Below are 144,179 nucleotides of genomic sequence, written 5' to 3'. Positions count from 1 at the left end.
TCATAAAACTGCCCTTAACATTTTAAATGATTGCTTCTAGATGCTGATAAGGTGTAACCTATCCACAGATTTGTTTCAGGTAAGTCCTACTCAGGGTTGCAGATGAAATTTAGGCTTGTTGAAGAGTATAGAGGAGATAATACATGTGCAGGCCTACCAACGAAGTGAGTCATGTCCACTGCACTCTTGAACAAATGTCAGACCTCCTCTGTTTCCTGGAACAGGCCTAAACCTCATCTACACAATGTGATGTGTAATGTTAGGAAACACAGGTAATATAATTGAAAAACGTGCAATTTTTTTTGCTCATTCCACAATCACATCACCTGTGTTTCCTTTGCTTAGGTATCTCATTGTGGAAATGTAGTCTATCATATGAAAGACTACGCAGAATGTGAGCACTGTATGCAACAACTTTGACACTTACAGAAGCCTCAGCTTCTCCATACCTCCTACACAGTTCTAAATGTACATCATAAATACAAAAAGTACAGAATTAATGATACATGTTAAATGGTTTATTTTTGCTGTTCTCAGAATGTATCAAATTTCACTAAAAACAGTGACTTGAAGGTATTCATCATATAACAGCGGGGAAAAAAAAACACAATCAAAATGATTGTGTTTAAAAAACCCATATAACATAACCAATCAGAAATCAGAACTCCTCAAAAGTAACTTACTTTCCATGACGTCGAAGGATGTCCTATGAACAGCTTACACTCTGTTGTGCTGTTTTTATTTTCAGCCCGCCACTTTCTGAAAGAAAACCTCCATCGTTTTGAAAAATATGTTACATACAATAAATGACTTCTCGCTCTCTACCACACGTTTCCACAAGGCCAAATCATGTAAGAGCCATTTATAACTCTTGGAATACTTGTAAGCAAATCCCGTCATTTTGTATTTCTGCAACTTTCAGAAAGAAAACGTTCAAGATCATTTTCACAATCCTGGACTAGTAATATCTTACCCTTCTTGCTCACTCATGTTCTACATTTCCTATGACACTGATACTGCTTACTATGAAGCAGACTTACACTACCTCTATGACTACTACAATTATTTAATTCTCTACATCACTTTTAATCACAAAGCAATATAAAACAGTAGATAAAATTATATCAACCCCTACAATCATTATACGCCAGTTACCTGAAAACAGAAAGTAAGAATATTTTTAAGTAAAAAGGCAACATTGTATCGTAGTCAAATGGGAATAATTTCCGAAACAGCACATTTTTTTACATTTTCAATAAGCTGTGTAATAAGCGGATCTTGTCAAATGACCATCATGCCATATAATAGCTGCAGTTACAAATGTTCTTCCTAAAATCAACGACTGTGTAGCCACAACATTTGTAATTAAAGTTGAAGACTTACTTTCATCAGGTTTATATAGTTGGATTTTTAAAATGACATTATAATGAAAAGTTTGGACAAATAATCTAGACAGCATTGCAGACTTACATTACCTCTACTCCATGTTTTGATTGGCTGCTTGAATTAGCTTATAAAAAGAAACAGTTTTTCTGAACTCATTCAAAGTGCAGTTATTTTTCCATGACGTCCAGTGTTATGGTAAGAACACCGTTTGCTTTGGGAAATACTCTGTTGTCCTTCAACTAATCTGTGCCCACCACTTTCTGTAAGAAAATCTTCTTTTTTTCCAGGAACTATTTAAAACTCAAAAATAACTTTTGACTCTGTACTACACTTATCCTCAAGGCCAAATCGTGTAGGAGCCATTAGAACCTCTTGAAATTCCTCAGAGCAAATCCCGAGATTCCTTCTCTAAAATTTTGGTTTTAAAAACACCAGGTAAGAATTTTTAAGGTCAAAAGGCAATTTTTTTTTGAAAGTTAAAACAGAATCGTTGCAGAATGACCAGCCATTTCTAGACTTTAAATAAGCTGTGTAATGTCCTGATGTTATTGAAGGACCGTCATGATATATAATTGCTGCAGTTACAAAAGTCCTTCCTGATATTGACAACTGCGAAGCAACAACATTTTGATTTAAAGTTGTCAATTTTGTTCCATCAGGCCTACATCGTTGTAACATTAAAATGACATACTGGCCATATGTTCGTATAAATAATGTTGACATCTTTTCAGATTTACATTGGCTACACTCCATGTTGTGATCAGCTGCTTTTACTAGCTTATTAAAGGACACTGATTTACTGTCTGGCAAAGTTAAATATATAAATCTTTCTGAGTCTACACTAGTAGTACTTGATACCCTACAGTTCTCGCAGTCATGCTGCCATTGATAAGAAAGCCCAAACAGGTGATCTACATCTACACCTTCAGCATGCAATACATCAAGCATATACATTAAAAACTCCTGACAATCTTCCAGAATATTTTGAGAGAATTGTGTTTAACCTGAACATCTGTCTAACAGATTTCGAATTTCAGACACACTTTCTATTTTTGTTCTATCCGTGCTACATTTCTCTAACACAGAATTTAACAAACTGCAAAATCTTTGATCCGAATTGACCACAATCTCTTCTTTTACATTTTCTAGAGAAAACAAAACATTAACCACTACATTAGCATAGCAGTTGACACCAGAACTGTTTTCAAATTGAAAACCAACAACATCTTCAACAGAATCCTTTTTCTTTCTGTTTATAACTTCAGGTTCATCGACTTTTCGTCTTTTTGCTACAACCTCCCTAGTATTGGTCACAGTTCTTCGTTTCCGGCCTACCACACGTTTCTCAAACAAAGGATATTGAGGCAAATGTGGCGCATACTCTCTTCTTAACCTATTGTATTCCTTAACACAATCTAGATCTGCACAAATGTTTGTGACATCACACTCAATCAAGTACAATCCCGATAAAGTTCTAACTCGTGACAATGCCACATATGCCATACCCTCCTTGAACACAGAACTGCCAATATTCACCAATGCACTGTCTACACTTAAACCTTGCGATTTATGGATTGTCACCGCATATGCCAAGCAAACAGGAAACTGCTTACGGCGAACATATAAGTCTTTCACAAGCAAAAACCTAGCAGAGCAACGACCAATTAGCTGTACTTCCTCAATGCCATCAAATTTAATTTTTAAAAATTCTATTTCATCCCTATTTCTGTATTTCACAAAATCAACAACCTTACCCATTGATCCATTTACCAGACCTCTTTCAACATGTAAATTCCTTCTTAAAATTATACGGCAATTTAGGCACACATTCAGAGTCTTTTCAAAACCCGCAGTTTTAGATATACTCTTTTCTAATGAATCCAATTTTGATTTCAAATTCTCAGACAAAATAATTGTTGATCCCATATGCTCTACTCTGTCAATAGCTTCCAGTTTCACAATCTCTTGGTTTTCTAAATGCAACATTTTGTTGTTGAAGATGGCACATTCTGCAAGAGTTGGCATCAAACATATTCCAGATTTCTTCTCCGCAATTTTCTGGAAAATATTCTCAGGCACAACGTCTTGTTCTGGATATAAATTTGACAGTAATCTTGCATGTAAAGCTTCTTTCCCATGCTCGGTCACTTTTCCAATTCTAACATCTTGTAGAATATTCTTGTAATCTTCATCCTTCGCCTGACGCATATTTTCATGCAGTTCAGCATAATTGAAGTTTAACCATATATTGACGTTGCCAATGCTCCCTAGGCACTTCCTGGTATCTTCATGCGTGAGCATTTTGAACACAGGTTGTCCTTTCACTGGGCTCAGCTGCAGAAGATCTCCGAAAAGAATGATGTGTTTGCCACCAAATAACACATCATACTCTGTTTTAAGAACTTCTTGCATTCTCAAATGCACAAAGGCAAGCATGACATTGGAAACCATGCTTACTTCGTCAATGATAAGAAGTTTCATTTTCTTCAAGACTCTTGAAACTTCACAACAAGCATCTCCAGATAACTTGTGGTATTGTAATTTGTTATCATGCTCCTCTGGCAGCATCAGTAGACGATGCAAAGAAATACCTTTAATGTTATGTGCTGCCAGTCCAGTTGGAGCGGTGACAACACAAGACAGCGATGACTCAGTCCTTTCCTGCAAATAACATAAAATTGCTTTAATGAGGAAACTTTTTCCAGTTCCCGCTTCTCCACTCACGTACAGTCGGACAGGCTTCAACGACGTACATGAGCACTCTTTCTTCTCATGACTTAATCCATGATCAATTTGGTTGGTAACTTCGTCATATATTTTCCTCTGCTCAACGTTGAGTTGTCTTTCCAAGTCTTCTAAGTTAACCGCATCCTCCTGAGCATGTGCCATGGCTCTTTCCACTTCATTCATGGCAGTGGCAGCTTCATTTTCGATAACAGGTCCTCCTAGTGGATCCTGACTCAATGAAACAGAACTCTGACTGTCCTGAGAACTGTCTCTGGCAATCTCGGCTGCAATCGTTGCTTCCTGCTCGATTTCCGCATTCAACATTTCTAGATATTTAGGAAAAACAGGACATTCTATGGTCTCCTTGGCGGCAGTGAAAGAGTCTTTGTAACAGAGGAAATCTCCAAGCAGTTCCTCTTCTGCACGCCAAGGCTTAAAAAGTTGCAAAAGTGCTAAATAGAAAAACTCCTTTTTTTCAGGAGATTCGCCACTCAATTTTCGATGGTTTACCAAGTGGCATTTTCTTTGCTTGACCAGACATCCCTCACTTCCAATTACAGCATACACTCCTTTATCAATATCTTCTTTGATGTTCCTTTTGAATATGTAATTTTGTAGAACCTCATACAGACAAACATTCTCGAGGTGACTGCTTCGATTTGGATAATATGTATCCAACATGTTGGTCTTCAAAATATCGGTACTGTTCGGCTCCTTTTCCGCCAAATACTCAATTTCCCGCACAGGTTTCAGAACTCGATTACGCGTTGCAGCAAGACCAAGACTCACCCAAACGATACTCCTGGATTTGGCATAGAGACTTGCTGAAGACAACCGGTCAGAACATTCGTATTTATTTATTTATTTGAACTTATATCGCGCAACAGCTACCCGCAGTGGGTTTCCCGGCGCAAGGGATAGACTCAAGAAGGAAAACACAGACCTATCAGACAGCACCACAGATCAGAATAGAGCAGCAAGGAATATTTTAAAAAAGAAAAGTTTTCAGTTTTTTCCTAAAAATGAATAGATTAGTTTCGGTTTTCAGAGAGGTGGGTAATGTGTTCCAGTATTTGGGACCTAGATGAGAAAAGGTCCGTCCCCCCATCCTAGCAAGCTTAAATCGTGGAACAACAAAGTCGCAGTTAGTAGAAGATCTAAGTGTGCGACTAGGCTTGTACAGTTGGACCAGACTTTGTAAATACTTTGGGGCCAAACCCTGCTTAATTTTAAAAAGATAGCAGATAGCTTTGAATTTAATGCGGTTGGAGATCCTGAGCCAGTGTAAGTCACGCAGAGCCTGAGTGGCCGATGATCTCCTCGGAATATTACAAAGAAGTCGGGCTGCCGAGTTTTGGACGACCTGAAGTTTGTTAACGGTAGCCACATCGGCGCCAAGATAGAGGACATTTCCGTAGTCCAGGCGAGATGTTACTAACCCCTGGACAACGGTTCTCCTGGTGGCAAGAGGCAGCATCCAGAGAATTTTCTGGAGCCATCGCAAGGTGGCAAAGCAGGTGGCGGCCACCTTTGTGGCCTGCTGTCTCATGGAGAGTTTGTCATCTATTAAAAAGCCGAGGTTGCGGACCACAGAAGAAGGCTGAGGGAGGGGTCCCATCTCACTAGGCCAATGTTCTGGTCCCCATAGGTCTTTATGCTTCCCTAAAATAAGAATCTCGGTTTTGTCACCGTTCAGTTTGAGGAGATGCCTCTGCATCCACTCAGCTATACGTGACAATCCAATTTTCAGAGCCGAAATATTGCTGCTCTCGCTGTTGGAGAGGGAGAAAACAATTTGGGTGTCGTCGGCATACGAAAAAATAGTCAGCCCAGCGTCCTCTGCGATGGAGGCCAGGGGTCTCACATAGATGTTGAACAGTAGAGGGCTGAGTATGGACCCCTGAGGAATGCCGTATGCCGATGGACAAGTGGTGGATGTGGCTTTTGCAGAGAAAACTTGAAAAGTGCGCTCACTTAAAAAAGAGGCAATCCAAGCCAAAGCTGGACCATCCACTCCCAGGGATTGAAGAGATTTCCGGAGTATGGAATGGGACACGGTATCGAAGGCCGCGCTCAAGTCCAGAAGGATGAGCGCAGATGTTTCCCCGCGATCGATACCGTGCCTTAAACTCTCCATCACCCCGAGGAGGGTGGTCTCTGTAGAATAGTGAGCACGAAAGCCAGACTGGGATGGATGTAAAAATCCTGAAAATTCCACTAAATGGGAAAGTTGCGTGTTGATATGCCTTTCCAACACTTTAGAAAGTACAGGCAGCAAAGATATCGGTCTGAAATTAGCCAAATTGGACACATCGGCTCCAGCTTTTTTTAAAAGAGGGACGACCATTGCGTGCTTCCAATCCTGTAGCACATGGGATTCAATTAGTGAGGCATTTAAGAGTCTCATAAGAACCCGTCGAGGTTCAAGATCCAATAATTTAAGGATTTTAACAGGTACAGGGTCACGGGGTGAACCGGATCTAACAGTACTTAAACAGGTGAAGAACGAGATGTCATCAAACAATTGCCATTGCGTTACCTTCACCATAGGAGAAGGCTGTTCAGTCTCCGCCGTCTGTCTCGAATGAGGTTCCTTAGTAATCAAGGAAGCACTCATAGAGTCATAAATGCGTTCGACCTTAGCGATGAAAAATTTTGCAATAGAATTACACTGGGCCTCCTCTAAAGCTGGCAGTGATGGAATAGTGTCAGCTCCTGTCAGTTTTTTAACGACGTAGAAGAGAGTGCGAGGACAGTTCTGAGCTTGAGTTACAGTGTCCACAGTGTAGGCAGCTCTCGCGAGTTTACATTTGGAATGATATTCCTTTAGAGCTTCTTTATAAACAGTCTTTAATGAGACTGAGTAGGAATGCCTCCATTTCCGTTCTAAGGCTTTGCATTTAATACGCATGGCCTTCAGGTCGGTGGAAAACCAAGGTGCCGGAAGGCGGTGGGACCTGGAAAGATTAGAGGAAGGCGGGAGGAGGGTATTTACAGCATTTGTAAGCCAGTGGGATACAGTGGTGTTCAGCTCCACAATTGGAACTTCGAATTCCTCGGGACGTGTATCCAAGAGATGTTGGTTAAACTTATTAATATCAAGTTTACCCCAGCGACGAATAGGTGCACCCTTGTCAAAGCCACTATTGTTCTGGTTCTTAGTAGAGGGTAGGGAAAAATGAACTGCGAAATGGTCGGACCATTCCAAAGGACGAGCACTCTGAGAGCAATCAAAAGAGAGATTGGAGAGAATAGGGTCCAATTGGTGACCAGCAAGATGGGTAGGGCCAACATTAAGCAGAGAAAGGTTAAGAGCCTCCAGATCTGACAGAAAACGTTTGCTGATAGTACACTGTGGATCTTCGAGATGCAAATTAAGATCGCCAAGAATGGTAAAATTGGCTGCCTTAAGAAGTAAGGGAGCTATAATATCAGCTAGCGAAGAAACCCAAGGAAGAGCATTACCCGGGGGACGGTAAATCAGGAGGCCAGATAAGGTAAATTGGGGGTTGATGACTAATTTAAAAAGGGCAGTCTCACTACCAAGCATAGGAAAAGCTTCAAGCTTACAAGTATAGGAAGATTTAAAAATTATAGCAACCCCCCCCCCCCTATTCCGGAGTTTCTGTCCAGTCTCACCATTAGGTAGTTATTAGGAACAGCGATGGCAATGTCAGGACCAGAATGATCCTGAAGCCAAGTTTCCGTAAGAAACAATGCGTCAGGCTGTTCTTCGACAATAAAGTCGTGGATGTGATATTTGTGTTTTGGGAGGGAGCGACAGTTGATGTTCCAAAATTGGAGTGTAGAGTTGGTAGGGTAAGAATGCGGTCTCCTCCGTCTACCACGAGTGTGGGAACGGCGTATTGCTTTACAATTAGACATTCTACCGGTCAGAAAACCACAGCCCGCACATTTAAAATCATGAGTTGGGAGGGAACAAACAGTACAGTTAATATGAGGAGTGGAACGTAGGGATTGTAATGACTCACTAGAGTAATTGAAGTTGCCACAGGAGCTACTAGAAAGAGTCATGGCCCCTGGCCCGTACTGGCCCGGACGGGCACAGACGGGCGTAACTCCGGCGGAAGTTCGGCGATCCGCAGCGCGTATCCGCTGCGCGTTAGTGTGACCCCTTTAAGTAGGGTCTAGCGTCCTTGTGACGTCTAGACCGTGAAGCAAAGTGGCGCCGTCAGGCGTCCTACTCCCCCAATATGGCCGCCAAATTTCGGCAACCGGGACAAGGGCCCGCCAAATGCGGTGCTTTTACCGATTATAATGCAAGTGAGGGCCGTAAATAAAGGCAGAGTGACAACAGTACAATTTAACAGTATAAAACAATGATTATTTTAAAAACGCGATTTATGCGTTAAAAACGGAGTTTCAAATTGCAAGGTGGTCTCTGCGCGCACTAAGCGGTCTTCATGAATGCAGCTCGTAATTAGGTCTGTAGAGTAACCGAGCGCCTAAATTATCCCCCTTAAGTAGGGTCTAGCGTCCTTGTGACGTCTAGACCATGAAGCAAAGTGGCGCCGTCAGGCGTCCTACTCCCCCAATATGGCCGCCAAATTTCGGCAACCGGGACAAGGGCCCGCCAAATGCGCTGCTTTTACCGATTATAATGCAAGTGAGGGCCGTAAATAAAGGCAGAGTGACAACAGTACAATTTAACAGTATAAAACAATGATTATTTTAAAAACGCGATTTATGCGTTAAAAACGGAGTTTTAAATTGCAAGGTGGTCTCTGCGCGCACTAAGCGGTCTTCGTGAATGCAGCTCGTAATAAGGTCTGTAGAGTAAGCTCCGATTTCTCGATGTGACAACATCTTCAGACTGAAACTGTACAACTTCTTGCTGAGGCTCTTTTCATGGGAAATGTCCTCCCACATATCCTTCAATTCTGTCTTTTCTTTTTTGGTGATGTAAGATGTCACATACCGAGCCACAGCCATACAGTTATCAGCCACAAACTGTATATCCATGTTAGCATTCCACATGGACAAAATCACTGGGTTGTAGTCGTTGATGTACTTGGACTCTTCGTTCCTTTTCAAATTGTATGTGTTTTTAGGTGATTTCTTCATCACATTATGTCGCAGCGAAGACATCAAACTGTTCACTCTTCCTTCAGAAATCACCGGTCGTGGAAAGGAGAAACGACATTTGGTGTAGAACTTGTCCTTGTTTCTGAATTTACGACGACAGTACTTTCCGCAACGATGGCTTTGGAAGCGTAGAACTTGTTCTCTTAGGCTTTTGTCCTCCTTTGCGTTTGGAACAGCACATGTAGAATACTGTTCTATGAAACTCATCACTAAGTCTTCTGGATCTGTTCCAAATTTAGGTGCATCCTTGATCCACAGCAGCATATGTATATGAGGAGCACCTCTTGCTTGGTACTCCTTTCTCCAGAAGAAATCCAACACCTCTCCAAGAGGTGGATTTCTCTTGTTCATGATGAAAGACATCATAGCTTCAAATCTATGATTGAATTACCTGCATACATTCACTGGATCCAAAGAGCACAGTTCTCCGGGTGTCTTGAATTCGATATTTTCAATGTTTCCATTTGCCTCTCGTAGAAATTCAAGTAAGTCTTACCAGCCATACTCGGCACAGCTGAGAGTGAGGAACCATGTGGGAGTTCCTAAGTTCCTCAGCATACATTTTAAATCACCATGACGACGGTACCAGTACTCATTAGTACCACGCTGACACGCCATGAGATTAATCAGGTGAGAATCCAAAATACTGTCTTGCACATTGACTTTATCCATAAAGTCACTTGCCGAGATGTTTTGCATCTGTATACCACTTTTCAAGATGTGGTTCACTGCATATGACAGTCCAGACAGATCGCTTTCAAACAGGAGATGAAACAAATAGGGAATGCATTGCCGAAACCTAGGATCTTCTGCATACAATCGTAAAGTCCGGTATTCAGAAGCAGGAATTTGATGAGGTCGCTCATCATATCTTCCTCCTTGACCTGTTGGAAATAGCTGTGGGAAACACCGAGCTTCCAAACTTTCCTCCCAAACACTAATGGGACTCCCTTTGGCTTGTTTCATTTGAAACAACTCAATAGCATTCCCCATGACTTCCTTGGAATGCAAAGGATGAACACTATAATGTTCATATATTTTTTCACTTTTAGAGGGTTCTACTTTCTCAATTTGACCAGCACACAAATTGCTATCCTCTTCTTCACTTACTTCCTCTTCTGCAACATATACATTCTTATAGTACTTATTGTTTTTTTTCAAATACAATGTTGCCTTTAAGACTTTCCTAACATCCACTAAATCTTGTCATATTTTCTTACTCTTTGTCGGAACCCCATTAACTAAGATAACCAGAGGTTCCTCTTCCACTTTTTCTACTCCAATTGTATTAATGTTTTTCTTCAAATCTAGAGGCAAATAAACAACTCTTCCCTTTAATCCTCTCTGTAAATCTGATGGAGGCAATTTCCCTGTCTTTGGCTCCATTCTTACAATAGCCTGAAAGGGATGGATACTTTGAATCAAAATAGATTCGTAAGTATTTAAATCCTTCAATTCAGAAGGAATCTCAACCAATTCCAGAATATTATGAACCGCTCTAGCCGGCATCCGGTTTTGATTTAATTTGTTACAACAATAAGTACACACACGTTGATCCAATCCCAAATCAAAACAATTTTCTACCATCAAGTATGTTGCGAAATCCTTCCATTCACTATTATTTTCCCTTTCACTTTTTGCATATAAATCCACTAACTTAGTCTGATTCTTATAATAAGTGCGTCGACAACACACACAAGTGAAATTAGGCCTCTCACTTGATTTCACCTGAAATGTGGCAATTTCCTTCTGAAAATTATCTGTACTGGAAACCTGTACACTATCTTCCACATTACCCTCTTCTTCTGGGTCAATTTCAACATTCTCCTCTTTACTTCCAAAGTAACAAAACTCAATTTCTTCACAAATATTCTTCACATCTATTTCAGAACCATTCAAAAGAGCAGTGCATAATTGTTTAAGCATAACTGCTGGACTCTTAGCATAATACAACATTCTAACTAATTTCCTCACTTTATTATGATGCACTGCTAGCATCCTGAAATGATAAAAAACACTCTGGCATACTCTCCTGGAAAGACAAGCCAGTGAATGACCATGCAAACCTGTCACTTCTCTCACTCTGCAAGGATCTAATTCTTGCAACAACTTCATTTTCTGCTTCAAACTTTTCTTATTAAATGTCCGTACAAAATCACAAAGCAAATTGATGGAATCCTGTCGCACACTGCAAATACTACTACATTTCCAGGTGTACACAGGTCCCTTAGGACGTCTTCCTAAAACCTCATTACCTAACACCTCTTCTGCCTCTGTTGTCACAAGTTTTTCTTTTTCAACTGGACAACCATCTTTCACCTCATAAGCTCGACCACTGGTGTCAACTGCATGCACCAAATCATTATCCTGGAAATAACTCTCCTCATTAAAAAATGCCTCACAACTTGAACTATGCATCCATTCTCCTGAAAAAACTTTACAAAAATTACTACGATTAACTGTTCTCTTCCATCTACTATTTGTTTTGAAATCATAAATTGCCTTGTTTAGCTTCCTAATTCTATTGATTATCAAAATAAATAACTTTCGCTTAATTTCAAGGGCCTGATCAATAACTTTCTCAATTTTTTTTTCTCTTATAAAAAACCACTTTCTGCTGACCTTTCTTAATATTTTTTAACAAATTGCCAATTATCCTGTTGCGGAACATTCGTCTACGAATGTCCCTAAACTGATTTTTCCTTCTACTACCATGCACAGAGTTATCTCCTGCTCTAGCAGTAACATTTTTGATTGGCCTTCCCTTTCCGTTTAAATTGCTTCTCTTTTTCTGGACTAAAACATTTTCTGTAGTACTACTTTTTTTTCTACAAATGTTTCTTATGAATGATTTCTTTATCTTACCCGGACCTTTCTTGGTGACGTGACAAGTTTTTTTTGTAGAGGTCTGCTGCAATAATTTTTTAAGCTGCTGTCTTTGATGTTTGGTAGCCTTTCGCCTTCTGTCCTTCGAAGGCATTCTTTAATTTTGAAATGATCTGCTTTTGAATCTGTGGTAAAATATAATAAAAAATGTTATTAACCACTATTAGCAAACAGTAAATCAATAACAGTCATCAAAAATTTAACACACTACTTTTTTTTTTTACATAGAATAATTTTTAGTGCATTGGCAAATTTAGAAATCACAAATAGTAGCAAAGAAATGGAATGCTTCTACATTTTACCTGTGCTGTTTTATATGTGAATCTGATCTAATTTTATGAGCATATTTTACTATTTCATTAAAGACACTACACGTAACCTGTTTTTGAAGTTGTGTTTAATTTTAAATGAAACGGTTTACATTTTTACTTTTCATTTCAAGTAAATTTTAAAAATAAATGTTTATAGTTCCATAGGCTCAAGCAGGTCAGCTTCCCACCCTATGTCATACAATTCTGACAAATCGGCATCCTCATCATGTTCTTCATCATCCTCAGGATTTAAATCATCCAAGGGATCTACTTCCACTGACGTTTCAATAACAAGTTCAATGATAAGGTCGAGATCAACTGATTGCTCATTATCACTCATGGTTGATGTTCTCGTTATCTTTAAAGAAAGAGAACAACAATGAGATGTTGCAGAGTAAGAGACAAATCTCAGAGATTATAATAGTAAAATTGTTTAACAAGAGTAACATTTTGCAGCTATTATTTAGCCATGTCCAGCGATGCTGAGGAGGTGAGGCCTATGTCCAAGTTTTCAGTGAACAGGACTCATCTCTTCTTAACCTTGGATAAGCCTCACCGACTCTGTGTCCCCTGCTCATACTTAAATGTAAAGGGGCAGATTTATGTTAACTGGCACATCCCCACGGATGCACCAGTTAATGTGCACCGCTGCTCTGCCACCCATGGTGTGCCGCATTTACAATGTGGAGCACCATTGAGCAAAAACAGCACAGATGCGTCATGCATCTGTGCTGCAAAAGCAGCACATTGCAGGAATCACGTCGTAAGCACGACATGTCTACTGCAATGCACAGGAGGAAGCCTCACATTGCATGGTGCATCACTCCTTATGCCTGTTTCAAATAGGCGTAAGGATTTGATTCAGCAATGCTATAAAGCTGACTCAGTGAAATCTTCTAAATTTCACTGTGTTAGTTTTACAGGTCTTTCATGCAAATAAATGCATACCCTGCAACAAAACACCTATATGAAAACTGATGCAGGTTTCATGTGGCACAGGACTTTACAGCATGACACATCTGCCTAGATGCATCTAGTTGTAAATATGTCGCCACATAGCAAATCTTTTGCACCGCCGCTGCGTCACAAAAGTGACGCACAGCGGCGCAAAAGAGGCATACATCTATCATAAAGCTGTCCCTAACATTTTAAATGATTGATTCAGGATGACGATAAGGTCTGGCCTATCCAGAGGTTTGTTTGAGGTGAGGCCTACTCAGGGTTGCAGATGAAATTTAGGCTTGTTGAAGAATACAGAGGAGATAATACATGTCCAGGCCTACCAATGAAGTGATTCATGTCCACTTCACTCTTGAACAAAGGCCAGACCTCTTCTGTGTCCTTGGACAGGCCTAAAGCTCATCTGCACAATGTCATTCGTAAAGTTAGAAAACACAGGTGATGTAATTGAAAAATGTGGAGTTTCTTTTCCTCATTTCACAATCACATCACCTGTGTTTCCTTTGCTTAGGTATCTCATAGTGCAGATGGAGTCTAGCATATCAAAGAGTACACAGAAGTTCAGCAGTGTATACAAGAATTTTGACATTTACAGAAGATTCAGCTTCTTATCTTGTTGGAGATGAAGTGAGGCCTGTCTTGCAACATGGTGCATCTTTTGCATCACTGCTGCATCGGTTTCATGTGGCACGGGACTTTACAGCATGACACATCTGCCTAGATGCATCAAGTTGTAAATATGTCGCCACATAGCAAATCTTTTGCACCGCCGCTGCGTCACAAAAGTGACGCACAGTGACGCAAAAGAGGCACACACCTATCATAAATCTGTCCCTAACATTTTAAATGATTGATTCAGGATGACGATAAGGTGTGGCCTATCCAGAGGTTTGTTTAAGGTAAGGCCTACTCAGGGTTGCAGATGAAATTTACGCTTGTTGAAGAGTACAGAGGAGATAATACATGTGAAGGCCTACCAATGAAGTAAGTCATGTCCACTTCACTCTTGAACAAAGGCCAGACCTGTTCTGTGTCCGTGGACAGGCCTAAACCTCATCTGCACAATGTCATTCGTAAACTTAGGAAACACAGGTGATGTAATTGAAAAATGTGGAGTTTCTTTTCCTCATTTCACAATCACATCACCTGTGTTTCCTTTGCTTAGGTATCTCATAGTGCAGATGGAGTCTAGCATATCAAAGAGTACACAGACGTTCAGCAGTGTATACAATAATTTTGACATTTACAGAAGATTCAGCTTCTTATCTTGTTGGAGATGAAGTGAGGCATGTCTTGCAACATGGTGCATCTTTTGCATCACTGCTGCATCGGTTTCATGTGGCACGGGACTTTACAGCATGACACATCTGCCTAGATGCATCAAGTTGTAAATATGTCGCCACATAGCAAATCTTTTGCACCGCCGCTGCGTCACAAAAGTGACGCACAGTGACGCAAAAGAGGCATACACCTATCATAAATCTGTCCCTAACATTTTAAATGATTGATTCAGGATGACGATAAGGTGTGGCCTATCCAGAGGTTTGTTTAAGGTGAGGCCTACTCAGGGTTGCAGATGAAATTTACGCTTGTTGAAGAGTACAGAGGAGATAATACATGTGAAGGCCTACCAATGAAATAAGTCATGTCCACTTCACTCTTGAACAAAGGCCAGACCTCTTCTGTGTCCGTGGACAGGCCTAAACCTTATCTGCACAATGTCATTCGTAAACTTAGGAAACACAGGTGATGTAATTGAAAAATGTGGAGTTTCTTTTCCTCATTTCACAATCACATCACCTGTGTTTCCTTTGCTTAGGTATCTCATAGTGCAGATGGAGTCTAGCATATCAAAGAGTACACAGAAGTACAGCAGTGTATACAACAATTTTGACATTTACAGAAGATTCAGCTTCTTATCTTGTTGGAGATGAAGTGAGGCCTGTCTTGCAACATGGTGCATCTTTTGCATCACTGCTGCATCGGTTTCATGTGGCACGGGACTTTACAGCATGACACATCTGCCTAGATGCATCAAGTTGTAAATATGTCGCCACATAGCAAATCTTTTGCACCGCCGCTGCGTCACAAAAGTGACGCACAGTGACGCAAAAGAGGCATACACCTATCATAAATCTGTCCCTAACATTTTAAATGATTGATTCAGGATGACGATAAGGTGTGGCCTATCCAGAGGTTTGTTTAAGGTAAGGCCTACTCAGGGTTGCAGATGAAATGTACGCTTGTTGAAGAGTACAGAGGAGATAATACATGTGAAGGCCTACCAATGAAGTAAGTCATGTCCACTTCACTCTTGAACAAAGGCCAGACCTGTTCTGTGTCCGTGGACAGGCCTAAACCTCATCTGCACAATGTCATTCGTAAACTTAGGAAACACAGGTGATGTAATTGAAAAATGTGGAGTTTCTTTTCCTCATTTCACAATCACATCACCTGTGTTTCCTTTGCTTAGGTATCTCATAGTGCAGATGGAGTCTAGCATATCAAAGACTACGCAGAAGGTGATAACTGTATGGAACATGGCTATGTAAGTCAAATAATCAAAACCTAAATTTGCCAAGCACACATGGGGGTGTATTTACAAGGACCTTCCACCACGGGGAAATGTCTTTAATTAAAATGGGAAAAATAACATCAAAGGGACTCAAATGCCTTTTAAATATACCCCAAGCAACCTATGAAACTCTAGCACTACATATCAAGAAACCTAATTGATTTCAAAAATCGTTTTTAAACACATCATCTAAATCAATTATATACCTACATTCAAGGGGAAATGACTTAAAATGGCCTAAGACACATGAAAGCGTTTTTTAAGGCCCTGGCACCATTTTTGGGTCGCTTTTAACATGGCTATGTTAGTCAAAGAATTAAAATCTAAATTTGCCAAGCACAGATGGGGGCATATTTACAAGGAACTTGCACCACGGGGAAAGGTCTTAAATTAAAATGGGAAAAATAACATCAGAGAGACTCAAATACCTTATAAATATGCCCCAAGCAACCTATGAAACTCTAGCACTACATATCCAGAAACTTAATTGATGTCAAAAAACGTTTTAAAACACATCATCTAAATCAATTATATACCTACATTCATCGGTAAGTGACTTAAAATGCCCTAAGACACATGAAAGCGTTTGTTTTAAGCCCTTGCTCCATTTTTGGATCACTTTTAACATGGCTATGTAAGTCAAATAATCAAGATCTAAATTTGCCAAGCACAGATGGGGGCGTATTTACAAGGACCTTGCACCACAGGGAAAGGTCTTAAATTAAAATGGGAAAAATAGCATCAGAGAGACTCAAAGGCCTTATAAAAATGCCCCAAGCAACCTATGAAGCTCTAGCAGTACATATCAAGAAACCTAATTGTTTTCAAACATCGTTTTTAAACACATCATCTAAATCAATTATATACCTACATTCAAGGGGAAATGACTTAAAATGGCCTAAGACACATGAAAGCGTTTTTTTTAAGGCCCTTGCAACATTTTTGAGTCACTTTTAACATGGCTATGTTAGTCAAAGAATTAAAATCTAAATTTGCCAAGCACAGATGGGGGCATATTTACAAGGACCTTGCACCACGGGGAAAGGTCTTAAATTAAAATGGGAACAATTACATCAAAGGAACTCAAAAGCCTTGAAAATATGCCCCAAGCAACCTATGAAACTCTAGCAGTACATATCAAGAAACCTAATTGATTTCAAAAAACGTTTTTAAACACATCTTGTAAACAAATTATAATCATACATTCATGGGGAAGTGAGTTAAAATACCCTAAGACATATGAAAGCATTTTTGTAAGACCCTTGCACTATTTTTGCGTCACTTTTAACATGGCTATGTAACACAAAGAAACAAAATCTATTTGTAAAACACTTGACACAAAGCAACATTTTAAATACACAACTTTCTTCATAATTTTCTCCCTAAACCATACTATTCTCTATCTAAATTAAATGAATCTTTTCTCACCTTAGCAAATACTTTATGAGTTTCAAAACAGTCTCAGAAACACACCAATTTGTCTTTAGCAGAGCAAAAGGTATGCACTCCAGAGGCTGCAGCCATAAAAAGCACAGAAATGCTGTAATTCATCACACATATCTCTCATGTCACCCAATCAAAACTCTTCCCTCACTTTTTTCAAATCAACACCCTTCCCCCCTCTGCCCTTTCTGCCTTTTTTGCATAGCAACCACCTCCTGAAAGACCTCTGATGTTTGCAAGTTCACACAACAATGTTTCAATTGAACTCTGAACTCTCAGTACACCTGCATATCCAGTGCAATCTTTCATAACATGATTTTTTCTTGACCATTCAAATTACATCTTTCAAAGAACTCATCCATGCACCCTAACTTTCTGTTTTCAGCAATCAAAATCCACCAATCACTGCTACTACTTCATTAACACAGAAACTCCACAGTTTTTTTCATTTTAAACTCTTATTTTTTCAACTGCCATTTCATTGCCACACTTCATCTGACTGCAGCAGAACCTCCTCTCACCATGTTTTCTGTCTGGATTGTTGGACATAGTTACATCTACTGGGCTCAAAGGTATGCTGATAGAAATTTACCTAACCTCAATTTACAAAATGTGGAAATCAAGTGGATTGCCCACAGAGGATTAAAATGTCACCAATTGATACCATTGGTGAAAACCTTTTTGCATTTGCCAAAACCTGACCTGTTAATTGTGCACTGTGGAGGTAATGATTTGGGCACTTTGACTGGGGTAGGTCTGGAAATGCTTTTAAAGGACACCTTTGAGCAATTGATGGCACTTTTTCCTCAAACTGACTTGGTATATTCAAATATATGCCAAAGACAGAAATGGAGATGGTCGAACCAATTTTGTCCACAAATTGAGAAATCGAGGAAGCATGTAAATAAGTCTGTTTCAGCTTACATGAGAGACCATGGAATGGGCTCCATGTACAACAATAACTTGCGTTACTACATGCAAGATATCTACAGAGCAGATGGAGTTCACTTCTCAGATGAGGGGAACAGAATTTTCATCCTCAATTTAAGACTGTGCATTGGTACCTACTTGTAGGTACCTACATCAGCCACAGGACCCAAAAGCTCTTTTCAGAGCTACCCTACATCTGATCACTCACAATTATTATTTCACTCTAACTTTTTTCACAAATTTTCACCAAAGTACGCTCCCCGGAGCGCTACCCGGTACGCGCACCGGACGCTAACCGTGCGAAAATTTGAAAAAAAATGTTTTTATTTCGCACATATGGGCCTCCTCAGCCACCCTCAGAAAACCTAGGGGGTCAGGATACGTCTACCGTGCCCCCTTCTACCCATTCTGAACATTATTTGCCCTCCATCTTGTATCTTAATTCGACCGAAACACAAAATGGTGGACTCCCGTAATGCTGCCGGTTCGGGTACCGGGGCGCTCACCGGGAAGCGCTCCATTAAAAAAGGTGGGAAAGTAATTTACAGAAAAAACCCTGGAGAAAATGTCACCAAATATAGATTAACTCATACTACATACCAATCCCTACCATTTTCACAAATTTGGTTGGAATACCATTTAGCCATTTTGCCTGTAGACCTCTCTAAATACCCTGAGGTAAATTACTTCACAAAACACATCTGAAGTGTTGGAATTGACAACCAATTAAAATGTTACTTTCATTTTCTACTTTTTTTACCTGACATTTGATTGGTTATATACCTGAATATATATAAAAAAAGAGAGAAAAACACAGCCATTTTGACTACTACTTCCTGAACTACATTGCAAGATCATTTTCACTCACAACTTAAACTTGTTTTTAAAAGGTAAGATATTATTTTATAAATTTGAAAACATTTTCAGATAGTTATATACTATCCCTCTGTAAGAGTTAGACATTGAGAAAGGCTTGTTTATTATAATTATGGATTGATTTAGGTTTCTGTGGTATAATTATGAATTTACATAGGCTTTTTCACAGGCACTTTTTAATAGTACTACTTCATGCCTCAAAAGTACCTGTCTGAACTTAAACCCAACAGTGCCCTATCTCTACTGATATATTTATTTTTTATTCAAATTTCAGCACAAAAATGCAAGGAGAACAGAACGTTTCCTTTGAAATTGTCCTAGACATGAACAATGAGGAAATAATTGAACCCATTGACTTGGAATTCATGGATGAATCACGAGACCATGAACTTCTACAATGTGTAGAATCTGTGGATTATTTACTTCATTATGATGACGGTCAAATGTGGGAAGTTATGTTCACTCAACAAGAGGACATATCGGACAGTCAAATGTTAGACGTTCTATTAAATTTTGAAAAACAATCCGAAAAATAAAATTATATTTAATATTAAAAAATTGTTTGAGTCTTTAATCATTTTTATATGTAATTCATAAACTAGTACCAAATTGATTATAATGTAAATTCATACTTATAGTATACTGTGCACAATTCCAAAAATACATTTATATTTAATAATCATTAATACTGCTACTTAAATAAAAAAAATAAAAAAAACAACAAAAAGAACAATCAATAAACATACAATATTTCAAAATATCATAGTCTATCATTCTTTTTTCCTTATAGTACGCTCCCCGGACCGCTTCCCGGTGCGCGTACCGAGCGCTCCCCACGCAAAAAAAACAATTTTTTTTTTTTTGCCCCGCGGGGCCCTTTTAAAGCCTCCACATCAAACCTAGGGGGTCAGGGAGGATCTACTATGCCCCCTTATGGTCATTTCCCCCTTTGTTTTGGCCTCCTCTTGTCTCTCGATCCTACCGAGAGACAAGATGGCGGCCGCTCCGGACTGTTTAGAATGTTGACAGACACCGGAGAGCCAATCAGCTTCGCTTCGCGAAGTTCCGTTACGCGTCAGGTACGCGAACCGGGCCCTGCCCAGAGCGCGCTTACAGATATATATATTTTTTTGAACGTTAATTTCTCAAAATCCACTGGAGCACATATATTGAGACCTAGCAAAGGCACATCGGGCTACCAGTCCCTACAATTTTGCCAAGTTTCATGCAAATCCATTCAGCCGTTCGGGCTAAAAGTGAGGCCAACCGCCCTATGGAAATTAACATGGGAAAAACATGTTTTGGGACCCCCCTTTTTTCTCGGCCCCCCCTTGACGAACGCCCCCCAAATTTTCAGTGGCTGCTCAGAAACAAAATGTTCCATTTTCCTGAAAATTTCAGCCAATTCCGTCCACAAACGCCAAAGTTATTAGACATAGAATTTTCAAAAATCCCATAGAGAAAAAATCCTAACTATATATACCTACTGGCGACCGCCAGTAGGTAATATATATATATATATATATATATATGTATGCTCCAAAGTTGTCCCCAGGACAAAGACGCACTCTGCATTTGTGTCTCGAGTATTCGTCAGAGTCACACCTGCAGCGTGAGTACTCTGAGAAGCCCATTGGAGGGCATGAATTTAAAATGGGGGGTGTGTCAGCACCGCACTATAGACTGTCCCGCCTCTGAAGACGTGCATTGAAGCACAGAAACGCGTCAGGCATCGAACTTCCAGTCTGCTGTTAAACGCCGATCGGCATGCAGTTCCAGCTTTGACTCTGACGAATACTCGAGACACAAATGCAGAGTGCGTCTTTGTCCTGGGGGCAACTTTGGAGCATACATTTTAAGCGGCAAGCCCAGCCGCTGAAGACGCACCACCTCAAAGTCTGGGGGTCAGGAGCTCCGCATCCTATGAAGCTTCAAATGAGCATTTGTGTGGGATATTAAGCTGGACCTGCATGCTGAGGCCCATCCAAGGGCTTGAAACAATTTTGGCAACAGTTGCATTGAGTGCATCAATATGACGGTAAAATTCTGGCAACACCACAAGCCCCATAATGCAGCGTGAGTACTCTGAGAAGCCCATTGGAGGGCATGAATTTAAAATGGGGGGTGTGTCAGCACCGCACTATAGACTGTCCCGCCTCTGAAGACGTGCATTGAAGCACAGAAACGCGTCAGGCATCGAACTTCCAGTCTGCTGTTAAACGCCGATCGGCATGCAGTTCCAGCTTTGACTCTGACGAATACTCGAGACACAAATGCAGAGTGCGTCTTTGTCCTGGGGGCAACTTTGGAGCATACATTTTAAGCGGCAAGCCCAGCCGCTGAAGACGCACCACCTCGAAGTCTGGGGGTCAGGAGCTCCGCATCCTATGAAGCTTCAAATGAGCATTTGTGTGGGATATTAAGCTGGACCTGCATGCTGAGGCCCATCCAAGGGCTTGAAACAATTTTGGCAACAGTTGCATTGAGTGCATCAATATGACGGTAAAATTCTGGCAACACCACAAGCCCCATAATGCAGCGTGAGTACTCTGAGAAGCCCATTGGAGGGCATGAATTTAAAATGGGGGGTGTGTCAGCACCGCACTATAGACTGTCCCGCCTCTGAAGACGTGCATTGAAGCACAGAAACGCGTCAGGCATCGAACTTCCAGTCTGCTGTTAAACGCCGATCGGCATGCAGTTCCAGCTTTGACTCTGATGAATACTCGAGACACAAATGCAGAGTGCGTCTTTGTCCTGGGGGCAACTTTGGAGCATACATTTTAAGCGGCAAGCCCAGCCGCTGAAGACGCACCACCTCGAAGTCTGGGGGTCAGGAGCTCCGCATCCTATGAAGCTTCAAATGAGCATTTGTGTGGGATATTAAGCTGGACCTGCATGCTGAGGCCCATCCAAGGGCTTGAAACAATTTTGGCAACAGTTGCATTGAGTGCATCAATATGACGGTAAAATTCTGGCAACACCACAAGCCCCATAATGCAGCGTGAGTACTCTGAGAAGCCCATTGGAGGGCATGAATTTAAAATGGGGGGTGTGTCAGCACCGCACTATAGACTGTCCCGCCTCTGAAGACGTGCATTGAAGCACAGAAACGCGTCAGGCATCGAACTTCCAGTCTGCTGTTAAACGCCGATCGGCATGCAGTTCCAGCTTTGACTCTGACGAATACTCGAGACACAAATGCAGAGTGCGTCTTTGTCCTGGGGGCAACTTTGGAGCATACATTTTAAGCGGCAAGCCCAGCCGCTGAAGATGCACCACCTCGAAGTCTGGGGGTCAGGAGCTCCGCATCCTATGAAGCTTCAAATGAGCATTTGTGTGGGATATTAAGCTGGACCTGCATGCTGAGGCCCATCCAAGGGCTTGAAACAATTTTGGCAACAGTTGCATTGAGTGCATCAATATGACGGTAAAATTCTGGCAACACCACAAGCCCCATAATGCAGCGTGAGTACTCTGAGAAGCCCATTGGAGGGCATGAATTTAAAATGGGGGGTGTGTCAGCACCGCACTATAGACTGTCCCGCCTCTGAAGACGTGCATTGAAGCACAGAAACGCGTCAGGCATCGAACTTCCAGTCTGCTGTTAAACGCCGATCGGCATGCAGTTCCAGCTTTGACTCTGACGAATACTCGAGACACAAATGCAGAGTGCGTCTTTGTCCTGGGGGCAACTTTGGAGCATACATTTTAAGCGGCAAGCCCAGCCGCTGAAGACGCACCACCTCGAAGTCTGGGGGTCAGGAGCTCCGCATCCTATGAAGCTTCAAATGAGCATTTGTGTGGGATATTAAGCTGGACCTGCATGCTGAGGCCCATCCAAGGGCTTGAAACAATTTTGGCAACAGTTGCATTGAGTGCATCAATATGACGGTAAAATTCTGGCAACACCACAAGCCCCATAATGCAGCGTGAGTACTCTGAGAAGCCCATTGGAGGGCATGAATTTAAAATGGGGGGTGTGTCAGCACCGCACTATAGACTGTCCCGCCTCTGAAGACGTGCATTGAAGCACAGAAACGCGTCAGGCATCGAACTTCCAGTCTGCTGTTAAACGCCGATCGGCATGCAGTTCCAGCTTTGACTCTGACGAATACTCGAGACACAAATGCAGAGTGCGTCTTTGTCCTGGGGGCAACTTTGGAGCATACATTTTAAGCGGCAAGCCCAGCCGCTGAAGACGCACCACCTCGAAGTCTGGGGGTCAGGAGCTCCGCATCCTATGAAGCTTCAAATGAGCATTTGTGTGGGATATTAAGCTGGACCTGCATGCTGAGGCCCATCCAAGGGCTTGAAACAATTTTGGCAACAGTTGCATTGAGTGCATCAATATGACGGTAAAATTCTGGCAACACCACAAGCCCCATAATGCAGCGTGAGTACTCTGAGAAGCCCATTGGAGGGCATGAATTTAAAATGGGGGGTGTGTCAGCACCGCACTATAGACTGTCCCGCCTCTGAAGACGTACATTGAAGCACAGAAACGCGTCAGGCATCGAACTTCCAGTCTGCTGTTAAACGCCGATCGGCATGCAGTTCCAGCTTTGACTCTGACGAATACTCGAGACACAAATGCAGAGTGCGTCTTTGTCCTGGGGGCAACTTTGGAGCATACATTTTAAGCGGCAAGCCCAGCCGCTGAAGACGCACCACCTCGAAGTCTGGGGGTCAGGAGCTCCGCATCCTATGAAGCTTCAAATGAGCATTTGTGTGGGATATTAAGCTGGACCTGCATGCTGAGGCCCATCCAAGGGCTTGAAACAATTTTGGCAACAGTTGAATTGAGTGCATCAATATGACGGTAAAATTCTGGCAACACCACAAGCCCCATAATGCAGCATGAGTACTCTGAGAAGCCCATTGGAGGGCATGAATTTAAAATGGGGGGTGTGTCAGCACCGCACTATAGACTGTCCCGCCTCTGAAGACGTGCATTGAAGCACAGAAACGCGTCAGGCATCGAACTTCCAGTCTGCTGTTAAACGCCGATCGGCATGCAGTTCCAGCTTTGACTCTGACGAATACTCGAGACACAAATGCAGAGTGCGTCTTTGTCCTGGGGGCAACTTTGGAGCATACATTTTAAGCGGCAAGCCCAGCCGCTGAAGACGCACCACCTCGAAGTCTGGGGGTCAGGAGCTCCGCATCCTATGAAGCTTCAAATGAGCATTTGTGTGGGATATTAAGCTGGACCTGCATGCTGAGGCCCATCCAAGGGCTTGAAACAATTTTGGCAACAGTTGCATTGAGTGCATCAATATGACGGTAAAATTCTGGCAACACCACAAGCCCCATAATGCAGCGTGAGTACTCTGAGAAGCCCATTGGAGGGCATGAATTTAAAATGGGGGGTGTGTCAGCACCGCACTATAGACTGTCCCGCCTCTGAAGACGTGCATTGAAGCACAGAAACGCGTCAGGCATCGAACTTCCAGTCTGCTGTTAAACGCCGATCGGCATGCAGTTCCAGCTTTGACTCTGACGAATACTCGAGACACAAATGCAGAGTGCGTCTTTGTCCTGGGGGCAACTTTGGAGCATACATATATATATATATATATATATATATATATATATATATATATATATATATATATATATTCTCCACCGTCCCCCACAGCTACAGAGGGGACAGAGCACCACGGAACACCAGGTAAGCTGCCAAATTCCTTTTTATTTAGGCGCTGTGCATGAAGCGTTTCGTTTTACATTAAAACTTCCACAGATGCCGCCAGGAATCTCACAAGTGCTCTATATATATATATATCAACTTAAACAATCGCTCTTGACTTTCCACCAGATGATACGGAGTAAACACGAATGCAGAATCATGTTGATTTTTTCCTTTATTTGCCTCTGCCATAATGTGTTTAGGCCGCACAGCGACCTAGATAATCTGTTATTTATTTACATACTTGTTTATATATCAGTGGCGCCCAATACTTAGTTGCCTACACTTTTTTGCTCTTCACGAACCTGCTGGAGTCCAGCAAGATCATAATAAAAAAAAACATAATATACTTATTTGTATCACAGTAGTTATCCCTTAAACACCTCCCCTCTAAATCTAAATTTGTATTCCTTTTATAAGGATATTCAGTGTAAAGATTTTTTGAGTTGACTTACCCATCGAATCCACCAGCTAGGACAAGATTAGCCTATGCGATTTGAAAGAGAAAGAGAGAGAGAGGGATAGAATGAGAGAAAGAGAGAAGTGAGATAGAGATAGATAGATAGAGAGAGAGAGAGAGAGAGAGAGAGACAGAGAGAAAGAGAGAGAGATGGAAAAGAACCAAAAACAACGAATGATGACGATAATGATCGAACAAAAATATATATATTTTTTAATAATCCATGATAATTGAGTTAATTCCATATTATTAAAGTAAAGGATTGGTCATCCACAGCGCATTAAGTAACAGTAGATTTAATGATAAGGCATACATGCTTAAGGATCGTTCAACTGCAAAGCGTTTCAATAGTCTTTTGATTAAGTAATGGGTTAATAGTTTTATACTGCAATCGCATGTAAAAAAAAAGACTTTTCAACTCATAATGAGAAAAGTGATGATGTAGCTGCCAACTTACAGTCACTTATAGAGCTTCACTGAATTGCACTTTAAGATCTTATGTCGTAGGTTTTTTTTTTCCCACAGAGTGTTAATTGTGGCTTGGTGGCTGAGATTTCATGCTGTTAATAAGAATAAGAATATTAAAGATACAGGGGCATATTACCAACGTTAAGCGATATTTATCGCTAACGATGCTTAGCAACGAATTTTTTAACGCTAAGCATCGTCAGAAATTATCGCAGATAAACCTTGCTATTATCAAGGTTTATCGCAAATGCGATTAAAAACGGCCGCAATGCATGAATATCGCTGAAAAGTCAGCTATATTCATGCATTACCGAGTTAATGCTCTTAGCCATGTTATCCACCTCCCATTGGATAACATGGCTAAGAACTGCTCAGGGCAGGTGTTAGTTTTTGGAGATATTCGCGCTTAGCGCGAATATCTCCAAAAGTTGGTAATAGGAGATAGCGATGTTAGCGACTGTTTCCAGTCGCTAACATCTTGGTACGCCCACTTTGCATGTCATTAGTGATAAATATCACTGACATGCAAAGTGGGGCCCAAGATGGTTGCTATCTCCTACTAGCTGTCGCTAACTGGTGTTAGCGACAGCTAGGTAATAGGGAGATAATTTTATCTCCACTTTCTTGGCTTTTAAAGCCAAAAAAGCGGAGATAAACCCCCTTGATAATATGCCCCTATGTGTGGCAACCAGTAGCATGACGATGATGTTCTAGGTTGCACTTGACTAAAATTGGCTTTTATCAAGGGGGTTTATCTCCGCTTTTTTGGCTTTAAAAGCCAAGAAAGCGGAGATAAAATTATCTCCCTATTACCTAGCTGTCGCTAACACCAGTTAGTGACAGCTAGTAGGAGATAGCGACCATCTTGGGCCCCACTTTGCATGTCAGTGATATTTATCACTAATGACATGCAAAGTGGGCGTACCAAGATGTTAGCGACTGGAAACAGTCGCTAACATCGCTATCTCCTATTACCAACTTTTGGAGATATTCGCGCTAAGCGCGAATATCTCCAAAAGCTAACACCTGCCCTGAGCAGTTCTTAGCCATGTTATCCATTGGGAGGTGGATAACATGGCTAAGAGCATTACCTCGGTAATGCATGAATATCGCTGACTTTTCAGCGATATTCATGCATTGCAGCCGTTTTTTATCGCATTTGCGATAAACCTTGGTAATACCAAGGTTTATCTGCGACAAAAATCGCCGCAGCTCAGCGGTAAAATTTTGTCTTTAACCAAGCAATAGCGATAATTATCGCTATTGCTTGGTAATATGCCCCATAATTTTTTACCATTCACTCAATGTAGTGCTTACTATTTTGCTCGCGGCGCTGATCTTATCAACCGCGAAAACGGCACTCACTCTGGTAGACAAAGTTACTATTAGATTCATATATTAATAGTAATTGATAATAACACACATTCTCACAATTATTACGAGCGGTAGAAGACTTTAAAGAAGACTTTAAAGCGTCAGAGTATGGTTGACTGCAAACATCTATATCTAAAATAAACGTTTCAAGCGGTATCAATAAATACGTTTCAGAAAAAAATGTGAAAAAGGAACCCTGAAACAAAACAAATGGAGAAACGTATTTTAAGTAGCTCAAATGGCTTTGTTTGTATTTGCAGTATTTGACCCTAACAATCGGTATGGCACCGAAATTGTGTCTGTCAAAACACAGAAAGAATGCTGAGTTGGACAGATGGAAAGAACTGTTTTATTTTAAAACATAGAAAGGCAATATGCAATCTTGCACGCATGATACCTTAATTAGCATCCACATATGTCTTAGCCTAAGAAAGGTATCCTCCTTGCGAGATCGTATGTTCTTTTATTTTCTTTAAAAAAGCAATCTGTACTCTGCCAAATGTGTTATTTTCATCTTTTATTGAGAACATGCACCAGAATGTGTGGAAGGGCTGTGCCCTGCGAAAAGTTATTCTGTTAAGTCTTGCTTTGCATATTTAAATAATTCAGCTTTGCTGGATCTCGTGTGATACACCAATACTTGGGCATGCAAAGAAATATAAAGTATTTTACAGGAATCCACTTCTACTATTAATAGATCATTTTATGTCGTTTATGTCACCAGAAATAATGTGCCCGTTCAGTAATGCCAGAAATCTGTTTTCTAAATTGTTTGCAAATAATCGGGCCATTAACAATTGTTGAATTAACCTCAGTGTGTTGTTTTCCTTCAACTACAAAATATGGCACCGTGAAAGAATTAGTCTAAACTACTATTTTACTATCTTTATTTGTGTGTAATTTAATAGCTGTTGCTTGACCGGCGGCAATTCGGCAAATGAAGATACCAGAATTACAACGCTGATGTACTTGAACTTTAAATAATATTGCAAGTCATCTCTCGAGAAAATTTCCATCATACAACGTGAGCTGATGGGCCTAATAATTGATTCTGTACGCAGGCAAAGCTTTTGGTCATTTTACAAACATTCCTATTTGTGGTCTCCCGAAAGACCAACTGTGTAAAGAGGAGCGAGCGGTATATGACCTAAGGTTTGTACTAAAGGTACCTTGCAGTACCTCACAACTCTCTTTGGGTTTAACTGCTAATATATCTCCTTCCAACTCATTTCTAAACACATCAGAATTATCCAAGGAACACTTTACCACGCCACCCTTTACCCTCCGGCAAGTCATCTGACCCTTTCCTTTCAGTTTCTATTTCTAGTACAAAGACACAAATGATGTGACTGTACTAGGCAATTTCAACTACAGTGTTGACACAAAGCAGGACTTACACGTAAATCACATTACCAAGGATCTTTAGCATGTGTCTAAAACCTCACAATCACAGTATCTTCTGGCGCACTAGACCTTCCTTTTCTAGAGAAGGATCAGGGCCTTCTCTTCCTCAAAAATATTAATTTTTTCCTTATCTTTTTAATGTAGCATCTTCTTTCAACCAAATGCCAACATTATCTTAGAGCAAAATATAACCCAACCTAAAAAATATACTTCTCTACCTCAAAGAACATCCCAACTCTTGTAAAGCCCTACTAAACCACATGAACAGACAGTGAGACAGGAGCATATAAGCGGTAACACACTTATGCTTTCCCTTTTCTTAGTAGCCATAGAGAACACAGACTCAAAAATTTTGGAAGGGGTAGCATACTGCCCAGGACCTAGAACAGGAAGTGACTCATGGAATTCACATAGGAGCATCAACCTCCGTTGATGCAAAGAAGGAGAATAGGCTTTCCTAATAGGCTGAAGTCACCTTCTTCTTGGCATGCCTGAGGTGCTGCCAAGAAGAAGAAGCATGCTTTGGTGTAGGACACCATCAATAAAGAGAGGCCACCAAGGAAAGAGAAGTCAGCCAGAAGAGAGAGGTGACCTCACAGATGATGTCAATGAGGAAGTAGGAGGCTGACTTTTGGACACACCTGAAGATGGAGGGGGAGCCAGTGGCGTGACAATAGCTCCTGCAGCCCCTGCAGTGCGGTGCGGGCCCAGAGCTCCAGGGGTCCCCTTCGGGCGCTGTGCACTGGCAGCGATCCTCTGGCTGAAGAGCGCCTGACTGGTTCCTTAGCGTGGGGTGCCCTCTCCATGTACTTTGTAGGGGGGCCCCCTCAAGTTTCGTTACGCACCTGGGAGGAGCACCTCTTCCTGATGCACAGAAATCCAAACAGTGAACTGATTTGGTTCCCACCGATAATAATGGTAAAGCACAGGATGAGGACGGCAAAGATGAGGAGGAGAAGGACTGGTGGCCCCTTCTAACCCTCTAAGAGAACACCAGCCCACACAAGACTGAGAACCAAAGATAGGTCATGGGTTAGGTAAGTATTTTGGATATAGGCAGGGAAAAGGATACTTAGCTTCAAGTTCAACAACCTGAAACAGGAATACAGAAGTTGGGTAGAAACCTGCCATCTGTATTATTTAATTTAAAATGCACCGTGAAAAAGGGCTGCAAAAAAGGGAAATCCTTTCAAATTTGTTGAAGTGTGTGTGAAATGTGATCCCTTCATCTTGAAGAGGGAGGGTTTGTAGAAGGAAGACAAATCCAGTTGAAAAAATGTGCGAATTGAGCAATGTTCTGCTAAGCCCAGTACATTCTTGGCATAGGCCTGGCTTTCTGTTAAATCCAGTACTGAATGCCTGAACTGTCACGGCAGATTTGTTGACATTTTAAACAAGTCTTTTTTGAGATATTTTTTCAACCCTCATTTTACATAAGATCCCAAAGAAAAAACAAATATAGACACCCCCCCCCCTCCGGTCCCTCCTCCACCCCAGGCATGAAAGCAGACATGTTTATACACGGTTAATGATATAACATTTTGTAAGAACATTTTGACACTAGTATTATACATTTCCTATATAAGTTCACAAGATTTGACATTGTTGAATTATAAAGCCAGATTCTGTATCCAGCGTGTGAGGGGGTTCCAGATTCCCAGCCCCGTCCTTTGTCTCCTTCTACCCTTCCTCCGATATATAGCCATTGCTAATTATATGTGGCCAAGAGTCTCGCCCGCCATTGTTGAAAAGCAGGAGGATTGGGGTCTAGCCAGGCTACGGCCAAGCATATTCTAAAGACTGCCGTGGCAATAAATATAAGCCCTTGCATTCCTTTAGGACGAGTATCTCCGTCCAGTCCTAATATTAATTCTGTTGTTGTGATTTCAATTCTTGAATTAAAGATTTCAGCCAGAAATGTGGATATTTCCCTACGAACTGTACCCAAAGTAGCACATGTAGCAAATATGTGTACGATATCTGCCTCATACTGCACACAGCGTGGGCATTCCGTGCCTCTGCCCGTGCCCCACTTGGCAATCTTTTTTGGAGTATAGTATAGCTGGAAATATGTTTTATAATATTGGGATTGTAAGTTAGCCGACTTTAACCATGATTGGGATGCTTCGAAGGATCTCTCACAAGTCCCTTCCGCCACATCCAGTTTATCATGCAATTTTGCAGTGGATTTTTCCATGTCGTCTGATAGTGCGGACGTCAGGTTATCGTAAATTACTCCAATCTTAACAGTCGTATTGAGGCTGATTATTTCGATTATCTGATTTTTTCTAAACTTGGATGAGCCTCCCCCTTTTTTCATTAAGAAGTCTCTGATTTGTAGGAACTTAAAGAAGTCTCTTTGGTTTAGCCCGAATTCCATTTTTAGTTCCTCGAATGACTTAAATCCTATATTGGAGTAGAAACCTTCCATCTGCATTATTTAATTTAAAATGCACAGTGAAAAAAGGGCTGCAAAAAAGGGAAATCCTTTTAAATTTGCTGACGTGTGTGTGAAATGTGAGCCCTTCATCTTGAAGAGGGAGGGTTTGTAGAAGGGAAGACAAACCCAGTTGAAAAAATGGGCGAATTGAGCAATGTTCTGCTAAGCCCAGTACATTCTTGGCATAGGCCTGGCTTTCTGTTAAATCCAGTACTGCATGCCTGAGCTGTCACAGCGGATTTGTTGGCATTTTCAGTGATGCCATTGTGATGTCATTTCTGATAAGAGTGAGGTTAACAGCAATGTCTTGGTTAATTTACCCACTAAAGAGCGGTACAAATTGCAAGATGTAAAAAAGAACCATATTTTTTTTAGTCGTAATGGCAACGGTTGAGTGTGGTAACCTGGTGTTTCTGGATGGAACAGATTTTTTTCAGGAGACAACTAGACATTTAGCAGACCCCATTACATATGGCAAAATATGAAAAGATCAATATTTTGTACATAGAATAGTGTGGATGTATAAAATGGCCTTGTGTAACTAGCAGGGCATAGCCTCATTGTATATGAAACCAAATGAGAATGGTTACATTTTATTGCAAATCTATTAGCCTTACTAAAGGTAGAGCAACATTTTCCACTATAGGAAATTTATCAGGAAATGTATTATCATAAACAAGTAATCCCTGAGACCCTAGCATTTGCCATGTACCAATCCTGCGAAAATGTCTATCTCTGGCTATAGAGGTAAAATATTACATTTTTATTGTCTAAAGCAGCAGCCATTATTACTTGAATTTGTGAAAATATAAAAATCCAGCAATCTCAATATTTGTTTTACCATGCATTTTTGATAATCTTTTCTGAATTGTCTTAATCTGAAACAGATAGTGGGAGGAAATTGTCATGTAGCCGCCATTTCTGGTAAATAAACTGCAGAGACTTCACACCACCTCTAGTTTTCATTCCACACTAGAGAGAAGCACACATTTTGGTGAATTGATCCGTGCACGGTGAAATTATATTACACTAAAACTCCTTGATCTTTCAAGTGGAGTGACCTTGATTAGATTTTGGAATCATGGGTATGATCATAAGCCTCTTAAACCTAGAGTTAAACGTATTGAAATGCTGAAAGGAAAACGTCTCAGAGATTGTATTGTATTGTAAAGGCTCTTCTATAGCGCATGGCTACTCGGGAGCATCCCAGCGCTTAGGACTGACCAAAGGGAAGTGGATTGCAAGGAATGCGGAAGCCCAGACTCTAGATCCTGGGAAACAGAACAGTTTTCAGCTTCTTTCGAAATGCAAGTAAGTTAGGCTCTTGTCGGAGGGGTGGAGGAAGGGCATTCCATAACTTAGCCGCATTATACGAAAAAAGACGGCCCCCTGTTGGGGCCCTATTAATCCTGGGAATTGCTAATAGATTTTGCTGATTGGAACGAAGGTTCCTAGATGGTTTATAAGGCCTAATCATGTCATCCAGGATGGGGGGACCTCTCCCATAGATTGTTTTGTGGACCGTACAGAGGGTCTTAAAGTGAACCCGCTCCCTCACTGGAAGCCAATGCAGAACACTCAACGTGGGTCTAGCTGAGGAGCGATAGCTAGCACCCGTAAGTAGCCTCGCTGCAGAGTTCTGGGCAACCTGAAGTTGCCGAATAACCGAGACAGGGGCTCCTAAATAAAGCGCGTTCCCATAGTCCAGTCTAGATAGAATGAGGGACTGGACTATGGTTTTCTTGGCTTTTTCAGGTAGCTGAGGAAGGATTTTGCGGATTGTCTTCAACAACCCAAAGCAAGTAGCTACTGTCTTCCTTGCCTGGGTTTTGAATGACAGCTCCGCATCCAACCAAAATCCGAGGCTCCTAATCTCGGTCTTTGGAGTGGGCCCGGGCCCCATGCAGGAAGGCCAGAGTGTCAGGTTGTTAAATGTGGCTCGTTTCCCCAGTAGCATCAGCTCAGTTTTTCCCCCGTTCAACTTAAGATGGGATAGGTCCATCCATTTTGCAACTGCTTCCAGGCAGTTGCAAAGGTTGGTCGGAAGGGGTTCTACCTGATTCAAAGAGACAACTAGCTGGGTGTCATCAGCGTAGCTTACTAATTGAATTCCAAAGGAGGCCACTACTTCCGCCAGAGGCGCCATGTACACATTAAACAGTTTGGGGCTAAGGGAGGAGCCCTGTGGCACCCCACAGTGTAATGGTACTGGAAGGGAACAACTGTTCTCCGAGAAGACCTTAAAAGATCTGTCTCTAAGAAAAGACTCGAGCCACATAAGGGCCTTGCCCGTGACCCCGATCCTTCCAAGGCGAGATAGGAGGACACGGTGGTTGACCGTGTCAAAGGCGGCACTGAGGTCCAGGAGGATAATGGCCGCGCTGCCACCAGCGTCCAGAATCCTCCTGGAATCCTCGACCACCCTCAACAGTGCTGTCTCGGTTCCCTGTCCTCTCCGGAACCCTGTTTGAGTTGGGTGGAGCAAGTTGTGGGTCTCTAAAAAAGACACCAGCTGTTTGTTCACCCATTTTTCGGTCAGCTACTAATGCCAGGGAGAAGGGAAATGGGGCGATAGTTGGAAAAATCGTCAGGGTCAAGGTTTTTTTTTTAACAAAGCCCTGACCATAGCCAACTTCCAGTCTCGTGGCACAGTGCCTGACTCAATCGAAGTGTTGACTAAGTTGATGATGGGCGTACTAATGTGGGGCAAAGCCGAGTTTAAGATGGTCATAGGGGCAGGATCGAGCGGAGAACCACTCTTTATGGAATTGATGGGAGGGGGTAGAAGTTCTACACTGAGGGGGGATGACGCCGCATAAACATCTTGCCTAATATTCCACTAATTGATTTCTGTGTTGAGTAGTTAAATGTAACTGTTAGTATCAAGATATCAAATAAATAGAGGAAAATAATTGTAATCTGATTGACACGGGTAGCTATTTAAAATACAATTTCGCCCACACATAACATTCACTGATAAAGTGTCACATTGAGCCATTAAAAACTCATTTAAACACGTTGCTTCCTCCCATCTTTAAAGGTTGCTTATGTAGTCGGCTCTATAAATCTTGATTAGGTGCATAACTTGAAAGCAAGTTATGAAGAAAATACAATATATATGCATGTTTGCAACTGTGTCAGTCTCCATGTTCAATGCACTGTGTGTTCACTGGACGTTTCTACACTGTAAAATTCCAAAGCATTAACATAGGTATGAATTAGGCATCAGATTTCATTATGAGGAAGGTCAAAACACTGTACAATCCAAATAGTTTCGAATTGACATACTAGCCCAATGTTTGAAGGAAGGTAACCCACAAACATTGAGAAAACTTGAAGGTAAATGGGTACAGAGATGGTATTGGTTGTCTGTATGTTTAAATATTGATTTTGCACTGAGAACATTTTTGGGATAGTCATAAGTTCATCTTATTTGCATTGAATAAATGAATCTTGATGGGTGTTTTCAGCATACATGAAAATGTGTATCCCAATGGAGTAATGCAATACTGCTGCTTCATAGGTATAGGTAAAAGATAACAATGAAAATAGCAGAACCTGGTGGGCCCAAGAAGCCGACTTGTTTTGTTTAAGATTAAAAAGTAGGAAAGATACACTTTCAAAATATAAACCAAGAAAGTATAAAAGCCTTGAGAGTGGTACCTGTTATTCCTGTTTGGATGAGCTGCCAGATGATGAGAAGGTGGATAAAGATTTTTAACCCTGATGACAGGTTTTAGAAATCTGTTCACCCACAAAGTTGTTGTCCAGTTCCATCATCAGTTCACCATTACCAATTCATCCAGTAGAGAGTGTGGCACGGTTTTAATGATCATCCTCTGTCTAAAACTGGGTTTACTGGTTCCAGAAAGCTGAAAAAATATTTTCTGGACTTGCTGCAAAGTTTCTCTATTCTGGAGTTTTGCCAGAAAAGGGAGCAAAGAAACTTGTTGGAAGTTGGACAAGGTCAAAGGGATGAGAGAAAGTGGATCTATTACAGTGGCACTGCCTCAGATTTACAGATCCTTGTAAATCTGTGGCAGCGTCAAAAAGCAATGGGTGTTGCGGTGAAACACCCAAAGAAACACCTATTGCATGCCCCTTTCAGGCACAATACTGTGTGAAAGGGTGCCAAATTTACAAAACAGGGTTAAGCCACACAAAGTGGCTTAACACCTATTTGTACATAAGGTGCAGGGCATTATGCCACTTTAACGGTGTAAAAAAATGACGTCCCAGTGGCGTAATCCCCTTGTAAATTTGCCCCTTCTACATCTGATTCGAAATGATACTGTATACTCTATCAAAAAGACTATCAATGAACCTAATTAATTCTTAATGAGATTAACATATGAGAGTGTTTAATGCACAGATACACCCAACCCCACGAGCAAACACACTGATGCAAAGTGAGCATTCTTCTTGCTTGCTATCATCTACAGCAGCGGCACTCCTTATCATTAATGTCTCATCAAAAGCCACCTCTCATTTGACACTTGCAGTGTTATTTACTAAGGATTTGCGCCAGTGGTTGCCTGACGCAAAGCATTGTGCCAATTTACTTTCCTTTATTAGAGCCTGAGGACTTAGCAGAAATGTTTGCAACTCCGTACAAACACCAGCATGAGCAAATAACTTGATATGATGTGCCATAATTAAAACAAAAATGCAAATATGTTATTTTGTATCACCTCTTCACTCAAAAACACTAACACTGAAAGAGCATAAATATTTTTTACAAGGCTTACTGAGGTGCATTGAACCACAGCTCCATTGATCATCTACATTGATTTTTATATTTTATCCTATGTCAATAACTGTCACTTCAGCAAATCATCTTTGCTGAAATCTTTAAAGCGCCCATGTATAAAAATCACATTTAGCGATTACCAATTTGTGATTTTTACTGAATCGCAAATAGGTAATCTCTAAATGTGATGTATTTTAAAAATCGTGAAAAATGTGTGATTTCCAAAAATTGGCATTGACAAATAGTGATTACCTGTTTGCGAGGGTAGCAGTTAGCGAACTGAAATTAGGTAATTACTAATTGCGAATGTCTCCCTTTGGGGCAGCATAATGACCTCAAAGCCAGGAAGTGAGGCTTGCCATGCTGCTGCAGAGCGTCTGAGGCTGTGTAGGAGGCTGAGAGCAGGAGCTCAGCACTCAGGATCACATCCACAGTACAGACACAAAAGCAAATACTCAGCATGGCATCCCAGGAAAATGCAAAGGATGCTGTAGGATGGAAAAGAAAATGTAAAATATGTGAAAAAGAATTGGAGGTCCTAATAAGGGAAGTGGTCAAGAGCCACGATAAAGTGTTTGTTAAGAACTCCCTCCATGTACCAGAGTCAGAGAAAAGGAAAACCTTGCTAAACATCCAAGAAAATATCGGCACAGCGGGGGTCACACAGGACTCCACAGAAGAAATGTTGCAAGTGCTGGTATGACTTGCGGCTAAGGGCAAAGGAGAAGGTGTGCAGACACAATCTTCAAACACAAAACTTCTGCTGAAAGCTTGGCAAATAAATGCATACTGCCCTCTATGGTTACTAAAATACATTAGTCGTAGTAGATTGGGTATTCATATTGTGGTTGAGTAACAAGTAAATAAACAATAATATTGGGGAGGAGGATGTAGGAGACCTGGAAAAAAAAACACCCAGAAATTCTGAGAATGGAAGTAAATAGTAATGGTCGCCCCGGGGCCTCCGATCTTCTACAGCTTTTTAGCACAACCTCTCACTATGTAGATCGTTTCTTCAGTTTTTGAGTAGTGATTCTTACCCCTGCACCATTCACCCAGGGTTCGGGCCTCCATGCCTGTCTCTCCCCATCCATGATATGTCTATCCTGGAAACCAGTAACTTGACGCCTTTGAAACTGCCAATAATCCCTGTGAGGATTTGGGAATACTATATGATTTGGCTGTTGGGCCTTATGGTGCGATACACTCGCAAGTACCATCCTGGGTCAAGTTAGTCTCATTTATTTAACCTTACCTCAACCATGTGTAGCTGCGGCACCGAGCAACAAGGCTTGGCAAAGGAGCTTAGTGTAAAACATTTACCTGCACCAAACAACATAATAAGAAAGTCACACACCAATAAAGAGACATGACAAAAATGTATAAACATAGAGCATAGATTAAAGAATATTTAGAGACCTTGATCATCAAAATCCACTGTTTAAGGAAATACAGATTTTAGAAGTTGTCAGCACTTTTAAATGCAACCGCGAACAAGCATTGACCATGAAAAACTTTGTAAACTTTGCAAATGTTTGAGGTAGTTCGGGTACGCCAGCCCGGGTTGGTATACCAAATCCGGCAGGGAGAAGATTTAGGGGTGTCACAGAGGATACTTTGGGCAGTTACCTGGCTACCAGAGCATTTTAGGGAAAGTTCCAAACTTTACAGGACAACTGCCGTAGACATAAATGAAGTGGTCCTGATGCTCAGGATACAGGCAAAAGATGCTCAAAGGAGGATCCGGTTGTGGTGTGTTTGACGGAAGTATCTTTGTGGTGGTCCCTCGGTGCACACGTGACAAGGAGCAACCTTGGACACAGAGATCGGGGTCCCTCAAAGTTGTCTCCATTGCAGTAGCAGTCCGGCAATGCTGCTACTGGTCTCCTTGCACCACGGTTGGGGCAATATCCTTAGGTGGGAGCTAATGACTCTCGAGTATGACAAATCCAGTCTTTTATAGCACACACAGTTCTGGCGAACACAGGTGAAATGCTTGACTATCTCAGATTTGTCCTTTTGAGGGCCCGGCAACTGGTAGTGGCAAACCTTCTGCGTTGGATACCAACATGACAGTTTGGGTTTCTTCAGCTCTTTCCAGGAAATCAGCCGACTGGCGCTTGGAGTTACTGTTGTAGTTTTGGGCTTGGAATCAATTTTTCCCCATGCCGACGCCACAGGCACAGTCCAAACTTTGCTAGCCCACAGTAGAGTAGCTGCAGGTGTTTGAAAAGTTTTGCTTCTTTTTGTGAGCCTTCAAGGGCAGCAGGGCTTTTCTTCTTCATTCCCCTCTCTGATTCCAGCGTGATCTGAGAGACAAGGTGCCAGGAGTTCTGCATTTATCCCAGGAAAGAGACCAGAGGGGACCACATGGTCAACAGCCAATGTGCTACTGGGTCTCCTCCTACCTAGTAAACATTTTCCTGCAATGTGTGGCATCTAGCTATCCCCAAGTGCCCCATTCTTGCCCCTTAGAGGTGTGACCATTAGTAGCCTACACACCCACATCAAAACCAGTCTGGGGACAGGTTTTCCTTTTCTGGCTTTGTCTCCTAATTCTCTGCAGGAACAAAAGGCATCCTGCTCAGTGGTGTTATTGCAGTTGGCTTTTTGAAGACAACATCCCCTTTGAAGCTTGGCTTTTGGGCTAACACCATGAGTGTCCATCTTGGGAGAGGAGATAACACCTCGCTCTGTGGCAACTGCCTTTGTTCCTGAGCTGGAAAGTCTTTCACACATTTCTCCAGGCGGGCAGAAAGCTGTCTGTATGCGAGCGCCTTTGTGAGGTTGCTGGACTAGCTGAATTGCAGAGTACCAATTTTCTAAAAGTTGCTTTCTATAATATTGTCATTAAATTTGACCTGGTATCAGGTTGGGTTTAATTCAATGGTTAATTTGATACCTTACTTGACCCACTTAGGTAATCCATTCAGAGGTTAGCGAGGCTGGGGTACCAGTCGGTAACCCTGTTTTAGCCAATGGGGCTACTAACATTTCCACTGCAAAATGAGAATTTGGAAGTGTTCCTATCAAAACACATGACAAATATATGTCCTACTTAACACTATGTAGCTCCCTGTCATAGGCTTTATACGACTTCCTTAGGAGAGACTTACATATAATAGTAAGGGGAGTGCAAGCTTTGCCATTAGTTGTAATTGCAAAGTCAATCTAGCAGTGTGAGCATTTCCCTTTCAGTCTGCAGTGGCTAGCTGAGGTCCATTTTGTCCTTGTCACATTCAGTGTGGTACAAACAGTACTGCAGGCCTGTGTGAATATTCTGCCTTACGTGCCCTGGGTACCCTTGGTACCATATACTAGGGACTTATAAGTAAGTCAGTTCTTGTCAATTGGGTGTATCCAATTCAACATATCTTTTGTATAGGGTTAAACACTGGCACGGAGCTCTGGTTAGCAGGCCTCAGTGCAAATGTAGGAGTGGTCTTGAAAAAAAGAGTTATTTCCTTACATGGCACCCTCCACACGAATGATGATGAGCAACTTAACCATTTTGCTGGTGATTCTCTTTCTCGAAGTGGAAGAATTTAGAAAGGCCATCTGCATTGGCATGGTCAGTCCCAGCTCATTGTTCCACTTTAAAGTCCATACTCTGTAGGGAATTGGACCAACTCAACAGTGTGAGGTTCCCTCTGTTCATCTACATCAACCATCTTAGACGCCTGTGGTCAGTTTGAAATATGAAGTGAGTCCCAAACAAGTAGGGTCTTAGCTTCTTCGGGGACAAAACCATCGCAAAGGCTTCCCTCTCAGTTGCAATCTACATTTCTCTCTGGGGAGGAGTTGCCTGCTAATAAAGACATCTGATTGATCTTGACCCTGGTCATCACAGCATTAATGGTACTTCCCCAATCCCATGTTCTGAAGCATCAGTTTCGACAACAAACTCTTTATTAAAGTCAGGTGCCATTAGGACAGGTGCTGAGCACATATCTTCCATAAGAGTGTCAAAGGTCTTTTGACATGTCAGTCCATATGACTTTTCTTGACTGTTTGTTGAAGGTTAACTATATTAAAAGTGCCTCTATGGTACCATATCCAGCTACAAACCTCCTTATCATACCCAGTTAGACCTAGAAAGGCTGACTTGGGCCTGAGTCTTTGGAGAATCCCAGGCCAAAATTGTCTGAATTTTGAGTTGGACAGGTTGTACATGGCCTCCACCTACCTGGCGGCCCAAGTGCACTACTGCCTGTGGCCTATCTGGTACGTGCTTGCCTTGATAGTCAGCCCTTACTATTGAAGGGAGTGAAGCACATCTTTGAGGTGGTCCAGCTGATCCTGCTGGATGGAGCTAAAGACAGCAATATCATCTAGATAGTGTGCACTAAAGATTTCTAAGCATGAACGTACTCTATTCACCAACTTCTGGAAAGTGCCAGGTAAATTTTTCAACCCCAAGGGCATCACCACCTTCATTGTCTCCACTATATGTAACCATGAGCATTGTAATGTCTGCTATGCCATGATGTAACTTGAGCCTGTTCACATGTATCACACAATGAGGGTTTCATAGAGTACCTACGTCCACTAGGTATGTGGTTTTACCCTTCTTTTCCAAGACAGGGTAAGGCTCAGTCTGTTTGTCTTAGAGTGCTCTGTGTGCTACAGGCTCCAACACCCAAACCAATTGCCGAGCCTGACATTCTGCCATGAGGAAGACTTTTGGTCATACCAGTGCTTGACATGCTCCTGGATGCCCTCCAAGTTTCTGTTTGCCTTTTTGATGTATTCAGCCATCCTTGACAATGTTCTAGTACATAATATATGATGTCCTGTTTGGGCTGTTTGAGAGGTTTCTCCCAACATTCTCTTACCAAACTTAAGGGACCCCTTCAGGGTGTGCAAATAGTAGCTCAAAGGTACTGAATCCTACTCCTTGCTGTGGAACCTCCCTGTAGGCAAACAGTAGGCACGGGAGTAGAATATCCCATCTCCTCCTGAGATTTTCTGATAAACGCATAATCATGCTTTATGGTCCTGTTAAATCACCATAACCTTGGGGATAGTAAGGTGTAGTGACTTTATGAGTCACTCCACACTCATCCCACATCATTGTCAGATAAGCGGACATAAAGTTTGTTCCTCTATCTGAAATTACCTCCTCAGGGAAAGTCACTGTGGTACAAAATACCAAGTAAGGCTCTAGCTACTGCAGGAGCAGTAGCTGTCCTAAGGGGTATGGCTTTTGGAAATCTAGTGACATGGGCCACTACCACCAGGATAAACCTATGCCCATATGCAGAAGGTGGTTCTTAGAGACCAACTATATTAATCCCCGCCCCCTCAAAGGGAGTTCCCACCATTGGGATCAAGGGAGGCTTTGGCTTGCTACCTGCGTTACCACTTGCTTGGCAGGTAACACAGGGGTGACATAACTCCTTCACCTTTTCTGACATCTGAGGCCAATAGAAATGATTGACCAACATGTCCTAGGTTTTGGTCTTCCCCAGATGTCCAGCTAAGGGGTTGTCATGGGCTGAGTTATGGATGAATACTATGTACCACCTGGTTGCCCTTGATTTGGGGTCCCTCGCCTCTCTGTACAGGATTCCCTCCATCCAGTATACTTTATGGGTACCATTGACATCTCCTTCCTCCTGTCTGACAGCCAACCATCTCAGGACCTCAAAAGCGGGAGAATACTTTTGTCATTGGCTTAACTCCTCTCTGAAAGGGCCACTTGCTCCTAGAATTTCTGTTAGGTCTGGCCAGTCCTTTAAGGCAGCACCATCCTCTTCAGAGACCACCAGGCCTTACCCTGAGGGTTAGGCTCTATCTGACTCTGGAAGCCTGTAGAGGAGCCTTTCCCAGGCTTCCTTCTTCTCCTCTTGGTACTAGGAACCTAGTCCGTTCAGGGTCCACAGTCCCTTGACTTTCCCTAAGGCCTTCTGTGCTTTAGTGGAGTTACAAATCCACTCGGAGAGACCCAGCATTGCTACATGAGTACTTTTCTCCACCTCTGGCCAAACAGATCTTTAAATTTCATTGCCAATTAGAACCTACATTAGGATGGTAGGGGAACCAGCTACTTGTTAGGGCCAGTAACCACTCCCTACTCAATGTCTACTACAGCTATGGGATGTGAGTTTGTAACATTGTTGGAGTTAGTGTTCTCATGCACTTCATCAGGTAGGATCTGGCTTGGGGAAACCAGTTTGGCCATATCCTTGGTTATGCTGTTATCTGTATACTTCAAGGCCTGTACTTCCACCCCATCGATTCCTAACCTATGCATTTAAATTAACACACTAGTAGGCCAGTGGGACAAGGGTTCAATTTCCTTACAACCCAGGGAAACTAATGTGTCTTATTTGTAACCCCTGCATTCCCCAGGGACAATTTCTTGGAACTATCACCAGTGGGTGATTTCTTTGAACATACCGGATCCCCTTTCTTGTGCACTGGCTGTCTATAGTTATAGCACACCCCAGCCTTTGATTATTCAAAGTTCTTTCCCTGATACCTTCTTTTGGGGTCTCTTTGGGTTTCTCTTTCTTTTTAAGCTTGGTTACATCTTTCCCCTGGAGGGGACCTGTCCTACCTTTTTGTGTTCACAACCTTGGGACTTTTTGGACACCCTAATGCATACCCACTCATCAGCTCTCTAGTGCTAGATAACTTTGAGTCCATCCAATGCTGGTAAAACTTCTCTGATGTACAATTTGTAAGGTTGTGTTGGTTAATAAACCACCCTTCCAGTGAATTCACAGAGGCATCTACAAAATAGACCCACTCATGTCTGTATTGCCACTTTGTGTATGCTCCTAAGCCATTGTCTATACTATTCTTGGTTAAGACTAAATAGCGCAATGGGTTCCTCTGCTACCTCATCCTCAAGTGAAAGCAGTCTATCTGTCCCTGCTGTTGGTTATCAGATCTCAAAGTAAGGACCCTAATGTTGTGCACTCACCCTCCTCATCCTAAGAGCTCTCTCAAAGGAGGCTAGTCACTTGTCACTGTCATTCCCTTCTGTGTCTTTTGGAACAATACTCTTGGGTAATCTGGAATCATAGGAACCACCAGTGATTTCCTCTGCTTCGTTGTTGCTGCCCCCATTATCTTGGGCTTTCATACCCAGCTTAACCCACCTCTCTTCTAGGGCCAGTTTCTTCTCTTCCAGGGCCAGCTTCCATGCTTGTGTCACAAGCAGGTTGAGCTGGCATTTAGATTCTGTAGTCTCTTCACTGAGAAAGAGCACCTTTCACTCCTAGCCAAGACAGGATGTTAACCTTTGAACAATTTTTAGGGACTTCACTCTCATTGTCCCTATTTTGTTCTTCAAAGTCTACATCAACCCCTCTTCTCCGCTGTCAGTGGGGGTGAACTCCTCTTCCAGCTGTAGCTGGACACTCCTAGATTACTCCCATGCTTTGAGGGCTTTCTCAAGATCCTCATTAGATGCTGTACTTCCTGGGAACATTTTTCTCTCCCTGCACAGTGAACTCGAGGTATTAATCTTGAATGTGGTCAGGGCAGTAACATCAATTCCCCTGCTATCCATCTTTGAAGATTTGTAGAAAAAATGTTGGCTACTTTTTGACTTTTCTTCCAAAGAACAGGTTTCATTGAAGTTTAAGAACTTGACAGCTACTTAAAAGATTTCCCGTTGCCGACTTGGCAGTCTCTTATCAGTAGTTACCAACTTATTAGTCGTATGGAACAGCTAAACACAAGCTCTGTATCTTATCGCTAGGTGCCAATGAGAGGACTTGGGTGTACTATATGATATGGCTGTGGGGCCTTTTAGTGGAGTACACTCACAAATTCCATCCTGGGCCCAGTCAGTCTCATTTATTTAATGTTAGTAAAACCCTTGGTAGCTGTGACTGGAGCAGTAAGGCTTTGTAAAGGAACTTAGGGGCATAATATTGAGCCCCATTGCATCTGTCTTTCATCACTCAATGTCCTCAGAGAGTGACTTAAATGAATAATGAGATTTATGAAGCCAAACAAGGCCACCTTGCATGGCCCTGCGTGGCTTCATAAATCTTGAGCAATGTAATGCAGAGCAAATTGCTGCATTGCATTACTCTGCAACATCTTCTATCTTTTCGGAAAGCACTGAAGACCTGGCTTTTTAGACAGGCGTTTTAACCTTCTTCCCTCACCTTCGTTGGGTTACTGTCAAACTTAGCGCCAAGAAACTAATCAGTGTTAGTGCGCTCAATAAATGACTTAATAACATAACATAACATAACATAACATAACATAACATAACATAACATGCGTAGCAGAGTGTCCAGTCCTCAGACATTAAATTTCTAGAAACATCAGGTTGTTGCCAAATAGAGGACTGTTTAACTGTTCTCCTAGTGTGACTTTTTTTCCCCGGGTGGAGTGGCCCTTGAGAGGGCATTATATCTCGCAGGTCCTGATGAAGGTGGCATATTATCATCTTTCAGCCACCGAAAGGCGTCAACCACTGCCCTGAAAACATCCTGCTCTCTGCAGTTCTTGTCTTTGGTCATTCCAATTACATTGTCATCTTGTAGTAGTGTTCCCCAGATATCTTATAAATGTGAAGGTTTGGCTGGGTGTGTGTGAGTAGGATTTGAATGAGTTGGTGTGTATTTGTATTGCTTTTCTCTACCGGGGTTTACCTTATTTGATTCATTTGTAAGTATTGTCTCTTTATCCGGTGATTTATTATGAATTTACAATGTATGTTAAAAATACGGATCACTGACATAATATCGACGGACAAAATATCGACTACCCAAAATATCGAGGAAAAAATATCTACAGACAAAATATCGAGTTTGTATGTACAATCAGGTAAGTACAAAAATATTGAGTACAAAATATCGTTAACAAAAATATAGTTTTAAAAAATATCGACTTTATTAAAAACAGTGTTAAATTAAATTAAAATGTAAAATTAATTACTAAAATATACTGAAAAATACTTAAATTAAATTATAATAATTAAATATTTAATAAAAGTTATAAAGAAAATTAACAATCATATTTGTTAAAACATTTATATATATATATTAACATAATATAATTAAATAATATCTAATATTATTAACGTACAATAGCGAAATGTAAAAAATACTATTCCCACTCCAGTGGGTGCAACAGTGAGGAAAGCGTTGGATAGCGTAGGGGTAAAAAATACTATTCCCACTCCAGTGGGTGCAACAGTAGGGAAAGCGTTGGATAGCGTAGGGGTAAAAATTACTATTCCCACTCCAAAGAGTGCAACAGTAGGGAAAGCGTTGGATACCGTAGGGGTTTAAATTACTATTCCCACTCCAAAGAGTGCAGCAGTAGGGAAAGCATTGGATAGCGTAGAGGTAAAAATTACTATTCCCAGTCCAGTGGGTGCAACAGTAGGGAAAGCGTTGGATAACGTAGGGATAAACATTACTATTCCCACTCCAGTGGGTGCAACAGTAGGGAAAGCGTTGGATAGCGTAGGGGTAAAAATTACTATTCCCACTCCAGTGGGTGCAACAGTAGGGAAAGCGTTGGATAGCGTAGGGGTTAAAATTACTATTCCCACTTCAGTGAGTGCAACAGTAGGGAAAGTGTTGGATAGAGTAGGGGTAAAAATTACTATTCCCACTCCAGTGGGTGCAACAGTAGGGAAAGCGTTGGATAGCGTAGGGGTTTAAATTACTATTCCCACTCCAAAGAGTGCAACAGTAGGGAAAGCGTTGGATAGCGTAGGGGTTTAAATTACTATTCCCACTCCAGTGGGTGCAACAGTAGGGAAAGTGTTGGATAGCGTAGGGGTTAAAATTACTATTCCTACTCCAGTGAGTGCAACAGTAGGGAAAGTGTTGGATAGCGTAGGGGTAAAAAATACTATTCCCACTCCAGTGAGTGCAACAGTAGGGAAAGCGTTGGATAGCGTAGGTGTTTAAATTACTATTCCCACTCCAAAGAGTGCAACAGTAGGGAAAGCGTTGGATAGTGTAGGGGTTTAAATTACTATTGCCACTCCAAAGAGTGCAGCAGTAGGGAAAGCATTGGATAGCGTAGAGGTAAAAATTAATATTCCCACTCCAGTGGGTGCAACAGTAGGGAAAGTGTTGGATAGCGTAGGGGTAAAAATTACTATTCCCACTCCAGTGGGTGCAACAGTAGGGAAAGCGTTGGATAGCGTAGGGGTAAAAATTACTATTCCCACTCCAAAGAGTGCAACAGTAGGGGAAGCGTTGGATAGCGTAGGGGTAAAAACGTACTATTCCCACTCCAGAGAGTGCAACAGTAGCGAAATTAAATACTTCATATATTATATCAATAAATATAAATTAATATGTATCAAAAATTAATTAAAAGTAATTACGAAATTAAATTCAATAAATTGAATTTGATTTATTTAATTAATTATAAATACATTACTTCCCATCCTATTCCCCTATAAACACACAACCCACTACAGAAAATAAATTATTAAATTGACATAATTAGCAATTAATCAATTAAATAAAATTAATTACTAATTCTAATTTAATTAATTACCCATAAAAAATGAATTAACAATTAATTCTACAACAATACCAATAAATATGTTTGCATATTTAATTAATTATAAATAAATTACTTGCCACCCAATTCCCCTATAAACCCACAACACGCTACACAAAATAAATTAAAAAATGTAACATAATTAACAATTTATCAATTAATTTAAATTAATTGCCAATTAAAATTGTATTAATACCAATTATAAATTAATTAACAAATAATTAAAAATTAATAACAATAAATAAATGTACATATTTAATTAATTATTATTATATTACTTCCCACCCTATTCCCCTATAAACCCACAACCCGCTACATAATTAAATAACGCAAAAATTAAAATGTCATTAATTATTATTATTTATAACATAAACACACACTTTTCACACATATAATAACGTAAAAAAATACTATAAAAAATTCAATATTATTAAAAATTAGATAATTTTAATAACCTATATTATATACTTTAATATTTTAACTGTCTATATTTTTAACAGTCGATATTACTTTACTTACCTTAAAAACGATATTTTTGATGTCTATATTCTGTCCAGTCGATATTTTGTCCAGTCGATATTTAAAACTCGATATTATGTCCAGTCGATATTTTGGAGTCGATATTTTGACTGTTCACCTAAAAATACTAAGAAATTACAATGAAAAAAAGTTTTTGATGAAAGAAATGAAATTAAAAAAAATATTTTTGATAACTGTTGGAATTTTCTGTCTAGTGGGTTCAAAATCTGGGTTGGGTGCTCACTGTATGTATTTGGATTGATTCCGTTGTATAAATATTTAGGTCATGAGGGAGATTCCTGTTGCATCTTGATATTTTTCCCTTTTCTCCTTGACCGCTATTTGTTCTTTCAGAGAGGCTCCCCTACTTACTGCATTACCAGGGAGTCGTTCACACATCTCCCCAGAGGGGCAGAAAGCTGTCTGTGTGCCAGGACTGTTGTGATGCTGCTAGACTATTTGGAGTGCAAAGTGGTAACTTTATAAAATATGCTCTCCTCAATAGTGATAACAAATTATGCTGGTTGGGTTTAATGCCATGATTATTTTGATAACTTACTTGACACACTGAGAAAGTCCCATCCAGAGATTAGGCAAGCTATTTGTAAGCATCGCTGTCAAGACATATGACAAATATATGTCCTATTAAATAATATATAGCTCCCTGCCATAGGGCTCTATAGGCCTTCCTTGGAGGAGACTTAGATATAATATTAAAGGAAGTGTGGGGTTTGCCATTAGTTGTATGTTAAAGCTGAATTAGAAGTGTAAGCACTGCCCATTCAGTTTGCAGTGGTAGACTGGGGTCCATTTTGTCCTAGTCACATTCAGGGTGGTACAAACAGTGCTTTAGCCCTGTGTGAACACTCTGCTTTTCATGCCCTGTGTACCATCTACAGGGGACTTTTGAGTAAGTCAGTACTTGCCAAATAGGTGTATCCAATTCAACATATCTTTTTTATAGGGTTAGAACACTGGAACTGAGTTCTGGTTAGCAGGCATCAGTGCATTCTTAGAGTACAAAACCCAGCTTGCTCAGTCCAATAATGGAGGGTGGGTGAACATGAAGAAAGAGGCATTTCCCTACAATCCCCATTAGGGTTATTCTGGGTAAGAGGTGACAGTATGTCCCACTATCCTTACAAGGGTCTGGTTGGTCGTATCCCAGTATTGAGCAATGACAAGATATTTCCATATTGTGTGCATGAAGGTACCAATTGCAGCACTACATATAAGACAGTCAGGGCCATAGGCTCTTCCCATTCACCATAACCTGTTCCCAGATGGTGGCTTCTGGGTATGCACCTCCTTCTGCTGCTGAGAATGTAGCTGCTGTGAAATATTTTTCAGATGCCAATTAAATGGTTTGACATGGTTGATGCTTGCTTTTCTAAAAGCTTTAATATATTGATACTTTTTGTTGCTTTTGGTCACTCAGAAATAACAAGCTTGGGTCTTCGGTCTCAGTGCCCAATAGGCAAAATTTCCCAAATATCTACCATGGATAGTGCTTTTTAAGTATGCCTTTTAAGTATGTAATACTTCCTGTCACTAGTTCTAGAAGGTCATATGTATTAAAAAGTTAATTCAATTATATTTATTGAGACATATTAATCCATTGTCATATTTTTTCATTCACTTGGTTTTATTGGTACTTCTAAAGTGTCAAATGCAGACTTTGAAGATCCAAGGTGTTGAATATTTCAGCACTGGGTGAAGACAGAACAATACCAACATTAACTCAAAATATGAATAACTCAGTTGAAAATTCATGTTGCAACAACATTGTATTTAAGTGGTGGGTCTAATCTTCAAAAACATTGCAGCAGTTTGCCTTTCTTTTCTGTAAGGTTTGTGGGGTATCAGTAAACTAAAAAGGCAGTATTTTTTCAGATTTTAAAACTTTGTCTTACAGTAGCAATACTAGGGTAAAAGGAGGGTTGCTATTATTGACTGGGAGAAGAGTAGGGCTGCAGCTTTGCCTCGAGCCCCCTCAATAAAGCCCAGTCAATAAATAAATACCTGTCAGTGCCTCCCCACTTAGATCATATTGTTTATTTACAATATTATGGCATGTATTACTCAAAAGAAATCCATGCATTGACAGTTAGCCATTATAACAAAATAATTCCACTTTTTAGATGCCCCAAAGTTCTAATTTATGCCGTCAGCACAGTGACTTCATAGACACTTTGTCACAGCTACTTGTAACTGCAGCAACAGCTCCTCCGCTATGGCAGAGTAGTGTCGACCCGCGAGCCAGCAGCAGCTGCTGCAAAACTTGAAAAATAAAATGATGATAAAGCATGTTTATTATCGTTTTATTTTGTTTCATAGTGTTGACTCTTGAGTGGTGGGCCACGGGATGCCAGGCACGGGGGATGTGGTAGGTGCACTGTTGTCAGTGTGCATGTGGATTTGGCCAGCCATCTCAGGACAGTCAAACCAACATATGTTCAGAAGATGTCTCCAACCCGAGCTGCGTTGCTGGGTCGAAGATAGCAGGTACAGGCTCCCAGTCTCTCTGGAAGTGCAAATTCAGGCCACTCAGGTCTATCCTGACGCTGCTCTCATGCATGAGAGCTGTGTCAGGATTGGCTGCAGGGCAGTCTGGGAGCCTGTGCCTGCAGTTAATCCAGAAGAAGAGCGGTGAGGCGGACATTCAAGTGTTTTTCTGTCTTTGTTTGTTGTTTTGCCACCCTCGCCTCACCACTTTGCCCCATCACCAGCCGCGACTGTGTAACTGGTTGACAATGACAGTGTGACTCACTGTGAATATGCACTGTAACAGTAAATCTTTATGAAACAGTCACCTAGAAAAGGAGGGAAAGGCAGAGGGGTACTTTCCATTCCAAGGGGATCTTGGAAAAGTGGTGCTTTTAGCTCAGCCAGCTATCCATGAGCAAATAGCATAATCATTTTATATCACTTTGCAGAGTCGAACTGGGACAGAAAAGAAGTCCAGGCACCAAAATAAAAGTGATTCCCCTTTAGCAAATCAAATAATCTAGAAGTGGCTCGCATTCTGCAAATAGAAGCAGTTTTGAACTTGCAAAGACATTCTGAATAAGTGTTTGGAAAGTATGGGAGACTGGGTGCATTTGTGCTTGCTGCATCAATAACAAGCATTTGCAATGCAATAGAGCGCGCATTTACCTGAGACCTATTGCAAACGGGAGTGCGGGCAGTTAAGAAGGCACCAACAACAGGAGTGCGGGGGTGGGTCGAGAAGGCACAGCCTGCGGGGGGGGGGGAGAGGGGGGAAGAAGGCACAGGAAGAAAATAGTCTAAATAAAACACACTGTGCAATACTCGATGTAAAGGGGCCAATAGCCATGTAAAGATGAAAATGACGACATGGCCGTCATAAGGAGAGACTAACAAGCCTAAAACCAATCAGAAAGCAGCATTTAGGAACGACAAAGACATGCCAATGAAAAAGATGGGTGCAGAGTGGGCAGAGCTTCCATGGAGCTTCCACTCCATATTGAATAATGCATGCCTCACAAAGTGAGCAACGCATATGTGCTGCCGCTATAGGCTCAACCTAATAAAAGCGACACACCTGACCACAAACAGGCCCATAAACAGCCAAAAAAGGCCCTCACACTGACCTGTCAGACCATCCATTCTGGCACTGCCAGGTAGCCCTAAAGGCCAGTCCCACTCAGGCACTTTGTCAGGGACTATATTGCTTATTATATGCACTTCGCCTAATTAGAACCCCACGTCAGTTTTTCAGAAATGAATCCTGAGATGAGAGCAGGCAACCTCCAAACGTGCAGGACAGCATCCCTGTACAGTGGGTCAAATTGAAGTTTGATTACTCCACCCCTCTCATCCAAATATTATAACTAGGGTGTTCAATACTCTCTCTCTCTCTCTCTCTCTCTCTCTCTCACTCTCTCTCTCTCTATCTCTCTCTCTCTCGCTCTTACTTTTATTTGGTCAAGTCAAATGTTTTTCCAGTATGCCTTCTTCAGAGCAAATGTTTTCTCCTGCATTGTGAGCCAATGTTCACTCTTACTGAACCCAGCCAAGCTTGAAAATAAAGTTATAAACACTTAAAGGTTGTTTACCTTTTACAAAGCTTTTCCTTGCACAATGGCAATTTTGCAGATTTTCATATGCAAGTTTTCCCTTTGTAGAGTCTTTTAAGGCACAATCGCAATACGCAGAAAAAGAACAGCAACTTGAAAAAAATGTATACTATATGCAGCCCTAACGTCTAGTGTTAAATAAGTATTTGTACAACAAATAATATTGCAAAGGTCATGAATTTCACATGTAAATGGCAAAGCGAAAAGCCTTCCCACAGAACTCCGCAAAGGCCTCAAATAGAAATTCAACAATGCTCACTGCTATTAACGACCTTTCTTCTTAAATTGAAAAAGCCTCCACATCTTGTCCAATTATCATTTCGTTCAACTTTGAACTTGCATAAAATCCGTATTCATAAAATTAATAGAGAGACGTCTCAGTGGAAAGGTCCCAAGAAGTCTTGACTCCAAGGTTTTATTAATTTTCTCTGATTTATTGAAAGTGTTGGTAATTCTGGAAGCTTAAGTATCCAAGCAGTATCATGCTGCGGTAAAAAGCTAATGCTCGGAAACGCAGTGCTAAATTCAATGGTCTCCTAGTATTTCTATAGAAGCCCATTTTACCGCATAATTTTATTAATGGCTGCAGCTGCATTTGATTTTTATTGGTGTCAAAGACAGAAAGTTACATTTACCCAGGCATCCAATCTAAATGTAATTTTGTTCCAAGCCGTAACAGACAGTTTTGCACTCAATTATTATCACTCCATTAATCTACATCTGAAAGGCAGGACACCGATTCTTAGCTCTCGTGTCAGACAGAACCTGTGATCCCAGGTTTTAAACAGATACACAGATGTTACAGGGTGGCACCTCAGGCAGTCCCAGCTGTTCACGACTAGATGGAAAACGAAGCAAAGTGAAGGTGCGGTTCGGGCCCTCTGTTCATCTGCATTTGATTCCCGCAGGGAAATGTTGATGGGGCTAAGTGAAACAATTTTTATCATTTGGGAGCTATCAGTTACATAAAGCATTTACATACTAGAGCCCTATTAGAAATGGATCCACTTCCCAAATTGGCCTACAGTAATGCCTCCCAAACTTTTTCGACCTGCGGCTCCCTTGATCTACTGGCCATTGGCCAAGGCTACCCATTCTGACACTTTTTTTTGGCAGGTGGGAGGATAAAAGTAATTGGAATTAAGCCAATTAAGGTATTATAATCATAGATGTAACTATGTGGGATAGACCCCACTAGCCATTTGGCCAGTGCTACAGGTCACCCAGCATATGAGATGGATCTTATAGAGAACCTGTCCTTTAAATCAGGACTGATATCATTAATGGTAGCCACTAAAAATGATGGAATGAAATGTTTATGGCTATCTGGAAGAGTGAAATGCAGATAAGTGCTGCAAAGTTGGATGTGAGCTAGTACATTCTAGATCCAAAAGTAGTACATAATGAGAGTGGGAGAATGCATATGTGCTGTAAAATGGAAAGGCAAACAGGACCACATCCTGCAGCCCTGTTAGTCTCATCAAAATAAAAACAAACTGCCATGTAATGTGCTTTATAGTACACATTTGATAAAACCATGTTGATTCTGGAGACACATTTTGCAGTTCATCCAAACTATGGGGCCCATTACGATCGCGGACAGACGCCCTGAGTAAGAGGGAACGTCCGCATGTGCTGCGGTGTTCCCTCATGTGCAATTAGGATGTGACTGCCACCCTGGCTGTCACATCCTCTATTTTTAACATTGCGGCGGGTGCTGCTTGAAGCAGCACCCGCCGCAATGTTAAAAATGAAAGCTGTGCATTTGCATGCACAATGCGGCAGGCACCGCGCGGTGCCTGCCGCTCTGTGCACGCAAATGCGGGGGGGTACCATAGGTACCCCCCATGTGCACCCCCACCCCCCCTTCACCCCTGGGGGCCCGCAACGGGCCCCCAAACAAAAATCTGTATGCCTCTGCACGGCAGAAATGCCGCCGTGTAAAGGCATAGAACTCCAGACATCCTAATATGGCTGGCGGTGTCTGAGAGACACCGCCACCATATTAGGCCTTTTCGGCCGCGGTTGTAAGCCAACGGCGGCGGAAAAGCAGCGGACTGAAACCAGGACCCACCAGCCCTCCTAATGTGGCGGTGGGTATTTGGTGGGTCTGCAGAGGATTTTCCGCATCCGCCGGGCCGGCGGTGGTTTCCGCCGGCCCGGAGGATGCGGAAAATCCTCCATCGTAATGTGCCCTATAATGAGTATGAAAACGTGCACAGCAGGAAGATGGTGTCCGCCGTACCCCAATTACCAATGGTGTTGGCTTGTTAACACAGTACCTAATTGTAGGTAAACATATGAAATATCTTCTCTTAAGAGCCCATACCAAAAGAAACTGAACTACCTGTTGTGCTCAAATGACATTTAATGACACAGCCTTGTAAATGTATACGGTGGCATCAGGCTAAAGTTCTCACGGTGGGTGCATGTAGTCCCACCCTGAAACAGTAAAGAAGTATGTAGACCAATTTGCAGTAGGAAATAAGGCAAGTATCACCGGGGAAAGAAAGGGAATAAATGATGGAAGAGTCCAGACAGCATTGGCGAGATTATGCTGATCGGGGTTTCTGAGTTGAGGTGACGTGCGGCAGAGTTGATGGACTGGCACAACACTAAATGCCTATTCACAACTTACTCTACGACCTATGGGGTCTGCTAGATTTCCACTACAGTGACCACTTCTGCTCGTTCCCCAGACTCCTGACAGACCAACACTTTGTCTCAGGGATGGGGGACAAGTGGGAATATTCATGCACACATTTTGGGAGTGTCCCAAGTTAATTGCATACTGGGAAAAAGTAATGACTTTCATGTTGAAGCCAAAATGAAGCTATGTATTCTGGGGATTTGAGGAGATGAAACTATCATGCATTACCCCAAATTGTTTTGTAAGTTGTTAATGGTAGAGGTCAGGTGAAATGTTAAACAACAATGTGGGTCAAACACCCCCTACATTGCAGGAGAACTGAAAAAAAAGATATTGACTGGTGTATGGGGCGGATAGGTCAGTGTATGAAGATCAGGGTACCAAGTAACATTTTTAGAAATATGGGCATCATTGAGAATGTTCATTGTGTATCAATGATTAACTGTAAATACGTTTGTGTATGGGTTGTATACTTTAATCTCACCTAAGACTTATGCTACCTTGTCGAAGGGTATGAAGGTATGATATTGGTCAGTTTAGGTGTGGATGCCTGCCTACAGATTATGCATGGAGGTGCTTCCAGGCTTGTGCTTGTCCACTCTGTTCTCACCCCTATTGTTCTCTTGTTCTCTATGTCTATTTTTGATTGATCAGCAACGACAACAGCCTAATGTTCTTTTCTGTTAAAAACAGAGGGCCTGATTCACAAAGCTAAAATTAGACGTTTGGTCTAGGCTTAAAACAAAAGTCTAACTGTACTTCTTTACAGTATTCACAAAGGTAAATTATGAGTAGTATCTTTAGGAGTTTCCGAACTTGGGCAGAATGTCCGCACTCGGGGCGGAATCCCACACTCGGACAGACCTCTCCACGAGAGAGGAGATTCCGCCTCGAGGTCAGAAACTCCTCCCAGAGTCCAGAACCTCCACAGATGATACTACTTGTAACTTACCTTGGTGAATATAGAAAAGTATTAAAGTTGGATTTTTGGTCTAATCTTCGAGAAAGTTCTAACTTTACCTTTGTGACTCGGGCCCAGAGAAGGTATGCATACAATTTTCATATACCATATGAAATATTCATTAATGTGTCATAGTGGCCTTCAAGTAAGAATAATAAACAGACGATATCATTTTATATTAAGTGGAAGTGGTTCCAAGTAGAATCCCACACAAATTCGTGGATATGCTTTTGTCTGCCCTGGATGAAAAAAAGGTGGGAGGTAAAAATCAAACTGTATTGAACTTCCTTGTTCATACGCAATTCTGGTGGTTTGTGCTTTATTTCCTTTACCTGGTACATAGTTTTCTGGCCAGGGAGAACCCCATGTACAGCACAAAATGCTAAAAAAATCGTTTATGTCTCTGATGGCCGGGAGAGCTAATTTGGGTGTCTTTTAAAGCCTAATTTCTCTCCCTGCATGGTTGAGTAAAGAGAGAATTTCAAACAACAACAATTCGCATAATTATCCACCCATCTCTCCCAGTGATACTTTTTTAATTTTTTTATTTTGTTTACATTAGAGCTGACAATAATACACATATCATGATCAGTTAACACAGATCATCACCATGTGTCCATTATGGCACTTCTTTTCTTCAGCGACAACAATAACTACTTTGTCAGCATATTGGGCTCGGCAAAGCTCATCTTCTTCATCATGCTCCTTTCCACAGTTATAACGCGTTCAATACCTTTGTTTACATACACCATTATGTATTCCTTAGTATATTTACTGAAGTCCCATGTGCAGATAGGCTCGATACTCTCCCTGTCAGGTCACACTGAACAACATTGCCAACTTAGTTTCTTCTGCCTGGTCGAATACACGTTCTCTATCCCTCTTTCTTTACTTATCAGGTACGCTTGATACGGGCACCAGTAGTTTTTAGGCCGAATATTCGTAGGTAGAGGCTCGTTAAATACTCTGATTGTGTGTTGCTGTACAATAAGTCTGTGAGCCAGTCTTCTACCTTAAGGATTAGGCCCTTCCCCCACCGCACTGCCACGCGTCTCTTGGCGAGCAGCAAGCCAAAGGCTAATAAAGGCCTGTTGGGCTTTTCAATCCCCAAGTCATATCCCAATAGTGCCAGTTTCGGGTCTGGCTCTAAAACAGTACACGTGATAGTACTTAGTTCCTGAAATATTTCAGCCCCATACTAATTTGTTCCGGGCCATAGCCAGGCTAAATTCAAGAATCACGCTTTGTCCTCCCGGCACCTCCAGCATCGCGAGTCTTCTCGCAGCCCGTACCTGTGCTGTAATTGCCTGCTGTAATTCCTCTTTAAAAAACGGTATGTAACGTTTACAACAAAATTTTTACAACGCACTACCATTACAACGCAGGCATTACCACGCATACCATTACAACGCATTGCGCTGGGGGGCTCTCTAGGATAGGGAATAAGTTTAATTTTCTATCCAACACCTTCCCTAGTGTCCACGGGGACTGGAGTTGGAATAGAAAATTATACTTACCACTATCCAGCACCTCAAAGCGCTATGCGTTGTAACGGTATTCGTTGTAAATACCGCGTTGTGAAGGTATGCGTGGTAAAAGTATGCGTTGTAACGTCATACATCCTTAAAAAACTATGTCTAACAGGGAGCATGGTGGGAACCTCCATGTGAATGCTGGGTTCTGGGTGCTGCATATGTAAGTGTAAGTTGTACTGGGGAATGATCTGAGTACGTTCTAGGGAGGTGTTTGCAATCAGACACTCTCACTTTCAGTTCATTGGATATCATCCAGGAGTCTATACGGGTGTGCGTGTCATATGCAGCTGAATAATGCTTGTATCCCACCCTGTCTGTGGACCTTTGTCTCCATATATTTGCAAGCTTCTCCTTCTGCATCATGTCCAGTATAACATTGGTTGCCACTGAAGGTTGCCTAGGACAACCTTTAGATCGATCCACTTTAGGGTTGAGTATACAATTGAAATCCCCTCCCCATATCTGCAGTATAGCCACCCACCGACTGGTGCACCTTAGCCTCCACTGTGCGATAGAATTGGGGATCGCCGTAATTTGGGCCATATATTCCAATAAGTAGGAAATTCAAATCTTCTTTTCTACATTGTGCTTTTGCATATCTACCTCCTGGGTCCTTATATAGTCCTGTTAGAGACACCCCAGACTGGCACTCTACCCATATCAGCACCCCTCTAGCATGAGATCTAAAGCTAGCAGCAAAGCACTGCTGCTAGCTTTGCTGTGTGTACGCACATCCCTGTCTAATTGTAGGTGTGTTTCCTGCAGAATTGTGATGTCCACTTTATGTCTCTTGAGATATGCCGCCATTTTCCTCACCTTCCTGCTGTCGTTTAACCCCCTTATATTCTAGATAATTAATCTCAATTGCCGGCCCAGTTAATCGCTTGCTTCACATGCGCCTACATCTGTGATCTTTCCACATTTAGAGCTGTGTTATAATACCAACCGATCTCTGGTCCAATAATTCCTCCTTTTTTCTTTAATAGGACAACAATTGCTACCCCAGTATTCCCACCCACGCTGTGTATAAATCCAACTGACATATCCTTCAATACCCCCGTAACACACCCATGTTACGAAACAACAAAAATAACATTGCTTATAGTGAAGTACACTGGGGAGCAGATGTTCCCGGATTTTACTCATACCAACCCATCCGTTCACCCACAACATCTAGAAGTCTGTGCACAGTGCCTCACCATATCCTCCTGAACTCCTGTATTATATAGTCCCTAGTGTAGCCCAGGTTTTATCAAAGTTTATATCTGTCCACTTCAATTGCTCTGTATATCCTTTCGTTTTAAGATTGCATTATTTCCCCAAATATCAGAACAGTCTTACCAAGTCACAGGAGGGTATTGTTGTTTCTCGCATGCCAGCTCTTCTGATCGTGTAAGAAAGTGTTAGCGTCGAGGTATTTCTGCTGCCCCAACATATTTTGTGCCTTGTCAGCAAGTTTCATTACTTGTCCAGAGCTTGTGCGCTGCCATCCTCGTTCAGTGTTGCCCTTCGGGAGCCTCATTTGCCTCTGTCTCGTTCCAGCTTCTTTACATATTTTAGTGCCTTCCGATGGTCTATGAAGTAGTGGGACCTGCCATCCAATTGTATCCACAGTTTCACTGGGTATTGCATACTGTACTCAATGTTGAGCTCCCTGAGCTTCCTCTTGGCAGAGAGAAACTGGCGTCACACCTCCTTGACCTTCTGTGTGAAGTTGGGGAACAGCGAGATCTCCATGCTTTCCATCTGGAGTATTATCAACTCTCTAGATTGGCACAGGGCTGCATCTCAATCTCTATAGTTTATCAGTCTAGATATGATAGGTTTCAGCTCTGCCCCTGGCGCCGGATGAGGCACCAAGGATCAATGCCCTCATTCCACACCAAACATGGTAGAGAAGGTGCTCCTGTCCAGGAGCTCCACTAGTATGTGTTCCATGTACTGCTCCATGTTACTGATGTTTGTCGACTCCTCTATTCCAAGAATCCCGACATTATTCCTTCACGACCTGGCCTCTTGGTCATCTGCCTTAGATTGGAGGTTTTTTAAGCAGCTTGTCTATGGCTTTGTGTTCCCCCACTTCTGTCTGCACTGTATCTTCAACATTCAACACTCTTTAAATAATATTTGCTTGATGTTCAGCTCTGCTAGTGTCTCTGTTTCTGCCTCCAGTGGCGGTCTGTCAGAATCTGGGGGGTGCCAGTTTCACGGATGCGGGGGCTCTTGCGTAGTTCGAACTGCAACTTGGACTGCAGTTTGTCGGTCTTACCCATCGTGGCAGCATACTTGTACTTTCACTATCCCTGTTTAGTCTTTAAGTCCCGCTGTTTTGAGCACCCCAGTTCTATCCCAGACAATGTTCTCACAGGGCCCGGAAGTCACCAGTAATTTAGAGATTCGTGTCTAGCGTGGAGCCCGGCCGTAAGATTGCTCCTTCGAGTGTGTCTTTATCTGCTTCCTGAAGCTGCTTGCTGGTTAATTGTCTGTGCGTGTTGGGCCTTATCGCAAATGTCCACCCTTCTGCCCCCCTCACAAGTAGTCCACAACGCGGGCAGCCTTTCGCTGCATTAAGCAGGGAAACCTCCACCTGCTATACTGTTCCTCTGCTGCTCTACTGGGGACTACCTGGCATTATTCTTCGGTGACTGGGCAGATGCGTGCATCAAGAACACTTCTGGGATTGTGCAGCCCTCACTATTGCTTGCCTTATGGGGCGCTCCTCGCCCAATCACATCGCTCGTCGCGGCCTGCCGTCAACTCTGCACGTAATGCACTCCCCAGTGTGCTGTTTGAATGCTGGTGCCCGCAGCTCTCCAGGTGTAAGGCGGTTGCACCCATATTTGGCGCCGCAGCTTCACACGCGTCTTTGCTGGCAGGCACCAAGTTTGCTTCTGACCCTGAGCGTGTTGTAAGTTGTTTTCCCCAGGTTTTTTCGCTGCCGCTATCTAATTGGACTCGTTATCCGCGCTCACCAGATATGTAGTGGGCATATGACTCCAGGATTATGCAGGATTTACTTGTGGGTCTCAAGAGCTCTCCTAACTAGCCGCCGTCTTCGAGCCAGCAAGCTCCGCCCCCACCTCTCCTAGTTATACTTTTAAGTTTTTTCCTAATATAAAAGACAGTCCAGAGAGTGGGAAATGAAACTGAGACAATGGACTGTTTCAGGTTTGTTACTAGATATTTATCTAGAGATTTCATCGGTGTTGGTGAATTTGTGACCCAGCGCTTCCATATGTCAGTGAACGTTTGCACATTAGCTTGAATAAATAGAACAACCCATCAGTGCAAATTGTTATACTTGCAAATGCAATTTGTTCAAGTGTTGGTACTATATTGAATCTGGGACATGCTAAATCTAGTTGAGCTGTATAATCTGGAAATCTTTGTGGCTATTGCAGCTGTAATGGTGCCATCTAAGTAAACAAGCATAATCCCCTAAACATGTTCAACCCATAGTGAATTTGATCAATTTCTCACTTATTTAAAAGAATTCTGCACACATTTATTATCCTTGATGCAAAGGGGCATTACATTGAAAATAGAAGTGCTGTGATTCATGAATGTACAAAATTAATTTTCTGGTTGAGGGGGTGAAACCCTACTCAAGCAGCAATCATAATCCTTGTCAGAGTGAGGCACAAGCAAACCCCAAATCAATCTGTTGTAAACCCTCATATAACTTTGCACAGAGCAGTCAGGCTTAACTTAGAGGCAAGGTGTAAAGTATTTAGGCAGCACTTCAAACAGAAAAAAAGTGAAAATACAGTTCAAAATAAATCCCACGCCTATATAGTAAGTGCGTTTTAATAAATAAATCAAGGCCAGAATTATAAAAAGCTACAACTGAGTATATCTGGCACACCTGACTAGGACAAAGTCACAAATACAGGCTGACCACAACAGAGTGTGGGCTGGCTACAGGGACTCAGCTAGGCCCACTGAATAAGAATACATTAAATCGTGGTTTGCGGAGCATTGCGAAGTCCTGTGTCAAGGATGCTTTGTACAGCCCAGGTGATGCAACAGTTACAAGGAGCTGCAGAGCTAGGATCAGAGGTCCTGCAATGTCATCAAGGATCCAATCGATGTGGGGTTGTAATGTGAAGTCTGACGTCGAGGATATGTCATGCAATCAAGGCGATGCGCTTGTTCAGAAGAGTTACGAGGCTGTGATCTGATAACCTGCACCATCATCATGGCTGACATCAAGGAGGGATTCGCGATGCTAGTGCCTGGGTTAGGAAAGCTTCACACAGACGGCAGTACCAATGCGGGCTACGGGATTGATGTGGAGTCCTTGCTGCAGAGGTGATTTGTTGGTCCTGGTCAGGATAGCATCGCTCAGCAGAGGACATTCATTGATTCTACTGGGTCCTCATATGTGCTGGCAGGGCACCATCAAGCCCACCCAGAGTGGTCCAGGACTGGGGAGGCACCACTTAGCATGGTAGATCTCACAGTTAGAAGAGTCCAGGTGCAGGGTTCAAAGTTGTTAGAACCTTCTGTCCCTGAGGTTCAAGCCAAGAGTCCAGCCAACTACTCTTAGAGCCACTCTGGGGTTCTGGGTTCAACAGATGCAGGTCCAGTCATTCTCACACAAGCAAGAGAGAAGCAGGCAGCAGGTAAGCACAGCATGGCAGCAGTCCTTCAGAGCAGCAGTCCAGCAGAGCTACAGTCCTGTCAGCAGCACAGCACTCCTTCTTCTTGGCAGAATATTCACAGGTCTAGAAGTGTACAGAAGAGTTGGTATTTGGGGTCTATTATTTATACATGGGCCTTTCTTTGAAGTGGGAGAAGCTTCTAGAGGTTTCCCTTTGAAGTCCCCAGTTATCCTACCTTCCCTGTACTGGCTCCAGACTACCTACAGAGTGTATACAGCCCTTTGTGTTTGTGCAGGACACATCCAATTCAAATGTAATAGGGCTGTTCCCAGATCTTCCCTCCCATTCTGCAGTGATGGCCCATTCAGACACACCTATGCTCTCCATTGTGTGTGGCTGTCAACAAACAAAGCTTAACTGTCAGCTACACCTGGTCATGTGACACAGAGACAGGCTGTAGATTCTAAATGGCTAAGGCACTTTCAAAAATGTAATTTAAATGCGGCCTCACCATGAGGTATTTTTTTTGTAGTTCTAAAGACACCAAACATTAACTGGATACCTGACCCATTTGGAAATTATCGCTCGTTAGGTGTAATTAGGTAACTCATGTGTTATCCTGTGAAAGAGGTAGGCCTTGTAGTAGTGAACAACAATTTTAAGAATTTTTCACTACCGGGACATCTAAAAAGTACATGTCCCACTTTTAAAATACCCTTCTACCTGCCCTCTGGGATCCTCAGTGCCAACAGCAAGGGTCACTTATATGTATAAAAAAGAAAGATTCGAGGCTGGCAAAGGTCTTATTTTACCGGGTCGACCTGGTAGTTTAAAACCGCACACACAGGCTGCAATGGTAGACCTGAGACATTTTTATAGGGCTACTTATGTGAATGGCACAATCAGTGCTGCAGGCCCACTGGTAGTATTTAATTTACAGTCCCTGGGCACAGGTAGTGTCTCTTTATTAGGGACTTACAAATAAATTAAATATGCCAATTGGATATAAGCAAGTTCTATCACGCTTTAAGGAGAGAGCACAAGCACTTCATCACTGGGCAGCAGTTTCTAAGTGATCAGAGTCCTAAAGCCAGCAAAAATGAGAAATGCAAACAGTAGAGTTGAAGTAAAAACATTAGAGGGAAATCCCTGCCAAGAATACCAGGTCTAACACTGAACAATAGAAAATTGAACAGCATCAGATTTACAGTTGTTGGCGGTGCTCACACAAAAATGATTGTTTAGTGCAACCCACAGCCTTGAGTCATTGCTCAAGAAGACAACAACAACTCTTGTTATGGTTTAGATGCACTGCTTGTGTGCCAGTTCAGGGCTGACCTAGCCTGGCAGTTTGGGTTGGACTCTCCCCAGGAGAAGCAGGGTCAAGGTCTTATTTGTGTTTCACTGATATAATATCGATGTCACAAACATCGATGTTCTAAATATCGAGAAAAAATATTTACTGCAAAATATCAACTCCCATACCTTTACAGGTAAGTGCAAAAACATTGACTCCAAAATATCGAAATAAAAAATTATAGATGTAAAAAATATCGATGAAAAAATATATATAAAATAAAATAATATATATTAAATATATTAAATACCAATATTATTTTTAAGAAAATAAATTAAATTTCATATACATTTTAACTAAATATTACAAATAAAATTAAATTAAAAAAATATAAACACACGAACATAATAATTTATATATACACATATATTTACTTAGAAATAACTTATTTTAACTATCTTTATTTAATTTTTAAACTTTAAAACTATATATATATATATCACCTACTGGCGGTCGCCAGTAGGTAGTTATAGTTAGGATTGTTTTCCATAGTGAAATCGCAACATTCTATTGGGAATAACTTTGGCGCCGGTTGAGGAATCTGCCTGAAATATTCCTCAAATTTGCCCCGCGGCGCTCCGGTCCTTCCCTGAAAGTTTAGGGGGGATTCGTTAAGCGGGGGCCGAGATAATAGGGGGGTCCCAAAACGTGTTTTCCCCATGTTAATTTCCATAGGGCGGTTGGACTCACTTTTAGTCCGAACGGCTGAATGGATTCCCATGAAACTTGGCAAAATTGTAGGGACTGGTAGCCCGATGTGCCTTTGCTATGTCTCAAGATATGTGCTCCAGTGGATTTTGAGTAATTTAGGTTAAAAAGAAATATATATATCTATAACCGCACCCCGGTACGCGCACCGGGGAGCGCTCCGGGCGCGCCACGCGACTTGCGCACGGAAAGCTGATTGGCTCTCGGGTGTCTGTAAACATTCCAAACAGTCTGGAGCGGCCGCCATCTTGTGTCTCGGTAGGATCGAGACACAAGAGGTGGCAAAAACAAAGGGGGAAATAACCAAAAGGGGGCAGGGTAGACCCCTCCTAACCCCCTAGGTTTGATGAGGGGGCCATAAAAGGGTCCCGCGGGTCAAAATTTTTTTTACTTTTTTTTCGATTTTCACAGGGGGAGCGCCCGGTACGCGCACCGGGGAGCGTACCAGGGAGCTTACTTTGGTGAAAAATAGTGAAAATAGTAGTGTAAAATAATCATTTTGAGTGATTAGAGGTAGGGTAGCTCTGAAAAGAACTTTTGGGTTTTGTGGCTGATTTAGGTACCTACAAGTACGTCCCACACACACCCACACGCACACAACCCCACACCCCCACACCCACACACTCCCCACACACACCTCACACACGCACACCGCCACCCACACCCAAACACCCCACACCCTCACACGGACACCTTACACATCCACACCCATACCCATACACCCCACACACCCACACTCACACACACACCTCACCCCCCCACACACACACACACGCACACACAGACACCTCACAGACACACCCCACACATCCCACACACACACCTCCCCCCCACACACACACACACCTCACAGACACACCCACACATCCCACACATACACACACATCCTACACACATACCCCCACACCGTCCACACACACCTCACACACCCACACCTCCACCTACACCCAAACACCCCACACACCCACACCCACACACACACACCTTACACACCCACACCCCCACCCACACCCACATACCCCACACACCTACACACACCTACACACCTCACCCCCCCCGAGAGACACACACACACACACCTCACAGACACACCCCACACACACCTCCCCCATGGGGAAAACTCAGTGAAACAGTAAAATAATAATGTAAAGTGCTTAGAGGTAGGGTAGCTCTGAATAGAGTTGTTGTGTTGTGTGGGTGATTTAAGTACCAACATGTAGGTACCAATGCAGAGTCTTAAATTCAATATACACCTTTTTTTCTGTAGATATCTTGCATGTTGTTACAGAAGTTATTGTGGTATATGGAATCCATACCATAGTCTGTCAGGAAAGCAGAAACAGATCCTTTAAGTACTCCCTGAGAAGACCTAGGGGATCATGGGTAGTCTACCCTGCTCCCTTATGATGTTTTAAAATTGCACAGTATACTGTAAGTTTCACTTTATACTATAATATAAACATAATCATTTTGGTAGTACTTCATGAATTAGATATAAAAATTAATAATGTCTCAAACAATTGTTAATTATTAAATAAAAATTTATTGGTTAGAATTTTCATAGTTCAATAAAACCTCCAGCATTAGATCATCTGGAATCTCCTCAAAAATGCATGTTTCAATATCTTGTAAACATTCAATAAATTGTTGATCCAAAGACTGATCCATAAAATCTTCTTCAACAAAATCTTCATTAAGAATCTCCTCATATGTAATCTCGAAGGAAACATTGATGTTGTCTTGCTCCCCTTCCATTTTTTTCCTGTAAATTGCATAAAAAATAACTATATCAGTAGAGTTAGGGTTCTGTTGGGTTTAAGTTCAGACAGGTAGTTCTGATTTTTTAACAGTGAAGTTAACTTTGGGCAGTGTATGGTAACAGGCAGGAAGTATAAATATAAAAAAGTGCCTGCGAAGAAGCGTAAGTAAATTCATAATTATAGCAGAGAAGCCTAAGTCAATCCATAAATATAACAGAGGAGCCTATCTCTATCTATAACTATAGCAGAGGGACAGTAAATAACTATCAGAAAACGTTTTTACAAATTAACTTAAAGTGCCCCTTACAAGTTAACAACTTACTTTACAGAGGGGTGAAGAAGAAAAAATGCGAAAATCCTTTCAAGATGGACCTCAGGTAGTTGTAGTCAAAATGGCTGTGTTTCCCTCTCATTTTTCATTTATATTTATGTACATAACCAATCAAATGTCAGGAAAAAAAAGTAGAAAATGAAAGTAACATTTTAATTGGTTGTAAATTCTAACACTTCAGATGTGTTTTTGTCATGTAATTTACCTCAGGATATTTAGACAATGCTACAGCTCAAATGGCTCAATGGAATTCCACCAAATTTGGGAAAATGGTAGGGACTGGTATGTAGTAGGGCCTATTCTATATTTGGTGAAAGTGTCTCCAGTGGTTTTTATGTAAATTACCTTTAAAAAATGTTTGGGAGCGCTTCCCGGTGCGCGCCCCGGCAGCGCTACGGGAGTCCTCCATCTTGTGTTTCGGAAGAATTGAGACACAAGATGGAGGACAAACAACGTTGGGAACGGGTAAAAGGGGGCACGGTAGACACTCCCTGACCCCCTAGGTTTTCTGAGGGGGGCTTAGGAGGCCCATATAGGCCCAAAAAAACCAATTTTTTTTTTAATTTTCGCGGGGGAGCGCCCGGTACGCGCACCGGGAAGCGTACCGGGGAGCGTACTTTGGTGAAAAACAGTGAAAAAAGTTAGAGAAAAATAATCATTTTGAGTGATCAGAGGTAGGGTAGCTCTGAAAAGAGCTTTTGGGTTCTGTGGCTAATTTAGGTACCTACAAGTAGGTTCCAATGCACAGTCTTATATTCAGGAGGAATATTCTATTCCCCTCATCTGAGAAGTGCACACCATCTCCTCTGTAGATATCTTGCATGTTTTAACGCAAGTTGTTGTTGTATATTGAACCCATTCCATAGTCTCTCATGTAAGCAGAAACAGATTTATTCACATGTTTCCGTGCTTTCTCAAATTGTGGACAAAATTGGGTGGACCACTTCCATTTCTGTCTTTGGCATATATTGGAATATACCAAGGCAGTTTGAGGAAAAAGTGCCATCAATTGCTCAAAGGTGTCCTTTAAAAGCATTTCTAGACCTACCCCAGTCAAAGTGCCTAAGTCATTTCCACCACAGTGCAGAATTATGAGGTTAGGGTGTGGCAGATGCAAAAAGGTTTTCACCAATGGTATCAATTGATGACATCTCAATCCTCTTTGGCCAATCCATTTTATGTCAAGGTTGTGAAAATTTCTGGTAGCTGCATACCTTTGAGCCCAGTGGATATAGCTATGTCCAATAATCCAGACAGAATACATGGTGAGAGGAGGTTCTGGTGCAGTCAGATGTAGTGTAGGAATAAAATGGCAGTTGGAACAGTAGGACTTTGCAACAAAAAAAACTGTGGAGTTTCAGTGCTCTTGAATCATAAGCAATGATTGGTGGATTCAGAAAGTTGAAAACTGAAAGTTAGGGTGCATGGTTCTGTTCTGTGAAAGAAGTATTTTGAATGGTTAAGAAAAAGTCATTTAAAGAAACATTGCACCTCATAAGCTGGGGTATTGAGATGTCAAACATCCTTGCTGATTTCATTTGCAACATTGTAGAATAAACTTTTAACCCTGGGAGCTCAGTGAGGAGGGAGTTGCTATGGTAACAGGTAGAAAGGGCTGAGGGGGGGGGAGGGTGTTGGTTTGAAAATAGAGAGGGAAGAGTTTTAATTGGTTAACAAAAAGGGATATGTGTGTAGAATTAGAGGTTTTCTGTGCCATTCATGGTTGCAGTGCCTGGAGAACATACCTTTTGCTCTGCTAAAGAAATATTGGTGTGTGTATCTGACACTGTTCTCAATCTCCCAAAGCATTTGTAAAGGTGAGTTATGATTCATTCAATATAGAAAGAGAGTTCAGATTAAGAAGCACATTGAGTTTCTTTGCTGTTGGTTTGTGTGATGCTTTTTGAAAATGCATGGTTTCAATATTTGCAAGATAGAGGATTTGTATTTTGTGAAATAGTGAGGTTTCAGTAGTGAAGTTGAATGGTTGTACATAGGACCTGCGCTCTGTATCTAAAATGTTATTTGAAAAACGATTTTAGTGCAAATCAATAAGTTTCAGTAGTGAAAATGAATGCTTGTAAATAGGATCTGTGCTCTGTTTCTAAAATGTTAATTGAAAAACGATTTTAGGGCAAATCAATGGGTTTCCGTAGTGAAAATGAATGCTTGTACATAGGACCTGTGTTCTGTTCCTAAAATGGTAATTGAAAAACGATTTTAGTGCAAATCAATGGGGTTCAGTAGTGAAAATGAATGCTTGTACATAGGATCTGTGCTCTGTTCCTAAAATGTTAATTGAAAAACGATTTTAGGGCAAATCAATGGGTTTTTTGTAGTGAAAATGAATGCTTGTACATAGGACCTGTGTTCTGTTCCTAAAATGGTAATTGAAAAACGATTTTAGTGCAAATCAATGGGTTTCAGTAGTGAAAATGAATGCTTGTACATAGGATCTGTGCTCTGTTCCTAAAATGTTAATTGAAAAACGATTTTAGGGCAAATCAATGGGTTTTAGTAGTGAAAATGAATGCTTGTACATAGGACCTGTGTTCTGTTCCTAAAATGGTAATTGAAAAACGATTTTAGTGCAAATCAATGGCTTTTACATTTTTAAGAAGGAATAAATAGTGTGTGCATAATTACATAAAAATTTTTGAATCTTTTACAAACATGTCACCTGTGTTACCTCAGATTGGGAAGTAGACTGAGTTTCTTTGCTGTTGGTTTGTGTCATTTTTTGGGTAATGCTTGGTAGGAATGTTTGCAAGAGAGAGGAAATGTATTTTGTAAAATAGTGAGTTTTCAGTACTGAAATGGAATGCTTGTACATAGGATCTGCACTCTGTTTGTAAAATGTTATTCAAAAAACGATTTTGGGGCAAAGCAATTGGTTTTAGATTTTTGAGAAGGAATAAATAGTGTGTGCATGATTACATAAAAATATTTGAACCTTTCTCAATCATGTCACCTGTGTTACCTCAGATTAGGAAGCAGACTGAGTTTCTTTGCTGTTGGTTTGTTTCATTTTTTGGGTAATGCTTGGTAGGAATGTTTGCAAGAGATAGGAAATATATTTTGTAAAATAGAGACTTTTCAGTACTGAAATGGAATGCTTGTACATAGGACCTGCACTGTTTTTCTAAAATGTTATTGAAAAATCGATTTTGGGGCAAATCAATGGCTTTTACATTTTTGAGAAGGAGTAAATAGTGTGTGCATGATTACATAAAAAAAAGTTTGAACCTTTCACAATCATGTCAGCTGTGTTACCTCAGATTAGGAAGCACACTGAGGGCCTTATTTATGAAAACAGCGATTTTTCACTGCGCACTCCTTGTGACACCAATGATGTGTTATATTTAATGTATAACGCATCATGTTGCAAGGACTTACAGATAAGTCAGTATTTCTGATGTATCTGTAAGAGCAAAAGTGACGAATTGCTGGAGTGTGTCACAAAAGTGACACAACTCCAGCAATGCATCCTTTCACATGGGGAAAGCCCCATGTGAAAGCGTTTGCCTCAGTCTTACGCCTGCTGTGAGGCAGGTGCAAGATTTTGACGTGATAGTTTTCTAAAAGTGACGCAGTGAAATCTCATAGATTTCAATGTGTCACTATTACGAGGCTTTTTGCGGGGGAATGCCCCCTCTGTGTACATTACACCTGACAGAGGTATAATGAGACGCAGAGGTTTAAAAAGTGATGCATCTACCTACATGCGTCACTTTTTAAATATGGCGTAACAAGGCACATGTTTTATGCCGCTGATGCGTCACAAAAAGTGACGCATCAGCACTGCAAAACTGACGCAGGGCATCATAAATGAGGCTCATCTTTTTTTGCACACTACTCCAGTTTAGTCCTGTCCACTGCACTCTTGGACACAGGCGTCAATTTGACTCTTTCACAATGATGTTACCTGTGTTAACTCAGTGTAGGAAGGACATTGAGTTTGTTTGCATAGAGGAATTGTATTTTGTAAAATAGTGAGGTTTCAATAGTGACATGGAATGGTTGTACATAGGACCTGTGCTGTGTTTCTTAAATGTGAAGTCAAAAACGATTTTGGGGAAAATTAATGGCTTTTACATTTTTGAGATGGAATGAATAGTGTTTGCATGCTGAAAGAAATACATTTGACCTTTTCAGAATGATGTTACCTGTGTTAACTCAGTGTAGGAAGCACATTGAGTTTCTTTGCATAGAGGAATTGTATTTTGTAAAATTGTGAAGTTTTAGTAGTGACATGGAATGCTCGTACATAGGACCTGTGCTGTGTTTCTTAAATGTGAGGTCAAAAACAATTTTGGGGAAAATTAATGACTTTTAGATTTTTGAGAAGGAATAAATAGTGTCTGCACGATTAAATAAAAATATTTCATCCTTTCACAATAATGTGACCTGTGTTACCTCAGATTAGGAAGTAGATTGTGCAGATGAGGTGAGGCATGTCCAGAGGGACAGAGGAGGTTAGGCCTGTGTTCAAGACTGTAGTGGGAGAGAGGCCTTTTCTGGAGAGCGAAGGTGGTGAGGCCTGTGTCTAAGAGTGCAGTGGACTAGGCTTTATGAAGGCTCTCCCCCACTGCACTCCTAGACACAGGTCTCACCTTCTTTGTACCCGTGGACAGACCTCTCTTCCACTACACTCTTCAATACAGGCCTCACCTCTTCTGCACCCCTAGACAATCCTCACCTCATCTGCAACCCTGAATAGACTTCAACTAATCTGTATCCTTAGACAGGCCTCAGCTTATTTACACCCTTGGACATGCGTCACCTCATCTGCACCCAGTTACCATCAATTATACTCAATACATTGAGGCCTGTCCAGAGGACACAGATGAGGTAAGGCTTGTCCAAGTGTGAGAGGAGGTCAGTCCTCTCCACTGTACTCATGGACACTGAATGCTTGTACATAGGACCTGCACTGTGTGTCTAAAATGTTATTTAAAAAACGATTTTGGTGCAAATCAATGACTTTTAGATTTTTGAGAAGGAAAAAATAGTGTCTCTATGATTAAATACATATATTTCAACTTTTAACAATAATGTCACTTGTGTTATGTCAGATTAGGAAGTAGATTGTGCAGATGAGATGATGCATGTCCAGAGGTACAGAGGAGGTGAGGCCTATGTTCAAGACTGTAGTGGGAGAGAGGCCTTTCCTGGGAAGCATAGGTGGTGAAGCCTGTGTGTAAGAGTGCAGTGGACTAGACTTCATGCATCCTATCCCCTACTGCACTCTTAGACACAGGTCTCACCTTCTTTGTACCTGTGGACAGACCTCTCTTCCACTACACTCTTCAATACAGGTCTCACCTCTTCAGCACCCCTGGACAATCCTCACCTAATCTGTAACCCTGAATAGACCGTTTGCTTTTTGTCATTGCTTTGTTGTTTGGTAATAGTGGTCTATAAAGTGCTATTTTTTTCTTTAACAGAGATTGAAATCAAGATTTCAAGAGTAATTAAAGATGCCCTCAAGGGAAAGGAGAAGAAAAGATGATAAGCGCCAAAAAACAAAAACAGCAATGGAATTACAGCACTCTTCCACAACAAATACTTCAAAAAACAGGAAAAAAGCTCCTGGTAAGACAACTAAGTCTTTCTTACGGAACATATGTAGATCAAAAAAAAATGTTGGACAGCATGTAGAAAAAGAGAATGAGAGAGTAAATTTGAAAAGGAAGGAGAGGCCCTCAAAAAATCTTACTACTGGAGCAGGAGAGAATAATATGTATAGGAATAGAAGGCAGAATCAGTTTAGAGACATTCGTAAACGAATGTTTCGCAATAGGGTGGTTTTAAATTTGTTAAAAAACATTAGGAAAGGTAAACAGAGAGCTGCTTTTTATAAGAAAAAGAAAAGTGTAGAGAAAATTGTTGATCAGGCTTTTGAAGTTAAGAAAAAATTATTTATTTTAATAATCAATAGAATTAGGACACTTAACAAGACAATTGATGTTTTCAAATCAAACAGTAGATGGAAAAGAGTAACTAATCGGACTAATTTTTGTAAAGTTTTTTCAGGAGAATGGATGCACAGTTCAAGTTGTGAGCCATTTTTTAATGAGGAGAGTTACTTCCAGGAGAATGATTTAGTGCATGCAGTTGACACCAGTGGTCGAGCATATGAGGTGAAAGACGGTTGTCCGATTGAAAAAGAGAAACTTTTGCCTAGAGAACCAGAAGAGATGTTAACTGATGAAGTTTTAGGGAGACGTAGTAAGGGTCCAGTGTACACTTGGAAGTGTAGTCGTATTTGTAGTGTGCTACAGGAATCAATTGATTTGTTTTGTAATTTCTTACGTACATATAGTAAGAAAAGTCTAAAGCAGAAAATGAAGTTGTTGCAAGACTTAGATCCTCGCAGAGTGAGAGAAAACACAGGTTTGCAAGGGCATTCACTGGCTTGTCTTTCTAGAAAAGTCTGTCAGAGTGTTTTTCATCATTTTAGGATGTTAGCAGTGCATCATACCAAAATGAGGAAATTAGTGAGAATGTTGTATTATGCAAAAAGTCCAGCACTTAAGCTTAAACAATTAAACAGTGCTCTTTTGCATGGAACTGAATTAGATGTGAAGAAGATTTGTGAAGAAATTGAGATTTGTTATTTTGGTGAAAAAGAGGACAGTGTAGAAATTGACACAGAAATTCAAGGTAATGTGGAAGACAATGTACAGATTTCAAGTACAGAAAAGTTTGACCAGGAAATTACCAGGTTTAAGGTGAAATCAAGTGAAAGGCCGAATTTTACTTGTGTGTGTTGTCGACGAAGTCATTATAAGCATCAAACTAGATTAGTTGATTTATACGTAAAAAGTGAAAAGATTATTCGTGGAAGGATTTTGCAACTTATTTATGGGTGGAGAATTGTTTTGATTTGAGTTCTGATCAGCGTATTTGTAAATATTGTTATGATAAATTAAATCAAAACAGAATGCCTGCTAGAGCTGATCATAATAATCTGGAGTTGGTAGACATTCCCCGTGAATTGATGGATTTAAATACATATGAGTCTATTTTGATTCAATGTGTCCATCCTTTTCAGGCTATTGTTCGCATGGAGCCTACGATAGGGAAATTGCCTCCTACAGATTTGCAGAGAGGATTAAAGGGAAGAGTTGTTTATTTGCCTCTAGATTTCAAAAAAAATATTGATACAATTGGTATAGAAAAAGTAGAAGAGGAACCTTTAGTTCTTCTAGTTAATGGGGTTCCGACAAAGAGTAAGAAAATCTGGCAAGATTTAGTGGATGTTAGGAAAGTCAAAAAGGCAACGTTGTATTTAGTGAAAAACAATGAGTATTACAAACATGTATGTGTTGCAGCAGAGGAAACAGCTGCAGATGAAGACAGTGATTGTTCAGCCGGCCAAATTGAAAAAGTTGATGTGTCTAGAAGTGAAGAAATATATGGACATTATACTGTTCATCCTTTACATTCCAAAGAAGTAATGGGGAATGCAATTGAATTGTTTCAAATGAAAGCAGCAAAAGGAAGTCCTATTAGTGTATGGGAAGAAAGTTTGGAAGCTCGTTTTCCACAGCTATTTCCAACAGGTCGAGGTGGACGATATGACGATCGACCACTTCAAATTCCTGCATCTGAATATCGTACTGTAAGATTATATGCTGAAGATCCAAGGTTTCGTCAATGCATTCCCTATTTGTTTCATCTACTGTATGAAAGTGACTTGTCTGGGCTTTCTTATGCAGTAAACCATATACTGAAAAGTGGAGCACATCTGCAAAATGTTTCGGCGAGGGACTTTATGGAGAAAGTGAATCTGCAAGATAATATTTTGGAATCTCATCTAATCAATCTCATGGCATGTCAGCGTGGTACAAACGAGTATTGGTACCGTCGTCATGGGGAATTGAAATGTATGCTAAGAAACTTAGGAACTCCTACATGGTTCCTCACTCTTAGCTGTGCCGAGTATGCATGGGACGACTTACTTGAATTTCTACGAGAGGCAAATGCAAATATACAAAATATAGAATTCAAAACACCTGGAGAACTGTGTTCTTTGGATCCAGTGAATGTATGCAGATATTTCAACCATAGATTTGAAGCTATGATGTCTTTTATTACCAACAAAAAAAATCCTCCCATTGGAGAGGTTTTGGATTTCTTCTGGAGAAAGGAGTATCAAGCGAGAGGTGCTCCTCACATACATATGTTGTTGTGGATTAAAGATGCACCCAAATTTGGAACAGATTGACAGTGATGAGGTTCATTGAAGAGTATTCAACATGTGCTGTTCCGAAAACTACAGAGGAAAAGAGTTTAAGGCAACAAGTGTTACGCTTTCAATCCCATCGTTGTGGAAAGTACTGTCGTCGAAAATTCAGAAACAAGGACAAGTTCTACACAAAATATCGTTTCGGCTTTCCACGACCAGCGATTTCTAAAAGAAGAGTAAATAATTTGATGTCTTCTCTGCGACATACTGTGACGAGGAAATCACCAAAAAATACATACAATTTAAAAAGAAACGAAGAGTCCAAGTACATCAACGACTACAACCCAGTGATTTTGTCCATGTGGAATGCTAACATCGATATTCAGTTAGTTGCTGACAACTCTATTGCTGTGGCTCGATATGTGACGTCTTACATCACAAAAAAAGAAAAGACAGAACTGAAGGAAATGTGGGAGGACATTTCACATGAAAAGAGTCTAAGCAAGAAATTATACAGTTACAGTCTGAAGATGTTGTCGCATCGAGAAATTGGAGCATATGAATGTTCTGATCGATTGTCATCAGCAAGTCTCTATGCCAAATCTAGAACCATCATTTGGGTGAGTCTAGGTCTTGCTGCAACACGAAACCGAGTTTTGAAATCTGTACAAGAAATAGAGTATTTGGCGGAGAAAGTACCAGAAAGTACAGATATTTTGAAGACAAACATGTTGGATACATACTATCCAAATAGAAGTCCTTACCTTGAGAACGCTTGTCTCTATGAAGTACTGCAAAACTATATTTATAAGAGAACCATCAGAGAAGATATCAACAATGGAATATATGCTATCATTGGGTGTGAAGGATGTCTAATGAAGCAGAGAAAAGGCCATTTGATTAATCATCGAAAAATGAGTTGCGAAAATCCAGAGAAAAGGGAATTTTACTATTTAGCTCTTTTGCAACTCTTTAAGCCATTGCGTACAGAAGAGGACCTACTTGGAGATTTTCTCTGTTACGAAGATTCTTTTAATGCAACCAAGGATACCATTGAATGTCCTGTTTTTCCAAATTATCTGCAAATGTTGAACGAAGAAATAGAGCAAGAAGCTACAATTGCTGTAGAGATTGCTAGAGACAGTTCTCAAGACAGTCAGAGTTCTACTTCATTGAGTCAGGATTCACTAGGAGGACCAATTATCCAAAATGAAGCTGCCACTGCCATGGATGAGATGGAAAGAGCTATGGAACAAGCTCAAGATGATGTAGTTAACTTAGATGATTTGGTGAAACAACTAAATCTTTAGCAGAAGCAAATATATGACAAAGTCACAGAACAGATAGAACATGGATTCACTCATGAGAAAAAAGAGTGCTCATGTACATCATTTAAACCTGTCCAACTGTACGTGAGTGGAGAAGCGGGAACTGGAAAAAGTTTTCTGATTAAAGCAATTGCAACTTATCTGCAGAAAAGGACAGAATCACCGCTATCTTGTGTTGTTACCGCTCCAACTGGGCTGGCAGCACATAATATTAAAGGGATTACTTTACATCGTTTACTGATGCTGCCAGTGGAGCATGATAACAAATTGCAATACCACAAGCTTTCTGGAGATGCGTGTTCCGAAGTTTCGAGAGTCCTGAAGAAAATGAAACTTCTTATCATTGATGAAGTAAGCATGGTGTCAAATATAATGCTTGCTTTTGTGCATTTGAGAATGCAAGAAATTCTTAGAACAGACTATGATGTCTTATTTGGAGGAAAACATATTATTGTTTTTGGAGATCTACTGCAGTTGACTCCAGTGAAAGGACAACCTGTGTTCAAAATGCTCACGCATGAAGATACCAGGAAGTGCCTAGGAAGCATTGGAAACGTTAATATATGGTTAAACTTCAAATATGCAGAACTGCTTCAAAATATGCGGCAGGCAAAGGATGAAAATAATAAAAAATATTCTACAAGATGTAAGAATCAGAAAAGTAAGTCAGCATGGGAAAGAAGCTTTACATGGACGATTAATTTCAAATTTGTACCCAAATGAAAACATTCTTCCAGAGAATATTTTTAAGAAAATTAACGAGAAGAAATCTGGCATATGTTTGATGCCAACTCTGAAAGAATGTTCCATGTTCAACAACAAAATGTTAAAGTTAGAAAATGAAGAGATAGTGAAACTGGAAGCTATAGATAAAATAGAGCATTTGGGAGCAACAATTATTTTGTCTGAAAATTTGAAATCAAAATTGGATTCATTAGAGAAGATTATATCCAAAACTGCTGGTTTTGAAAAGACTCTGAATGTGTGTTTAAATTGTCGTATCATTTTGAGAAGGAATTTAAATGTTGAAAGAGGTCTGGTAAATGGAGCAATGGGTCATGTTGTTGGTTTTGTGAATTACAAAAATAGAGATGGAATTGAAATTTTAAAAATTAAATTTGATGGCATTGACGAAATAGAACAAATTTGTCGTTGTTCAGCTAGATTTTTGCTTGTGAAAGACTTATATGTTCGCAGAAAACAGTTTCCTGTTTGTTTGGCATATGCGGTGACAATCCATAAATCTCAAGGTTTAAGTGTAGATAGCGCTCTGGTGAACATTGGAACTTCTGTGTTTAAAGAAGGTATGGCATATGTGGCATTATCACGAGTCAGAACTTTATCAGGATTGTACTTGATTGAGTGTGATGAAACAAAGATTTGTGCAGATCTAGATTGTGTTAAAGAATACAATAGGTTAAGAAGAGAGTATGCTCCACATTTGCCTCAATATCCTCCGTTTGAAAAACGTGTGGTAGGCCGAAAAAGAAGAAATGAGAATAATTGCAGTGAGGTAGTAGCAAAAAGACAAAAAGTAGATGAAACTGTAATTGTAAGCAGAAAGAAAAAGGATTCTGTTGAAGATGTTGTTGGATTTCAGTTTGAAAACAATTCTGGTGTCAACTGCTATGCTAATGTAGTGGTTAATGTTGTTTTTTTTCTTCAAACTTTACAAGAACAGATTGCTGAAAATCGGGATGAAACACTCTGCTGTTTATTGAATTCTGTGTTTGAGAAATGTAGCAGTGAAAGAGCAAAAATAGAAAGTGTTTCAGAAATTCGAAATCTTCTAGACATATGTTCTGGTCAAAATCAATTTTCACAAAATATTCAGCAGGATTGTCAGGAATTTTTAATGTATATGTTTGATGTATTGGAAGATGAAGGTGTAGATATAAAAAATCTTTTTAGTCTTTTTTATCAATGGCAGCATGACTGCGACAACTGTAGTTTATCAAGTAGTACTAGAATAGACACTGAAAGATTTATATATTTGAGTTTACCAGACTGCAAATCAGTGCCTTTTAATAATCTAGTTAAAGCAGCGGATCACAATATGGTGTGTACCCAATGTAAGTCTGCAATGCTGTCCACATTATTCATACAAAATTATGGCCAATATGTCATTTTAATGTTCCAACGATGTAGACCTGATGGAAGTAAATTGTCAACTTCTATTAAAAATTTCGTGGCTTCTCAGTTATCAATATCAGGAAGAACCTTTGCAACTGTAGCTATTATTTATCATGACGGTCCTTCTACAACATCAGGGCATTACACATGCTATTTAAAAAGTTGTAAAGGTTGGACCCACTGTAATGACACTCATTTGACTTTCAAACAACGTTTGCCTTTTGACTTAAAAAATTCATACCTGGTGTTTTTAGAAACAAAAATTTAAGTAAAGGTAATTGGCCTATGAAGACGGGAGCAGTTAATAAAGGTTAGTTTGCTGTTTAAAATTATATTCTGAGTAAAAGTGATCAAGATAATATAAACAATTGACTTGTCATATAGGTACTGTAAGTGGATCTCATAGTAAGTGATATCAGTATCATACAAAATGATGAACATGAGTAAGTCAGAGATGAAATTACGAATACTTAATTATTGTGAAAATGTTGTTTGAGCCTTTCTTTTAGAACGTCGGAAAAACGGTAATTTTAGAGTTTGTTTTAATTAATTTGTAAATATACTAATACATCTGACACTATTTGGCCTTAAGGAATGGTGAAGGAATGAGCAAACAGTTATGACTGAACAGAAGGAGTATATGAAAATAATGAAAATATTTCAGATGTTCTTCGAGGTTTTCTTCTAGAAAGTCAATGAAATGGAATTTTTAGAGAACAGCAGAGTACTTTCCAACGAGAAAAGGACCTTCATGATATACTATTTGGCCTAAAGGAAAAGTAAGTGAATCAAAGATTAGTGTACATTTGTCATTTTTCAGTATCTAAGTTTTTTTTTAAAATACTGTCTTTTAGATTGTGTTTTTTTTTCCTGATGTCATATGATGAGTAGTTTGAATTCACTGTTTTAAGTGAAATTCAATATATTCTGAGAACAGCAAAAATAAACTATGTAACACATTGTACAAGTTATTCTATAGTTTCTATTCTGTAATTTAAATTATATTCCCATTGTCTCACACTCACTTTCCTTTTTCCTCTCTCTTTCAGCTCTCTTTACTCACTCACACTGCCTTTCTCTCACTCTGTTTCACACCCATTCGTTTACTCCACTTCTTTCACAACCCCTCATTCTCATTTCAACTGTCTGCATCCCCTCTCTCCCTTGCATAACTTTTCAGCTTTCAGTCTCTCTGCTTTACTTCCCTTTTCCATATTTTCCTCCTTTGCTCTTTTAGTAATTCCTGTTTACTCACTCAGCAGTATTATCGCACTCTATCACTATAAATCACCCACTCTCCCTCGCTTATCTTTGTTTGCTCCTTTCTTTTGACCTCTTCTCTCTATTTTTCATTCACTACCTCTATGTCCTCAGTGCCTCACTCTGCTTGTGTTATGTTCACTTGTGTTTATCTACCTTCTATCATTTCTTTTACAACAACTTCACTGCTCCTCTCTCATCGTTATTCATCCCATTTCTTTTACTCTGGTTCCATTACTATCCCTCATTTCCTTTCTTTCAATGTCCTTCTCTTTACTTTCATCACCAAATTATTTTCTCTCAGTACCACTGTTTTAGTTGTCTTCTCCTCTCTTTCCTTTTTTTGTTCCCTTACTCATTTCCTTTGCTCACTCATTGTACTCCACCTCACTCAGCTTTTCTCTTAGTGTGTCTATCTACTAACTTCCTCACTCCATTTCCCTCAATCGTTATATATTATCCTCTCTCCCTTCATCCCTTCACTCTATGACTGTTCTTCACTTACTCTCAGTTATCTTCTATTCCTCATTCTTCTAAATGCATCCTTAATTAGACTCTTTTCCGTCTCAGTCATTATCTTTTTACTTACTACTGTTTCCTGATTTAGTTTTGCTAACTCACATTGTTTTAGTATCTTTCTTACCTTCAGTTCATTTCTCTGTTCTTCTCTTCCTCTCTGTCAGTGAATCTATATGCCTTACTCTTAGTAATTTGCTCTCCTTCTATTTCTTTTTCTCTCTTTTTGTCCTTCTACCTTACTTTATTTCCCTTTCTGTGTTCTTCACTCTTACTTTATTTCTAAATACACTGTTATGATTTTTAACCTCTTCATTTGTATCTTTTAATTTAAAATACATATTTTACTAATTATAACTTATTTTTTCTTCTCTCTTTCACAGATACAAAGTGTAGTAAAAAAATGTAATTAAAGTTACATTTATTATATGGTAAGTGTGACTAAAAAAATGTAGTTTGTCATCACCCTTTGCTTTACCTCACTAATATTTTCTAAACCAACTTCACTCCTGTTTCTTTACTCTGCTTCTCTCACTTATTCTTATTCTCCATGTTTACTCCCCTTTCCCTATTTGCCCTCTCATATTCAACTTCTTTCAGTCCCCATTCTTTACTTCATTTACCCTCTGTTCCCTTCCTTTGCTTCTTCACTCATTCTCTTTTTGTTAATTATTTACTTCACCCCTACACGCACACCTCATCCCCCTCCCAACACATACACACACCTCTGACATACACCCCCACACACACCACACACACACCTCATACACCCCCCCCCACACACACTCCTCACACACACACACACATTCCATACACACATATACATCCTACACACATAGCCCCCACACCCACACACCCCTCACACATATCTCACACACCCTCACCTCCACCCACACCGAAACACCCCACACACCCACACCCACAGACACACCTTACACACCCACACCCCGACCTACACCCACTGACTCCTTATAAGTCACACACACTGCATTACTTACCTTTCTTTGCTGTTTCACTCAGACCCATTCAGCCACTGTTTCCTTTACTCTCTCTGTCCTTTCTCTTTGTCACTCCCCATCTCTTATCCTAATTCAATTTTCCACCCTCTTTCACCCCTCTTTACTTACACTCACTGCTCTTTTCTCACCCTCCCTCACCGTTGTTCATTTATCCTGGTTCCGTCACTACCCTTCATTCCCCATTTTTAACTGTCCTTTCTTTTTCTTTCAACACCCACTCACATTCTCCCTCTATCTCTACTTTAGTCTTCTTCCTCTCTCTTCCCTTCTTTCGCTCCCTTATTCATTTTACTTTTCTCACTTTCACCCTATTACACCTTCTCTGTTTTTTACTATGTAATAAACAATCCCCCTGTGTTTCTCCCTCTAGCTCTCTTTTTCTTAACATTACTCTCTTTGTGTTCTTCCCTCATGCTAACTCCTTCATTAATTTTTTTTTTCTTTTTTTTGGGTGCGCGCCCCGGTGCGCGTACCCTGAGGAAAAAAAATTGACAGAGATTCTTTAAAAATATAGGTTTATTTTTATAAATTTAAGGTAGTTCTAAAAAGAACAGTTTTTTTTCTTCTTTTTGTTGTTTTATATTTTTTTAATGTTTTTTTGAACATTTTGAACTTTTTTTGGCTTTTCTGAACAGTTTTATATTTTTTTTGTATTTTTTATGGGGAGAAACAAAAAAAAGGGAATTGAAAATGGCTCAACTGGACCAAAAAACAAAAAACAGAAAAAATTTGAATTTTTTGGGGCAATTGTGGTTGTCACCAGCAAGGACGATGAGCTTTACGCTCTTTTCACCATAGGACATGAGCTTACCACAATGAATACATGTAATTCGGAAATCCTCAAATCGTGGTTGAATGCAAAGCATCGTCTCCGTTGTCTCTGGTCCCGATGGAGTGGGTTGCTTTCTTTTGGAGGTGGTCCTTGAAAATTGGGGGAGGTTACTGGCCAGTTCCCTGAACTCTGCAGCAGAATAGTTGTTCGGATGCTTGCGGGTCATGTGTCTAATCATGGTATTATTACCAAAAGAATATTTCTTGTTAGGGTTCCCCCTTGAAAGTTCCATGCCACAGATTAGGCAAGTCACCTTGGCCGCATTGACTTTTTTCTTGCCCTCTGGGATAGAAAAAATCTCCCATACAATGTATGGCTTTGGCTGGTATGGGGTATTGTCTTCATGCAGCCATCTTCTCCCCTCCTCCTCTTCCTCTTCCTCCTCCTCCTCTTCTTGACCACCAATGTAATGTTGTGGTGGTCCTGTTGGTGGTGGTGGTGGTGCAGATGCTCCAGCTGCTGCTGCTAATGTAGCCATTTTAAAGTACAAAATATTTCTCTAAGTTGTTCAAACAGGTCTTCCTCAGTCAAAGGACAATGTCAGAATAAGGAAAAAAGGTGGGGTCTTTCATCATTTGGAAAACAGAACTGTTCTGGACCAATGAAAAGTGTTATTTTCAAGTCACATGATCCGGGCTTTCATCATTTGGAAACCAAAACTGATCTGCACCAATGAAAAGTGTTATTTTCAGATCACATGACCCGACGCGCTTACGCTACGCGCCCCGGGGCGCGCCCGTAGTCGCGCTCCGGAGCGTGCCCGGGGGTGCGTAGCGTAAGCGCGTCAGGATGTTGCACGATCGTATGCGCTCGCGGGCTTCCGGGTGCGCTTACGCAGTGCGTCATATGACGCATCACGCGGTTACGCGAAACGTCACGATGTTGTTTTCGTTCGCGAGAATGGCGCTAACGGGACACTCCCCGGTACGCGCTCCAGGGCGCGCTGTAACATTACACTTACCCGTGCATTCACCGGTACGCGCCCCGGGAGCGCTCCGGGCAAAAAGTTAAAAAAAAAATTAATAATTATACAATATATAATTCCTTATACATTTTTTTACTTTTTATACCTATAGAGATTTGCTATTAAAAAACCATTGAAATTCACTGAAAAACCCATAGGTTTCACACCAGTTATAGTTAGGAATTAGCATTTAAAAAACCTATTAAATTCACTGAAAAAAACCATAGGTTTCACACCAGTTAAAGTTAGCTGGAAATTTTACTCGCATAAAACCATTGAAATTCCCACGTTATAGTTAGTTGGACTCACTATAACTTGCGCGTGCAATGCACTGCTGATGACGTCACATATTACATAACTCATTACATGGTCAGTGACATCACTCATGACATCACTGATGAGACCATCCTTGTGACAGAGTGACAGACCTCCTTTCACTGTAATGTAACCCTTGAAACACATATTCAAAAATAGAAACTACAATTTTCAAAAAAATAGAGTTACCCATACCAGTTACAACAACCAAGTCAATAATTCCACCATCTATATACACATCTATATACACATCCACTCATTCACCAACAGTTCGATATAATCACTCATACATATACTCATTCGTCATATGTAGTGATACACCTATACATCCTGTTACACACCGACAGGAACTCTTATAATCTCTTACTCTCACATATACTCACTTATATACATCAATATTCAGATATACTAGATTAAAACATATGTAGTTACTGATAAAGACACTAGTGAGACAGTCATTCACTCACTAACACACACATATACACACTCATCCACCCATACAGTCCTGCACATATGCTGTCTTTAAAACACATACAAAGAGAGAGTCAGTTATTCATGCATCTATGTGCTAGGTAATACCCCCACCAAACCATACAGACACTCATACTGATACTAAGAAAAACATCTAATAACCCATATACATACACATGTACCTACTCACCAACCCATGCAGTCACTTATACACAAAGTAAAACACTTTTACATATATTTAAATATTTAAACATTACTCACTAATATATGTATTCACTAAGATACACTTAATAAGCCAGTTAACCTATCAATTAAAAAAAAAAATCCATGTAAACACTTATTTAAACATTTATTCTTCCATCAACTTTTACATATACATATATAACATATATTTATTTTTCAGAAAGACACACATTTACTGGATAGTGTCATCAGTGATGTCATGAGTGATGTCACTGACCATGTCATGAGTGATGTAATATGTGACGTCATCAGCAGTGCATTGCACGTGCAAGTTATAGTGAGTCCAACTAACTATAACGTGGGAATTTCAATGGTTTTATGCGAGTAAAATTTCCAGCTAACTATCACTGGTGTGAAACCTATGGTTTTTTCAGTGAATTTAATAGTTTTTTTAAATGCTAATTCGTAACTATAACTGGTGTGAAACCTATGGTTTTTTCAGTGAATATATATATATATATATATATATATATAAAATTTAAAATAAAGAAAACATTCTATGATAAAATAAAACATTAAACTTAAAAAAAAACTTACATTTCCCAATCCAATAAGTGCAACAGTAGGGAAAATGTTCGATAGCGGAATATTTAAATTTACTACTCCAACCCCAGTGATTGCAACAGTAGGGAACGTGTTGGATAGCAGAGGGGTAAAAATTACTATTCCCACTTCAGTGATAGCAACAGTAGGAAATGTGTTGGATAGCAGAGGGGTAAACATGACTATTCCCTCTCCAAAGAGTGCAACCGTAGGGAAATTGTTGGATAGCGGAGGGGTAAAAACTACTATTTCCACTCCAGCGAGTGCAAAAGTAGGGTATGTGTTGGATAGCGAAGGAATTAAATTTACTATTTGAACTCCAGTGAGTGCAACAGTAGAGAAAATGTTGGATAGCGGAGGGGTAAAAATTACTATACCCACTTCAGTGATAGCAACAGTAGGTAAAGTGTTGGATAGCGGAGGGGAAAACAATACTATTCCCACTCCAAAGAGTGCAACATTAGGGAAAGTGTTGTATAGCGGAGAGTAAACATTACTATTCCCACTCCAGTGTGTGCACAATTGGGTAATTGTTGGATAGCGGAGGAATTCAATTACTATTTCAACTCCAGTGAGTGCAACAGTAGGGAAAATGTTGGCTAGCGGAGGGGTAAAAATTACTATTTCCACTCCAGTAAGTGCAACAGTAGGGAAATTGTTGGATAGCGGAAGGGCAAAAATGACTATTCCTAATCCAAAGAGTCCAACAGTAGGGAACGTGTTGGATAGCGGAGGGATACAAATTACTATTCCCATTCCAGTGAGTGTAAAAGTAGGGTAATTGTTGGATAGCGTTTGCGCCCGACCGTGCCCAGCGCCAGAACCCCTGGACCCCGCGAACGCCATGACACCAGACTCCACTACGACGCTAGCACCCTCCACGCACTTAACGCCATCCGAAACCACACCTGCTTCCAGGCCGCCCCGAAACTGACCCACGGACCCTTCTCCTGCTGCACCTGCAGCTTCACCTGCGACAGAGCCACCAAACCTCCAAGGACTGGACCCAACCACCTCCGCTGCATACTCCTCAACACCCGCTCCGCACGCAAACACACAGTCGAGCTCTGGGATCTGCTCAACACCTCCATCCCAGACATGGCCTTCCTGACTGAGTCCTGGTGGAACGACTCCTCGGCGCCCTACATCGCCATAGCCATCCCGGATGGCTACAAGATCACCCGCAGCGATCTTGCCAACGGAATCAGAGGAGGAATAGCCATCGTCCACAAGTCCACCCTCAAGGTCGCCACCCACGCAGACGACACCCTGAACACCGCCAAACACCTCCACTTCCGGATCCACACTGACCCCCAACACCACCCTCAGAGGAACACTCATCTACAGACCCCCCAGACCCCAGGCTCACCAGCACCCACGCACTCGCCTCCAGGGACTACATCCTCCTCTGGGACCTGAACTTGCACTTCGAGAACATCAACGTCGCCAACTCCGCCACCCTGATCGACAAACTCACCAATCTTGGCTTCAGACAACTCGTCACTGCACCCACCCACGCTGCTGGCCACACGCTGGACCCCGTCTTCTCCACAGGCATCCACGTCGCCTTCGACCACACCACCAAACTCCACTGGACCGACCACCCCTGCATCCAGTTCACCTTCAAGAAACCAACCACGCACCACCGCACCCAACTACTGCCTCGCCACTGCTGGAGCAAAGTCACTGAAGACCAGCTGATCACCACCCTCGCCCAGAACCCACCCGCCGACCCCACCAACCCAGACGCCGCAGAGTGCAATCTCAGACAGTGGATCGACGACTGCGCCAACACCCTCGCCCCGCTCAAGAAACCCTCCAACAGCCACTCCAGCAAGAGAGCCACCTGATTCACAGACGAGCTCCAGACCTCCAAACGCGCATGCAGGAAACTGGAGAAGATCTGGCTCCACGAACGCACACTGGACAACCACGTAGCCCACAAGGACGCCACCCGCAGACATCACCACCTCATCAGATTAGCCAAGAAATCCTCCTTCAAAGACCGCTTGGATAACAACGCACACGACAGCAAGGAGCTCTTCAGCATCGTAAAGGAACTCTCCAACCCCAACACCAACGCCAACGACATCCCACCCTCAGAAGAACTGTGCGACTCACTAGCCATCTTCTTCCACCGCAAGATCGCTGACATCCACGACAGCTTCAACACCACGACTATCCCGACTACGCCAGACTCCACCTCCCCTGTGAACACTACCAGTGCCAACCGCCTGACCTCCTGGTCCAATGTCAAAGACAACGAGACACGCAAGGTCATGTACTCAATCCACTCAGGATCTCCGTCAGACCCGTGCCCACACCACGTATTCTACAAAGCAGATGCAGCCATCGCACCCCAACTACGGAAGGTCATCAACATCTCTTTCGAAACAGCGACATTCCCGGAAAGCTAGAAGCACGCCAAAATCAACGCCCTCCTCAAGGAGCCCAAGGCGGACCTCAAGGACCTCAAAAACTTCCAGCCCATCTCCCTGCTCCCGTTCCCGGCAAAGGTCATCGAGAAAATCGTCAACATCGAATTGACCCGCCACCTGGAAGACAACAACATCTTGGACCCGTCCCAGTCTGGATTCAGACGAAACCACAGCACCGAAACGCCAATTAGACAACGGCGAAACATCAGCCCTCATCCTCCTGGACCTGTCAGCCGCCTTCGACACGGTCTGCCATCGCACTCTAAAGACACGCCTCCTAGAAGCAGGAATCCAAGAGAAGGCCCTTGACTGGCGCACGTCCTTACTCTCCGGCAGAACCCATAGCATCTGCCTCCCACCCTTCCGATCCGAAGCCACCGACATCATCTGAGGCGTCCCCCAGGGCTTATCTCTCAGCCCAACGCTGTTCAATGTCTACATGGCCCCCCTCGCACAAGTGGCCCACCATCACAACCTCAACATCATCTCCTACGCTGACGACACCCAGCTCATCCTCTCTCTTACCAAGGATCCACACACGGCCAAAAGCAACCTCCACGAGGTAATGAAGGCCATCGCCGACTGGATGAGGAGCAGACGTCTGAAGCTGAACTCGGACAAGACAGAGGTCCTCATCCTCTGACCCACCCCCTCAGCCTGGGATGACTCCTGGTGGCGGACAACACTGGGAACAGCAACAACACCCACTGGCCATGCACGCAACCTAGGATTCATCCTTGACTCCTCCCTCTCCATGTCTAAGCAGGTCAACACCGTCTCCTCCTCCTGCTACAACACCCTTCGCATGCTCCGCAGGATCTACAAGTGTATCCCGACCGAAACAAGAAGAACGGTGACACAGGCCCTCGTCAGCACAAGACTGGACTACCGCAACACACTCTATGCAGGAATCCCAGCCAAACACCTACGGCAACTACAACGCATCCACAACGCCTCCGCCCGACTGATCGTCAACGTCCCCCGCCACAGCCACATCACCCCCCACCTGAGAGACCTACACTGGCTCCCCGTTGACAAGAGGATCACCTTCAAGCTCCTCACCCACGCACACAAAGCACTCCACAACGCCGGACCAGCCTACCTGAACAGCAAACTCAGCTTCTACACCCCCACCCGCCTGCTCCGCTCCGCCAGCCTCGCCCTCACCGCTGTCCCCCGCATCCAACGAACGACCTCCGGCGGCAGATCCTTCTCCTACCTCGCCGCCAAGACCTGGAACACCCTCCCTACCCACATACGGCAGACCCAAGACCTACCCGCCTTCAGAAGACTCCTCAAGACCTGGCTCTTCGAGCAGTAGCAGCACCCCCCCTCCCCATAGCGCCTTGAGACCCTCATGGGTAAGTAGCTCGCTTTACAAGTACTCTGATTGATTGATTGATTGATAGCTCTATGGCTCACCCCCTGCACAGGCGCTGCAGCACTACTGGCACTAAATGGGCCCAATGTCCAGCTTACTTGTAAGGGGAGCTGCACTGTTGCAGCCTGTCTCTGGGGGGGTCAAAATGGTCCCTCCACTGCTTCGCCGCTCAGCTGGTGTCCACAGTTAGCCCCCGAGTCTGCAGACCAGTCTGCAGGAACCCTGGCAGCCGGCAGCAGTGCCCACCTCTCTGATCCCGGCAGGCCACGCCCCAGCCCACTCCGGAGCACGTCCCCAGGTGAAGCACCATAGACAGGTCAGGGGCCTACACCGCAGGGGCTTCACAGCCCAGAGCGCTTCCACAGTCCCCCCACACAGCAGCAATTGAGCTCACTGGCTCCGGATCAGTACAGTGTTTCTCTCTGCCACCGATGCTGATGAGGCCCAACGGCCGCAGGGCAGAGGCAATGGAGTTGTGGCTCGCCTCTATGCCACTGCGGCTCACCACAGGCCACACTGGAGCTCAGGCCTGTCCGTGGTCGGTCATGCACCTCTCAAGTTCACGGCAGCCACACGCTCCCAGGCAGCATTACAGGGTAGATAAGTACAGCAGTGGCAGTGGCAGTGGCAGCGGCAGCGGCAGCAGGGGCACACAGTCGGAACTGCGTGGAGGGTGAGCGACCTACCAGGAGGTCAGGGGTCACTCACCATAATTGGGATGCTGTTGTATGGAGTGGAAATATTAATTTCTCTGTTGTAGGTTTCCTCTGCATGGCTTGTTGTTGCATTAACATCTCTATATTTGGCATCTGGATGCATATAAAAGACCTACATGTCCTAGTTTCGTTAGATGGCTGGGGATACACGGATAGATAACACCTCAATTACATGTGTGATTTGGAATGTGCAGGGGCTGAACTGTCCTAAGAAAATAAGACAGGTGCTAGCGTACCTTGACAGACACCACATCACGGTAGCTCTCCTCCAGGAGCCACACCTCACTAAACATGCTGAAAGCAGGATGGGAGCGCAGTTGGTGGGATATTGTGTATTCTCCTCATACTCCTCTTAAACAAGAGTGGTAGACATGCTTGTAAAAAAGGGCACTCCATTTGCAGTGCTCAATTCAGTCACAGATGACAACGAGAGGTAGGTCATTGTCCATGGTATGAATCATGGGAAGCACATCACACTAGTGAACATTTATGGGCCCAACATGGATGAACCAAAGTTCTACGAGGGATTGATGACATTACTGCGAGGCTGGCCAGACTCAGAAATTATATGGGGAGGGGACCTCAATACACATTTGGACCCATCCAAAGACAAATTGAGTCAGCAGAGAGGTCACTCTCCCAGGGCGGCCAAAGTTACCCTAGCGGGAATGGCAGAACTTGGGCTTATAGACACATGGAGGACACGGAACACAGACATACTAGAAGGGACATGAGTGTCCAATGGACACGGGAGTTGGTCGACACTCGACTGCTGCCTCCTAAGTGAGGGAACCAATGCGTGGGTATCCGACATTCCTAGACTGCCTAGAGCCCTTTCAGACCACAACCCTGTCAAACTCACACTACAAATCCAAACTATGATCTCACGACAATTCACATGGAGATTTAGAGCAAAGGCATTGCTAGACCCAACATATACAGCCACAATCCCAGAGGCTTTTCAGAAATACTTTACTCTTAATGTGGGGAAATTAAGTGAGGCAGCAACCCTCTGGGAAGCCTTCAAGGCCACCATCAGAGGAACCTATATTAGCACAAACGCAGGCATAATAAAGGACAGCTCGCAAGACTCGAAACTGTATTTGAAATTACTCGAAAGCACGCAAGATGTGACCCCGACTTCGACCAACCTGGCCAAAATCAAAGAACTGGTGCTAGAATACAATGAGCTTACGGATGATGAGGGAAAGTATCTATCAAGGAGGCATGTGGCGAGGGTAAATGGTGAGGGTTGCCGACCTGGGCACAACCTTGCTGTTAAAGTTAAGAGAAGGCAAGACCATCAGACTATTACTCATATCACGGATGATATAGGGGACAACCACTACATAACACAAGCTATTGCAGCCCAGTTTCAGACCTTCTATGCTAATCATTATACAGCAAAAGTTGGGGTGGACTCAGAGGAACTGAATGAATACCTAGTTGACATAGCACTTTTCTGGCTTTCTAACGCACATCAGGAGTACCTATCTCGACCGATAGAAGCAGAAGAAATAAGGGGAAACAATTCAGGCCCTGCCAAACAGGAAGGCGCCGGGGCTGGTCGGACTTCCAAGCAAACTCTATAAGGAATTCACGTTTGAGCTGGTGCCATACCTCCTAGCTATGTATGAGGAGGCTTATGAAAGTGGTAGGCTACCACCCACACTCAGGGAGGCGCTGCTTATTGCCTTGTTAAAAGAAGACAAGCCCCAGTCATAATGTGAATCATATTGTCTGCTTTCTCTCATTAATACAGACACTAAAATTCTGGCCAAAATACTCGCTACTAGACTCCAACCCCTACTCCTGACTATGGTTTTATAGAATCTGTCTTGTTTTATACCGCAGAGATCTACGGCACACAATCTGCGCGCAATTTTCACTCTGTTGCATGTCCTAAATCTCGAACTGCCGGCTGTGGCCGTACTGCTCGACGCAGCTAAGGGCTTCAACTCTATAGAATGGGGATATATGTTTTACATACTAGAAAGCATGGGGTTACCTGTATTTTTTTGCAGGTGGGTGCGACTTTTATACACTGACCCTACAGCGAGGGTGCAAATAGAGGGCCTGACATTGGAACCTTTAAAAATTTGCAGGGGGACATGGCAGTGGTGTCCTCTATCGCCACTCCTTTTTTCAATCCTATTAGAACCCCTAGAATGCATTACAAGACAAAGGCACAGAGAGTCTGCGCTGCGGTTTGCACTGAGACATGTCAACATTTTGTTGAACGCGGATGACATGGTACTGTATGTCAGGGAACTACAGAAATACTTAGGACCACTGCTACATGAATATATCCACTTTGGGCGGCTATCTGCCATCAGTATCAATTGGACCAAATCAATTGCAGTGTCCTTAACTGAATGCACCACTCCGTATGAGTTAGATTTTCCTCTTGAATGGGCAGTCGACCCTGTCAAGCATCTAGGTGTCATGGTACATCGCAATCTAGAAGTAGTGGTGAGAGAGAAATATGGCAGGGCATACTGCAGATTAGACCAACAGGTAGCCAGATGGGTTGCACTGACGGATCTCTCTTGCGGACCAAATGACTCTTATTAAAATGATAGGGCTGCCATGCTTTCTGTACCTTTTCAGTAATATACCCATCAGGATTTCCAGTCAATTAAAACGAAATCTATGCTCACAATTGCTGAAACTGATATGGGGTGGCAAACAACCCTGGGTAAGCTGGCTCACTCTCACCAAGGACTACAGGAGGGGTGGCTTTGGGGTCCCTGACCTATATTATCTTTGTGCCCAAGTCCAATATGCCCACTATTGGTATAATCATCATATGTTCCTCCCACATATAGCTGTGGAGGACAGGGATGCCAATCCAGTATCTCCGAGCAGCATTTTCACACATTCCAAAGGTAACACCTCCAAACACGAGATTAACACTATCGACTGCACCATATCAGTTTGGCAAGCGATAGGCCTCCTGATGTCCAAGTTCCCGATACATGCCCCGCTGCTCCCCATCGCACACCGCTCCACACTTTTGGTCACACATGAAGTGGGGGCTGTGTGGTCACTCCAACTAGCAGGCATAGATACTATGCAAGACCTGTTTCAGTATGGCTCTTTTCTGTCCCTGGAGGAGCTGCAATATATACAGAATAAAACACCAATCTTTATGTTCACATATCCCAGACTGCGAACCGCTGTCAAGATACACTTGCACACCTTCCCAGAGGAACCACCGACACTGCATGCACTGCATACATTACTAGTGAGTCCAAAAAGATACAAACTAATGATCAAATTATACTGAGCACTATGGGAGGAAATTCCTCCGGGCCCGGATACCAGCCTGGCCCACTGTAATGACAAACTTGAGGCCCAAATCATGCAGAAAGAATGGGAATCTTGCTGCCGGGCCACTGAGACTCTGACTTTAAATAATAACCTACGAATTATACTCTTTAAATATCTCCATCAAGTTTATTACACACCTGCGCGGTTACAAATGTGTGGGCTCAGAGAATCTGATGAATGTAAACGATGTGGGTCTCCAGGGACAGATTTTGTACACCTGGCATGGCATTGTCATAAAATAAAGGAGTTCTGGGTGGAGGTGATGACCTGGCTGCAGTCAATGACCAATACTGCACTACAATGTTGTCCAAAAGTATGCTTGTTGGGTATTGCTCCGCATCTCAAAGGTGCAATTGGGGAATTTGTGAACGTTGCTCTGTTGCTTACCAAAAGGAGAGTGGCGATGACCTGGGAAAGTAGAGCATCTCCACGCCTGGAGCAGTGGGTGCAAGACCTGGTATATTGTAAAGTAATTCTAAAAACATACGCGGAGGAGCTACTGCCCACATCAAGACCAAGAGACATTTGGGAAGCGTTGCTGAGCTATTTGAGGTCTCGAGCTCTGTCTCCATCGGACAATGGCAAGCCTAAGCATTACTCCATGTATCAGTTTATGCACAATGATCTTAATGTACCCCAGTCCACTGTTATGTTGCGTTCAAAGTAATGTATCTCCAGCAAACCATGCAGAGACGGATGTATTCTTGCTTGTATGTTGCTACATACCTAATAAAAAAAATAAAAAATATTAACAATTTTTTTATTTAAAACATAAATGTAGTTATTTTATTTATTAACATAATTAATAAACAATTATAAAACATCTTATCAATAAAAAACACATGAATTGATTACAAACGCTTTAACACTCTAATATCCACAATTTGGAGCAGGTTAAGTCCTTTGATTATTTGAGAGTTCGTATCAGCAATAGGCTGGTTTGGACACTGCAGTTAGAAAAGAGTACACTGACACTCCAGCATGTTGACTGCACCATAGTACGATAGGCTAGGGCGTCCCCCTACTGGCCAATCTTGCCTATTTTAGAACTTTATAGGGCAAAAGGTCTAGGAGCGACCCTATACGGGGCTGAGCTATGGGGGCTGGAAAATCTGACGGACCTAACCCTCGCCGAAAATAAATGTATCAGAGCCATCATGAACCTGCAAGTGAACACACCCCTCCTGCTGTTAAGCCTTAATTTTGGTTTAAAACCTATAGATCACTTCTCAATTCCCAGGGAACTTTTGTTCTGGATAAGGGTATGGACAAGCAACACACAGGTCCTGTTGAAGGAGGCGATGGTCGAGCTGTTTACCCTGCATAAGCAAACAGTTTGTATTAAGTGGTTCAACAAGATCAAGGCTTGATTCTTAAATATAGGGCTGGCACAGCTCTGAGAGGAACCTGGGACCATCACTAAATCTATGGTCCCCCTCGAAAAAAAAGGTTCGGGGGATTGATGGAATCGGAAAGTGTAGAACGTACTGCACATGCACTTTAACTGCAAGGTTTTTAAATGTTAAAGGAGGTTTTTGCTTTGAAATGTTTCTGGGTGACATCGAACCACCCCAGGAAAAAGCGATGTACACCCATTTTAAATACGGAGCTGTTCCCCTAAATGCACGAAGAAGTGCCTGGGGAAATGTGTCCATTAACCCCTTGTGCCCCTCATGCCACACTCTCCCCAAGTCCCTTGAGCATTACCTCTTTTGTTGCCCCTGCTATGATGACCTTAGAAAAACCTGGATAGCTCCTGTTTGTCGTATTTTATCTTTTAATTTTTCCTTGGAAGCCACCCACATTTTTAGATCAGATACCAAAAGTTGGCTAGTGTTTGCTATTTCAAGATTTTTGGTCTTTGCCTTTTGGAAGAGGTCAACAATGTGTAAATTTGCTTCTGAACATTAGACTTGTCAATTTAGCCTAACTTGCCTCCATGGTTTGATCTTGTGCACTGTGTTTTTATAAGTCTGTTTTTAATGAATATTTTTAATGAATATTTTTAATGTAATTTTAACTGTTTTTATTCTGATGTACAGTTTTTATGATGTGAATGATCATATTTTTGATTGAATAAATAATATATATTATATCCACAACACACACCTAAATTAAACTATAAAATATTAAAACACACTTATCTATATATTTTTAAAGAAAACATATTACTATTGACAACTAATAATTACATAACAAAATATTCTTTAATACCATCCCTTTACCCCTTTAAAAGTAAAAACAAAACACAAAAAATAAACATTTACCCAAAATAAATATCAAGTATTTAACATTAACAACCATATATTAATTAATTAAACACAAATTACTTCCCACCCTTTACTCCTATAAACACCACAACACACACATAAAATTAATTATACAATTACCATAATTAATTACCAATTAATTAATTAAAATTAATTAACAACTAATTAGTAATTCATCAATTAAAAATAGTTTACTTCCCACCCTTCCCGCCATTTACACCTATAAAAACTACCACACACAAATATAATTATTTACACAATTTCCGAAATTAATTACAAATTAATTAATTAAAATTAATTAACCACCAATCATTTATTCATGAATTAAAAATCCATTTCCTCCCACCATTTACATCTATAAACACCACAACACACACCTAAAATTAATTACACAATTACCATAATTATTTACCAATTAATTAATTAAAATCAATTAACAACCAATTTGTAATTCATTAACAATACATTATTATACACATATAAATTTATAACATCTCAATTAAACAAATATTTATAAATAAAAATGTATCAATAAATGAAACATAATTAAATTACTTTCCACCCTATTCCCCTATAAACCCACAACCCGCTACGAAACTAAACAATGCAAAAATAAAAGTAATATAATTACATTACTTCCCACCCTATTCCCCTATAAACCCTATAAACCCACAACCCGCTACATGGTTTGGGCAAGTGGGGAATGTAAGCCCCGCCTCTGGAGTACTTTAATTTTTTTCCCTAAAAATAATTGGGATGCTGCCTGCCGAATATATTATAAACATAGATGGAACAAAATTAAAATAGAATAGTTGTTTAATAAACAACTTTAATTGGTTTATTTACAAGCATACAACGGAAACTCTTCAGCATAGGGATCTGCATGTGGATCAGTGGATGTAGAAACTACTATTAGGGAGTAAAACCCAGGCCTGGTAACTTGGTGTGTACCAACAGAGAGTGATCTGGAAACGCCTAATTTTGCATAGAAGTGCCCCAGACACTGCATTACAATAAGATATCCTAGAAACACACTAACACATTGTTCCAAATCCACAGACGTACAAACCCCTACCAGACATTGGGTCTTTTTTCAGAATAGACACATTTCCATCCCCAAGGGGCCGATTCCGATTTGGTAAAATCCCATCTGAATCGTTGTACGGAGCCTTTTTCCCGTACGAATCGTTCTGAGAACCATACCCGTACGTACGATGTAGTACGATGTGCACCCAATGCAGTTCTCCGTACGATTCGTACCAAAGACCGTACGACTCAATGATCCATACGATTCGTATTCGGGAACACGCAGTATGCGACATCTGTACGGTTCGAAGCTGCTTTTTCCGACCCATCAGGTATGATTCGTGTCGACAGCACTCCGTACGACACTTTTGCTACGGGAGTTGAAAACGTCCGGAAAACCAGATTTCCGCTCGAAATGCATAAGGAACGGACCCTCCCGTGTGCGGTGTGTACACCCCATCATTGCAGGGGTACGGTGCATTGGGGTATGGTGTGTACACCCCTGGATTACAGGGGTACGGTGCGTATTTCCCTGTGTGCACCCCCCATGAATGTAGGTGTACGGTGCGTAGGGGTATGGTCCATTTCCCCCAAGGTCGAACGTGTACGGTGCCTACACCCACTGCGTACGCCCCTTGAATTTAGGGGTACGGTGCTTATGCGATAGTGTAGATCTCCGTACGAATTGCACATACCCGACGTATCGGTACAAATCGTGTCCCCATTCCCCGGTCCGGATCGTACTTGGCGGGTCGCACGGCATGTTTACGATTCGTACGGTTTAATGACCCTTGACTTTCGTACGGTTCGCGACAATTCGTATGTATTTCAAGCCAACGGATCGTACTACGCGATTCGGACAGATTACTATGATTCGTACAAAAGCGGCTACAAATACGAATCGTCGTTGCTACTAAGAAAAGGGGAGTAAAGCCATAAATATACCACTTTACTTTCTATTTGCAAAGTACATGTTAAGAGAAAAACCAGCAACAGAGATGCAGGTGGGAGCGAGGGGAGCTGAGTTGTGGGGGCGGCAGCCTCTCTCCCACCCACGGGCTCTTACCTGCGGCCATCGCCGGCGGCTTAGGACTTGGCAGTTTTCACCAAACATACATTTTTATGTTAGATTGTTCCATGTTATGTATAGTTTCTCGTAAAAAACTCACAAATGTGGTTTCCTGAAAAGCAGTCTTTTGTGCTGTGATGTGCTGGTGGAGTTTATTGGCTATACAAATGTCAATAGCGACAACATACTAACCTGTGTAGTGCTAAGCATAAGATATACCTCAACCCTAAGCAAGTTCATTTATACAAATCACCCTCCACCCCCCTCAGTCAAAATCTCCCTTGGGTGTTCCTAACTATTAGCCTGATACCTCAAGTGTTTTGCTTCAACTAGTGTTCCATACTGATTCATGTGAAATCTAAATTTCGGGCAGCAGGGAAAAAGTATATGTGCTGTCAAGCAATTCTCTGGCAATTAAAAACATGTATATTACTAAGGCAACACCTCGAGGTTTGTGTCATGTGCACAGCATCGCCCTTTAAGAGTATGTAACGTTCCCTTTCCTTCGAATTCACCCAGCTAAGGGGGGATGCTCAGTCTTCCTCCGGCGCATTGGTCATATTTCTTTTTTTCACCCTTATCCTCATAGAATACACCTCTCATAATATTATTTCACAATACGCAATACATTGCACCTCTGTTGTTTATAATCACAGTTCGTAGTATCTGTTTTACCAGTACTCACAGAAGGATGAAAGTCTGAGTCATCCCTGCTGGGGTTGAAACTTGTTGCATGCAGATCATCGCTTTTTTTCTCACTGGGCTATCCATCTGGTGTGATTTGCACCAATGCAAGTCACCAAGTACATATAATTATTTCTCATTAGTACACAAAACAAAATCCTCACTGGACTCTCAGATGGACTCTCAGATCATGCGTGTTAATAACACTGCTGCTTTTTTAATTTTATTGAAAATGAGCTATTTGCCTGTTTTCAGAAGAGAGTAATTATGATAAAGAGAGGGGGCAACTTCCAATAAAAGGCTGTCTTGCTGCGGTGTAGTGTGCTTTACTCTGGAGCCCCACTTACGCCAGCATGGCTCATCCCTCTTGTGAGATGAGCCTTCCCATGGCACACTGACTGAGTGAGCACTGTTCAGGTCTCGCCACTGGCTCAACTTTGACCAGCTCACACCATTACAGATGCATCCCAGCTTCCAGTCGCCAGTTCCTCCTGGACTTGTAAAGTGTCCAGCACTCTCACAGCTGAGCAGGGCTTCACACAGGTCATTGACAAAGACCCTCCTCACAACCTGCCGAGGACCATGGGGTTGCTCAAGGGGTTCCCTGAAGTGTGAAGTAAGTTATTAACAACGTCTTGACAAGGTGCAGTAAAACCTTCAACCGCCCATTTGATTCCATCCCTTCGCTAGGAAATGGCATAGGGGGGTCTAACAGGGTTAATTAAGAAAAACTTTTTCTTGCTCTGTGACTGAGTCCCTGTCACTTCCCTCACCCAAAGCATTGATTTTTCTTTCTGTTTACAATAAAATATGTTTGGTGTTCTTTTTAACAAACATCTTGAGCTACCTCATTTCATCACTTTTCAAGCGCATTTATATACATATATGCTGCTGTTTCACTGAATAAAGCACTTTAACAAAGGGATCTTGGAAATGGTCCGTACCTGTTTTTCTCGGCTTGATGGTCGTTTTCAGGATTGTGGAATATATATATATATATATATATTCACTGAAAAAACCATAGGTTATAGACCATATATAGTTAGGAATTAGCATTTAAAAAACCTTATTTTACTCACACAAAACCATTGAAATTCCATATATAGTTAGTTGCACTAACTATATATCGCGCACCCGCAATCCACTGCTGATCATGTCACATATTACATCATTCATGACATGGTCAGTGACATCACTGATGACATCTCAAATGACATCACTGATGACATCACTGATGGCAACATCCAGTGACTGTATTTTTCTGTAAAGTTAAAATATGTCTTGAGTGGATGTATAAGTGTCTGGATGAAGGATTTAGTAGGTGCATGACTGACTGTATGAGTGAGTGATTAAATGTGTCTCACTGAATGCATGGGTTAGTGACTAAACTGTCTTAATTTATGCATCATTATGTCTGTTGTTCTGTAAACTGCTGCATGTGTTGATCATTAGCTATACGAGAGGCTATATGTGTTATTAATTGGTTGCCCAAGTATTTCTATGGGAGATTGAGTTTGTGTGGGGGTGGCTGGAAGGTGTGTGACTCTATGCATAGATGTGTGAGCAGTTTATTCACTAGGTGTATGAGTTCAAGAGTGCATGTGGAAACAGCTACATGGGCAGTTGACTGTGTGCATGAGTGTATTGATGAGTGAATAGATATCTCAATGCTACATGTCATAGTAAGTACATATGTAAAACACAGTACATGTGAGAGTTGGCATATATAAATAACTGTACATGAGAGCCACTGAATGAGTGAGTGGTTGTATCGATCATTGTGAACTTGTATCAGGGATTGTATAAGAGAGTAAATATGTGTTAGTATATGTTTCAATAAGTAAGGTGTGTTTAACTGTATAGTTGAAGAAATGGAGGTGAGATTGTTTCTTTGCATGACTGACTGGGTGTGTGAGTAACTCCATGGATGAGTGGCAGTGTGTGAGTGTCTGTATACACTGAGTGTATCTAAGGTTATATTAGAGTCTGAAGAGGTTTATCGTATTAGCACAAGAATGATGTCAAATGAGATGTCATCAGTGATGTCATCAGTGATGTCATTTGAGATGTCATCAGTGATGTCACTGACCATGTCATGAATGATGTAATATGTGACATGATCAGCAGTGGATTGCGGGTGCGCGATATATAGTTAGTGCAACTAACTATATATGGAATTTCAATGGTTTTGTGTGAGTAAAATAAGGTTTTTTAAATGCTAATTCCTAACTATATATGGTCTATAACCTATGGTTTTTTCAGTGAATTTTCAAGGTTTTGTAAATGCTAATTCCTAACTATATATGGTCTATAACCTATGGTTTTTTCAGTGAATTTCAATGGTTTTTTAATAGCAAATATCATAAGCTGTCGAATGTCAAGTACGTGGTAAGTGAAAACATTTTCGTGTTTATGCACACTGATCTGCTTTGAATGGTGCCCCCCCCCCTCATTTCTATTAGGAGTACTCTCTCTTTGCAGATAGTGAAAGGTAGTTAATGCAGGCCTTTGCCCCCGTTGTAATCCGTCGTGCCTGCTTCTCTCTCCATTTGATTGATTGTTATCCAAGTATTTACTGTTTTAGAATTAGTTCTCTTTGGTTCATTCTCTATTTACAAACAAACACAGAGTCGCAATACTCTGTTTAGTCTTTGCAGACAGCGAAAAATCGTGTAAAAAAACAAAAGGAATCGAGCAAAATCAGTAGGCCACTAATGGGATCTCTTTTTGACCTCGCTAAAATAGAAACATTAGGAACAAACTGTTGAAAATAGCAATGCGTATGTACATAAGCGGCGTTCATTTGTGTTCACAGTACCCCTTGTTGATTGTTTCAATCGAGCATTGAATTGTTTGAAGTTAATTCTCTTAAGGATCTTCTCTACCTAAAAAAGAGGAAGAATAGGAATATTCTCTCTCCCTTTGCAGATAGTGAAGGGTAGGTAACGCAAGCGTTCAACACGTCGTACCTATTTCATTCCTCATTGATTGATTGATTGTCCGAACATTGACTGTTTGGGAATTAGTTCTTTTTGGAGGTATTCCCTGTTTGCAAATAAACGTAGGAAAATCTTTGCAAGTAGTGAAAGGGTACGTAATGCGGACCTTTCACCCCCGTTGTAATCTGTCATGCCTATCTACTCCCCACTGATTGATGCACCTTTTTCACCCGGACCATTTACTAGAGATACGTCATCTGGCCCGACCAGAGAGCACCCCTAGTGAAAAGGACATATGCAATAATAACGAAGTGATCACTGTATCCTGTTAACAGAAACTTTACCATGAAACAACCTGGAAAGAAAAAAATAGGAAAACGAAAATCAGTAGGCCACTGATGAACATGAACTTTTATTAAACAACAAACAAAGAAACGATAACATAACGTAATGATAAAACCTATTAATGTCCTAGAAACAAGAAAACGTTAAAGTATGCCAGTGGTGAGAGACCAGAAAAACAGTCCGAGAAACCAAATCACCCCTCGCTGTCCCAACTCATGCACTCTGAAAAGTTCAAAGTTTTGAGGAGTGCTTGTAACATTGTCTGAAGCCTATTTGCAATTGCTTCATCTTCACTATTCTTAAAGTAAGTGGGGGCTGTTGTGATGCGGTGCCACCCTGAACCGCTTGACGGAGGCCCCCGAGGGACGGTGTCATGTCGCGGACTCGGAGGGGGCGCTTGGCTCCGGCCCCCTCCCCAAGTCGTGTTGCCCTGGTGTGGCCTGAGATCGCCCCCGACATAGGTGGCCGGCTCCCGGGGTCAAGCGGAACTTTTTTCCTTTTGGTGACTCTTCCATTCTTCACCTTGTCCCACAATCCGTTTCACCTAAAGACACGCTGTAGTGGGGCACCCCTTTTCCGTTTCATTTGCCATTCAGCCCGCTTTTGCTACACTGTGCCTCTTCCGCTATTCAGCTGTTTACCGCCCGCTCTTTCGACTACAGCGTCTCGCTCACCATGTACTTGAGTTGCTCCCGCTCTTGCGGCGCAGCGATAGGCGGCTGCCACAGGACTCTCAAAATGGCGGCCATCTCTTCAGATTTGGGCGTGGTCCACTAAAATGGGCCTGCGACACCTTGGAACTCGGACGCTTGTCTGCTAGAGCTTGGGCTCCATTCGCGAAAGCGTCCCCTCATCCTTGAAGATTCTACAAAAGTCTTGGGGGCCCCCGACTCCCGCAGGCTTCTGGTGGGGAGCGCCTAGCATGATTGCTCGTGGAATGGCCACGACGGAGCTACGAAATGGTGGTGCTCTCATGCTAACGCCAGCTTCAGTCTGAAACATCCAGAAACACTGTAGACTACCAATTCGATCAGTTCCGGTAGCGCTCCAACGTGACCCGGTAGAGAAGAACTTGCCCTCCCCTCTTTGACTGATGGTTCTTGTTGCCTGTCCCTTCTGTTGTCATTTAACAGAACTATTTAGCCTGCTGAAAGGGGTTGTGTGCCGTCCGCTGGTTGGTGGAGACATTTTGACTATATTCTGGACCTGCGTTGTCGCGTAATGCGTCATATGACGCGCCGCGTTAGAAAGTTTAATAAATTATGAAACACAATAAACAATCCTTAAAAAAAAAAAAAAAAAAAAAAATAATCAACAAAACCAACAATCAATTAACATACAGTATTTGAAAAGTCTATCATTCATTTTTCACTGCAGTACGCTGCCCAGAAAGCTTCCCGGTTCCCGGACCGGGCGCTACCCACGCAAAAAAACAAAAAAAACGGTATATATTTTTTTGCCCTGCGAGAACCTTTCAAAGCCTCCACATCAAACCTAGGGGGTCAGGGACGATCTACTATGCCCCCTTATGATCATTTGCCCCTTCGCTTTGGCCTCCTCTTGTCTCTCGATCCTACCGAGAGACAAGATGGCGGCCGCTACGGACTGTTTGGAATGTTTACAGACGCCGAAAAACCAATCAGCTTCGCAAACCTCCGTAACGCGAAAAGTACGCGAAGCGGAGCGCTGTTACAGATATATATCTTTTTTTGAACGTTAATTTCTCAAAATCCACTGGAGCACATATATTGAGACCTAGCAAAGGCACATCGGGCTACCAGTCCCTACAATTTTGCCAAGTTTCGTGCAAATCCATTCAGCCGTTCGATTATTATTATTATTTTTTTTTTTGCCCCGCGGGGCCCTTTTAAAACCTCCACATCAAACCTAGGGGGTCAGCGAGGATCTACTATTCCCCCTTATGGTCATTTGCCCCTTCGCTTTCGCCTCCTCTTGTCTCTCGATCCTACCGAGAGACAAGATGGCGGCCGCTACGGACTGTTTGGAATGTTGACAGACGCCGGAGAACCAATCAGCTTCGCTTCACAAAGCTCCGTTGCGCGAAAAGTCCGCGAACCAGACCGCTGCCTGGTCCGCGCTTACAGATATATATCTTTTTTTAAACGTTAATTTCTCAAAATCCACTGGAGCACATATATTGAGACCTACAAAAGGCACATCGGGCTACCAGTCCCTACAATTTTGCCAAGTTTCGTGCAAATCCATTCAGCCGTTCGGGCTAAAAGTGAGGCCAACCGCCCTATGGAAATTAACATGGGAAAAACGCGTTTTGGGACCCCCCTTTTTTCTCGGCCCCCCCTTGACGAACCCCCCCCAAATTTTCAAAGGCTGCTCAGAAACAAAATGTGCCATTTTCCTGAAAATTTCAGCCAATTCCGTCCACAAACGGCAAAGTTATTAGACATAGAATTTTCAAAAAACCCATAGAGAAAAAATCCTAACTATATATACCTACTGGCGACCGCCAGTAGGTAATATATATATATATATATATATATATATATATATATATATATATATATATATATATATATATATATATATATATATATATATATATATATAAATATATATATATTCACTGAAAAAACCATAGGTTATAGACCATATATAGTTAGGAATTAGCATTTAAAAAACCTTATTTTACTCACACAAAACCATTGAAATTCCATATATAGTTAGTTGCACTAACTATATATTGCGCACCCGCAATCCACTGCTGATGATGTCACATATTACATCATTCATGACATGGTCAGTGACATCACTGATGACAACATCCAGTGACTATGTTTCTGTAAAGTTAAAATATGTCTTACATATTGAAGAATGAGTGGATGTATAAGTGTCTGGACGAAGGATTTAGTAGGTGCATGACTGAATGTATGAGTGAGTGATTAAATGTGTCTCACTGAGTGCATGGGTTAGTGACTAAACTGTCTTAATTTGTGCATCATTATGTCTGTTGTTCTGTAAACTGCTGCATGTGTTGATCAGTAGCTATATGAGTAACTATATGGGTTATTGATTGATTGCCCAAGTATTTGCATGGGAGACTGAGTGTGTGTGTGGCTGGATGGGAGGTGTGTGACTCTGTACAGATCAATGTGTACTTGTATCAATGATTGTATAAGAGAGTAAGTATGTGTTAGTATATGGTTGAAAACGTAAGGTGCTCTATGTTTAACTGTATAGAGTAGAAAATGGAAGTGTGATTGATTCTTTACAGGACTGACTAGGTGTGTGAGTAACTCCATGGATGAGTGGCAGAGTGTGAGTGTCTGTATAGGTGTATGAGTGCATATGATTGTGTTGTAAACATGAGTGATTGTATGTATGAATGATTGTATGGGTGAATGAGTGAATGTGTGTGTAGACGTAGGAATCAGTGAGTACGTATGTAGTAACTAGTATTGGTGTGTCAATGGTTTCAAAAATTATACTCTGTTTTTAACACTGGGTGAAACAGAGGTTATATTAAAATGTGAGGAGATGCATTGTATTGTCACATGAATGATATCATCAGTGATGTGGTCATTGATGTCAAATGAGATGTCATCAGTGATGTCATTTGAGATGTCATCAGTGATGTCATCAGTGATGTCACTGACCATGTCATGAATGATGTAATATGTGACATCATCAGCAGTGGATTGCGGGTGCGCAATATATAGTTAGTGCAACTAACTATATATGGAATTTCAATGGTTTTGTGTGAGTAAAATAAGGTTTTTTAAATGCTAATTCCTAACTATATATGGTCTATAACCTATGGTTTTTTCAGTGAATTTTCAAGGTTTTGTAAATGCTAATTCCTAACTATATATGGTCTATAACCTATGGTTTTTTCAGTGAATTTCAATGGTTTTTTAATAGCAAATATCATAAGCTGTCGAATGTCAAGTACGTGGTAAGAATTTTTTTTTTCGTGTTTATGCACACTGATCTACTTTGATTGCTGCCCCCCACCCCTCATTTCTATTAGGAGTACTCTCTCTTTGCAGATAGTGAAGGGTAGTTAACGCAGCCCTTTCCCCCTTTGTAATCCGTCGTGCCTGCTTCTCTCTCCATTTGATTGATTGTTCTCTTTGGTTCATTCTCTATTTACAAACAAGCACAGAGTCGCAATACTCTGTTTAGTCTTTGCAGATAGCGAAAAATCGTGTAAAAAAACAAAAGGAATCGAGCAAAATCAGTAGGCCACTAATGGGATCTCTTTTTGACCTCGCTAAAATAGAAACATTAGGAACAACCTGTTGAAAATAGCAATGCGTATGTACATAAGCGGCGTTCATTTGTGTTCACAGTACCCCTTGTTGATTGTTTCAATCGAGCATTGAATTGTTCGATGTTAATTCTCTTAAGGATCTTCTCTGCCTGCAAACGAGGAAGAATAGGAATATTCTCTCTCCCTTTGCAGATAGTGAAGGGTAGGTAACGCAAGCCTTTAACGCGTCGTACCTATTTCATTCCTCATTGATTGATTGATTGTCCGAACATTGACTGTTTGGGAATTAGTTCTTTTTGGAGGTATTCCCTGTTTGCAAATAAACGTAGGAAAATCTTTGCAAGTAGTGAAAGGGTACGTAATGCGGACCTTTCTCCCCCGTTGTAATCTGTCATGCCTATCTACTCCCCACTGATTGATGCACCTGTTTCACCCGGACCATTTACTAGACATACGTCATCTGGCCCGACCAGAGAGCACCCCTAGTGAAAAGGACATATGCAATAATAACGAAGTGATCACTGTATCCTGTTAACAGAAACTTTAGCATGAAACAACCTGGAAAGAAAAGAATAGGAAAACGAAAATCAGTAGGCCACTGATGAACATGAACTTTTATTAAACAACGAACAAAGAAACGATAACATAACGTAATGATAAAACCTATTAATGTCCTAGAAACAAGAAAACGTTAAAATATGCCAGTGGTGAGAGACCAGAAAAACAGTAACAGAAACCAAATCACCCCTCGCTGTCCCACCGCCTGCCACGCCAAAAAAATCGATAGACTAGGGAAAATGCAAGTCAGTAGAACATCCGCCCCCACTCTGGAAACTTCCAAGGTGGGGCAGAGTTCCGGCTACGCCCAGCCGGGAGCAGCCCATATAAGGCAGGTCCTGCTGCCACGCCTCGGCCAGGAGATCCTAACGTAGGGTGTAGCCGGAGGAGAGGCCGAGACCAGCGGGACCCGGCCAGGGGATTGCCTTTACAACGCTGAACAGTTGCAGGGAGGGGGAATGTCTCCTCGACCCTCCCCTCTCTCTCCCAGTCCGGCCGCGGTGGCCCTTGAGAGTTGCAGGTAGTCCCGCCACATGCTCTTCCGGTCCGGCCACCAACGGTCGGGGGGCCGAGGCCGACGGAATCCGGCTGCAGCCGATAAACCAAGAAACCCGTTCATGGGGCCAGAGCCAGGGGCGTCCGGCCGACATCCACCGGAAGCCCGGCCCGAAGACGGACGGGACACTTCTTTCTTTTATAATGGCTGCGACAACACTGGGGGGGGGATGTCTTGCACATGCCTCCGACCCCCCCCTCGTCCTCATCGCCTGGTCCGACCATAACAAATCTCAAGCGAGACGCCGTGCGGTGCACTGGGAGGGAGAGACGGTGCGAACAGGCCTCTCCCGCCTCCCCAGTGGAGGCTTCCCAGCTGCACCCTCAGCGGTCCAGGCGCCCGGAAAAGAGTTCTTCCACTGTGGCCATGCTGCAACGTCTCGCCCGGCAGGGTGGAGCCCGTCCGCTCATTTGACCCCGCGATCGCCAGTAGCTACCGAACTCTCAAAATGGCGGTCGACCTGGCAAGAGCGGGCCCAGCATAAAGAAATGGCCCGGTCACTGGTTGACTCCACCACCGTAGTCCTCCACGACCTTGAAGATTCTAGAGGAGCCGCGGGAGTCTCCCACCCCCGATGGGGAATGACTGCCATGATCACCCGTGGAGTGACGAAACTGTATCCGCGGGACGTCGGCGCCAGCCTCACTTTGAATTACTAGAATCCTGCAGACCTCACTTCCGGTGAAAGCACAGTGTGACCCGGTAGGAAAAATTGTTGCACCCCCTCCCCTTTTTGACTGATAGTTCAAACCACCGATCCTTTCCTTTGCCCTTTTAACGGAACTTTGGACTGCCTCCCCCTCTTTTACATTTTCTAGAGAAAACAAAACATTAACCACTACATTAGCATAGCAGTTGACACCAGAACTGTTTTCAAATTGAAAACCAACAACATCTTCAACAGAATCCTTTTTGTTTCTGCTGTGACCCTGCTCCAGCACAGGCATTGTCCCCAGCAGTAATTCTGCAATGCCGGTAAGAATAGCTGTGGTGCCTACTGGACTCACTCACCCCCGCGGCGCCCCACGCCGTTATTTGCTGGGCGGCAACTTGCTAGACATCACCTTCGTGACATCCAGATTTCAGCGCGTTCTGCTGCCTTGGAACTATTCGCACAACAGACCGCTACTGACAAGAATATTTGATTATTGGTGCTGTCAATTTCAATAAATCTATTGGATAATTCAAAAGAAATTGCCACGGTCTCTTCGTTGTTTAAATGTTTTTACTGTTTTTGTTTTGTTGTATATATTTATATGTTATTAAAGTTTTATATTCCTACTACTTTGTTGGAGTGCTATATATTTTTTATGTGACACATAATTGTAAAAACTTTGATGTACAAAGAGTCATTCCTGGAATCTTCCGCTTCAGGCTCGGTCCCCTCCCCAATCACAATACAGGATAGTTTTCAGATAGTAGGAACACGTGTGGTGTGACGGATCTCATCGGGTGTGGGCCTTGATCTACTATAACTCCTTTGAAGAGGGGTGATTCTTTACAGCTGGGGCCATAAACTACATCTGCAGGGCTAGCTGATAGCCTGGACAATCGGACACAGAGGAAGAGGAGTGTCACAGGGTGCGGTAGTGAATAGGGCGAAAGGGAGGTGTCGGGCGGGCACAGTGTGATTCTCAGGGAAGAGCAGCGCAGATGGGGGGAGGTTTATTGCCCATGCATAAGACAGAGAGCGGTGGTGACCAGTGCCTGGGGGAGATGCTTACGAGGGTGAGGAGCCATGCTACGAATCGACAGCGTGCAGAGAGTGGGTCTGGTCAAGACATCTAAAATGGCTGCCGTGCACGACAAAAGTGTGGCATTTCAAAAAAGGCAAGATGGCGCAGACAATGTTTTTCAACACTTCCTCATTTCCTTCGAATCGAACGTTAACAGACGTTGGGGCATATTACCAAAGTTAAGCGATATTTATCGCTAACGATGCTTACCAACCAATTTTTTACCACTAAGCATCGTCAGAAATTATCGAAGATAAACCTTACTATTATCAAGGTTTATCGCAAATGCGATAATAAACGGCCGCAATGCATGAATATCGCTAAAAACTCAGCGATATTCATGCATTACCGAGCTAATACTCTTAGCCATGTTATCCACCTCCCATTGGATAACATGGCTAAGAACTGCTCAGGGCAGGTGTTACTTTTTGGAGATATTCGCGCTTAGCGCGAATATCTCCAAAAGTTGGTAATAGGAGATAGATATCTTGCATGTTGTAATGCAAGTTATTGTGGTATATGGAACTCATACCATAATCTCTCAGGAAAGCAGAAACTGATCCTTTTGGGACCGCCTAAAAAGGCCTAGGGGGTGAGGAGTACTCTACTTTGCCCCCTTTTCACGTTCCGAACTATTTTATTTTACTCTCTTCTGTAATTACACAAAATACCAGCGATAAGATGCATCGGAGACACACAGTGAGAGAAAGGAGGCCGGAGATGAAGAAGACATGTCAAATACACATTGGAGATAATATAGTGGCAGAAGGGAAGTAAATATGAGTAAACTTACCATGTAACATAAAAATGTTGCACTCTATACTATAAGTCTCATTTTATACTACAATCACTTCGCTACAACCTCATAAATTAAAAATAAAAATAAATAATGTCTCAAACAATTTTTGATTTCTAAATATAAATTTATTCTTCAGAATTTTCTAAATTTGAAACAACTAGTAACATGTCCTCATCAGTAATTTCCTCTTCAATCATCTCATCTGGAATCTCCTCATTAAAAGTCTGCAATGATGATTCTTGTAACTCTATGGTCTCCAAACACTCGATAAATTCGCCATCAAGAGATTGATCAAAAAAATCATTCAAGTCATCTCCTCCTTCTGACAATATTTCATTATTGGTGCTGTCCATTTCAATCAATGTAGTGGAATCATTCAAGTCATCTCCTCGTGACAATATTTCATTATTGGTGCTCTCAATTTCAATCAATGTAGTGGAATCATTCAAGTCATCTCCTCCTTGTGACAATATTTCATTATTGGTCCTGTCCATTTCAATCAATCTAATGGAATCATACAAGCCATCTCCTCCTTGTGACAATATTTCATTATTGGTGCTCTCAATTTCAATCAATGTAGTGGAATCATTCAAGTCATCCCCTTGTGACAATATTTCATTCTTGGTGCTGTCCATTTCAATCAATCTAATGGAATCATACAAGTCATGTCCTCCTTGTGACAATATTTCATTATTGGTGCTCTCAATTTCAATCAATGTACTGGACAATTCAAAAGAAATTGCCACGGTCTCTTCATTGTGAGCCATTTTATTTTGAAATTGCTTGCTGTAAATTGCAGAAAAAAATAATCACTTTCATTTATCGTTTTTAGTAATACATAATATAAAACTAACTTTATCGAGTATTTAGTATAACAGAAGGACTGCAAATAAATAACAGAAAACATTTTTCAAATTATCTTCAAGTGTACAACATAGTTCCCCTTACAAATTAACAACTCACCTTTTTAAAAGTAGCAGAAGTGTTAGTACTGTGTAAATCAAACACCAGAAATTCACCACCAAAAATTCCTCACAAATGTACCTCAGACAGTAGTATCACAAAATGGCTGTGGTTTCCTCTCATTTGACATATATACATAACCAATTAACTTTCATCACACACAAATACAAAACCAAAGTAACATTTTAATTGGTTCTAAATTTCAACACTTTCAAATGTGTTTTCCCCATGCAATTTTCCATAGGACATTTACATACGTCTACAGCCTGAATGGCTGAACGGAATTACACCAAACTTGGCAAAATGGTACATCAAACCTAAGAGGTCAGGAAGGATCTACTATGCCCCCTTATGGTCATTTCCCCCTTCGCTTTGGCCTCCTCTTGTCTCTCAATCCTACCGAGAGACAAGATGGCGGCCGCTACGGACTGTTTGGAATGTTGACAGACGCCGGAGAACCAATCAGCTTCGCAAAGCTCCGTAACGCGAAAAGTACGCGAAGCGGAGCGCTGTTACAGATATATATCTTTTTTTGAACGTTAATTTCTCAAAATCCACTGGAGCACATATATTGAGACCTAGCAAAGGCACATCGGGCTACCAGTCCCTAATATTTTGCCAAGTTTCGTGCAAATCCATTCAGCCGTTCAATTATTATTTTTATTATTTTTTTTTGCCCCGCGGGGCCCTTTTAAAACCTCCACATCAAACCTAGGGGGTCAGCGAGGATCTACTATTCCCCCTTATAGTTATTTCCCCCTTTGTTTTGACCTCCTCTTGTCTCTCGATCCTACCGAGAGACAAGATGGCGGCCGCTACGGACTGTTTGGAATGTTGACAGACGCCGGAGAACCAATCAGCTTCGCTTCACAAAGCTCCGTTGCGCGAAAAGTCCGCGAACCAGAGCGCTAACCGGTCCGCTGTTACAGATATATATCTTTTTTTAAACGTTAATTTCTCAAAATCCACTGGAGCACATATATTGAGACCTACAAAAGGCACATCGGGCTACCAGTCCCTACAATTTTGCCAAGTTTCGTGCAAATCCATTCAGCCGTTCGGGCTAAAAGTGAGGCCAACCGCCCTATGGAAAACTCAATGTTAAAAACACGTTTTGGGACCCCCCTTTTTTCTCGGCCCCCCCTTGACGAACCCCCCCCAAATTTTCAAGGGCTGCTCAGAAACAAAATGTGCCATTTTCCTGAAAATTTCAGCCAATTCCGTCCACAAACGCCAAAGTTATTAGACATAGAATTTTCAAAAAACCCATAGAGAAAAAATCCTAACTATATATACCTACTGGCGACCGCCAGTAGGTAATATATATATATATATATATATATATATATATATATATATATATATATATATATATATATATGTATATATGTATATATGTATATATATATATATTCCAAATGAATGGAGACACCCACACAACGTCGTTTTAACCTCTTTATTCTGGCCCACAGCAACAACCGAAGTGCAGCTCACACAGCGATAAATTCTGCCAATCTGCCAAACGCGTTACGGGGAACCATCCCCTTGATCACCGGCTTGGCTTGGAGAAGAGGAACAGCTTGGAATAGCACACAGGTGTTTTTCAAGTTATTTCTAGACCGCCCACCTGGGCGTGTCAACACTTGGCATTGTGGTTGTTGTAGTCTGATTAAAACCAAAGTGGATCACTGTGCCTTTTCCTCCTCACATTAATTCCATTGGGCCGCTGAGAGACACTGGACCTGCTTGTTTCTCTGCTTGTGCTTGCCAAAACAGGTACGTTGTTCCGATGTTGTCTCGAGGGTAATGAGGCACTCGGAGCCGCTTCTCAGGCAGTGGGGTGTCAACCGTGGCCAGAGCAGGCCACCATATATATATATATATATATATATCTGTAAAAAGGATAGCTCTGGGCTTTCATGTTCAGCTTTAACCCCGCTCTCTGCAGCCAACCCTCTCCTTGTTTACCCTTGACTTTTTTGTAGTAGTAAGTCATGGCGCCCCTGGCTAGTTTTGACAGCACACAGGGGTGCTGCAGCGCACAGATTGGGAACCTCTGCGCTACAGAACTAAAAACACAAAATTCAAAGAAAAAAATTATACATTTAATATAATTTAATTACTTCCCACCCTAGTCCCCTATAAACCCACAACCTGCGATGGTACTAAAGGCGCTAAATTCCCTTTAGTAAAAATAACTACAATTTGTTTTTAATTATATCAAAAATACAAACAAATCTTATACAAAAAAACATTGATCACATACATATAAAATATATACTAAAATTCATAACAATAATAAAAAACGTTATCTTTAACAACTATATTTTGCAAACAATATTAAACACTTCAATATTTTTAAGAACATTATTTCTTACCTTAAGTGGATATTCTTGACCACGATATTCTTGCTGTCGATATTCCTGACCCACGATATTAATGACTCAATATTTGTGCAACTCGATATTTTGTACTCGATATTCTGTCTCTGCACCCTGATTTGCATATGGCTGGATACAAACTGAGGTGGCATGGTGAGTAAAAGAATGATGGGTTGGAATGCTACCCCGAGAGATTGCCAGTGGTTGGGCACATTGCAAGCATTTGTCAAATTACCTTTTGGGTGTTTAGATGCACTTTCTACTGAAAACACAATTTTTAGGTTTCACTATAGACAACATTAGCTGCCTGTTGCAGAACTATTGTTTCCAATTCTTTACATTATACTTGGATTTCGTTCTTGCTCTTACTCATGATTGGATGATTTTGGTTTCTACCCGATGTTGCTGCTGCTGATTTAATATTTGCCTCCTGATTCTTGTATCCATACCACTCAGGATCATTTTGGTCTCACGGTGTTTAGATCTGATGACTTATTTTCTCCACTGCTAACATCAGGAAGCTACTTTTCTTTTTTTGAATCTGGGTCAATAGCTGTTGCCACACTCTTAATGTTCTGTCTGGAAATGGTTACCTTCAATGCACCTCCCATCCTAACACAGAGAGAAACACTTCTCATTGTGGAAGTAATAATGTGCACATTTCTAAGGCCAATCACTTGGCATCAGTAAAAGAAAAATGAGTGACTTCTTCTAGAAATTATAGAAATGCATTTACACCATGATATTGCACTAGGGCATTTATTTAGAACATAGAAAACAGGCAAAAATAGATGTACCATTGAAAATGTATATGCACACTTCTGATGAAGTAACACCCTCTCTGTAATCTGGCCTGCTGAAATAACAGCATAGTCAACTTTTTGCCATTTGTTCTTAGCTTTTTCAACAAAGTTAATTTAAGGACCTATGCTCTTTTCATAATTCTCAGTTATCATGAGATTGAAGAGGCAGTGATAAATGCCTGTGGGACTACACATAATATTATAAGGTACTGAAACCTGATTACAGTAGGAAGATATGTCTGAGTCAAGGGATCTCTAGTGTACGGCACCTTGCTTCCGAGAAGATTTGTTTTTGCCTCAACGGACCTTTAATAGTGTCCTAAGGTACTGCAGTTTGCTATCAAAACTTAGTTGAGCCTTACTACAGAGGAATCTTAAATCAAAATAGGGAATTGAATCCACCTACAGAAAGGGTTTGTGTCTGACTTCTGGGACCCTGCCATATTTGGGCCAGAATCACAAAGGTAAAGTTAGACTTTTGGTTTCACTTTAGACCAAAAACCTAATTTTAATACTTTACTGTATTCACAAAGGTAAGTTACGAGTAGTATCTTTACAACTGTGGAGATTTCGCCCCAAGTGTGGATCTGAAGTGGGCAAAACAATCCCCCGAGGCATTTTTCTCTTTCTTTGTGTGCTGCAGAATGCATAACTCAGCTTGGGGAAGATACAAACTAGGTGGGCCAAGGACTCCTTGAACCGATGGCAGGGTCTGCAATAGGTGACCCCCTCTAGAGATTTCCATTGAATGTTTGTATCTTTTATAGGCATAACCATTGGTCTGACCGATAGGATTTGCTTTAATATTGGCTTGTTTAAAGCTGATTTAAGGTAAGTCTGGCTTAGTTTGACCTTGTAAGTACGGACTAAAATCCCAATCTTGCTGCTAGAGGACTCTATAGACCCCGTGTCATCTTGCTTTGATAATGTTCTTGCTTGTTTCCGTAAAATTGTTTTAAGCAGACCCGGTTGATGAATGAAGTAACCATAGTTAGAAAAATCGAGATGCAGCTGGGAAAGGGTGGTTGATAAAGCATCTGCCAAAGGGTTTTTCCCTTTCGTGAAGATTTCTTTCAGTGTTGCTATCATTGTGTCTGAGGGGGCAGCTCATGTCCCTCTATAATAGCGGATAACCGCAGCCCAATGTTCATAAGATTGTTTACTTAATCTGAATTCTAGCCGTACTAAAGCGTTCCTAGCGTAAGCTGGTATCTGGAAAATCTGTTTGAATGCTCAGCAGTTAGCAGCCTCCATGATGTTGATTTGGGCCCCGGGTAATACTAGTTACCCATAGCAGATTGAATTAATTAGCTTGGCTTTTATAACCTTTTGAATAGGCACAGTTGTTGGGCTGCACAATTTTGAATTGAGTTTGCAGAGGTTGAAAGTCACTGCCTTGGCTTGTATGGATTCAATGTGTGCTGTCGGCTTGCCATTGTTCATGATCCATACTCCCAGTTTCCTGACCTCACGGTGTCCGTCAGTTAGAGCGGACCCATCATTTTAAGGTTAGAGCTTCAGTCTTTTTCTTGCCTACCCTTATAAAAAGGACACACTGGCGTGGACGTGCAGTGGATGCGCTGCCGATACGCCAAAGGCAAGCCTGTCTGCTCCCGTCCTCGCACTGACCGCGCACTGATCGCACACAACGCCAGCCATGCTGCCCAGTTGGGGCCTCATGTGGGAAAAAATTAAGGATGCCATCATTTAAACTATACAAATATTAAATTACGAAATATAGGTGAGCGTGGAAGGGGGATGGGAGAGGTCAAGTTTGAGAAGACTATGGGTCCCAAGTCAGACTTTGAGAGATGAGATACCCTTGTATGTGTGCGTCTAAATGTAAGATATTTGCCTAAACATTATATAGAGACCCTGTTGGTACTGGAAACCCATGATGTGGATGCTTTATTTATGACGGAGACATGGACAAACCTGGGCTCTGACTTAGAGCCAGGGTTGGCACGCTCACCAGCATATAAAGTTTTTCACAAACCACAAACTAGTGGTAGGGGAGGTGGAGTGGGGGTTATTTTAAAAGAAATATGGGACTTTGCCCATCCAGAAATTGATGTGATAGAGGGCTTTGAGCTACTGGGATTCGCGCTAAAGGATACTAATGGGCATGTACTGACGGGCATTGCATGCTATAGGCCCCCGGGGCTGTTAGTGTGCAACAACAGCAGGCGCTGATTGAGATCTTTAGCAACATGGCAATTGCACACGCCAGATTGCTAATTCTGGGTGACTTTAACCTATGGCTAAATGGAACTTTGGATTCTGGATATATTAATCTCTTCCAATCATGTGAAGGCTTAAATCTGCAACAATGGGTTACAGAACCAACACATAAGGGAGGACATATTTTAGATTTTATTTTTCCTGAAAAACAGGTATTAGGAAATCAGGACATTTTGCCCGTGGGTTGGTCTGACCATCACCTGATTAAATTCCGGCTACGTAATCTGAGAATAAATAACCCAGTGGCTAGTGAGGTGAGGAATTGGGCCTGTAGAAAAAAAAATATATATGCTGCATTTGATACGGTCAACCATGAGGTCCTTCTGGACAGACTTGATGGGGTGGGGATAGTGGGCACAACTCTGAAGTGGTTTTGGTCCTACTTATCAAATAGGACACAGGCAGTGGCCCTTCCCCCCTATCAGTCTGAATTCACAAATATCGTGCATGGCATCCCCTGGGATCCGCAATTAGCCCAATATTATTTAATATCTATATGAGCCCTTTGATTGATGTCATAAGGGCGCATAATGTTAATATTGTAAACTATGCAGATGATATCCAACTTATTCTATCCTTAGAGGGGGAACAGTCTACATCCCTGGAAGACTTCCATGCTTGTCAGCAGGATACGGCAGACTGACTGAGAAAGAACTCACTACAATTTAATGCTGACAAGACCGAGATTCTCTACTGTGAGGCAGGGAATTCTCCCCCGTCACTTCCCAGTAACTTCTGGCCATAAGCCACAGCCAGTCCATTGGCTCCCTCGGAGAAGGTGCGGAATCTTGGAATTATGGTTAATAATAAACTGACCACAAGTATATATAAAACCGTGGGAAGCTGCTTCTCTATTATTAGAGCCCTTCATAAGGTTTTTCTGGTTCTGCCAGCTCAAGCTCGAACACTGGTAGTACGAAGTAGCATACTCAGCAGGCTGGACTGTAATGCCTTGCTGCTTGAGTCTCCAAGATATTTGATTGAGAGGCTCCAGAGAATTCAAACGATAGCAGCTATGCTAGCCTTGAGAAGGCCAAGGCGATCATCTGCCTCCTTGGCCTTGTCGGAACTGCACTGGCTTCCTCTACTGCAAAGAGTTCAATTTAAGTCCCTTTGCATAATATTCAAGGCTCTGCATTGGTCTGGACCTAAACCAATGCAGAATAAATGTGCCTGGTATGCCCCTGCTAGGAGCCTTCGCTCCTCCTCCAGGTTGGTGAAAGTACCAAGATTCAAAAAAATTAAATCAGGAGGTAGGGCTTTCAGCACCTCTGCTACATGACTATGGAATAATCTTTAATTCGAGTTGAGACAGCTGGAAGTTCTCTTTCTGTTTAGGAAGAGACTGAAGACATGGCTCTACTCTAAGGCATAACTCTACTAAATTGGTGAGACAGTTGGGCACACATATGTTAGTGACAGGATGCCTTTAGGGTGACAGTGTGCTCTATAAGTGCTGAAATAATAATAAGAACAATAATAGTTATACTTGGATGTTGTAGGTATTTTCAAATTGCCCATTTTCCACAGAAAATTAAGATTTTTAGCATACTTTCCAAAGATAACTACTTTTGTTTTACTGGCAATTGCTGTCAATTCATTTTTTTTGTTATAAATACTTAGTGCATCCAGTGCTCTTTGCAGGCCCATCTTCGTGTGGTCCATTAAGACCAAGTCGCAATCCACACTATGGCAAGAGTCTGCAAGGGAAAACCCATATCAACTATAGATTATATTTTTATGAGCCACTGGCTCCATGAACAAGTGGTGGAATTTCAAAAGCCTGACATCAAACCAGTGATCATCTCCCACTGTCTACAGTTATATCACTGCAAACGGAAACTCTCAGGCACATTACCCCCCTGGGTGCATCTAACGGGGAGGAAATACACGCGCTCCTAAGCAGATTGAAATGGAACAAAATCAACACATGAGGCGTGACTGCCTGGAAAAACAACTGGCTTGCACTTAACAGAGATTATGCTAAGGAGAATGCACCTGCGATATGGTCACAACTGGTCCCTGAGCTGTACCAAGTATTGCTAAGCACAAAACCAAACCATCAGCCAGAATCCAAAGAAAGGATATGCTGCCAACCCAAATCACGGTTTAAAATAACAAAAATTTAGTAAGAAAGCATTGAGACAAGCCAACAGCAACTATAAGGGGAAGAGAAATGAAACAGGACACCAAAAGTGACTGACACCCAGGAACATGCATTGGAGAAACCTATGGAATTTCAAAAGGCAACAAAAATACTCCCAATGGCTGCACATCTATAGTCTATTAACTCCAAGCAGACAAGCAGAATACCAAGACAAGAGAAGGTGTCCAAAGCCAAATTTGACAGGGCCCCCTCTAACATCCAGCAACACAACTTTCAATCTATTCATAAATAAACAAATAAAAAGTGCAAACAACTCCTGTTATACTCCCTCATTTAGGATGAATAAGTGTCGCACATGCCATTCCACCTAAATCTAAGTGAAGCTTGCAGGCCACTATTCTAGGATGACAACAAGGTTGCCAGGGACATATACGCACCCACAGTATAAAGAATGCTTCAAAGTTTGGACCTTTTTACCATATCAAAAGCAAAGGCCAGGTCCATAGATGCATGCAATAGGATGCTTTCTTGCAGATTACATATTTAGCGATGACCTAATAAACGTTCAGGCATTCTTTTAGCATGGCTAGCCAGTGTTTAACGCTCAACTGAACATCATAGAGGCTGCCATCTTTTCAAGCCCAGGACTGGAGTCTATCTACTATGCATACCACAAATATTTTATTTATAAAATTATCAGTGATATTCGGTGATAGCAGCAAGGGTTGTTTCTCTTTTCTTTTTAAATCTGTCAGTGATTATTGGAGAACCCCACATTTTAGGGAATATCAGTGCACTAGATACTGCATTAAGAAGGAGGGGTTGCAACTTTAGCTTCGATTTATAGGTGTCCATGGGATCACCATCAGGGCACAGTCTGTGTTAGATGGGCTCATTTTAGAGGGTTTAACAGCCTCCTATACAGTAAAAATGGCTATCCGTATATGATGCAAAACCCAGAACCTTTATTGTCGCAGACCCATACAATTCAGAAAAATGTGAAAGCCAAGAAGATGGATGACCACCTTCAAGTCATAAGCAAGGACATTTTATCTGCTCTGCTATAAATAATAAAACAAAAGGCCTTTAAATCAGTTGTATCTTCTGCATCAGTGCATTTGCCTCTTCCCCATTACTCAAGAATTGCATTTTGTTATTTCAACTAACTTTCAAAGATGCAGGAAATTTCGACTGTGAACTTGCCACTGCCTCTTTAAACATTATCCTTCTGTTCCCTATGTGCCACCGGCTCTCTTCTGTTACTCAACATAGGTCCGACCTTATAGAACAGAACACAACCCTGAAAAAGTTCACATTTAGACTTCGGGGCCTTGGATAGGATCACCTCTTTGACCAGGAAAGTGTGGAAGGTGATCAGAATTTTCCTTAGTTTCTCTCTATTGGATTACAACCTCAAAGGGTTTCCATTGGCTCTCTGATTTTCAGCATCTAGGCCTCTTGGTATGTTCCTTCAAAGAGAGAGCTCTTCTTGGATTAATTTTATAACACAATTCTCGATGTTTGATCTTTACACCGCTTCAAGAACATTAGTGTTCTTGATGTTATTTTCCCTTGCTTGGTTTTCTAATTTTTCCAGAGTAGCTTGTCTAGTCCCATTCTGGGCCTTAAGTTCTGTCAACTCATTGGAGTTCCTTTCTACATTTACTGATGTCCTAGCCAGGGCCTCTTCAAGTGTTGCCGTACTTGCATCCAAGCCATCTACTTTATCAGATAGCTTTTGGCAGCTGTCTCAGATGCCCTTCTTGTTGCTTTCTGATATGTCAAACCTAACTTGTTTTCCTCTTTCAATGTCCACTAATAGCATCTCTAACTCGCTTCTGTACTTAGTAACTTGGGCTATCTGATTCTTTACATCGCACAACATAATATGTGTATTTGTAAATTGCACATCCACCACAAAGGTCACTGAATAACAGATGTTTATTGTTACCCAAATCAATGGCACTTATTTTATTGACCGCAGAAGGATGATAAGCTGAGTGGACCTGGTGGGATTTGAATCTGTGACCATGAGGTCAAACCCATGGATATATGACATTACAACGCATGCTTTTACCGCGTATGCTGTTACAACGCAGTTTTTACAACGCATGCTGTTACAACGCATAGGGCTTAGGGGTGTTGGATAGTGAATAGTTTAATTTACTATTCCAACTCCATTCCCCGTGGATAGTAGGGAAGGTGTTGGATAGTAAATTAAATCCATTCCCTATCCTAGAGCGCCCCCCAGCACAATGCGTTGTAATGACATGCGTTGCAATAGTTGCGTCGTAAAGGCACTGCGTGGTAAAAGTTGCGTTGTAAAAAGGATGTTTCCCCAAACCCATGTACCTACAATGGGTGCATTAGTCCTCTAAGCCAAAAGAGCCTGCTATAATGGGGAGAATTGGGGGGTACACTCAAGTTTCAGTTATTCTGGTCGTTCCTATTTGATTAGACAGAAGAGGATCTGAGAACAGGGTCCCCACCTGATATGGCACCCTCCTGTTGCTCATGCACTGTCCCTTCAGGACAGATCCCTATGTTTCAAATTAGTAACCTATTACTAAACCGCAAAATGGGTTAGCGATTCGGTATTAGAGTGGGTGTGTTAAAGGCGTCCCTTCCTAATATCAACTCGCAGTGGCATGTGTGATTCTTTTCCAATCAAAATGTGGTCGTAAAATATTCCCATTTTACTGCCTACTTCAAGTAGGTGGTAACTCATTTTCAAACATGAAGGGGTCCTTACGGAACCCCTTCCCCATTCTTAAAAAATAAAAAGAAAACTTGGTTATGCACCTAAAAAGGTTACATAATGGGAACTATGCTAGTGTACGCTGGGGTGTGAATTGGGAACTAACAAAACCAATCCCAATAGAGAAAAGTGAGACAGGGTTGTGTACTTGCTCCCACCCTGTTCTCACTCTATATTAATGATGTGATGGACCACCGACACGACCAAGCAAACGATCCTCCAAGGCTAAATGGGAATTTGGTGCTGCGCTGCTCTTCGCAGACGACACCATTCTGATATCACTGACCATGAAGGGGCTACAAAATATGTTGAATGGGTTTAATAGATAATGCACAGAAAAGGGCTTAGAAATAAACTCAAATGAAACTAAGTAAACATGGCATTAAACCCACAAAAGACCCTTAAAAAGAATCTCATACTCAGTTATTAGAAAATAGAATATGCCACTAATTGTACTTATTTGGGCATATTACTAGACACAAAACTAGCCTGGAACCAGTAAATAAACCAATTAGCCTTAAGGTTAGCCCAAGGGTCAGGGGCAATACTTAAGAAGTACAGCTCAACTACAAGCAATTCTGTGACACCAGCACTTGAGATATATAAATGTAAGGTCCAGGCTGCAGCATTGTGTGGATCAGAGTTATGGGGCACAAGCGACATCCAACATCTAACAGCTGGGGAAAACAAGTTTGCAAGGAGAATCCTTTCAGGTGACTGCATCCAGACTCTGGAACACTCTCCCCATCGAGATTAGGGCCACTAATGAACTTTTGCAGTTTAGGAAAAAGGTAAAAACTTGGCTTTTCCCTGGCTAGCTTCGCTGGTCAGGCATACTCTGCTGTCTCTTTTCTACCTTGGTTTGGATTTTGTCAGCGCCAGGATGCCTGCAATGGTGACAGTCGCGCTCTATAAATTCTTAAAATAAAATAAAATAAAATAAAATAAACATTAGGATTACCCCAATCAACACCACGTCCCAATGTTCCACGATCTAAATTTGAAGCAAATAGGTCATCTTGCAACCCTACGACTACTGCTCTATTGGATACGGCAATGGGCTACGCCGGAATTACTATCATATAGAGGAGGTGCACGCAAATTACTGGATATTGATACATGTCTTACCTTCCTGTGGTTAATATTTGTCTGGAAATGGCTGATTGAGTTAGGTCATGAATCATACTGGACTAAACCACATAATTTAACACCAAGTTGTAAAGGCAATCTAAAGGGTGTTTATTGGCAATATACATTGAATGCCCTCCACTCTGACCCAAGATTAGGAAGGTTAACAAGTGAATTCCTTTCTATTAAGCCGAATCCAAATCGCAAGGATTTCCTTGACCATATACAACCGTTCCTAGCAAGAATTCTGTATCTAAAGGTAAGATATAACACATTACAGATCAAGAGCTGTACTGTAAAATGGATGGGGGGAGGAGGATCTTGCCTGTTCTCTATGCACTAGATGCACTTTAGGGCCTACAAACATCAAAAACATTGCACAAATGTTTTTTTTTTTCCTACATATGATAGGGTAAGGAGCAAATGGATTTGACTGCTATGTAATTTGTTGGGATTCAGAAGACATCAAGAGGCGCTGAGGGTACTGACAACAAGTACCCTACCACATGTCATATTTGCGCTATCAATATATTTGTTTATAGTGGGTCTAATAAGGAAGGGAATGGGGCTAAAGTTGTGATATACCAATGACCAAGATATATGAAACGTGAAACGTACCTCAGACTGTATGAATAATTAGACATTACTCCATGTATATCTTAAAAAGGTTATATTGAATGAAATTGTTTTACTGCAATTGCCAATTTTATTGAAATTATGTAACATTTGGCTGAACCACTTTAGATTATTTAATGGAAAATGTTTTATAATGAAATCTTTTATGGCCTTTGGCCGAATTAAAGAATTTAAAAGAAAAGAAAAGAAAACGTTTAGTTTTTGTTTTTGAAACGCATCCTGTTTACCTTTAATGAAAATAGGCTGCATTTAAAAAAAACAAAAAAAACATTGCTATGTTTAAAAACAATCACAGACATTGTGGACTGCTGCCGCCAGCAAGCCACTATCCCTGTGATTTTAGTTATTCCAATGGGTTGCAAAGTGCAAACTACCACATGAATATTAATGAGGTAGGTCTATTTGCAACCCACTGAGAAATCGCCAGCAGTGTAAAATACATTGTAGCACAGTGCTATTGGCGATTACCTAATAGCGAAATGTAAAAATTTGCTATTAGGTAATCACAAACACAAAAGTATGTACATCTAGCCCTAAGGTACAAAGGGCCTGATTTAGATCTTCATGGATGGAATACTCCATCACAAACGTGACAGATATCCCATCTGCCATATGACGATCTCCGTAGGATATAATGGGATCGTAATACGAGGGACAGGATCTCCATCATGTTTGTGACGGAGGATTGCCCCTACTAAGATCTAAATTCGAAATTAGGCCCATAGTCTTGAAACAGAGGTGGTCCTGCAAGGCATGTGTACGATTAATCGAGTTTTCACAAAGGAAGGAGCTATTTTAGTGACTGGTACTTCTGAACTACAGGTGACGAGGTCAATGAAAAGGGCAGATGGGTAATCTCAGAAATAAGAGTAGGGCACTCTAAATATGTGTGTGGGGAATATTTTTAGCCCTAATGTGGATAGAATTGAGCCCGTCATATGGGGTGGGGATTTCATTATATTGATAGTTTGAATAGGTCTAACCAGTGTAAAACCATAATCTTCCCAAAGATGACAAGTAGCTTGAAGTACATATTGATAGATCTTGTGTTAAGAAATATTTGGTGGCAGAAGATTGGAGAACAAAGGCTTCATTCCATTCACAGCATGAAATACAGTCATCGATCTAGGTTGGACTGCTGAATTGTTAATTAGAGGTGTTGGGAAAGTGAAGCAAGTCAGACATATCCCCACAATAATCGAGAACCACAATATAATCTGGCTGGAGGATGAAGAAGAAGGAATAATAAATATGCAGTTATGTATAGAGGATTTCTAGTACGTACTGACTTTATACAGACATTACAGAATCACACAAAGGAATTTATGAATCTAAGCATGGGTAGGTTGAGGAAAATTGAATTTTGCCTTGTCATGTGTCCCTACGTGTTCCCCATTATATGTTATATGTGCATGATTAATATGCATATTTACCCCCTTGACCGAATAAAGACGCAATTACAGCCCCCGTAAAAGCAACGTGAATTAGGCTTCTAGGCCTATGTTGCCAACGTCTTTACATTGTGCACGTTAAATCATCGAGTTGCACCCGTTTCTAGGCCTCACAGGGCCCGGACACCAGATTCAAGCCTCAAGTCTCCTTAACCACTCCGAGGAGAGATGCAGCCCCGCCCGCATCCCTGACCCTTCACTTACGTCCTGTCAAGCAGCGCGGTGCCCGGCCTGGCCTGCCTGCCTGTCTGCCAAGAATATGTTATGCTTACAGTTATCAGTTCAGCTCCCCGGTTTCACATTCCTAGCTAACGAACCGCATAAACATCTTCATCTATAGTCTAGTCTTCCTGTCTCCATGCAAGAGAATTACTGAATTAGTATCCATAGAGGATTCGTAGCACACGCAATACACTAAGAAATATATACATGCACTAGCTTTAGTGACAAGTAGCCTTTGCCCTGATGACTTTTAGATTCAAGCAACATGTACTCCAAACACGAGATATCAGATATGTTATAGGTACAGGTCGTTCTGACATCCCAGACTTTAGTCTCCTCTTCTAGTGCTAGAAGTCAGAGCCCCCAGCTCTCCCCAGTTACACGTCATGACCCGTTTGCGCGCACCAGTAGGTTAAAGGTTCCAGCTGCCCAGGTAGCCCCCTCCATGTATCCACCCACTTATGACACTTCTGTGACGTTTACATCACACACCTCCGTGCACGCCCTGTGCACGCCTTCTTTTTACGCCCATATGTTCTTTTCTTCCGTTTGTCACTTGTTACGCCTACTGTATTCAATGCAATTGTACTGTTTTACTATATATACTGTATGATGTTAATATGATATGGGGCTATCATTCTTGTCCCTTCCTGAACCTTAGCAGGTGATGGAACCCGATGGTCCATTGGCTCGAGCCATCTGATTAAAGCCCGTATGACTCAGATACCACGGATTCTGCCTCTTATTTATTGAGCTATCCTTTTTCAGTTAATGCATAGAAAAATAGTACCGGTAATTATTTATTTATTTACCACATAAATGGCGCCCGAACAGGGCCGAGCCCCTTCCCCACGCGCCGGCGATGTAACGCAGGCCCCCTGACCCTTCTACAGCCGTGACGGACCCCTACTGTGCACGTGCAGATATTTCTGCTTCAAGTCTCCCTCAGGCCCACGGAGGAGACGGAGACTGCGGTCCGGCATCCAGACGAGGCGGTGAGGAAGGCGGATCGTCCCGACCAGAGCCCAAGCCGAGAGAGCAAGGTCCGAGGTATCCGGAGGCCCACCTGTTTCCGAAGCCCGAGGCGCATGCGTAGTGCGTAGCAGTAACCAGACGTCGTAGCAGTACAGTCCAGTCCGAGGCCTTCAGTTTTGCTTCCCGGTGAGTACCGTTGCTGGGAACGTATCTAGACGGGTTCATTAATTTGTCCCCGGTCCGACGGGTTTGGGTACACAGATCCGGTCCGACGTGTTCACCTAGGTGGATACGGTATGACGTGTCTCTTTAGGAGACCGGTATGTTCTGTACTGTTTTAGCAGTGCATCCAGTAATTCTAGTAAGTCTGTTCTCTGGTATAGTTTCTCGAGAAGTTCCAGTATTCTGTTTTCGAAGTATTGTGTTTTCAATGTATTCTGTTCGAACTGTTATTAATGTGTTTTTGATGTCGTGGTATGAGTGATTTGTTTGCCGTTCATTACTGTGTTCATTGTGTATTGTGTTCAAGTTCAAGTAAGGTTCAAATATGCCTCTGTTTTCAAAGTTACGTCAGATAGGAACCAGAAAAGAATTTCTCGAAGAATCAGTTCCTGTCCCTCCTAGGGACAGTCCTGGACATTTCATGTATCATAAGCATGGCTTAGATGCCATACTGTATCTAGATTTATGGGTGGACTACACCAAGGATCTCGAAAAGAAATATAGATGGCCTGTTTCAGGAACATGGGATGCCGAGTGCATCTTGAGAGTAGAGGAGGCATTATGGAAAAAGAAAGCCAGACAATCCCAGAAAGATGCCATAGAATTGTGGCGTAAAGAATCACATAAAAGAACAGAAAAGGAATTCAGAAAAGCAGAACTAAGTAGGGAATCCTCAGAAAAAGCCCAAGAAAGGGAACTACTAGAAGAAGGTGAACGAGTTAGAGCAGAACAGTCAGACAGACAAAGAAATGCCTTTATTAAAGGTATGTATCCCCTTCTCGCCGAGGGTCTGCCTAAGGCAACCCCGGAAACACCCTGTAATTTACCCCCACCATTGGTCCCGACTAAGCTACGTCATAAACCGACTGCAGCTGAAATCTTTCTTTCTTCCTATTTAGACGACACTGTCCCAGAATATGCTAATACGAATCCTATTCCGCCTGTTCAACCTCTACACCCTGTTAATAATGTAATTACTGTGCCTCCAGCCGTTGGTCCCGGGAATCCTGTTAATGTGCCAGTACCCCAGGACCAACCCACATTACGTACGCCTACTTTACCAGTTACATTACCAGCAGCCGCACATTCAGTATTAATTGACGATTCTAGTTCAGGAGGAGCAGGGGGAGGTATTCCTATCACCCCACCTCAAACAAAACGCCTGACGCTGAGAGACGCAGCATTACAGCGCACGCCAAAGGTGGCCACGTACGAAGCCCTCAAAAAGTACCTTACTGATTGTAGTTATGACCCAGTGCCAGGCGAAGATCACATGATATTATATTCCGTACGTTTACGACGAGTTGCAAACTTTTTGATTACCATATCAGACATGAAAGAACATTTAGACAGAATATATCATTTCATCCGAACAGGGGAGAAACCAGAAAGTATTCACGAAGCTATGACACACAGGAAAGTCGAGATTCAAAGCATGATTTTGCAATTTTTAATAAATTGTTTAATAAGAGAACAGGATCATCCTGATAAGGACAAAGAAGAGATGAAGGTCCTGATAAGATGGAGCGACAATATAGCAGACGGAAAACACAAGACACAAAATAGTATAGAAACTATGTACAGAAAGATTCGTAAAGAAATTATAAGCATACACGAGAGGGAGAAAGCAAGCAGAGTAGCCGAGAAAGAGAATGACTCTTCAGACGAAGATGTAGACAACGAGAATCCTACTAGAATAGCGTATGTAGGTAGGACGAGACCTTTTGACAGACACACACGCCTAGACTACAAGAAAGTTTTTCCTCCTCCCGTACCAGAACAGTGTTCTCTTGAACAATTATTCCAGGCTACCGATAAAGTTTTGAAACTACGAATAGGTTATAGTGAGCTTAGTACCATGCATGAACAAGAACTAGCCCGATCAGCAGTTCGATGGATTAGTGATTCTACCACGTTTTCAGACGAAATAGTGGCACAAATGTTTCTGAAGCTTCCGCCAGGCGAACAGCGACTGGTGGGTATGTACATGATCCAGCACCTCATTACACTGTATGAGGATCAGCATTCTGATCCAGGTCCTTTATATAATGTATTGAACGAGTTACTCCTAAACAGATTGAAAGGTCTAGGTACCGATTTAATTAGTGTCATTTTAGAACAGCGCCATAAATACAGAACGTTCCTGACTCCGCATTTTGTTCCTGTTCCACCCCCATTCTACATAGATGGACAGAATCCGTTGCGAGAAGTGCATCCTGTTAAGGGAACGGGGGGTGAGCTCGAACGAGTATTTGTTTACACCCCTATAACGAAAATAGAACTACTAGAAATGAAAAAGTTAGTGCCCTGTCACGATAAAGATCCAGCAGGGTTCCACCGTGAATTAAAGGACATGCTCCGTATGGGAGAATACACATATCCATCAAAATGTTAAAGGTCCTGTTGCCCGCAGGCATATATGAAAAACTAAAAGAAAAAGAATGGGAGGTGGGAGAGAAAAAGATTGACTGGACAGCGTTAGAGGATGAAGATAATGCACGAGTTCCAGGTACTGGACTCGGGGATAAAGCCAAAGAGTTGCCCGAGCTGTTAATTCAAGTCTTGCCAAGATTACTAGCCACGAAAAAGGAAGACTGGGATGCCATCTCAGCCTGTAAACAGAAACAAGACGAAGACACTAGTGATTTTTATTCCAGATTTGAGAAATGTTTCATTATTAATAGCGGTCTGAAAACAAGTAGTGAGTCGTATCCACATCTTTTTGTTACCAAACTAGTTGAGAATTCTTTACCACAAGTTAAAAATCGAGTATTGAAGGTCGAGAGTACATGGCAAGCTAATACCCCGTCCCAAATGCTACAGATGCTACAGTATCACCAGAATCGAATCAGAGAAGAACAAGAACACGAAAGGAGACGTATGAAAGACACGAAAATGAAAGTACTAGTTGCACAGTCTGTTCCAGCAGATAGTCAGAAGAGGGGTACGAATCAGACTAGTCATTCTGCAGCTCCTGTTAAGGGGACATGCAATTACTGTAAACAGCCAGGTCATTATATAAACGAATGTGCCGTTCTGAAACACAACATAGCTACAGGTACGACGAAAGAGAGACCGCGTCCTCCTAGACAGGAACATGTTCCGCAGAATTCGCAACCACCGCAGAACGCACAACAGACAGTTACAGTACCGCAGCCTATAGCTGCCACACAACACGTTACACAACAGATGTACCAGTACGCACAGTCAGATTATCCAGAATATCAGCAGTATTCATGAAACAGCCTAGAGAGGGAGGTTGGCTTGCCTCTCATCGAGGTTCCTGTAGATCAAGAGGGTCCCTATGTACACAGTCAAGTATTAGGGAAAGATAGAAAGTTTCTGATTGATACAGGGGCAAGTAGGACTACCATCAGTCATGACGAGGTTCCAGGGGCTCCACTCTCAGGCTCAAGAAATGTTTCCCTGGGATTTTCAGGAAAGCCTATTGTTAATGAAATATCGAAACCAGTTTCCCTAGAAGTTGGTCCATTGTCCCGAACCACAGACTTGTTACTTACGAAATCATGTCCTGAGAATTTACTTGGTATTAAAACATTGAAAGAGTTAGGTGCTGTTATATGCTGTTCTCCGGAAGGAGTGAGATTGTTTTTACGTGATTTTAAAGGTCATTATGTGTTACGAGATTTTGATCCAAGATTACTGAATGTACCACAGCATTTATGGGCGCAAGGCCCAACTGATGTAGGTTGTATGCACATTACACCATATCGTGTCACTCTAAAACAAGGTGTTGTATTACCCCGAATCCGACAATACAAGTTGCCACCTGAGGCTGTAGCAGCCTTATCGAAAATCATTGACGAGCTCATTGCTCAAGGAGTAGTTGTAGAAACTGACTCCAATGTATGTAATTCCCCTATCATTCCGATTCTTAAACGTACTGACCCAAATGCACCTCCAGTTTATCGATTAGTGATTGACCTTCGAGAACTTAATAAATGTATCATACCCCAGTACCCAGTGGTTCCAGATATTTTTTCCCTATTGACTGCCATTGATACCGAAGCTACGTTCTTTACTGTTATTGATCTCAAGAACGCATTTTTTAGTGTCCCCATTCATCCAGACAGCCAGTTCCTTTTCGGATTCTGTTTAAATGGAAGAAGCTATAAATTCACACGTGCACCTCAAGGTTTTACGGAAAGTCCTAGTATTTACAGTCAAGCACTTAAACGTCAACTAGACAGTATTCACATGCCAACTGACACTGCCCTGCTCCAGTATGTCGATGATCTATTGATCACAGCCCGTACAGAACGTGACTGCGAACGTGCGTCACTGACCGTCTTGTATTTTCTGGCAGAAATGGGGCACAAGGTGTCCCCTTCGAAACTGCAATTCTGTGTCCAGCAAGTGGTATACCTTGGACACTTGCTGTCCAAGAGGGGTAGACAGTTGACACCTGACCGTATCCAGTTAATTGCACATCTTCCACAGCCCAAGACACAGAAGGAGGTACGAGCTTTTATCGGCCTCACTTCTTAATGCAGACAATGGATTCCTCAGTACGCATATCTAGCCAAACCACTGATACAGTTGACAACACAGGAGGCAGCCACATCGACTGTCCTCCCTTGGACCCAGGAACATACACTTGTTTTCAATGAGTTAAAGAAAGCTTTATGTAATGCACCTGTTTTAGCGACACCAAACTACAGTAAACCTTTTACACTTTTTGTCACTGAACGTGATGGTACAGCATTATCTGTTCTCACGCAAGATCAAGCAGGACAACACAAGCCTTGTGCTTATTTTTCTAGCACATTAGATCCGGTAGCCAAGGCTTTGCCTGCGTGCCTCAAGTCAGTTGCAGCCACAGCTCTAGCTATCAGACAAAGTGATTCCATAGTGTTGGGACACTCCTTGACAGTACAAGTTCCACACTCCGTGGAAGTTCTTTTAAACCGAACACAGACTCAGCATTTGACAATTGCACGATTAACAGGATATGAACTGACACTGTTTCAGCCACACATAGAAATCAGACACTGCAACATTTTAAATCCTGCTACACTGTTACCCTCGATTACATCAAACCCTGCCACACATGACTGTGTGGAATTTATTAACACCATGACAAAGCCAAGACAAGACTTGACGGACATTGCATTACCTAACCCAGACCTGACACTTTATGTGGATGGTTCATGTATGAGAACAAGTACAGGAGAGTTAGTGGCCGCATATGCAGTGACTACTGAAACTGAAGTTATAGAAACACATCGTATTGACACCTTGTCCGCTCAAGCAGCAGAGCTCATTGCTCTGACCCAAGCCTGCATACGAGCTAAGAACCTGAAAGTAAACAGAGATTCACGTTATGCATTCGGAGTCGTTCACGACTTTGGAGTCCTCTGGCAAGAAAGAGGTTTCCTGACCTCTCATGGAGCCAAGATTCAGCATGGCCCCCTCATTCAAGCTCTTTTAGAAGCCATACATTTACCTACAGCTATTGCCATTATGAAGTGCAGAGCACATACGAAAGCCACTGACGCCATTTCCCAGGGTAACGATCTAGCAGATCGAACAGCCAAGCTTACAGCTCAGACTCCAGACATTCCAGTTAACATGACAAAAACAGATGTTCCAGATCAGGTGATTTGTATGATAGTTAAGGACCCTACACAAGACGTACTAGACATACAGACACATGCTACCCCAGACGAAATCAAGAAATGGTCTGAACAAGGAGGGGTCCAGACAGATCAGGGATGGTTGACGAAGGGAAAAGCCACATGGTTTCTCCCCGATTCTATGGTTCAAGTCATTATTAATACAGCACATAGTCCAGCACATTTAGGAGAAAAAGCCATGTTAGACAGCATCCAGAACCTCTGGTTTAACAAGCATTTACGAGCAGCAGCGAAGCAGAAAGTGCGTACCTGCATGATCTGTTGTCAGTTCAATCCAGGTAAAGGTGTCCCCGTGGAACAAGGTGGATTTCATCCTCCTGACCACCCTTTTGAAGTCCTCCAGATGGATTACATTCAGATGGATCGATGCCGAGGTTTCAAGTATGTCCTCGTAGTTGTATGCGCTTTGTCCAGATGGACAGAAGCATATCCAGTCCCAGATTACACTGCCGCGACCACTGCCAGGCAGTTGGTTCGTGAGTTTTTCCCACGCTATGGTTTGCCCAGGGTCGTGTATTCAGACAACGGACAGCCATTCTCATCCGAACTCATGAAACAAGTATCACTTCTGTTAGGGTACCAGTGGAAGTTCCACTGTGTGCGACATCCCGAGGCAGCTGGCCTCGTCGAGAGACACAATCAAACTCTGAAAATACAAATAGCGAAGGTTTGTGCCGAGAAAGGTGTAGATTGGATGGTAGCCCTGCCGGTCGCCCTTTTCTATATGAGAATGGTCGCTCACTCCCGGTCTGGTCTGTCACCTTTTGAAGTAGTGTTTGGTCGTCCCCCAAACATGTGGGGTACACCTATGCCACGTAAAATTACCGATGTTGACAGTAATATGCTGACAGATTACCTAGCTTCCTTGATGTCTGCACTACTCTCTTGTCGTTCACAGGTCGCGGCTGCCTTTCCAGACAACACCCAGGTGACACCGCACGAGGTCGTTCCAGGCGACCTAGTCCTCGTCAGGAATTTTGATCGTTCAAGCCCACTGGAGCCCCGCTGGAAGGAGCCGAAACTTGTTCTGATGACCACAAGGACCGCCGTGAAGCTGGAAGGCAGGAAGGGCTGGCTACACTCCAGCCACATCAAGCGTTTCCATGGACTGCGTCCAAAGACTTTTTTCAAGGACTGCCCCGATACTGACTCTAAACTTCCCCTGTTAGAGAAAACTCCGCAGCAGGAGTATAAACTTAAGTTGAGGTCTAGTAAGTCAGACAGCGTTTAATTGTTTAAGTCCCTCTCGGGTGAAGCGGTTAGACAGGTTCCTGACATGTATGAGATAGACCCACATAGTGAGAGAGTTAGACGAAACTCCAAGAAAATACGTTAGTGTAAGAATCTGCGCAGCAGATGTGTTGTTACTTTATTGTTTATGTTATTTCTGAGTCTTACGATCACATGCATAAGTTATGTTTTACATGTATTTTTTCCCCCTCTTGGTCCGCATGTACATTTTTCTTCTAATGATACAGTAGAGCACACTTTTAGTGAACTACCCCCTCACGAGTTATCCTATCGACTTGCAATGCGCAACAATACTTTTATACGCATGTTACACTATTCACACCAGACCAGCAATGCCACTAATTGTTGGGTGTGTGGTCGACTCCCCCCTTACCAGACACCGAAGGGAGTTCTGCCACTCTTTCCCTATCCGTTTTCACACAATGGTTCGTGTGGAGCATGGTTTACGTTAACATCATCCTTAGATGATAAGTCCCTTCTTAATAGAACATGTTTCCCAGACAAGGAAGGTCTTTCCCATAGGACAGGGTTAGATCTAGAAAATGAAGTATACGATCTAGGTAATTTTTCCTCCAACTTCATGGTTTTGAATGTTCAGTCCGAGACTACTCCAGATTTGCCTTCTATAACAGTTCTACCAGTAAAAGGCGAGTTATGTGTTAGAAAGAATGGTTCAGTACATTTAGGACACAGTGATTGTAATACTGTGGTCGAGTATAGTGACAGTGGGAAATCTATTTTCAAAGCCTCACGTCATTCATATTTTATATGTGGTCAGACCGCATATGTACGTCTGCCCCTAAATTGGGATGGAACATGTTACATTGCCTTCCTACTGCCACCAGTTTTCCTGGCCCCATCCGATTATCACAGAAATACACATCTAGTACACGTCAGACATAGAAGGGAGATCGAGTCCCCAATTGTCGATCAAACTGAAACTGCCTTAGAACAGTATACAGATTTCAATAAAGGTTTCTTTTTCTTCATAGGACCTATCCAGAATAGTAAGCTAATACGTAGGTTAACCAGAACCCTTGAAGCAGTAGTGAATGAGACTACTTCCGCTCTAGGTAACTTAACAGAAGAGCAATCTGCTATGAGATTTGTCGTTCTTCAGAACCGCCTTGTTCTTGACGTCATACTGGCCGATAGGGGCGGAGCTTGTAGAGTCATTGGATCTAGTTGTTGCATTTTCATTCCTAATAACGCACCGTCCGTATATTCAGCAATAACAAGACTTCATAAAATAGCCCATCAGCTACTCCAGAATCCAGGCACCTGGACATGGTCCGGTTGGCTCTGGAGTGTAATATCTGCATGGGGATGGAAAGTACTGTCATTCCTGGGAGTAGTAGTAATGATCATATTCAGTTGTTGTCTCTGTTTACAATGTGGCCCAGCGATTTGCGGCTTGTGCGCTACCTCTTGTATTCCAAGTCCAAAGTCCCATTCCCAGAAGATTAAAGACGAGCAAATGATGCTCTATGAACAGATAGATGGTCTCATGAATATTGATGTTTCCTGAAGGAAACGTAGGGAACAAGGAGGGAATGAGGAAAATTGAATTTTGCCTTGTCATGTGTCCCTACGTGTTCCCCATTATATGTTATATGTGCATGATTAATATGCATATTTACCCCCTTGACCGAATAAAGACGCAATTACAGCCCCCGTAAAAGCAACGTGAATTAGGCTTCTAGGCCTATGTTGCCAACGTCTTTACATTGTGCACGTTAAATCATCGAGTTGCACCCGTTTCTAGGCCTCACAGGGCCCGGACACCAGATTCAAGCCTCAAGTCTCCTTAACCACTCCGAGGAGAGATGCAGCCCCGCCCGCATCCCTGACCCTTCACTTACGTCCTGCCAAGCAGCGCGGTGCCCGGCCTGGCCTGCCTGCCTGTCTGCCAAGAATATGTTATGCTTACAGTTATCAGTTCAGCTCCCCGGTTTCACATTCCTAGCTAACGAACCGCATAAACATCTTCATCTATAGTCTAGTCTTCCTGTCTCCATGCAAGAGAATTACTGAATTAGTATCCATAGAGGATTCATAGCACACGCAATACACTAAGAAATATATACATGCACTAGCTTTAGTGACAAGTAGCCTTTGCCCTGATGACTTTTAGATTCAAGCAACATGTACTCCAAACACGAGATATCAGATATGTTATAGGTACAGGTCGTTCTGACATCCCAGACTTTAGTCTCCTCTTCTAGTGCTAGAAGTCAGAGCCCCCAGCTCTCCCCAGTTACACGTCATGACCCGTTTGCGCGCACCAGTAGGTTAAAGGTTCCAGCTGCCCAGGTAGCCCCCTCCATGTATCCACCCACTTATGACACTTCTGTGACGTTTACATCACACACCTCCGTGCACGCCCTGTGCACGCCTTCTTTTTACGCCCATATGTTCTTATCTTCCGTTTGTCACTTGTTACGCCTACTGTATTCAATGCAATTGTACTGTTTTACTATATATACTGTATGATGTTATGTTATGTTATGCACTTTTGTATTGCGCACAGCTGCCCCAGCTAAGGGGCGTCCTGGCTCATGGCAGGCAAAGTGCAACAGATTAGCAGAAACACAACACAGATAAAAGAGTTTATTTAAAAAGGAAAGTTTTCAGTGCTTTGCGGAAGGCCAAGAGGTCATCCAATAGCCGCAAGTCCACTGGGAGGGAATTCCAGAGTTCAGCCGCCCTAACCCGGAAAGAGCGACCACCAACCCGACACAGCCTGTATCGGGGAACCACCGCGAGAGCTTGGCTTCCCGATCTCAGAGCACGGGAAGGAACATACCACGACAGGAGATCAGCAAGAATTGGCGGACCTACTCCCCTCAAGATCTTAAACGCCAAGAACAACACCTTAAACTGGATGCGTGATTTGATGGGGAGCCAATGCAAAGATCTCAAGACTCCCGAGACAGAACTCCCTCGAGGTAAGCCAACAATGGCTCTCGCCGCGGCATTCTGCACGCGTTGGAGGCGGGTGGTCTCAGCCACATTGGTCCCTACCAGAAGCGAGCTGGCATAATCCAGGCGAGATAATACCGTGGCCTTGACTATCAGCTGCCTGGTACCACGGTCAAAGAACTTAAGAATGGGCCTCAGCGACCGCAAGATACCGAAACAGCAGGCCGCAATTTTCTTCGAATGGCCCTCATAGCTAAGAGCAGGATCCATCCAAACTCCCAGATTCCTAAGTTCAGTGACCGGGATAGGGGCCGGCCCCAGTTCAACGGGCCACCACTTGTCCCCCCACAGTTCCGCCCTCCTGCCAACGATCATGATCTCGGTTTTCTTCGCGTTGAGCTGGAGACAGTTGTTCTTCATCCAGCTTGCCACCGCCCTGAGTCCACTCTGAAACCTGGGGGCATCCCGGTCCGCATCCCCGCTGATAGTAACCGCTAGCTGAGTATCGTCAGCATACGAGACCATAGTCATGTCCCATTGCTTGACGATCTCAGCCAGCGGTCTCACGTACAGATTGAACAACGTGGGACTCAGCGAGGAGCCTTGCGGGACCCCCTGTCTCAGAGGAAGGAATTGGGACTGGAACGGTGGCAGAGCAACGCTAAAGAAACGATCGTTCAGGAAAGAGCGAAACCACTGGAGGGCAGAACCACCCAGCCCACTCTCCTCCAGGCGATGCAACAGGATAGGATGGGACACGGTGTCGAACGCGGCGCTCAGATCTAATAAAACGAGCGCCGCTGTCTGCCCCGCATCCATCACTGTGCGCAGGTGTTCAGCCATGGAGAGAAGGGCGGTCTCCGTGCTGTGACCAGCACGGAAGCCATTTTGGGTGGGATCCAAGATGTTAACCTGTATAAGGTGGGCCGAGAGAACTTTGTTGACATGGGCCTCCATTACTTTGGTAGGCCAGGGAAGCAAAGAGATAGGCCGATAGTTTTCGGGCTTGTCTGGGTCCAATGAGGGTTTCTTTAGAATGGGAGAAACCACCGCCCGCTTCCAACTAAGGGGGACCATGCCCGACTCCAACGAGATGTTGATCAAGGAGTGTACCACGGTCCGACCCAAGAACGACTCATCTCTAAAGAGAGCCGAACTAAGAGGGTCAGCGGGGGACCCAGATTTCACCTGCTTTGCCAAGATGTCAAACCCTTCAGATGTCAACAGGGGCAGCGCGTGCAGGGCCGTGTCTCCACAGATGGAAATCGGAGACTCAACTGGGGGTCCTGTAGATGGAAAGGTCTTATAGATGTTTTGGACCTTTTCCTGAAAGAACTCCGCAAGGGCCTCACAATGTGCAGTGGAGCCAGTCGTCGGGGCACCAGGGCGCTTAGCTAGAAGGTCCTTCATCAATTTGAAAATAGTTTTCGAGGGATTAGAGCTGTTGCCAACTTCGGCAGTATAGTAGGCTGCCCGAGCACGGCACACAGCCCGATGGTACACTTTGACGGAGGCGAGATAAATAGCTTTTTCCCCCAAATCGTACGCCTTCCGCCAAGCCCTCTCTGCACGCCTACAGCTACCCTTGAGCGCACGTAGGGCGCCATCGTACCAGGGGCTAGATTCTCTAGCACTGGTCTTACAGGCGGTAAGTGGAATAAGCGCATCTAGCGCCTTGCAGATCCACGCGCAGAACCCATCGTAACCTGAGTCAACCGTTACAACCGGGTCTAATGGCTCTGCAGCGAGGACACGGTGCAGATCTTCCAACCGTAATTTACCCCAATGCCGCCTTACGACCAGGTTGGCAGGAGGAATAACAATCCTACCTGGTAAAGGGGTACTAATGGCGACCAAAGAGTGGTCAGTCCAGCCCAGGAGCGAGACGGCGGTGACAGAAGCGTCTGCCAAATTAGTGAAGAAGGGATCTAGCGTATGGCCACCGGTGTGAGTGGGCTGCTGAACAAGTTGCGTCAGCTGTAAAGCCTCCAAATCCGCGAGAATGCCACTGACCGCCGGGAGGTTGGGTCTGTCAAAATGGAGATTGAGGTCCCCCAAAATAGAAAAATTGGGACACCCTACCACCAAGGAGCTGACCACATCAGGGAAAGCAGCGCGAAACGCCGCCTCGCTCCCAGGGGGGCGATAGACCACCAACCCCGAGAGTGAAAAGTGAGGGGTAACCAGGATCTTAAACATCGCACTTTCACATCCCGCAATGGTCAGTGCGGACCAGCAGCAAGTAAAACTAGAACGAATAGCCAGGGCAATTCCCCCTCCCCTAGAGGAACGATTAAGGGTAAGGACTGTATAGTCCGGGGGGAATGCCAGGTTAATAATGGCCGCGTCATGTTAATATGATATGGGGCTATCATTCTTGTCCCTTCCTGAACCTTAGCAGGTGATGGAACCCGATGGTCCATTGGCTCGAGCCATCTGATTAAAGCCCGTATGACTCAGATACCACGGATTCTGCCTCTTATTTATTGAGCTATCCTTTTTCAGTTAATGCATAGAAAAATAGTACCGGTAATTATTTATTTATTTACCACAAGGTAGAAATTGTGGACCACAAACAGGGGTGTAGGACTTTGTATCAAGATAAACAGTGAGAGAAATGGGAAGCCAGTAGGCTAGGGCAGTGTGAGTATGGTGAAAGGGCAGATAAAATGTTAACAAGGGGAATGAAAACCTAAGCCACTTGTAACAGTATTACATGAATGGTGGCAGAGCTGACAAAGGAGGAATTAACACATCCATATAAGATTCAGACTGGTGTTAAAAAGTTTTATCAGGCCCTATATAAAGACACTATATCCCTGATACACAAGACATAGGGAGGTAGTAGCAAGATTCCATACAGCTCCTGTCTCTGTCCTTCAAGGGCAGAGGGAAGTTAGTTCAAGAAATACGGAAGAGGAAATCTGTGAGGCCATTAGAAATATGAATAAGGTAAATGTTGCTGTGCTTGATAGGATACCAGGATAAATGTATAAATGTGTAGCCATAGAAATATTCACATTGTGAAAAGTGCTGTTAAACAGAATATTGTGTGAGAGATAAGAACCTCCACCATCTTGGTGATAAGCAACTATCGCAGTAATTTTGAAACCCAATTGAAAAACACAAAATGTGTGAATCCTACCACCCAATCTCTTTATTAAATGCAAATTAAAAGATCTTTGCAGGTATTTTGGCCAGAAGGCTGGGAGATGTAATAGACGAGGTTATCCATCAAGATCAATAAGGTATCTTGCTGAGTCAGAAAATGCAGGAGTTATTTCTGCTCCTAATAAGTTTTATAGATCTGGCTAATAGTCACAAGGCTCGCCTGCAAATATTAACTTTCAAAGCAGCCAAAGCCTCTGTCAGGGGACTTTGGTATTATTTATGATCCTGTTTAAAAAAGATTAGGAAATCCATGTATCTTTCCAAATGTATTAAATGCACTTTACTCCAACATTACAGCTAAGGTTCTAGCTAATGGGGGTTTGACAGAGAGTCTTGTTATTTGATGAGGTACCGGACAGTAAGGCACTCTATCCCCTCTCACTTCAATCTATATATAGTGCCGCTAGCCCAGAAGGTATAGAGGACTCAGCCATCAGCCCATTTGCGGCACAGGGATATTCTAAAACATTAGGGCTCTATGCCGATGCCCTCATAATATATACCACCAAAGCTAAAGAATCTCTTCAGAACTTTGAACGTCTAGCTAAAGACTTTGGGACACTATCAGGATATGCAATCAACCAGGATAAAACTGAAATTATTTTGGAATCAAATTTGGCAGAATTAATGGGTGGAAAAAAAGAGCTATCCGGGAATCCTGATAATCAGAATCTTGACCCAATAACAGAGAATAATTTGAAGAAAGTATCAAGTGAGATAAATAAAATTCTTAAATGATGGCAGAACCTGCCTTAGACTTTCTATGGCAGAGTCAATTTGATTCAAATGAATAAAACAAATATCCTTTTGAGGGTAACTTTTCCATTTAACTGTATTCCGTTAGTAGTTAGAAAAAAGCAAATTCATGAGTTACAGGGTAACATCCATAGTTTTATATGGAGCGAACGTTTGCAAATGATGGATGTTCCAATGACATAGGTTTCTCTTAAATCCCCTGGATTAACTGGACGTTACAGATAAAGTCCAGATGTTTAGCACGATGATAGAGACCCATGGAACAGAGGCAGCATACCTCTAAAAGCTTAGAGATCCAAAGTACTTTAAAAAGGCGCTGATGAAGACCTTAAAGTCAACAGCAATCTTATGGTTTAATCTATGGGAGAAGCGGTCATACTACTCTACGCTAGCACCCATGTGGGACTTGTCTGGGACACTAGCTTGTCTGAGAGATAGGTTATGTGCTTCGCTTAGGATAGCAGGGATTGGACAATGGGCCAATCTGCTAGATGGAAATACTTTGAAAGAGTGGGTTGACCTGAATCGAGAGACAGGGGCAAGCTGTCTAAATCTAAGTATCTTCAAGTACTATCTTTGGATAATGAGTCCAACTTTTAGCTCAAGATGATAAATAAGGTGATTGCAAAGGGGTACAATCTTTATTGTCAAGCTGAGGATCCAATGTCGTTGCCATCCTATAGAATTTGGGTGTCCGTGGCATCTTATATGACTATGTGAATCCTACTGTACTTAAAAGGAACCATTTGTTTATTTTATACAAGACATATTAGACCCTTTATAAGCTCTCAAAGATAGCTTATGCAAAAGCACCTTGGTGTACGAAATGTAACTTATGGAAAGCGGATGATCTCCATATGATTTTGGAATTCCCAGTGCTAAAGGTGTTTTGGGATATGGTAAGTCTAGTAATAGATGTAGCACTGAGCAAGTTATCAAGGTAAGCCATATATCATATTTAGAGTGCAACATGAGGAGGTAGAGGAAGAGGCGAATATGAAATGGTGACACCTTTTATTCTACATAATACTGATAGCTAGACACAAAAGTCGCAGAGAATGGATTGACTCTTCTCCCCTGAAAGTTCAAAATGGCTTGCACAGGTAAAATCAATATCTACTTTGGACTCAAAACCTCTTGGCAACAAGAAAAGGCTAATTTATAGTCTCCTGTGATTGAGTGGTTCCAATCTCAACATAAATCTTTCCAATGATTATAACGCTTTATAAGCTCTGCTGTTACTGATTAGATAAGTGGAGTAAGAAAGTCAGAAACCGAATGGATAAGAGCACTGGTGATGATACTACTGCGTGAGGCGTGTGTGGGGCTAGTTTTGTTAGATTTGCATAAGACAGTTGTTAAAAGTCTCAAACCCCTTGATAGTAACATTAAAAGAAGAGTGCAGACTTCAACAGGTCACTAGGAGACATTTGTGCAACTTAACATTGCTGAAAGCAACACAGTTGGGGCTACTGTTGATTAACGTATGTGTCTGTCATCTTCAGATTGGGTTTAAGTGTTGGTTTTCATCTAACCCAAGTGGTAGATCTGTCTTGATAAATACATGCAAAATCAAGGGATTGTGGTAGCTCTCAGGGCGTTCTTACACTTTTGTCTGTACTACTGTAATTCTATCTATCCTGAAATACCATTCTTTCTGATCCAAAGGCCCAAGGGTTGCAGTTAGTCCAGAACTTTGCCACCAGTATTGATGTATGGCTTCTCTTCCTAAATTGTATCTCTTCAGCTTTCTCATTTTTTGCCCGGCTCCTGGTCAAACAGGGTATCCTTTTGAAATCTCTACACTAGGTCCACAAAGCTGTTTAATACCCTATTACTCCTCTATCACCAAACTCAATTAGTACTGCTCACTTGGCTCCTAAGATCTGCCAAGAAAAATCTGTTGGTGATTCTTATGATTCGTCATTAAACGCTGGGAAGAAGGACCTTTTTTGTTGGCATGCCTTACTATTGGAACAGCCTACCTTCCCAAATTAGGGGGGAATTCAACCTTATTTGTTTTCAGAAGCTCATAAAAACTTGGATTTTCCCACTTACTGCTGTTCTGTCTGCTGTATGACTGTGCTCTCTTCCTGCTGTCTATCTGGTATGTTTATGATTTTCCAGTAACTTCAAGATACCCAGTCTTGTCTGAACATTTGCACTTTATAACTGTCACAATAAATAGATAAACTTTGGCACAAGAGAGAAATCCACAAACACCCTAAGAGACAAATAAATGGTCAATATTTGAGGATATAATGGTGTGCAACAAAGTCCACTACCCCCTCCCTGTGGGGGAAAAAACATAATTCAAGGGAGGCAGTTCATTCGTTGAGGTTTGAACCTACTGAATAACCTCTGTGTTGGTATGTTTGTAGAGAGGATTTAGTGTATCTACCCTTTAGGAAAGAAGGCTCATAGTCTTTTTGTTGTCTCTTTGAAAATTCAATTTGAATTTGTAGTCATTATATCATACGTCTCCAAGGTGAGTTATTCCACCAAATAGTTATACAAGTATATTAGCAGAGCTTTGTGAGCAGCCAACATGTGTTTCGCCCCCTAACAGCTTGATACATATTTTACCAAATATTATACGAACCCTATGGACAATGAATATGAAGGAAAACTAATTTGCTGAAATGTAAATGTTATTCCAAAAGCCTTGAGAATGCACCAGGCTATCAAGCTTTTTAGGGGACGAAACACGTGTCGGCTGCTCACAGAACTCTGCTAATAAACGTGTATAACTCATTGGTGAAATGTTCACCTTTGAGATGTATGATATAATCATCACTAATTTTAACAGCATTTTCAAAGAGACAACAGAAGGACTCTGAACCTTCTTTGCTCAAGGGTAGATACACGTACTACTCTCAACAAAAATAGTTGAGGATATGCCTTTATCTGGAAAAGTAAGACATGCTGCCCAATCTGAATCAAAGCAACTAAAATAGCCATTTACATTAAATGCTGACATGCTTTCACTCTCATTTGGGCCATTCTCTGCAAGAGCCTTAAGTATATCTAATTTTTCTTCCACTAAGGCACAATTGTCGCCCACTCTAATCTTGACATTAAATGACTGGCAATAACACGTGCAGGGGAGTCAATAGGTGAAAAATCATTTTTAGTGAGTAACAGGTCAATAATCTCTGAATATTCTAATAGAATTGGGAAACATTTTCCGAAAAAAAGATGCTGTAATGATAAAGTAAATGGAGCAGGTCACCATAGGGGAAGGTTATGGAAAGTTAAAAAGATTTGATAAAACAATAGGCAAAAGTGAAAATTGGCAGGATAGAGGGATTGTGGCTGAGCCACAGACCAAGATGGACACGCGGCTCTGAAGCTCCATCAGCCGGTCCCAGTTCCCAGCGTCTGTCTCCTGCTGCACTACCTACAGCTGATTCCTACACAGCCCGACAATTGCACTAACACTGGTGCAGCCGTGATGCTTTCCTGTTTTGCTGCAATCGCGAGATATCAGCTCCATAGTGTTGATGTGGGACCTGTGCAGTAACTACAATGCGGCTGAAGATGGCCTCCACGAACGGAATCGGTGATGACAGCGTTGTGGGCGAGATGGAGGCCAGCTGCTGATTCCTGCTTGGTGGTGACTGCTCTGCTTGTGCTCTGATATCCATGTGTGACTGCCTGCATCTTTCAGATGTTTGGAGGCAGGGCAACCCCACTACGACTGAGTATACCCACTATTTGGCACAATACGATACGTGGACGAGGCTCAACTATTGGCTACTCACCCCGCAGCCCACTAAATGGTATTGAGCCATTATTACGCTCCTCAGGACATACTCGGATCACTCCCCTGTGGTTCCTAAACTGTTCCTACCTAGACTGGAAGGCCACAACGTCAGTGGAGTTTCCCTGGCAGAGCGCTGGAGGATCACCTGTTTCAGACAGAGCTCAGGGAGGCCATTGAGGTAGAGCTTGAACTTAATATGGGGTTGGTGGATTCCTGGGCGGTTCTTTGGGAGGCATTTCCCCCCCGCCCGATGGGACCCAATTGAGCCGGTACTGCACCCTCTGCCCACGGTTCCACCTGGGCACGCCACTATCACCATCAACGCTCCCGTAGGCCCCGAGGTGATAGGGACCTCGGGAGAGTCAGGGAGGCAACCATCTGTGTGTGGTTGGGGGAAGTGGCCCTCAGTCATTGGCCTCATCTGAACACTGCCATACCTGCACGCCAAATTTATCTTATTGAGTCAGGGAGCATGAACTACTCCGGGTGGGCGAACCTCCACATGGCAAGCCCTTCCTTTGCATAGACCTATTCTTCGTTGTCTCTGTGTGTCTACATATAGAGGCCCCACTGCCCACGCCGCCTAGAGATAGCTGTGCTCTCGCCCTCGTATCCATCTGGGAATGGTGAGCAGATTCTCACCAGCAACTCGCCCTGGGCTTGATTGTGTGCCAGCGGCCTTTCCCCCCACCTGCCCTGCACTGCCATTACTACGGCCCCCTGCCGCCTCAAACATTGCATACTGACATTGCTCACCACGCCTAAACTGTGTGGGACTTCATCGGTGGGCTGCGCAGCATTCCCGCGAGGTGCATATGAGGAGCATGGGCAAGAAAGATCCACGCAGAGGGGATTATCGTTCAGCAAAGCGACGGGCAAGACGCAGGACTCCAGCATCACACTGGCGGAGGGTGGCCTTTAGGCAACCAACATGGCAAACTCGGCCACCGCCAAGACCACCCTGTTAGCAGAGATTGGGACGGGCTTTAAATCATTGGATGGCAGATTTGACACCTTGGACAAACGTTTGGATGCTATGGGGGCCAAGCTCGACACACACGAGAGGCGGTTGGACACTGTGGAGGACAGAACCTCTGACCTTAAAGATGGAGTAGCCCTCAAGCGGCTAGAACGGGTTGAGAAAATCTTGAAAGACGTCACCTTAAAGAACTAAGATTTGGAAGTGCGCAGTTGGCGCAATAAGCTACGAATACTCGGGGTCCAGGAATCCATGAACACAGGGGGGATCGATATCTTTGTTGAAACTATGCCCATTGACATATTTGGAAAGGAAACATTCACCGCTGGCTTTGTAATTAAACGTGCTCATAGATCACTCGGCCCTCGCCCCAAACCAGGATGCCCACCGAGAGCAATCATTGCGCGCTTAATGAACTACAGAGACAGAGACACTGCACTCCGTTTAGCCAGGGAGTATGGTTCCCTTTCTTGGCAGGGGAACACGGTGGCACTCTATCCCGAATTTACCATGATGGTGCAGGAAGCATGGCGCAAATACTTCAGAGTCAATGCTACTTTACGTAATCTGGGTTTGAGAAATGGCATTCTGTATCCTGCTAGATTGCGAGAGGACATAAATTGGCGCCCCTGCATTTTTGAGTCACCCACAGTGGTTCAGGAGTTCTGCAGATCTTATAAACACACGAGCAGCCAGCAAAGTAAAGATGGCGCTGGTTCTTCCCCCCTCCATAGCGGTTCTGCCGCCAGTGTAGAACTCTTTTCCAATGACTGATTTTTTGACGGTTTAGCTATTACAAATGCTGGTTCATATTTATTGTCACAGGGTGTTGACAGAATTGCGAAGTTATATTTACATGTTTTCTAAATGACTGGGCACTGTCGGAGTGTTGCTACCCCCCTTGCGTAGCACATGGCAAAGTCATTGATTGTAATTTATTGTTTGTTTAATTTGCGATTCCAACTCAGATGGTTACATGATGCATTTGGAAATTGTTTAAATGGTTTTGCTCCTTGCGTACTGGGATGCGAGGATGAGTGGGGATGTTTCAAGATTTGATACTGGTGCTTTAATTACCAGTTGTTCATCACACATACAGCAATTTTGTTCCGCACACTATATGTATATAATTTGTTCCAACAGTCCATACAACCATGTTGCCTGAACTCAAAGATCATTGCAACCTAACTGCCATTACCTGGAATGTTAGAGGACTTAACCATCCTAGAAAAGGGAAACATGTCCTTCATTACCTGCAAAGACACCAGGTAGATGTGGCCTTTTGCAGGAAACACACTTGCCTCAACTAGCTGGTGCCAGCACCGTTTTCTCGAACTACAGTACATATGCCCGGGGCACGGCAGTCCTGATCCACAAGAGTCTCCCCTTCTCTCTTCACAAGAGCTACTTGGATATCGAAGGCCACTATGTTGTAGTAGTGGGTACCTTGATGGTACACGTGTTGACACTTGTCTGCCTCTATGCCCCTATCGTTGATCGTCCGGCATTCTTTCAAGACCTGCTTGCCAAGATTTTGCGCATGGGCACTGACAGTGTCTTGATGGGGGGCACTACAACCTTCTCCTTAATCATACACTTGACTGTTCATCTGACTCATCTGACACTAAACCATACTCACGAAGGGCTCTGATATCCATGTGTGACTGCCTGCATCTTTCAGATGTTTGGAGGCAGGGCAACCCCACTACGACTGAGTATGTACACTATTTTGCACAATACGATAAGGACGAGGCTCAACTATTGGCTACTCACCCCGCAGCCCACTAAATGGTATTGGACCATTATTACGCTCCTCAGGACATACTCGGATCACTCCCCTGTGGTTCCTAAACTGTGCATACCTAGACTGGAAGGCCACGAATGTCAGTGGAGTTTCGCTGGCAGAGCGCTGGAGGATCACCTGTTTCAGACAGAGCTCAGGGAGGCCATTGAGGTAGAGTTTGAACTTAATATGGGGTTGGTGTATTCCTAGGCTGTTCTTTGGGAGGCATTTAAGGCATCTATCAGGGGGGTCACCATTGCAAAGCAGGCAGGGGTTTTGAGGGACCTCATGGGAACCTTAGCCCGCATAGAACAGCAGCTGACCACTATGGACACAGCACTACTGCTCTCCTCAGACTCGGAAGATTCGAAACACCGGCTAGCGCTGTTGACTGAATTTCGGGAAGCAAGGTGACAGGGAACCCCGGTTCCTTAGCAAATACGCCACAGCTCATAGCTATGGGGAGGGTGAGAGACCTGCCGCACGCTGGCATGATTATTGCGGCCCCCATACACTAAGTCGTATATCATGGAGCTCAACACGGAAACAGGACTTCACCTACCGCACACGTCTGAGATTTGCTCGGCATTCCTTACCTATTACGAATCCTTGAATACGTCCAGGATTGCACACACATCGGCAGAACTAGAAAACTATTTTTCGGAAATTGAAATGGTTTATTTGGATAAATACATGCAGGATTTCCTTGCTGAACCTTTCTCCTCAGACGAAGTCCTCAGCGCCGTAGAAGCTATGAACGGATCCATTGCTCCCGGCCTGGATGGCTTTACAGGTTTTTTTTAAATAAAAAGTATAAATATATTTTGGCCCCTAACTACTTGAGGTCTACCATGAAGCCCTAGAACAACAGCAACTCCCTGCCACTCTTGGAGAGGTGGTAAATATTCTGTTGCTCAAGCCTGGCAAGGACCCCTTGCTTTGCGGCTCATATATGCTGCTCTCACTACTGTACCTAGATTACAAGATACTGGCAAAAATGATTGCTATGCGACTCGCCCTGTTGCTTGATAAGATAATCTCCGCTATCCAAACTGGCTTTGTGCCTAACAGGTCTACCTCTTGAACCTGTGTATGCTGTTTGTGGTGATCCATAGAATTAATCCTGCAGTAGCTGCGGGGTGGTCCTCTTGCACACGGAAAAGGCCTTTGTTTCCCTGGAGTGGCCCTTTTTACTGTTTGTAATGCACAGGCTGGGTATACCTAGGGGCTTCATTGCCCTCACGGCCCTACTATATTCAGTCGATTAAATGACACAC

Source organism: Lissotriton helveticus, chromosome 8 (genome assembly GCF_964261635.1).
Source record: "Lissotriton helveticus chromosome 8, aLisHel1.1, whole genome shotgun sequence".
Taxonomy (NCBI): Eukaryota; Metazoa; Chordata; class Amphibia; order Caudata; family Salamandridae; genus Lissotriton; species Lissotriton helveticus.
This window is presented reverse-complemented; position numbering follows the sequence as displayed.